Raw genomic sequence first — 144,179 nt, forward strand, 5'->3', positions numbered from 1 at the left:
AGATCCCTTCTTCTCTCCACTGATGTCAGGGGGCTTAGGAGCTGCAGGAGAAGAGTCCAGTAATGATGTGATAATATCCAGTATAATAAGCCTGATATCAGTTCTTCTCATCATTTCAACCTCATTGTCAGGCAGGTAGCTGACAACAGGAAAGGAAGGGAGGAGGGGAGGCTTTCAGGGAGTGTGGTGTGTAGAGTGTGTTTATGAAGTAAAGGAGGCCTACATATACAGTGGTGCTTGGAAGTTTGTGATATGTGTGTATATATATAGATACAGATATAGATATATATATGTGTGTGTGTGTGTGTGTGTGTGTGTGTGTGTGTGTGTGTGTGTGTGTGTGTGTGTGTGTGTGGGTGTGTGTGTGTGTGTGAGAGACTTAAAATATCAGTAGAACAGGAGAGAACAAATTAAACACGAGACAGCATTGAGGAAAATGATTCAATATTACGTCTCGTTGAGTGGCAAAAGTGTGTGAATTTTTGCTTTCAGTATCTGGTGTGACTCTGCTGTAATAACTGCAACTGAACATTTCTGGCAACAGCTTATCAGTCCTGCACATCAACTTGGAGGAATTTTAGCCCATCCCTCTGTACAGAGCAGCTTTGATTCTGGGATGTTGGTTTCCTCACAGGAACTGCTCGCTTCAGGCCCCTTCACAATATTTCCCAACAGTGGATTAAGGTTAGGACTTCTATTCTTGTTTTTCTCTATTAAAGCAACATCCAACGTGTTCACTGATGGTTTGCCACCACAGTTTGCCAAGTACAGTTTAACATCTAGTTGTCATTGCAATGGACTGGTGACCTGTTTGGTGTGCATCCTGCCTCTTCTTCATTATTAGCTGGGGAAGTAAGCAGTCTATCAAACCAGCAGCAAAAAAAATTGTAATAAAAATCAACTGTGTGCCAAAACTTTCACAAAGTTAGCCAAAGGTCCATGGCAAGTTTGCCCCTCGTGTGTAGTTTACACACGAAAATCTGCTCTTGCTGCAAATTTGCAGCAGCATTGCAAAACTTTTGTGGAAAGAAAGAAAGAAAGAAAGAAAGAAAGAAAGAAAGAAAGAAAGAAAGAAAGAAAGAAAGAAAGAAAGAAAGAAGTAGTAATGGCAAGATCCCTTCCTCACAAGACAACATGCAGGACATCAGATCCAGGGTCAGTGAGGGTGTTTTCTACCTTGATGTCCTTGGTGCCCTAGACTTCATTACAGTACATTTCAAGCTCAGCGCCCACCATCTGCCTCAGGATGATCTGTGTAAGGGGGTAATGGAGTAGAGCTGCACTTAATGCCAAGTCAGACAAGAGGCCAGTGTGATGAGCTTCACGTCTTTGTGCAATAGGTCAGTCTTCTCATCAAACTCGCTGCAGCGAAGTAAATAAGCATATTTACTGAAATGCCTTACCATTCCTGTGCTCTTTGCCTGAACTTTGGTCCAATTCATGAAGTGAGATTAGAGCAATGCAAGTTGCACAAAACCATTATGACAATCTTACTTTTCTCTCAAGAGATGAAATTAAAAAACAATGTTAAACATAATTATTTATGGCAACAAAAAATCCCTTGACTTTTAATGATGAGCCTCAGTTTGTAACAAAAAATATGTATATTACTGAGTATGAATTCATTTCCTAACAGTGTAACAGAGTACCTCTACATGCAACCTGAAGGTTGTGTTTGCATAAACTATGCAAAATTATGTGGAATTATACTCCTTTAGAAGATTATGTTTCAGTCCATTGCACATACCGAACATTTTGTAACTTTGCTCAGTCTTTTAATGAAAGACCTCTTACTCCTGAATTCTTTTGGTGGGACACTCGGAATATTTACATTTATAATTCTGCAACCTGAAAGTTTTGTTTGGTCATAGGGGATATAAAGTCTTTTAGATATTGTCCTTTTGAAGTACAAATTTTATTCTACTGCTAATGCTGAGCATTTTCCAGCTTTGCTCAATCTTTTACTAAAAAATACTTAACTTCTGAAATCCTTCTGTGAAATGCTCAGAATATATTTACTTTAGCAAATATGCAGCCTGGAAGTTGTCTATTAAGTGTTATTGAATGATTGTCTGTACAGATTCCAAATCTGGAAGTATTTACTTACGTCCACTGTGTGTCCTGCATCCTTCAAAGAGAAGTATGTAACAACAGGCCTGAGCAATGCAAAGAGCACACAATGAAATTAGTCAGATGTCTTGGACATTCACCTTCCATGCACACTGTCAGAGCTCTGCTGGATCTCAGTATGTTGTGGGGATGGTGTCCTCTGAAAGTAAATGTCAACTTAACATCCATGTATGTCTTTGCAAAATTAAGATGAACAAAACTTCTTGAACTTGATCTATGTGCGTCAACTACATCATCCATCCATTATCTATACACCACGTGATCGTCACTAGGGTCGCTGGGGGCTGGAGTCTATCCCAGCTGACTAAGGTGAAGGAAGGGGACACATTGGACAGTCAGTTGCAGGGCTACACATAGAGACAAACAATGGCGCTCGCATTCACACTCACGAACAATTTAGAATTACCAACTAACCTCAGCATGTTTTTGGACTGTGGGAGGAAGCTGGAGTACCTGGAGAAAACCCACACATGCACAGAAGATGTGAACTCCATGCAGAAAGATTCCAGGAAGGCTGGGACGCAAACTGGTGATCTTCTAGCTGCAAGGCAACAGTGTTAGCCACCAAGACACTGTGCAGCCCTATATAGTTGCATGCATAGCATTGATGTATACACTAATATGTAATAATTACTCTTAGAAATGTATTTTACTTGATTATTTTGTGTCAAAAAGTATTTTGAGTAAAGGAATTATTGACTATTAAGTGACTAGAAGGAGTCCTAGATCTCCTGATAAGCGCTGGTGACATAACTGCAAGTGAATCTTTTACAAAATATGTCAGGATAAAGAGACTGAATATTTTTAAAAGTTGCATGTTGAGACAATTCCCATATCAATAATAATTTTGGCTGTATGTTTCAACATCCTGAGGATGTCAATGTTTAGACTGTTTCAGGTATATTTCAATGTCGAAACATTTGCTGGGTTTTTGTTATGTTTAACTGCCGCAGCTGATGATTAAACATCATAAATACTGAATATTTTTTATATATGTATATATATATATATATATATATATATATATATATATATATATATATATATATATATATATATATATATATATGCTTTTAACATGAGGACAGCTTCCTCAATGACCACACACACTTTTCCATTCTGCAGCTAAAAGGAAATGCAAATAGAAAATTCCACCGAACTCCAACACCTAAATGAGGAAGAAACCCTAAATTATTTAAAGCTGAAAAGTTCCACCCACTAAAAATATGACAGACATTATTAATTTAGCCACAAATCAGCTCTGAAATAAATTTCTTTTACATGTTTATCTTCTCTCGGCTGTTTTGTTTTCTTCTGAGAAGCACACGTCATACATTTCCTCCTCATCTGAGGATGAAATGATGTTCCGCTGAGGCTGAGGTCAGAGCTCCACATCTTCTTTGGATGTTTGTCTGTCACTGTAGGCCTTGATTTAATTCTCTGTCATGGTGACACCATCAAACAGTATGTTGCTGGGCTGATAATGATATCATTGCTACTCCTCATCTTTTTCATCAGCCTCGCTTCATCATCTTCATCACCATCACCATCACACTGGCTGTCTCTGATATTGCCCTGCAGGAGTAACCAGCATGGATATTCTGGTAGCTCCCCTTTAAAAAAAAAAAAAAAAAAAAAAAAAAAAAACAACCAGGAGTCTCTTCATCATCCTTTCAAATTAAGGGAAACACACTGTGCAACATTTCTTTGTTGACAGTATGTAGTGAAATGTAATCAGGAATTGTATGAAATGTCCCTTCTGTCAACTAAGAGGTACGAATTGGCAGTTGATATTCTTAATCCCAATTGTGCTTTTAAAACTGGGACAAGATAAAATGCATTCTATTGAAGAGGTCTGTTACATTAATGGTACTTTTAGATGATAGTCTTATCATCACCTCTTAAGTGGGTTAATGATAATGATTTCCAAAATAGCATAGGTCATATGAGTATAAAGAGCAACAAGTCGACATTCAGAAGAGCTGGACGTGGTGTTGATACACGACTTTCACTTGTATGTGTTAATTATTAGACATATTTAGATTTAGACACAGCTCACTGATAGTTCAGTTAGTTGGTATTTTATTTTTTTTTCTTTTGTTTTCAAGTGTTGTTTCTTGGTGAGATGAGGCTACATTTTTTTCAAATTGATTTTATTTTATTTTAATTCAAAACAAATTGGAAGTATCGCTTATTAAAAAGGAGAGGAGTGTTTCAGTTTTTCAAGGGTATTTCTTTCTTTCTTTGGGGAAAAATTATAGTGATAAATAAACAGAGAAAATAAGGCTTTATGATGCTACTTGTTTCATTAGTCAGTCTGAATAACAGGCACAGAATTCAGAAATAGCAACTGTACCTGTAGGTCACCATGTAAACTACTAGGGCTGAGCAACAGCTGAAAACTGTATCATGACAAAATGCTTTGTTTCAGTTGATGTTAGTAATTATTTCAAATTTTTACTGACCTATTGCTAATAAAGAAAAACAAAAAAATGGTTTACTTTTAATTTAACCACCTTGATATAATGAAACCACATCAATTTTCAAGGCACACAGGGAATAACTTTAATGTTAACCCCACAATGAAAACCACCCTCAAATAAATGCATTTCTATGCAAAATTATGCCAAGCCTCTGGGTTCAAGGACCATTTCTACCCCCCTCCAGGAGGTACAAATGGACTGATGAACATTTTGAAGCCTATTTCATGCTTTGCACATCTTGACTTTTTGCACAATAATATTGCATGTACTTTTTACACTGTTTTCTGCACATACCCTTTTTGCACTGTTCTTTGTATCTTCAAAACTGTCTATCTCAGTGTGTATGAGTAGATCTTAATCTTTTGCACCATAATTATTGAAAATCTTTTTTTTTCAGTTTTTTCTGTACATGAATTGTTCTTCTATATTCAACATTTGTTCCCTCAGTATGTATGAGTAGATACAAGTGATAAGTGAGTTTGAATGAGTGTACTTTCGAAACACATTTATCTAAGAGGCTAAGAGGCACAGCAAACGAAAAATTTAATTGAACTGATAACTTGTTTATTGCTGTATGTCGCAACAAAGCTGTTGAATCCTTTGAATCCTTGAATAATAATAAAATAATGGCCTCACTTTGACAGGTATTAAACAAAAGCACTCAGAAAGCACAGTACTCTTCCAAGCTGCTCAGTCATTGTATCATTTCCCAAGGCTGAAATCTTGAAAAAAATTGTGGCAGAAATCACGTCACTATAGAATGTAGCCATTTAATATAGATGTACCCACAAACTGAGCACAAGCATGTGTTATGCATGTGTACATTATGTACTGATACCAAATCGCGTGACCTAAATAAGTAAGGGCTGGTGGGAACTAATGGGAATTGGAAATACCCTCACAATTCAATACATTTTTCCTTGCATGATTTTGGATGAATAAGTCCTGATAAGTCTGCAACGGTTGATTTTTAGTAAGATCCCAATCATGTGATTGTTAGCAGGCAGCTGACATAGCCTTCACTTGTAGTCATAGCTACAGTGACGCCATGTTGCTATCTCGCAATGATACAGAAATCTTTAACAAATGCGTGGATCCAGACTATAAGCTGCATCACTGCCAAAATCTAATCAGTTGGTCCTTGTGTCATTTCTGACCTTCCATTAAAATTGCATCCATTTCCGTTAATCTGTTTTTGAGCAAAGTTGCTAACAGACAGACAAACAGATGGGCAGACAGACAGACAGACAGACAAACATATGCGATCATCACATAACTCCGCCGCACTCCTTAGTGGAGTTATACTTGAGGAAAAACTGACCTAATATCTGTAAGATGCAATAAATAAACCCCCATTAAAGAAACTCCTTAACATAGGAAATAAGGGTTCTATAAATTTTGGTACCCAGAGGCATGTGGAGAGTGACCAGTCAGGATCAACAGTCAACAGACAGGGACCCTGACGTCGAGTGTGTCAGCCCCTGGAGCAGGCTAGGATGAGTGCATCACTTGGATGGAGGTCATGGGAGGCACAGAGTCACGGGTGTTTTTAGACCATGAACCCAATCCCACAAGGACAACCACTACATACCTCCAGAGGCATGCACGAAAGCCAACAGGGAAAGCAACCAGAGTGTAAAGGGGCTCCATTATCAAGACATGACAAACTGCAATGAGGCAAGGAGGCTTTTTTTTGTTATTTGCTTTTGTGGCGGTTTAGGTCTAATTTCACCCTTAGATGCATGAGTGATTAGACTCTACAATAACTTCAATAAGTATAATAATAATAATAATAATAATAATAATAATAATAATAATAATAATAATAATAATAATAATAATAATAATAATAATAATAATAATAATAATAACACTCAATAAGTGGGTCCAAATTGACCCGTATAAGAACCAGTGTGTTTTTATGCCATTTTTGACATTTTGGTTGAGAATAATCATTTGTATTTTTGTTTATATTAAATTTTGGTCCACAAAAGAATGATTTTAGAATTGAAATATGTTTGTTTTTCACTTTATAACAGATTTTTAACATTTTGATCATTCATAAAGAAGATTATTACACAAAACAGCAACAGAAAGTATCAAACATTCTATCAAACAATTTTCCTTTTGCTATTGATGAAGTTGTCTTTGTTTACATGACCATTGTTTTATTTCCCAGGCCTATATACTACCCTGTCAAGGACTAAGTGTGTTCTATGTGGAAGCTGTAACAAAGCACTAAAGTGACATCTTAGTGCAAGTGGAGCTGAAAGGATGGGAACTACACCTCCTGCCAATAAACAACAATACACTTTGGTTGGCATGCAGTGTGTCCATCGCCATCTGAAAACTGTTTCTTTGATTGCCCAACATGACACTGAACTTCATTTAGCCTGGTGCAGAAAGTACCCATCTGAGCAATACCTTGGAAACTGTAAAGCAATAGTTACACATAGACCCACATGCCTGGTCTGATGACAGACAGTCATGTTATGTGATCTTGAGACTCATCCAGACCCAGTAAAATAGACTCAAAAAATGTTGAGTCTGGTTTGCCACCTGTGACTGCAACAGGAGGCATGGCTTGACTAATCCAAGGTGTAACCATGTTTCCTACCAAGAAAGTTCAGACAAGGTGTTGGAGATGTCACAAATTGCCCGTGCCACAGTGTCAAGGCAACAACGACTGATGACTGAAACTATTCCTCTACATGACACCTTCATCACATCTGTATTTAGTTGTAATATGGAAGAAAAAACGAGTATCAGCTCATCACAGATCACTTTTCCATCCATCCATCCATCCATCCAGCCATCCATCCATCCATCCATCCATCCATCCACATGGCCGTCGTTTGGTGCTGGGCGGATATAGTAGCTGAGAACTTTCTACTGCAAATACAATATAAATTTGCAAGGCAAACAAATAGCTACAATAGGCTAAAGAAAGAAGGAAACTCAGGTGGTACTTCACCTTTTTCACAGCAGACATTTTGACTTGATAGATCTCCATTAAACTTTTCTTTTAGTCTAGACTTAATCCATGTCTGGAAACTGTTTATCAGTGGAGCTGAGATGTGATCCATGATATGCTACGACAATGACAGCTGTAAAAACAAAAAATAAGTTTGATATCTGTGTGTTCATCATGCTTAATGACTTTTCCAACATTAGGTTTTTGGATTCCAAGTAAATATAAAACATTTTCTATCATGCAGCATTGTTGCCAAATATTCAATTAGCCTACTTTAGAAAGCACATCTGCAGATACTTAAATAAGAAAAACAAATGTGAAATTAATTCTGACTGGCTTCATATCTCTTCTGCTAAGATTAAAGATATCCCTCTTAGCACTAACAACTCTTGATATTTTTATTTCTCTCTTTGTCCTTTGATTCTGCCACATTATCAAGACAAGCAAATAAACAAGCAAAACTGTGTCTGGGTTTAACTGTTGTCATAGCTACTAGATAAAACTCCACTCCAGTCCTGTCCAGCTCTTTTACACTGTAGGTCATTTCAGTTCAATTGTATTTGTTCGTGTCATGTCAATGCACAGTTCCTGAACAAGAAATGACCCATAACCAAAGTTATTTCATTTCCTTTTATGTGCAAAGGGAGCAAAGAGGAAAAAAAATCTGATGTTCCCTGCCCCTTGCTCAATTGATAGATGAAAAAAAGCCTGCTAGCTCTGGTTATTAACAACCATTCAACCACTAATAGTAACATAACAAATATATCATAACAAATTCAATGCAATGCAATCAATTACCACCAACTAAATATTGCTGATATTTGTTAACTTCATGCTGATTATTCTTTGTCTTTACATTTTCTTAAACTGAAAAATATTTGAGGATTTCAGGGTTTGATGCTATACACTGATACACATGTATACATGCATTCTGTACTGTTCTATTAGTGCTCAAAATCAAATTGCCTCCTGCGGTTTTTACCCTTGGACATAAAAAAAAAACATTTTCTTCACATTTTCTGTCAACATTCTGTCAATAAATATTGTTATTTGGTATTTCTTACTATTCATTGCCATGGTATTTACTTTCATTGATGCTAAACCTCTAAAACTGTCAGTCTGAAACTAACACTTGGGCTGGAGCCAAGACTCTGGTCCACCACACAACCAAGAGTAAAGCCTGCTTGAGGACTACACACATACATCCAGTGACTGCTATTTTTTCTGGAGGAACTTTCATCCAGATCCATTTCATTACAGCTGTTGTTCCCATAGAGATGCATTTTAACAGTGCAACCACTCCCATTCAGCCACATACAACCAAGTAGTTCTGACTAACCAGACAATGTTTACACTGATTTAGTAGCAATTCAAATATTATATATTGTTGTTCCATATTAATGTCCACATTACTGCAGGTGCTACACCATACTGTCTGTCCATCTCACACTTCAGTTTCCCATCACTTGCAAACAAGATCCCGAGATACTTAACACTTTAGCTTGGGGCAGCAACTCACCTCCAACCCAGAGGCAGCAATCCACTGCTTTTTGGCAGAGAACCATGGCCTCAGACTCGGAGGTGCTAGTCTCATTTTGGCAGCCCACTCTAGAATAAAATGGCCTGGCTGCAGCTCACTAGCATTCTGCCATTGGAAAAAAAATGCTCTGGTTAGTTTGATTCTGTTTAAACCGATGCCTCTTGTGTTAGGTGGGGTTAAGCGAAGGATATGACTTTGAGGTTCCCTCAAAATAGTGATGGGTGGAATATTTTTGGTGGAACATTGGCATACAGAGAGAGCACTGTGATTAGCAATGGATAACCCACCAAAAAAGAAAAAAACAAGCAAAAAAAAAACCAAAACAAAAAAACAACCAACCAAGCAAACAAAAAACAAGCAGGGCTATTTTACTGCATGATCCAAATCCTCAACAGAACTTGATATTTTCCAAGTGGTAGGTTGCTAGTCCAGAGGTTGTTGTTGTTTCCCGTAGCACAAACAGAGAGGAAGGAGAGGACAAAACCATCTGAAATGAGCAGCTAATGGCAGGATTATATCCACATCCTACATCTAGTGAGTCAGACTATGGAAGTGCTCCTCCTGGATGCATCACACTCAGCTACTGAAGGTCACATGATCTGATAGAGCCAAGAGAACATATCTCTGCTTTTTGCAGATGATGTGACTCTAAGATTCCCAAACCAAAGATTCTACTGAATCAGTGAAAGAGAGCTGCAGAACCTTGACTGAAATAAGAAGGCTGGAGCTCCTCTCTGCTTGTTAAATGTGGATCCATGGGTCCACTAGGTGCAGGGGTTAGATGCCTTGGAAGGCAAGGGGGCACCTCGTCCTGCTGACCCCTGACACTGATCCTTTTGCAGGGCCAAACACACCCATAATGCATATATGTTTCCATCTATTGCTGTTGTGATATCTTTATTTTTATTTATTTATTTTTATACCAATAATGATAAAATTCTACTTTTACTCCTCTAAAACCTATACTGATGGTCTGACTGAAGACATTTTGCACCACTTCCACAGAGATCACCCCTCTCCTGCTGTGCATGTCAACTTCAAACTGCTTTTCAAAAGTGACATGCTGGCGCTTTTATTTTGAAGGCTGGCCCTCTCGTGTTCCGATGTTGTCCCTCGGTTAAACCCGGTGCGGCACGAAGCTGACCGATCAACGTTCACGGTGGGAGAAAAGACGAGAGGAAAATGAAAGAGCGAGGGAGCTAGAGAAGGTGTAGAGAAGGAGGGAGAGAGAGTGGGAGGTGGAGGAGAGCTGTCGGAGCGTCCTGGGCAGCAGGGTGAGGCTTTACACAGCTCACACCGTCTCGTCTTTGTCAACAGACAGAAACTCGGGAGCGCGCCTTTATGTAAAATGCCCATTCATTAAAATCCGGCTGTAGCTGTGTGTCCACGCCACACAAAAGGAGTTTAAACCTGCCTTATCCTCCTTTACCGTATTCTGCATCACTGATCGGATCACTACTAACATCCCCGGTGATGCGCTGTTAGAGGCATGTGCCGCTGTGTTTGCTTTAGCATCTCCTCATGTTTCAAGCCGCTGGATCCATGTAGTATTGCGGTAATTGGTGTCGATAGGTGGATGTGATGTTATTGTGGCAGCAACGTGACCAGGAAATGCCGCCGTAAGCAGGCCTGTCCAACCATCTGTCCGAGCCAACAGTGCACGTTGGCTTTGGGTCAAGGCGCAGCAACGACGCAGTTTGACCGTGTGTTAGTGTTAGCGTTCACATGTTGATGTTGTAGTCATATCTGTGTGGATAATCAGACACACATACACACACTCACACACACCCCTCATCTGGTGAAAGCATGACAGCCCTGCGTCAGAGGAAGGGCAGCAAGGGGAAGGAGCCGAGTCTGGGTGCAGAGTTTCAGCCCCAGCAGCCCAACTGTTGCACCGATCACCATCCGGAGAAGATCCTGCACGGTGAGTGAGCATCCCTGGCACACAGAAATCACCCTTTAACCAGGTGCTGAGAATGGCTGGAGACCATCCATCCTGCTGTAGTGCTTATGAGCCAAGACCAGCTCCAGAGACAGCGTTCTCTGACCTCTGACCTGGATGTTGTCAGTGTGTCCAATTAGGGACCGACCAGATGTTTTATTCAGGGCCCATACTGGCACCGGTTAATAGTAGTCAAGAGTCCAGTCACCAATATTAGGAGCTGATACACATTTGATTTCAATTAAAACAAGAAAAGCACTCAGAGAGCGCAGTAATCCACCAAGGCTGCTAAGTCGTATGATTTCCGACGGATAAGTCTTGATACGTCTGCAGTGGTCGATTTGTATTAGGATCGCAATCATGTGATCGTCAGTAGGCAGCTGATGTCGTGTTCACTTGTACTCATAGTTACAGTGACGCTGTCCCGCTATCTCGCAATAACACAGAAATCTTTAACAAATCTGTGGATCCAGACTATAGGCTTCATCACTGCCAAAATCTAATCAGGTCGTCCCTGTGTCATTTCTGGCCTTCCCTGAGAATTTCATTCAAATCCATTAGTCCATTTTTGAGTAATGTTGCGCACAGAAAGACAAACAGACAGACAAATGTACACCAGTTGTCACATAACTCTGCTGCATTCCTTGGTGGAGTAATGAAAATTTTGGTGGCAGGATTTAGAATAACACACACTGTTACAGCAAAACATCAGTGGCATGCATTGGTTTAGTCATGTTTTACATATGCTTAATTTAAAAAAGAACTTTTCAACATTTGTCCTTCAGTGTTGATTGACTGTTACTAGTGATAGATCAGACAGAGAACATTGCTCGAACCCACATTGGGTGGACTGCAGATAGAGACACAGCTGCATCAGAGCCAACAGTGCCTTTTAAATGTGCTAATGTTATGGGAAATCAGTTGAAAAAATAACAATGCCAGTGATCTGAAAAAAATGTTGAATATTGAATCTGATAATCAGCCAAGCTGTTAATCGGTCAACCCCTAATTTTAGTGACATCTTTAAAACTTACTCAGCTGGTTAAAGCCTGCACTTATATACCTTTAGTGCTCATACATATGCTGTCATGTTGTGTTGCAGGCAAAATATACAGACTTAAATTTTAAAAGACTAAAATGAATGTTATGTTATATAAGTAGCCTTTTTTCAGCATGTTGACTCAGTGCCATCTCTCACTGTAGCATCGGCAGCGCTTTTCAGACATGGGATATGTAATGTGATGCTGGGGTACACTGACAGTGCGATATTTAGTTTTTGTGCTATATATTTTGCAGTTTGAAACAAGAATTAGTAAATATAGAATTGGTATAATTCACCAAATTGCAGATAGGGTCTGGTCCAGCACAGCGGCTATCACCATATTCACCACATGGTTGTTATGTAGACATCAAGCAGCCAAAGCTGTATGATCGTCCAGAAAAAAATGCAAACGGTGACTTTTCACTTGGAAGCTCTACTTAATAATGTAGAAGGTCAGACTTATGCACAGATCTGTTGTCCGACTAGACCACAAGGCCGCTGTCGCTGCATAACATTCCACATGTAACAGCTCTGTTTCAACTTGTAATTTTTATGCAGCTCTGAGAGAATCTGTGGATGTTCTCAGTCATCCAGGTCATGATAAGTCTCAAGCAAGCATAAGTTATGGCAACTGGACTAACCTCGTGTGAGTCGAAAACGTTTCACCTCTCATCCAAGAGGCTTCTTCAGTTCTGAAAGCCTGGTGGGGAGTACCAGATATTTATCCACCAGGAGGGTGGTGGCAAAAACAAGTGGACAAAGACCCGAAACCAACAGACTCGTTAGGTGTTAATGTGAGTCGTTAGCCTTTGATGGGCGGTCGTTACCCCTCCCAGCCCTCTAGGAGGGTGGTTGGGGGTCACCTGACCGCAAGTGGGACAGATGGCTGCACCTCCTTGGGAGGGCTCTAAGAACGGCGTTGTAAGTGGAAGACAAGTGGTGTCTGAGGCCCCCTCCTCTGTTCAAAGATGGCCGTTCTAGTTTGACATGAATGGCTTCTTTTACCCCTCTCTCAAACCATCTGTCCTCTCTGGCTAGAATGCACACCTTGTGGTCATCAAAGGAGTGCCCCTTCTCCTTGAGGTGGAGGTGGACTGCTGAGTCCTGGCCTGTGGTCGTGGCCCTCCTGTGTTGTGCCATGCGCTTGTGTAATGGCTGCTTAGTCTCTCCAATGTACAGGTCAGAGCATTCCTCATTGCACTGCACTGCGTACACCACATTGCTCTGTTTCTCCCTTGGAATTTTGTCCTTGGGATGGACCAGCTTTTGCCTCAGAGTGTTGCTGGGCTTGAAGTGTACTGGGATCTGGTGGGTGTTAAAGATCCTCCTGAGTTTCTCTGAAATTCCTGCCACATAGGGGATGACAATGTTGTTTCTCTTTTTGTGGTCCTCGTCTTTCTTATCCTCCCTGCGCTTTTTTGCTGATTTGATAAAAGCCCAGTTTGGATAGCCACAAGTTTGAAGAGCAGAGTGAATATGTTTGTGTTCCCTTCTTTTTCCATCCGCTTCTGATGGGATGTTCTGTGCTCTGTGCTTTAAGGTACGGATCACCCCCAACTTGTGTTCTAGTGGGTGGTGTGAATCAAACAGGAGGTACTGGTCTGTGTGAGTGGGTTTTCTGTAGACCTCAATGTTGAGTTCCCCATTGGTTTCAATGCGTACCACGCAATCTAGAAAGGCCAGACAGTTGTCTTGGACATCCTCTCTTGTGAACTTGATGTTTTTATCCACCGAGTTGAGGTGTTCTGTGAAAGGTTCGACCTCACCCTTCCTGATGGTGACCCATGTGTCATCCACATATCTGAACCAGTGCCTCGGGGAGTGGCCACTGAATGTTCTCAGTGCCACAATCTCCATTTCTTCCATGTACAGGTTAGCTACAATGGGGGATACAGGGGATCCCATGGCACAGCCGTGTTTTTGCCTGTAGAAACCATTGTTGTACTGGAAATAAGTGGTGCTGAGGCAAAGGTTAAGGAGGTCACACACCTGTTCGGGGGAGAGGTTGGTCCTCTCAGACAGAGAGTTGTCAAGCAACAGTTTTCTCTTTACTGTCTGTATTGCATCTCCAGTGGGAATGCAAGTAAAAAGCGAAGTCACGTCATATGAAACCATAGTTTCCTCAGGGTCTAAGCTGATTTTTCTGACCTTGTTTGTAAAGTCCATCGAGTTCCTTATGTGGTGGGGGGTGTCCCCCACCAATGGGGAAAGGATGGTGGCAAGATACTTAGCAATGTTGTATGTCACAGAGTTGATGCTGCTTACAATTGGTCTCAGAGGGGCGCCCTCTTTGTGAATTTTTGGCAGCCCGTATATGCAAGGGATAGCATCGCCTGGATAGAGTTTGTAGTACAGGGCCCGGTCGATGATCTGACTTTTCTCCAGTTTTTGCAGGCAGTTAACCACTTTGAGTTTGTAGGTGTTGGTGGGGTCTCGTTTTAGGGTCTCATAAGTTGCTGAGTCACATAGGAGGCTGCTGACCTTTGAGTGATAGTCAGCTGTGTTAAGGATAACAGTACATCTCCCCTTATCTGCAGGTAGGATTGTGATGTTGGGATCCTTCTGCAGAGTTATCAGTGCCCGTTTCTCCTGTGCGGAGATGTTGGACGGGGGTAACTTGGCACTGGAGAGTGCTGCCGACACCTTAAGCCTGATCTGTTCCGCCTCTGTCTCTGACAACCTATTGTTCCTAATGGCCGATTCTGTGGCCGTCACCAAGTCCACCACCGGTAACTCATCTGGTGTGACTGCAAAGTTCAGTCCTTTGGCAAGGACCCCCCGCTCGGCTGGAGTGAGCTCTCTGTCTGACAAATTCTTAACCCATTTGTCATAGGTGTCCAGTTCCGCTGTTTTGCTCTGTGTGGCCGCCTGGGAAGGACTGCCGCCAGTCCTTCCTTCAGAGCTCTGTATTTTGGCCCATTCTTGTTCCCCCCTGGAACTATAGAACCGGGACTCAAGGTTCTGAAATTTCCGTGTTTGCCTTTCTTTGCCCTTAGCATGCTGCGCCATCTGTGCTGTCTCTGTGTGTTTGGAAACGGCTTCCCAAACATGCCCAGGAAGGACTGCCTCCAGCCCTTCCTCCAACGCATCAATTTTTGATCGTAGGACATCGATCGTAAAATGAACCTCTGAGAGCTGTATAAACTCATGAAAAATATTACTTCTAATGATGTTACTGAAAGCTTCTTTGGTAACTATTCATTGGTATCACATGTTTTGCAGGGTAAAAAGTAGTTGCATCAGTGGTCTCTCTATGCTTTTTTTAACACTTCGTTGTCATACACATACAGAGCTTTTTGGTGCTGATTTCAATGGTCAAACATATGTGTTTTGTTGCTTTGTGTAGTGGCAACAATTGCAAGACAAAGTACCTGTTTTTGGTCAATATCATCTTTTCTGTAGCTGAAATATTTCCAAACAACAGTTTTTTCAACCGAACCCTCGATTTTTTTTATGTTCCATACATCCTTCCATCCATTTTCTTCCACTTATCCGGGGTTGGGTCACGGAGGCAGCAGATGAAGCAGGCCGTTGCGGATGTCCCTCCCCCCAGCAGCGCTTTCCAGCTCTTCCTGGGGGATCCCGAGGCGTTCCCAGGCCAGATGAGATACATAATCCCACCAGCGAGTTCAGGTCTATCCTGGGGTCTCCGGCCAGGTGGATGTGTTCAGAAAACCACCAAAGGAAGTCTCCCCGGAGGCATCCGAAATACATGTCCAAACCACCTCAACTGGCTCCTTTCGATGCGAAGGAGCAGTGGCTCTTCTCCGAGCTCCCTCCGGATCTCCGAGCTTCTCACCCTGTCTCTAAGGCTGAACCCAGCCACCTTACGAAGGAAGCTCATTTCGGCCACTTGTACCCACAACCTCATTCTTTTGATCACTACCCAGAGCTCATGTCCATAGGTGAGTGTTGGAACGTAGATGGACTGGTAAACTGAGAGCTTCGAGTTGCGGCTCAGCTCCCTCTTCACCACGATGGTTCGGTACAACGCCCACATTACTTCTGATGCCACACCAAACCACTTGTCCATCTCTTGCTCCATTTGCCCATCACTCGTGAACAAGATCCTGAGATACTTGAACTCCTTCGCTGTGTTCCTCTCAGCTTTATTCAAACATGCAAATGGTGAGAGCCACAGTACATGTGCAGTATTTGACACAGATGTGAGATTGGACATACGTCAGGTGATGCATTCTGTATGTTTATCGGCTAATGCTACTGCACGCGACCGCGAGTACGATTGCCACCACAGTCGTCAGATTAACGGAAAGCTGTGCATATCTGAAAGGGGCTATAATGTTAATGACAACTTTGCTTCGCCATCTATGACAATTCAAAGTGTTTGTTGTGAAAAAGGTGTAATATCGTAGACACATATGAGAAACAGTAAGTCACTTTTACAACAGACAGCAGATACTTACTTGTCATTTTGCCATTACAGAAAAAACATAGATGTTATTAACACACACACACACACACACACACACACACACACACACACACACACACACACACACACACACACACACACACACACACACACACGCACACTTGCACGCGTGCGCGCTAAGTTATACCTCTGAGAACTGTATCCAACCATTTATGTAAGTTTTGGAAACTGCCGGTGCAACATTCACAGCCACTTCCTGCAGAAATTGTCCAGCTGTGCAGAGGTGAGAAAAGAGCCAGAGCATCTTTCATTTGCTCTCTCATTTTTACACTTGACACAGGTGTTTCTGTCACTTTTGAGTGTCTGAATATAACACCATAAGTGCTTTCCAGCGGAGACTGTCTGAAAATGTGTGCCCTTATCTCCATATTTAAGTGATATTGAGCCTCTCCTCTCTCTACGAAGGCCGGCTTTTCATTCCACCGTCCAGTAAGGCTGAACAGGTGTGGGCACTTTTTATTTCTGATGTGGTGGACAAGAAGTTGTTTAAACTAGGTCTGCTCCAGCACCCAGCACTGAGTCAACACGCCCAATAATATAATCCTGAAACGAAAGCTGCTAAATAGAATTCAACAATCAGCAATTATAATTTTTTTAATTACACTTCTGCGTTTCCTTATTTGACACCTCAAAGTGTTGTCTGTGCAAAAGACCTTTATTGAAAACAAAAAGAAAAAGATGGTGTCATGTGGGCTTTTTTAATGTACACTACAAAAACAACAAAGTGACATAATTATGTTGTTGCAGGTGATTGGTCATGGGGGGCTATAATCTGGACATCGATTGGGTGGTCGGTTTCTGTTGGTCTTGGCCTGCTCTGCTGTATCTATGTGGCTACTCTACATGAGAACGACTTGTGGTTCTCCAACATCAAGGTAAAAACCTTTTACTGTTGCAATATTTAGTTCAGGTGTTTTTTCTCTTGAAAAGTTGTTGGGATGACCCAGTAGCAGAGTGGTTAGTACACATAATGCTTGGACCAAAATGTCCTTTGCTGCATGTCATTGCCTTGATCTCCTTTCCCATATTTCCAATCTACAATTTCTGCACTGTACAATCTGTACAAAGGAGAAGAAAGTCCTCATTAAAAAAAAAAAAAACCTGAAAAATGTCATTGATGCGGCCAGGAGAGGTCTTCAGAGAGGTGCACTCAGATTTCAGTTAAGGCAGACAGGCAGTAAGTTAATATGTGGTTGCTGTAGTTTTCGTCATATCTACAACTAAATAAAGGTTTGACCGTAATAATTAGGATTGTTGTGCCTCTTTGTCCAGCATCTGTTAATTAGTACTTATCAGTAGAGCCTCCAGAAAGTTTTCCTTGAGGTGGCCAGGTGAGGCCACTGAGATCTTGTGGCCGTAGCTGAATTTCAGAGATTCTGTTACACTGTTGTAGAGCACAGAGGGAAGTAGAAAACTGTCAATATGAGCGTTAACAAGTTGCATACTGAAATACGTTTGTTTTTTATTTTGCAGTTAATGTTATTAATTATCTGATATGCACTGACTAATACAATGTGCAGTTAATATTTTGGGTATTAGGGTGACCACTGTTCAAAATAGCCCAGGAAAAGAGATGCTGAAGTGCATTTTAAGGGAAAAAGTTCACCCTTATGTTGAGTCTTAGTCTGCCAGATAAGGACCAGTGATGATCTGACAGCTTCATCCACCAACTTCTTCAAAAATCGGTTCTGGATCAACTATTAGTATCTTTAAAAGTCTTCAAGAAAAAGACTTCAGTCTTTAGAGTCTGATGTGAATAATGTTTATCCAATACAACAAGTTGCAAGAACAAACATGAATAAAACCTTGAAATTTTAACTGACTGCACAAAATGTTAAATTGTCTTATATACTCTACTGTTCAAAAGTTTGGGGTCACTTTGAAATGTCCTTATTTTTGAAAGAAAAACATTTTTGTTTTCAATGAAGATTACATTACATTAATCAGAAATACAGTCTAGACATTGTTCATGTAGTAATTGGCTATTCTAGCTGGAAACAGCTGATTTTTAATGGAATATCTACATAGAGGTACAGAGGAACATTTCCAGCAACCATCACTCCTGTATTCTAATGGTACATTGTGTTAGCTAATCGTGTTGAAAAGCTAATTGATGATTAGAAAACCCTTGTGCAATAATGTTAGCACATGAACAAAAGTGTGAATTTTCATGGAAAGCATGAAATTGCCTGGGTGACCCCAAACTTTTGAATGGTAGTGTACTATGCAAACTACTTCAAAACACTTCTCTTTTGTTCTGGAAAACCACAACCCATCCGTCCTAAAAAACAATCAGGATATTTCTATTATCATTATGTTTGAATTAATTTATCTCTGAGGGTGTAATCTAATTGTGGTAAACTTCCAAACACCTCCTCTTTTGTGGCCTGTTGAGATGCTGAGGGACAGCCTTGCTTGTGTTGCCCCTGCTTCTACTAGACGTCTATTAGACGCCCACTGGATGTCTACCAGTGTGTTGCAAGATAGATATTGGTGGCATGAACCAGCTTGTCAGGCCACCAACACACACACAAGCCCCACGCATGAACTCACAGGCCCAAGTTTCACTCTCAGTTTTCTCCTCTGCTTGTGTTTGATCTGTTTGATGCATTTTATAAACTCTTTTCGTGGGTTGTGATTTTACAGGTTCACACAGGATAATTCATTCTTGTACATAAGTCTAACTTAATCATCATATTTTTAGTTGTTGCTGTTTGTTCGGTTTTAAGATCTGACAACACTTTGGCAAGACCTCTGTAGTTTATTTATGTCACTACTAAAAATTCTTGAAATACATTTTCATGGTTACAAGGCAACGTCTTTCCATATCTTCGTAGCTACTTTTATGATTTAATGATGTTCTGTAATGCTTCCATGCACACATTAATGTCAGTGCTGCAGATATCCTGCTGTGAAAAAAGAAAAATCTCCTGAATAGAAAAAAACGATATCAGAAAAATATTTTGACTTTTATAAACGAATCAGACTCTGACAGTAAAATAAAATCCAGCTGTGATGGAGGTCAGGATTCAGCTGTGTAACTAATGACTTAACTGCAGTGTATAAACATTTAATCTATGTGACAGCTCACCTGTCTGAAGTGGAGAAATGTTCACAATATCATTTACTATTAAACCTGACCAACTTATTAATGATGCTTCTGCTGCGTTGTGCTGTGCATTAAAGTGTGAAACTCTTTCTTTGGAGACTCGTGGATCTTGCAGCTGTTTGATGTTTATGTAATAAACTCAGAGGATAGACTCCTACAAACAGCTAGAAGCAACAAGCGAAACTTCATGTTCTGTTAACGTTCTTAGGGACTGGCTGCTGCCAGATATAGCACTTTCTGTCATCTAATGCTGCTTTCACTTGCCCTCAGATACCTAAATTTTGTCCACTGAAAATTTGTTTTCACAGAGTGAATTTGACCGATCAGATCTGAGACTGCCACAGCTTTTTTTTAATTCCGCCAAAGTGGCAGAGCCTTTGCAGAGTTATGTGACAGTTGGCATTAGCTTGTCTGTCTGTTTGTTAGTTAGCAACAATACTCAAAAACAGACTATTGGATTTGGATGAAATTTTCAGGGAAGGTCAGAAATGACACAAAGACCAAGTGATTAGATTTTCACAGTGATGCGGCTTATAGTCTGGATCCACGGATTTGTTAATAGTCAGGGAGCCCAGATGGCCTACCATGCAACCCCCCACAACAAAATGCCACGGGATTTTTTTAACCTTTTTTATGTCCTAAATGAGACTTTGAGTGGTAACAGTAAAGTAACTCATTCCCACTGTACTTTTTTTACACTATGTTTTACTGGAGATACTATATAAAGATTTCTGTATTACTGAGATAGTGGCACGGTGTCACTGTAACTATGACAAGTGAACACTGTCACCTGCCTGCCGCCGATCACATGATTGTGATCCTACTACAAATCACTGCTGCAGACTTATCCGTTGGGAAATGATACAAGGAACAGTTGATTAAATTACAGTGGTGTTTCCGAGTCCCATCAATTCCTGCCACCCACTACATATTTAGGTAATGTGATTCGGTGTCCGTACATAACGTACACATGCATAACACATGGCTGTGCTCAGCGCAAGGTAATTTTGTTTGTGGATACATCTATATTAAATGACCACATTCTATGGTGCTGTGATTTCTGGTCATCAATAACTAATAAACATTTCTATAAAAGAAAATGCTGCATTTCTGACAATGCCATATGGGGGAATGAACAGCCTTGGTGGAGTGCTGTGCTCTCCGAGTGCATTTCATGGTTTTTTTGTTGTTGAAAAAATGCACCATTTCTTAAGTCATAGATTAAACAATACCTCTGACAGTGGTGTTTTTTTTTTTTTTTTTTTTTCAGCATGTCAATATGTTATGATTGTGCAGAACATTTTGAATATGAGCAGAAATCCTTCTTAAACACAAAAGAGCTATTAAAGTCACGGGGTTTATAAATCACTTAAAATGAGTTCATGTGTCATTGACAACAAAAGGTGCCAAATGCACAAATACATTGGTAAGTTCCCCAAACAAAAGACAAGGATAGAATAGTAAATCATTCTTACACGTGTGTTGGGGTAAAGAAAAGACAAGTTGGTCTACAGGGGTTTTATATTTGTAAGCAATACAAGAACTCTGTATTGCTTACAAATATATACATTTTGACTTATCACCTGATGCATGACTTTAGTGTTTTCTTCTGCATAAATAAATGTAAATTGATGCAGAAGACAAACTAGAAATTCAGCAGAAAACTACAATTTAAATGTCTGATATTCAAAATGAATCTGCATGGTTCTGTTATATCTTGGTGTGGTGCATATTTGCTCAGTCGCTGTCTTGGCTTATTTCATCACTTGATTAGAAAGAGACATTGTTAATGTCATGAGAAACGCCTGTGCTTTTTCTGCAACTTCGAGTCACACGTCTGGGAAAGGTCTGTGGCCCTGCAGGCAGCAGTCAGCCAATAGAGCTGGTGCCGTTTCGGTTTTCTATCAGTGTGTTAATGTTACAAACATAAAAGCAGCAGCTTGTGTAACCAGCCCTAAAACTAATCACATGATCTGAGCCATCGCCAGACACTCAGCCACTGATGGGTGTAACAACATATTATGTAAAAACAGTGTATCATGTAGCAACTCTACAAAATATAAGCAGCTTACAGGTTTTGTAATACTCGTATAATTACATATTGTAGTGTTATTACAAAATCCAGGAATTATACTTTTCTTTTTAATAATGAGAATGTAAAAATACGGTTCATTATCTAACAACCAATCAAAATGGTTGTCTTCCTCTATAATGTTTTGTTTTATTTTTAACTTAAACTTCCCAAATATTGAATCAGACTGTCGTTGTCAAAGATAACTTAAGTCTTAGTCTAAATTGCCACATAAAAGCAGCAGCTATTAGCTTTTTGTGAATTTTATTCTATGAATACAGCTAGACTCATGGACTTCATGTCAAAAGCAGACCTGGAAAAACTCATTTACAGTTACATTTTATTTCTAGCAGTGTTCAACACAACCATTTTTTTTTTCCCACTAAAAAGACCATTAGAAAGCTTCGGCTGATTTGAAATGCAGCTGCGAGACTTTTTACAGGGACCAAAAGGTCAGACCACATCACTCTGATTCTTCAGTCGCTGCACTGGCTTCCTGACAGCCACAGAATATAAAATATAAGGCATTGCTGCTTGCTTATGAATCAATACATGGAGTGGGACCAAATACATTACAGACATGTATAAGGAGTACACTGCTGCAAGGCCTTGCAGGTTAAGTGAGAGTGGGCTGTTAGTATTGATCAGCTCCAGGACTAAACTCGGTGAAGAAACCTTTCGTCGCTATGCTGGGTATCAACAGACTCCTTGTCGGTCCTAAAAGTAGCCTAATCCTTGAAACCTTTGAATCAGGACTCAAAAATCATAGATGAGTTCTTTAAAAAATGTTATTTTAAATCTGGAAGATGCTACCAGTTTACTGAACAAATGGTCCGTTTTTAAAATTAATTTTATGTCAGTATAATTCATGCTAGAATGCACAAAGTACACATTGCTGTTAACAATTCAATTATTTCCATGAGTAAAGATATCCATTTAGTTTTTGTTCTTTTTCATCATGGGTCATATTACTAGATTTTCATCAAATTGATGCGCCTCCAGTATTATATAATAACCACTATAGTATCCGTCCATCCATTGCCTATACACCGCTTAATCCTCTAGAGCTGGGGTGTCAAACATACGGCCGGCGGGTCAAAACTGGCCTGTCAGAAGGTCCAATCTGGCCCGCGGGATGACGTTGCTAAGTGTAAAAAATTACAGAGATGACATTAACTGCGATTTTTTTTTTAATAAAAGTAACTGCTACTTTATATTTGTCCAATGTACTGCCACAACTTTTATGGATTTTTCATGTATGAATTTAATATATTTACAAGGCAAGGTGACAACGTAATCTTCTTCCTTAATAGTTCTCACTTTAGTTTGTATGGTGTGGTGCTCAGGATTGCTACACAGATGTGTACATGAATGTAAATTATTATTAAATTATTAATATAATTTCTAGATCATGACAAGTTGTTTTGATCATTAAGTAAAACACTAGATTGTTCAATTCCAGATACCTGTGACTAAATGTTTTGTGCCTTTGTAGATACACTGTGATCTGAAATAATGAACTGAGGCATAATATTGTTGAAACTGAATTTATTTTTCTTAAGAAATTTCAGTTCATAATGTTTTGCAAAAAAGATAGTTAATGAACTGTGAATATTTTCAGAATGTGCTATTTTGTGCTAAAACAAAGGGAAATGGAGTTTGGAGTTTTCATTATTTATAGGTTATTATGCTGTGATTTTACTGGTCAGGCCCGCTTCAGATCAAATTGGGTCATATCTGGCCCCTGAACTAAGATGAGTTTGACATCCTTGCTCTATAGGGCTGTGGGGGGCTGGAGTCTATCCCAGCTGACGTGGGGCGAAGGCAGTGGATACCCTGGACAGGTCACCAGTCTGTCATAGGGTTACATATACAGACAAACAATCACAGTTGCACTGACACCTACGGACAATTTAGAATAATCAATTAACCTCAGCACATTTTTGGACTATGGGAAGAAGCTGGAGTACCTGGAGAAAACCCACACATGCACAGGGAGAACATGTAAACTCCATGCAGAAAGATCCCGGGAATGAACTTTAAAATGTAATCATTTATTAAAAAATACAGTGAAAATGATTTCATATTGCATGCAGAGTTTTTATTACAAAAGGTGGCAATTATGCAATTTGGATGTTATTGATAATTTGCAAATTTATTAGACTTTGTTACATGGGTGCAGAAATTAGGCAGTGAGAAAAATGAATAAAGATTAATAAAGGGTTGATTTGGCCTAATATGGTGACAAAACATTAGAGATTAATAACCCATCATGGAGAGTTCTCATGAATTGTGATGCTTTTTCAAAGAAAGGCAGACAGTCAAGGTAGTCTATCTGTGGTAGTACTGAACACATCCTGTATCTTGTAAATTTCTAAATTGCTTTTCGGCTGCATTTAGGGCCTGTGATTTGATACATTTCACAGCAGAGTTAAAATGATGCATCATATTAGGAGAAACTAATCAACGCTGCCAAAATTGAATGTCACTGTGTAACATTAATGTTAAGAAGGCAGCAGGAATCACATTTTTACTTCATCAAGGAGGCGGCACCTCAATGGAGTTAGGTGACAATCGGCATTTCTCCGTCTGTTTTTGTGTTAGCAACATTACTCAAAAACGGACAAACAGATTTGGATGAAATTTTCAGGGAAGGTCAGAAATGACACGAGGACCAACTGATTAGACTTTGGCAGTGATGCAGCTTACAGTCTGGATCGATGGATTTGTTAAAGATTTCTGCATCATTGTGAGATAGTGGCACGGCGTCACTGCAACTATGACTACAAGTACGTCAGCTGCCTGCTGACGATCACACGATTGTGATCCTACGTAAAATCAACCGCTGCGGACTTATCGGGAATTATCCGTCTGACATTATACAAGGAGCAATTGATTAAATTCTGGGGGTGTTTCTGAGTCCCATCAATTCCCACCGCCCGTTACATATTTAGGTCACGCGATTCAGTATCCGTTCATAATGTGCACATGCATAACACGTACTGGTGCTCAGTGCAAGGTCATTTTGTTTGTGGGTACATCTATATTAAATGGCCACATTCTATGGTGCTGTGATTTCTGCTACAAATTTTTTCAAGATATCAGCTGTCGGAAATGATATGACTGAGCAGTCTTGGCGGAGTACTGTGCTCACTGAGCACTTGTCAGTTTTTACATCTTAATGTCTAAATATGGCTATTTGCGAGAGTTGTGGATGCTATCAGCTGTTAAATCTTAAAGAATATCTATGGTAAACCATTATGTGATGAGGCCTTTTATCCACTGATTATGTGCCATAATGTAAATGTATGCATTAAGTGTTGGATGATTACCATACACTTACTGACATCATGTCTCGCTGCCAGTTTAACACTAAGTGAATTGATGCCAGTAAGACGATGTTGGAATTAGGGCTGCAACTAACGATTATTTTAATAATTGATTAATCGGTCGATTATTTTTTTCGATTAATCAATGAATCGGATGAAAAAAACAACGCATTTTTAATTTCCGCCGCTTTGTTCAGAAAGAGAAGATTTGGACTGACAGCAAAAAAGATCATTGTAGCGAAGTATTTGTCTTCATTGACAGAGGCCTCGTGTTAGTGACCATCATGTTGAGGATGCTCTCAGTCAGGACAGCTGCTTGCTGTGGTGGACATGATGTCTTTCTCATCACGAAGCCTGTCATTGTTTGCTGTTGATGAAATGAGAACGATAGTATAGTATGAGTATGTATTACAGCACAATTTACAACAACTCAGTAGGTGTCTTGTTTTATTTGCAGTATTAGGTTAAGGCAAGTAAGTAATCCAAAGAGCAAAACACAAAGTGCACGCACACACATATCTATCTATCTATCTATCTATCTATCTATCTATCTATCTCTCTCTCTCTCTCTCTCTCTCTCTCTCTCTCTCTCTCTCTCTCTCTCTCTCTCTCTCTCTCTCTCTCTCTCTCTCTCTCTCTCTCTCTCTCTCTCTCTCTCTCTCTCTCTCTCTCTCTCTCTCTCTCTCTCTCTCTCTCTCTCTCTCTCTATATATATATATATATGTATGCTTCATTACATCCTGCCTCACTCCAACACAGACCAGTGTCTTCACTCAGACTTTGTGAGAAAATTAAAACTTGAGGCTTAATCTTTAAATTATTATCACCATTGTGTGCAAGTTACTTTTATTTATAATGCATATTCAAACCCTGCTTAAGCTGATTAAAGTGAAATAAAAAGTATCTCACATGCACACGCGCACACACACACACACACACACACACACACACACACACACACACACACACACACACACACACACACACACACACACACACACACACACACACACACACACACACACACCCTATCAGTGTCATTAATCAGCTAACAAACAAACACTAGCATCAGGAGAGCTACCAGAGAAACTAACGTTAGTTTTCTCACTGTAAAACGGAACAAACGTAGGATAATGTAGAGACTTACCTGTTGAGCTCCTTCATCCTCATCGGCGACTCCAACGTGTTTCCATTTCAGGTGCTCTATCATCATCGTGGTGCTCCTGTTCCATCTCATATTACTTTTGCAAAGCTTGCACGTTACGCATGTTTTTGTTTTGTGAAGCATGAAATGCTCCCACACTTTTGAGGACTTCGGTCAAACTGCTTTCTCCGTGTCGGTCATGTTTCATTTGTTGAATTTACTTTTCCTTTGAAAATACCGCCTCCTCTGCATCCACCTCGCTCTGTTCAACTCGCTCTGCAGGTGGAGTTTTTTTTTTTTTTTTTTTTAAAAACAAAACTTTATTTCGGTCAGCCAGCATTGATTTAAAAAAACAAACTTTATTTCAGTCTGCCAGCATTGACAAAGCTCTGCAGGTGAAGTAGACGGCTCTGTGACATAGCAAGTGATGCATGAATCGCGCGACACAACGAATTGATAATGAAATTCGTTGCCAATGCTTTTATTAAGCAATTTTATTGATTTTTTCGATTCACCCCTGATTTTATTGTTGCACCCCTAGTTGGAATGTTGAAAACGTGGACTCTTTTATCTTTTATAAGTCTCTTGTTCAGGAGCAGTAAAGATGACTGGACTGATGTAGCTGACACTTTTATAAGGAGGTTATCTAAGGATTCCACATCCATGTGCAAGATTCATCAACCATATCACAGATGTGGATACTTACAGATGGAAAATGTCTCCCAGTTTGAAAATTTAATAGCTGAAAAATTCCACAATTTCTTCACATCTCAAGAGGGAACATAGATTTACTGTTATGTGCCAATCAGACACGTCTCCGCATTCAGTGTTCTGGCCTGCAAACACGTCATAAACACTTCGTCATGAAATGGGATGATTGTTTTTCCATGTTGTGCGCAGGATTGTTTTTCAGGCCTGTAAAATGAACCACACGGAGCCGTGAATCATCAGGGTTGTTACATAGTTGCTTTTAGAGTCTTTTCAGTGTTGTGCAGCAACAGAGCCCCATGCCCTGCCAAATGTGATGTCATTTTAAAATGCCCCTTCCAGAGCCTCAGCAGACTGAGATATAAAAAGCAGACGTTGAGCTGGTTGACATGGCAGAACAGATTTCTGTGTCGGAACCAGGGGAAACTAAAAAGAACACTGTTGCCGTGTTGTGTTTGGTGCCATTTCTTTTGGTAGATGTACAAGTCAACTGAGACAAGGAGAGTAAGTCACTTCAGTGTGGCTTGTTTTAGTCTCCTTTTGTGTGGTTTGCACCTGGTGATACAACACTGTAGGAGAACATTTGGTGTAAAAATGGCTCTGAAGGTTTGTGAGATAGCTAGCGGTGTAGAGTTTAATCCTCTGAACCACTAGCAGTTTCTGGGACTTTTTTGCTCCTGCTTTCTCAGTCTGGGCTCATTTTTGAGTGTAGCATGAAGTCTTTAAACTCCATGGAAACAGCACAACCAGGACTAGAAGGAGAGAGAACTCAAAAAGGTATTTTCTACTGTGTGAGACAGTTATAATGCCATCAATCATAAAAAGAAATAGCTTGATGACTGAATGGAAGGGAATGATGGCTCTACAGACTGTACATTCCTCTCTGATTACTCAAAGATTTCATTTTTGTCAAATTTTAAAATGTGACCTGTAAACTAAAGTGATTTTGAATTTGGATAATTTTCCCATAAGAATGTCATGCCACATACGAGTATTACAGGACTGTTGCAAAGCTTAAAATGGAACAGTTTTTGCTGTTTTAATAGTTGTATATAATAGTAGTCTGGCTCTGACAAATGATGTAAATTTAATACATCTCCATCAACAGAAACCACAATCTGACCCACTCTTCCCCTCCTGGTAAGCCCACATTACCTGCTCACATAGTTATTTTCAGCAGTTTGTTAAAATAATCTAGTTCTACCTATATTTATTTTAACAAATGTCCTAAAATGCAACTTATATTAGAATTTTTTATTGGTGCACTAATTGAACTGGAGAGGAAAACTTTATCTGAGATGAGTAATGCATTGCACCAACACCTAGCCACAAGATACTAACCTGAAGTCTTTGAAGGAAAGAACTAAACTTATACATTACGCATGAAACTGTATGCAAAAGACAGACGTGGCATCTGGGTGGCGACTCTTCTGGTTGCAAAACTAAGTCTGATTGTAGAAATCCATGAGAAAGTATCCCTACTGCTCACCTATTTCTTACCTTACAAGGCTTTCCTAATGAATGTGTGGTCCTTTTTAAAGTAAAATAGAGGGTAAAACAGTTATGCTTTAGGGTTGGTCTACCTTGCAATTTACAGGTTGCTGTCGGTGTAGTCTTTCTTTGCCACACCATTATGTAGTACATAACAGTACTCTTCATGTAGCGTCCCTGAGTTCTCAGTCAGATCCATCCCTCACTTATGACTCCGCCAAAGAGTGGCAGAGTTATGTGACGATCGGCATACGTTTGTCTATCTGTCTGATTCAGCAGAGTTATGTGGCGACTGGCATTGGTTTGTCTGTCTATTTGTCTGTTAGCGACATTACTCAAAAACGGTGTAACGGATTTGAATGAAACTTTCAGGAAAGGTCAGAAATGACACAAGGACCAAGTGATTAAATTTTGGGAGTGATGCAGCTTATAGTCTGAATCCAATGGATTTATTAAATAATCTATGATGAAACTATGATGAAAACTATGACAACAAATGAACACTACTTCAGCTGCCTGCTGACAATCACATGATTGCGATTCCACTACAATTCGACCGCTGTGGACTTAAGACCTACCCATCAGAAATCATACAAGGAACAACTGATTAAATTGTGGAGGGGTTTCTGAGTCCCATCAGTTCCCACCACCCACTACATATTTAGGTCACGAGATTCAGTATCTGTACATAACACACATGTACAACATACACCTGTGCTCAGCACAAGGTCATTTTTTATTCTAGATTTCATCTGTTGGAAATGATACGACTGAGCAGCCTTGGCAGAGAACTGTGCTCTCTGAGTGCTTTAATTGTTGCTTCTGGTTTCAAAACAGTAAGATGATGACAGCCAAATGTCAAACTTTAGACTCCAAAATAGTGGCTCACAAACCAATGGCTGATACAATCGCTATATTCAGACTAATAAATCCATGATATTGGTACACAAAATTCACAATGCCATCTGCCACAGTTATAAATAAGGGTTTGTTACATTGTTAGCTCAGCAGAAAAAACAAAAATATGTCAAATACATATTTTTCTTTCATTTATTTGAAAATTGTCATTCAAGCATTCAAGAAGGTATGACTGACATACGCTCTCAGCAATATACACTACCATTCAAAAGTTTGAGGTCACTTAGAAATGTCCTTATTTTTGAAAGAAGAGCAGTTTTTTGAAGAAGATAACATGCAGTTAATCAGAAATACAGTCTAGACATTGTTAATGTGGTAAATGACAATTCTAGCTGGGAACAGCTAACTTTTAATGGAATACCTACATAGGGGTACAGAGGAACATTTCCAGCAACCATCACTTCTGTGTTCTAATGCTACATTGTGTTAGCTAATTGTGTTGAAAAGCTAATTAGTGATTAGAAAACCCTTGTGCAATTATGTTACCATATGAATAAAAGTATGAATTTTCATGGAAAATATGAAATTGTCTGGGTGACCCCAAACTTTTGAACGATAGTGTGTTAGTAAAATTCAAAAAATAAAAAAAGTCCTTTGAGACAAATGTGCCATGTTTATAAGTAAACAGTAAAGCCAGCAATGCAGTTTAAGCTTTAGAACTGCATGAATGAATGTTGTCTGTCTTCACAGCCATCTTGTTTTAATAACCTTTACTGGAGTTGTCATTGGACAAAACTACCTAGGGGCTCTGTACTTACCAAATGACTGAAATAAGGAATGGATTTCATATTCATAAGTATGTTGTCTAAATAGCTTCTTTTACAGCCACTTCCCATATTTCGTCAAACAGTCGCTGTGGTCTTTGTTTACCTCAGCATCAGAAAGTAACAGGCTTTATTTAAAGCAAGCTAGTATTAGAGGTGGCCTTTATTTTAATTCCCAGTGTTTGATTAATGTAATTGGTCATGCTTTCATCTGTTCCTGTTCAAGTTGCTGCATTATGCTGTTAATACAAACTCAACACTTCTGTTTCAGCATTTTAACAGACAGAAACCCTTTATTTCTTTGCAGGGCTTGCATTGTTAAACATTTGCAGACATACCATATGGAATAACAGCCGGGTGAGATTAAAGGAAGACAGTTGGCTGAGACATAAACACACATACACCCACAGTGACGAAAACAGGACAATAGTACTTTGGAAGAGTGATCAAGAACAACAAAGTGCCGAAAATAGCATTGCTTATATTGTTGGAATCATTAAATTGAAGTGATAGAAATGTACGTTACGATTAACATTTATGGACATCAAATAACAGTCACCAGGAGTTCATCTGCCATGGGTTTTTGATCGGCCTGTATTCAGCGCTGGCCTTCATTTGTTTGTGTTGACCATGCCCCTGGCCATTATCAGAGATGCGGCTTTAAATTGACTGCCGGTTTTAATTTGAGGAAATGGTTCAAGTCTGTCTGAATCTGCTTGAAAATTCGAGTTTTACAGTTTGGTGGAAGCTGTTTTCTGCCAGCAGTAATTGATAAATCAAAACTAGCAACAATTCCACGGCAGAGATGCGTCTGTATATATTAGTTTAGATTTGGAAGCACTGTCCTAATCACAGGATGTTCGCTCCTTTTTGTCTAGAACCGAGGAGCGGCTAAAGAATACTACAAAACAATCAATTTATCTCATCTGTTGGGAATTTGCATTGCCAGCCAGGTGCTACATCTGTTTCTCCTGCAAATGTGAAATGCATCTCAACCACATAGAGGCAGGGTGCACAGAATAATTTGTGATTTTCTGCAGGGAGACAACGAAGCACATTCAATTAATTGGGATGAATCTATATGGACACAGTTATTTGTCCTGTGCTCCCCTTTTTTCCAGATTATGTGTGTGTGAAGGGAAACAGACAGATGCTTTCATAATATAATTCATAATAAATACAGGTCACTTTACAGGCCTGGTGAATATCTTCCCGAAATGTTCCCACATAAGAGGGCTCCTGGCTGACATCATCGCACATTGCATGCATGTGAACTGTTTCCTTCTGTTAATGCTATCAAAGTGACTGCCAAAGACTGTGTTCACACAGAGCAGGCTAAATGGGAAAGTGGTAGGATCTAAATGAAATCAACATGCATCCACATTAGCAGATTCACACTGTTTATCTAAGGATATCCTTAAACATTAAAATAGTCCAACAGATAAATGTCTTGTTTTCTTGGTTGGCAGAAGTCTGCAACATATCCAATATCTGGTGGGAGGGTAGACATAACACCTTTAAGGCAACAGTATATTTGGGTTTTGACTCTCTCTGTACATGTTTAGAATGGAAAGTCGCCCACTGGCATCTTTACCTTTCACTCAGCCAGGTGTGTGAATGTGAGAATACACTGGGTTTAGCTCTTTTTTTTAAATTTATTGCTCTGCTCTGCTTGTGGCAAGATGTGAAAAACTGAGTGTGACTTTTTTTTTTTTGGAGGACTGACTGCAACCGCTTTGTACAAATTAGTTCTCTTTGTATAACCTGGCCCTTAGGCTGTGTTCAGACAGACATTAGCACAGCTCCCTCAGTTGTTTGTAAAAATAATTTTAATAAATGTGAGTGAATGTAGCCTGTTGCAGTTGCTTCTGCCAGTATTCCATCATTACCATCGACCACTTTTAGATGATTTGGACTCCATCTGTCCATCCATTTTCTTCCGCTTATCTGGCACCGGGTCATGGAGGCAGGAGACAAAGCAGGTCCCTCCCCCCAGAAACGCTTTCCAGCTCTTGCTGTGGGATCCTGAGGCATTCCCAGGCTAGACGAGATACATGATCCTACCAGCGAGTTCTGGGTCTACCTCGGGGTCTCCTCCTCCAAAGGAAGCCTCTCCAGAGGCATCCGAGTCAGATGTCCAAACTGCTTCAACTGGCTCCTTTCAATGTGAAGGAGCAGCGGCTCTACTCCGAACTCCCTCCGAATGTCCGAACTTCTCACCCTATCTCTAAGGCTGAGCCCAGCCACACGGTGAAGGAAGCTCATTTCGGCCACTTGTATCCGTGACCTTGTTCTTTCGGTCGTGACTCAGAGCTCGTGAGGGTTGGAACATAGATGGACTGATAGTTTGAGAGCTTTGATTTTGGTTGACATTGTTAAACTGCTAGTGGCAAGGAGAAAGGTCATGGGTTCACTTCTTTTATATAGCAAAAGGTGCAGTTCTGGTCGCATTGCAATGCAGAAACATGTCTGAAGCCCACGTACTGAGCTGACTACGTCCTCTTTATGTAGGAGTTTTCATATGCCATTGTAGTTGTTGTTTACATCCTTTTCCCTAGTAACCTGGCAACTATGTGTGACAGTATCCAGTAACAGCACCTGGCTGGATTTCTTATTTAGTTATCACTTACAGATACGTTTTATCTCTTTTATCAGGCAACCAAATAAGCTTAATATTGTGATTTTTTATCAGCTCATAACTCATGCAAGTGCTATTTTTAAGATTCCAAACTTATCTAATGCAGGTTAATGACAGCACATGTATTGTCTGTTTTGATAAATTATAATTTGTGATTGCAGAAAAAACAAAATGTGACAGACTTTTTTAAAACTACACCAAGACATATTCCTCAAGTGTGTCAGGGCCTTTTTCCCCCCAAGTTTTGTTCTTCACTGCATTAAAACTCAATTCCAGTGTTATCAGATCCTTGAATTCTGGAGGCAGGCTTTAAAAACCTCAGTTTTGGGTTTTAAAAACTGCCAGTGCAGTGGGGGTGCAAGAGCCTAAACAGAGGGAAAAGGAATTATTTTCATATCAGGCTGGGTTTCTTTGGATATGCTCAAAGTCTACAAGGATTACATGCTGCATTAACCATCAAAAAATGCAGCACTTTTCCAAACCACAAAAAATGCTGTTTGTGTATTGTACAGCTAACCCACAGTTTAGGTTGCTCCCTCTGGCCTTACCTTGAACCACTTGCTGCTGTTCCCTCAGCCAGCTGAGATGATGTATTTAATTTCCTGCGTGTAGAGGTCCAATGTCTCTTCCTGTCACTTTCACTCTTCCACTGACTGTCTCAGACACACACATGCTCTTGTGTCGTTAGGTCAAGTAGGATGGCAAGAACCGTGAAACATGCTGGAAAGTAATCTGTAAGTTGTCAGTCCTGCCTGCCCGATGTTTGCGCTTTGCACTTGTTGCTACTGATCTGACCGTACATGACTGATGGTGTCAAGGCAGTGGGAGACAGGAGAAGCTGTAAAATAAAGGGACAGGTTGTCACAAGCTCACATTTGGGTGCTATCAATGTTAACCCGAGACAAAAGAGTCTAGAGGTTTTTTTAAAAAAAATTCTTCTCACTCCTTCACTATTTCTCTCTCTCTGTCTCTCTCTCTCTCTCTCTCTCTCTCTTTCACATCCACACTTACAATGCTTATTATCACCCCCCTCTGCTGGCAGGGAGACAGCTGACCTCTGACCTCTTGAATTCATCAGGTGTGAAGTAATGTCCATGTCGACCGCACTGCCTAGCCGACTTTATTTCAGACATGTGCTCACAGCTGAACACCGGTTCCAGATCCACAAAGTCTCTGACAAATGTTCCCCACATTTTCCGAATGATGTTCCAGCGTGTTCCCCCTGCTGCTCCCCCACCCCCACCTAATCTTATTCTTTTCCTGTATGCATGTGTGTTTTTATAGACAAGAGGTCAACAGTAGTAAACTCCCTTCTCTTTCCCTCCCACTGGCTGCTCCACTTATCCACAGCCTGTCCTGTTGTTCGCAGACGCACTGAGGCTCAGTTCTTACGTTTGCTTTTCTCTTTGTACTTAGTCGCTGATTTGTTGAAAAAGATTGCTCTCAGTTTTTAAGTTTCTGGCGGAGTTCAAGGGAGACAAAGGCCGGACCATATTGAGACTTTAAAGGACAGGAGGCAAAGGGAAGACGGAGCAGTACTGGATGGACCGTCGCTTGAATTCTTCATGCACCACATCACAGAGATGGGAATTATTCAAAGACTCATAAAGAGGAAATTTTAACCGAGAGGAGAGGACCGGTGCCTTCTGAGAAGTGAACTAGCTTTCAGGGTAATGAGCAATGTGTGAACTTGTTAACTAGCCCTGTTCTGTTTGACCTTAATTTATACTGATGATTAGTCATCTCATCAGAGTTCTTGATGAAAAGCCAAGGCTTGTGTTGCCTCGGGCAGACTCGAAAGAAGGATTGGGAGAAAAAGTAGCTGCTGTTTTCCTCGGAGAAGGCTTTTGCATATCCTTTGGCAAGGAACTTAAAGCATTTAAAAAGCTAATTTATTTGGACTGACTTCAAGAAAAGAAAAACACACCACATTGACATTTATTTCCGTAATGGATTTGGATTAGTTCTAGCTTAACCCAGGAGCATGACGTTTATCTACCTGGATCCAGCTCATCAAAAGATCCAAGAAGTTATTGATAATCTCTGTTTTCCCAGGCAATGGAGCTCCGTAAGAGAGTTAAGCTGAGCCATCTTGAGCATAATTTGGTGTTTGCGCAAGTTGCACCAGCTGAAGGGAGATGCAACAGTACTGGGACAGCGTTGCCACACAGGAGAGGGGCAGGGAGGGGGGTTTCTCCGCTTGGACGATCCGGTACTTGTTCCGGTTCAGACATTCTACCCCGGTGGCCTTGGCAACACTGTGTTTCCATGGCAGCAGGGCTGTTACTGGCTGGGCTGCTGGCTCTGACTCAGGCCTGGTTTGTCAACGCCATACATGAGAATCTGCTGTGGTTCTCTCAGCTCAAGGTAGGAGTTATTACTTGATTTATTGATACAGTTCCAGCTTGAACCTTTAATAAACCAAGGACCTTATAAACAAGCTCTGCCTGAAATAACAGCCGAGGATATGAGGGTTCAGTCAGTAACATGGTGTGAATAAAAACACACACACACACCCCTCAGAAGTACAACCTCAGTTCACAGTGGGAGTTCGTGTCTCTTCATTGTGAGTTCAGGTCACGATCAGAGCAGTTTAATTCATGTGTACGGTGTAAACAGTATGCAACACAAATGAGCACAATGTCACTTAAATGTGTAATGATATAAAATTGTACCACCTTACAGTAATTATACCACTTCAAAGTTGAACAATAGGGTGTTTGTTCTTGTGTGAACTAAGAGTTTAGATTTAAAAATAGAGCAGGACCTCAGTGCTGCAAATGCTATTACACCTTTCATTTCTGTGATTCAAATCTTAATTTTTTTCAGGAGTGATGTTCAGTGTGTCTCTCATCAAAAATAAAAATGGACATACATCCAGTCCTCCTCTACTTTTAGCCCACCAAACTTCTGTTTGGTCATTCTTCAGAGACAGTTTTCTTTACGGGTGATCTTTGATGGAGGGTTTGTACTGCTCTACCTTTCTCCTTAAAATACCCTGAACGTGTTTGTGGATCAGGTGACGCAACTGGCTCGGTCATAGTTCTCACTTCTTTTAGAGAAACTCTTGTGATTTTGCCAGTTTGCTTTGGATTGTTGTCCGCATATGTACTGGAGTACACCACTTCTGCCAAGCTTCTGCAGACTGTGAGTCATCTTGTCATCTTGTCAGGTAATAGTTAACATGTCATCTACCCAACACTTTTGCCCCTCATGAAGCCACATATCACACTCCCACATCCATGCTTCAGTGTTGGGACTATGCATTCACTGTGGTGATCCTGGCCAGTTGCACTCCAAACATGCTCGACCCCATCTGACCTGAACAGATTTCTCTTAGTCTCATCTGATAAAAAAATTAGCTCCCGTCATTCATTTCATTTGAGTTCTTGGTGGCACTAATTTTAGCTTCAGTGATCAGTTTTTCTAATTTGTGTATCGTTGATTGCACGTATATTCGGTCTTGTTGCATTGAGTTTCTAATGTGTTGTATTTTCAATTTTGTGAAAACACAATGTGGCAAAAAACTGTAAAGCATTGTGATACACATTTTTGTTAATAGATTCCTAAAATTAACAAAAATATTGCAAGTCATGACTAAAACTAAAGAGCTTAGTGAGCTTTCTATTAGGACCTATCATCCACAGATGAAGGCTGTAAAGCCATGTCCAACTGTTTTCAAGTGCCACTGGTCACAGAACAAAGAAAATCAAGATGTGTAAGGCCTGTGAAAAGTCTCGGGCTTTGTCAGAAGCCAAACCTGCACTACAAATAATACAAGTATAAGAGGTCAAGAAGAATGTAAGGATCCCCTCCAATACCATCCTGATAAATCTGAGCATGTCTGGTACCAACATCTCAAGGCAGCGTTCCAGCAGACACCGCACAATGCTGGTCTCTATGAACGCTGACAAAGGAGGACACCATTTCTTTAAGGCTGGACCACAAAGCTTGCGTACCCTTAGCAAACGCTCACCTGGATGAAGAAGAAAGCTTTTTTTTTTCATCAGTTGTGTAGTTGAATGAGGGAAAAGTGGAGTTTTTTTTAGACCCAGGGATGTGAAGCATTCTCCCAAGAAGACCATCCCCACTGTCAAGCATGGTGGTGGGATTGTCATGCTTTGTGGATGTTTTTCAGCTGATGGGCCAGGGAACCTTGTCAGAGTAAACGGCATCAGGAGACGAGGAATACCATATGATTGTGGAGGAAAACTCCACACTTCTATTGTGTTTTTTTGTGTTTTCTTGTGGACAAGATTTTTTTTAGAATGGAGGAAAAAGTCAGTTTTAAAAGATACTATGAATGTGTGGAATAGAGGAGATGTCAGTTAACCACAGCCTGTAGCTGCACACTATTTCCTTAGAAGAGGTCTAATTTAGCAGGTGGGCCATGGCTTTGGAGGGTCCTAAGGCTGAACTCAGCTTTTTTTATTGTTTATTTTAAATGTGGCTTCATGATGGATTTGTGCCCTTTTCAGTGCAATAGTTTAAGTTGCAATGTAAATAAAAAGCAATATGTCTGTTTGTTTTCATTTTTTCATGTAGCTGACTTTCAGTATCAGCAGTTTTTAGTGGCCCAAGAAATGCTGTGTCCATTACATGGTTTTCTTTTTCCATTTTATGACGGCTTAGCTGTTAATCATAAGTTATTACTGAAAAAATATCAGATAAACTGCACTGTAATAATACACAGAAATATGCTTTGGATTTCAACAATTGCTAGATTTTGAGATCCTTTGGACTGCATTCATCTGGAAGGACATTGATACTGGAGAAACCATTTGATAGACTTTCAGTTAAACCGCATAAGAGAGTTGGTAAAGAAATCAGTTGCGATAGTGAAATTATTTATTTATTTATTTTTTTTTTACAAGCACAGCTGGAAAATGTATTTGCAAACCAAATATGATTGATTAATAATTAGCTTAATATTCTGCAGCTGGTTGTTCACTGTTTGCTCTCTCTCTTACCCCCTGATGGCACAGTAATCATGCATGGCAAGCAGAAAGTCTCGGGGGAAGACGTTCTCCAAGCACACACACACTGTGTTACCTGTCTGCTTGTTACTGTTGAGGATTATGAGTGTTTAAGCTGCTTTGCTTCTATCCTCCAAGTTTCTGTCATGTATTGTCAGGATATCTGTTTTCCATATTAGAGAGAACAGAAGTGCTTGGATTTATACAACCCAAATTTTCCTTTTTGCTTTCAGGAAGTGGAGCGGGAGATCTCTTTTCGGACTGAGTGTGGACTGTACTACTCCTACTACAAGCAAATGTTGCAAGCCCCTTCCGTGCAGGAAGGTATGCACTGTGTATGCTGTGATATACATGTCATCCTATAAAAAGAATGAATAGGGTTATGTTGGAATGCCTTTCAAACGTATACACTTGATATAAAAAAAAAATATGAAAAGAAAAAAAATATTTGACATTTTTGACAATATTTTCCAAAAATTCTTTTGTGTCAATGTAAACATTTAAAAAAAAAATTACAAAGTAATGCACAATGACTAAAATATAAAACAAAATAGGTGACTGGAGGTATTTAGCCCCTTCAAGTCAGTATTTAGTAGATTCACCTTTTTAATTACAGCATTGAGCGTTGAACATTGTCAATCAGCCTGGATATTGAAGTTTTACCCCATCCCTCCTTGCAAGACTGCTCAAGCTCTCTCAGGTTTCACAGGGATCTTGAGTGAACCGCTCTTTTCAAATCCATCCACACATTCTCAGTTTGATTGAGATCCGGACTCTGACTTGGCCACTCCACAACAGTCACCTTGTTACTTATCACCCAATTTTGTTTAGTTTTGGTTGTATGCTTCGTGTCATTTCATTTTCTCCCAAGTTGAAGTTGTCTTACAGACTGCAAATGGTCCCTCAGGATTTCCCTATACTTTGCTGCATTCATTTTACACTCTGCCTTGACACGCCTTCCAGGGCCTGCTGCTGAGAAGCATTGTCTCATCATGGTGGTACAACCACGTTTCACAGTAGGGATAGTGTATTTGTGACGATGTGCAGTGTTTGTGTCCTCTATACATAGTGTCTAGTAGTCTGATGGCCAAAAATCCAAATTCTGGTTTCCAAACCTTTCAGGATCAAGATTTGATCGGTGAACATAGACAACAGTTGTTGTACGCACAGTCTCTCCCATCTCAGCCACTTGAGCTTGTAACTCCTTCAGAGGAGTCATAGATATCTTGGTGGCCTCCTTCTCTAGTCTCTTTCTTGCAACATTCACACAGTTCTTGATCTGTCTTATGCGAAACTACGCATGTGTCATTTTGCTTCTATCACTTAGTGATGGATGTAACTGTACTCCAAGGGGCATTCAGATGCTCAGAAATTTCCTTGTACCCATCCCCTGACTTATGCTTTTCAGTAACCTTTGCACAGAGTTGCTTGGCGTTTTCTTTTGTCTTCATGATGTAGTTATAGCCAGGAGCACTGATTAACCAGTGACTTGACCTTTCAGATGAAGTGTCTGTAAATTACAATTACTTAAGATGCATTCACTGCACTCAGATGATCTTCATTTCAATTGTGATTTCCTGCACCAACTGGCTGCCCCTGTCTTGAATTAGGTGAGTCAGTTCGAAGACGGTGAATACTTCCGTGAACGTTTTTTTTAAAAAACGTTTTCTGTGTTATGTGTAATGTTTTTGTAAATTCTTGTCAAAAAAGCCAAAATAAGTTGACCATAATTCAGTGTGGAAAAGCAATAAAAGGCAAATTCCTTTTGCTTGAATACTGTTTTAAAAAGATTTAGGTGGAATCGATAAAACCAACTAATTAAGCTAATGATGGCTTCATTAATTGACCTTCTTTGCGTCAGTAGAGCAGCAAGGTGGCTTTCTTTACCCACTCTTGAAGGAAGAAGCAATTTTTCACTCCATTTTTCAGCCAGATCAAACAAACCACTGCAGCTTCTCATGACGCACAGTCTGGTCTGAGAGAAATTAGTCTAATTATTTTGTTCCCATTATCATGTAAAACTCCTAGTTGGAAATGGACCTAATTTTCCACTAAGGCAATTGGGCTTTAGTCTAATCAGCTGGTGAACTGGCTGACCTACCTGCCTATCTCCCTCTCTGTTCACTTATTTTCCTGTCACCACAGAACAGTTTGATATGTTGAAGCTACAGCAGTTAAAAATGTTAAAAGCGACAGACTGAGGAGAAAAATATTCGGACAGAAGAACAAATGCCTTTATGGCATGGAATGGAAGAAATGCAAAAATAAATGACCGATACAGGAAAGGAAAAAAGTGAGGGGGGGAAGGAAGCAATGATGGAACAAAAATGATGGTTGGAGGCCTCATTGAAGGAAAGGAATGGAAATAAAAGCACAGAGAAAAGGTATGAGGGCAGAAGGGAAGTGTAAGGGAACGAAAATAGATAAAAGAATTTAGATGATGAAGGAAGGATACAAAGAATGAGGGAAGAAATTGGTTAAAGCTAAAATGACTGTTCAAATGAAAATTATAAAATCAAATGAGTGAAGTAGAGTGGCCCATGTGTGTGGGTTGTAAAGTGCACTTTACTTATGGAAAGCAGTGCTGGTTTTTATGTTCATACATGGATCAAGAACACAGCTGTGATCAAGCTGACATGTCCCAGCCTGCAGTAGAAACTCAGCCCTTGCTTCTAGTTTGGTGTCACACTTTGTTAAAATCAAACCAAATACATAGTCATGATACTGGACTCAGTGCCTGCTTTGGAATAGTGCCATCAGTATGTGTATGAGCTCATATGTATGACCACGTATATTTTAAATTTAGGAAATGAAGAGAAGTTTGAGGGATTCTGAGGCTGAATGCACTGATAGCCTCAGACATTGACTGTGCTTTCAGCAATTAAAGAATTTAAATCCAGGCAGAACGAGCTGTGGCTTGAGTGGCGAACCAAAAATTCCAAACACTGCTATTTCTTTGAACAGCACCACTCTCTATAAATGAGCCAGCTGAGCTTTGAGAAACGTTCCTACCCCTTCATCCCTGGTTGTCACAAAGCCAGTAGTAATTGATATCAGTCTGTGTCACTTTGAAAAATAAAAAAACAGGAAAGTAATAGTAGCATTTTAAAAGTATGTGTTTGTGTATGTTCCTAGGGCTTTCAGAATTGATCCATGACAACTTGACAGAATCCAAGAGGACCATTAATCTCTTACAACGAATGAATATCTACCAAGAGGTCTTTCTTAGTGTGCTCTACAGATTGTTGCCCATACAGGTAACCCAACACTCTGCTGTCAGCTCTTCATAATAGACTTGTAAGACATGAAAGATTAGAGGAATGACTGCCACTATGGCAAAATGATTCTCATTTCATTTTAAACCATAAATTTAATCTTTCTTTGGTGAAAAAAAAAAGTAATATCATGAAGCGGTATTGTGAAAAAATAGATATTTTTCTTTTGTCATTATTAACCACCCATGTTACTGTTGCTGTTTTAAATAATAGTCCTATTAGGAGACTGCCAGGTGTTTGAGGTGCTGTGGCATTTTAGCATTTAAAATTTTTTTTTTTTTGACTTTTATCTTTGGCACTTACACTTGTCACACTGGAGGAAAAGGTTTCTGTATTGGCATATCAATTAACTGAGAAACTGCTGCTAAGCTTTGTCAGCTATCTCGCTGTGTGACAAGAGTGTCAGGAAGTGAAATATCGGACCAAACTCTGAAAATGCCACAGCGTTCTTGAGTGCCCGAGTCAGTTTTCTGTCACTGCAGTCAACTGTGTTCATTGGCAGCGCTTAATGAACTAATGGCTTCCTTGTGTGCTTGTGCCTGTGTGTGTGTGTGTGTGTGTGTGTGTTCCAGTCGTATCTGGAGCCAGTGTATTTCTACATTTACACCGTTTTCTCGCTCCAAGCTGTGTACGTGATTGCTTTGTACCTCACCGCGTGGCTCCTGTCTGGTTCTTGGCTGGCTGGTACGCTCACTGGGCTCTGGTACATCCTTAACAGGTGAGTGATGACTGTGTGCTCATGTACTGTCTGTGGATGAAATGTGAATAGAGAAGAGAACGGTCCCTTTCTACATGCACCTGGCTTTGTAAATGCAGCATTTTTCCTGCCCAGAGGAATTTTTGGCATTTCCCAGGGAGGTTTTAGGCGAACCCCCAAAAGAGGTATTTGGCCATCGCCAAAGGAAACTCTCTAGTGCCAATATAAGAACCGAGAATATTATATTTCATTTTTTCACCCAGTTATGCTAACAGGGGTTTCATTTACTCAAACATAGTAGACATTTTTGTTCATAAAATGTTCTGAAATAACAGGAAAATGCATACATTGCTCTCAGATAAAACCAGACCCTTTGCTGTACACTTGAGTGAGGATATAACCCTGAAATTTAATTGCAACTTTATGTGTCAGTGTAATCACAGTATTTTTTTAGTTAGTTTTTATTTCAGTCAACGACAAAAGAAAAAAACAGAACACACTTCAATACAATACAAAAACAAAAGTTTCCAAACTTCTGAATGAAAGGGAGCAGAAAGAAGAGTAACTTATGTAATCTGCCCCATCAAAACAAATACTCATTTTACAGTGAACATTAAAAATAAACAACAAACAAAATGACAAAAAAAAGTCTGAGAGGCCTGCACGGCCGCTCTCACTCATATCAGAGATTTCTCTCATAGCAAACACTATGATACTCAATTAATTTCTTTGTATTTTAATTACATTTTAAAATCTTGTGTGTGATTTAGATTCTTTTGATTCCTTGTTTAGATTGTTCCTTAAATTGACCCCTTTTACAGAAACGCAACGTTCCATTCATTTGGTCCTAAATCTTGGTTTTATGAAGATCTCTGTTCCTTTTAAGTTCTGCTTACTTTCTTCTTTTTGAACTTCATACATAATTTGCAGTACACTATAATCTACTATGTCGTGGAATTTCAACAATTTTAACTGAAAGAAAAATGAGTTTGTTGGATTTCTAGATTTTTTTCAACTGATTATTCTTATGGCTCTTTTCTGTAAAATAAAAAATGACTGGACTTACAGGCATTTCCCCAAACTTCAATACAGTAGATCAGATATGGAACAATAAGAGAAGTACATAATATGTGCAATGCTTTGTTATGCAACAGATCCTTTACTTTGTATAATAAAGAAATAGTTTTTGATATTATTACTTTTGTATAATTTACATGTGATTTCCAGTTCAAATTCTCATCAACCATGACACCAGAAAATAAAGGGCATTCATTCTCTAACTCAAGATAACATTAAGGTAACTTGTCTCAAGATTTTCACAAAATATACAGTGAAACCACAAAGCCTTATGATGCTATTCGTGTCAAACAGTTTATAAATAGTTAATAAATCCAAGCGAGCCGTTTGTAAAATGGTTTAAAAAGATTCTTCATCCTCTTTCCTGCTCAGGATTTAATAACTTAATTAACCTTTACAAATTTCTTGTCGTCACATCTTTATTGACAAGAGTTTCTGTTTTCAACATTACTGTTATTATTTTCAAAAGCTATGCGAGTGATCTCTTGTTTTAACTCTCTGAAATCACAATATTTAGCTCATTTTATCATCCATGTATGCACCGATTATTACTTGAATCACAAAATTTACTTTAATCGAGGAGTCTGTTTCAAATTCATACAGGTACTAATCGTTTAGTTGCATGCATCTGTAGAATTCAGTGTCCATAATTTTGTCCTCAAGTCTAGAAAGAACTCCAGCTCTCCTGCTTTTTCTACACCATACCAAGCTGTAATTCTATTTTCTTCCCTGTGTGTAATCTCTGTTTATATCATGCTGTTTGAAGTTCTGCCATTATCTACCATGTTTGATACATTTATGTCTTTATGTATTACTTTTCATCTCAGATTAACCGATAGATCATGCAATCGTCTTTAAAATAGCCATAAAATGTAGGTAGCATTTAATGATATCGCACCAAGTAAAAAAATCTGTGTAATAGACTACGTGATAACAAAATTTAGTCAATTATTTATATTTGTCGGTCTCCGGTGCGAGTTTTTATAGACATGTTTTTGATTGAAGAAACCAGCAGAGGATTTTACTGTCAAAATCAATATCATGTAAGCAGAATATGAATTCAGTGAAAGCCAAAACTTAAGGTCAGAAATGACACAAGGACCAAGTGATTGGATTTTGGCAGTGATGCGGCTTATAGTCTAGATCCACGGATTTGTTAGAGATTTCGGTATCATTGTGAGATAGCAGCATGGTGTCACTGTAACTATGACACAAGTGAACACTGTGTCAGCTTTCTGCTGACGATCACATGATTGCAATCCTATTACAAATCCTCCGCTGCGGACTTATCGGGATTTATCCATCGGAAATGATACAAAGAGCAACTGACTAGATTCTTGGGGTGTTTCCGAGTCCCATCAAATCTCGCCGCCTGCTACATGGTTAGGTCCCGCGATTCGGTATCTGTACATGACGTAAACATGTATCCGTACATGTGGACAGACATGTACCCGTACATGTCCGTCCACATGCATAACACACACCTGTGCCAGTGCAAGGTCATTTTGTTTGTGGGAACATCTGTATTCTATGGTGCCACAATTTTTTTCAAGATTTCAGCCATCAGAAATGATACAACTGAGCAGCCTTGGCAAAGTACTGTACTCTCTGAGTGCTTTTCTTGTTATACTATATGCAGATGTTGCTGGCAGCCAGATTTAACGTTCGGTCAAAGCTAGTGATTTATATATGTCTTACATTTAACAGATTGTGGTTGTACTCGATGTCCAGTAGACAAAAGATACTTTCCAGTTGCATTGTCTTTTTGTTTTTTAATATGAGTTTGTGCTGTGTGAGTTTTGCGCTGCCTGACGTGTCTTTGGATGTGGGCTAAAGTTGGAATGCATTCAGAAACCCTGCTGGCATTTTCTCTACTGTCCTTCCGGATCAATACAGGGGCAAGATTTCCTCACTAACCTCTGTAAACTGTACTCTGTACTGTTTCACTGTTTACTTATTTATTACATCTTGCTTTTCATTTACTTATTTATTATATTTTGCTTTGTTATTGTTGCTGGATGCTTTTGTTATCTTTGCTGCTGTAACAGTGCAGGGGTTAAGGAAGGATTATCTAGCGTTATCTTAAAGAGTAAAACAGAGAGCCACAGAGGTTTAAAACTGCAGAAAACTTCCAAAAAGAGCTGTCATTATCCAAAAAAAAAAAAAAACTACATAGTTTGAAGCATATTTCACTTGAAACTCAATGACCTTTAAATATTGCAATAAGCCACTCTAGTAAATTATATTCCAACTTTGAGTGAAACAGCTGTTCACTCCTTATCTTATTCCTCAGGGTTTTTTTTTCACCCCATCAATACACAGGCTACAGGAAGTTGTAAGCAGATAAAAATGTCATTTTAATTTGCTTCATGTTGTGAGGTGGACAGTTTGGTACTACATAATTTTCAAAACCTGATTTTTTTTTTTACTCTGCGCATCACTTCCTGTCTCATTCTGTCCTTTCTCCCAGGGTGGATACCACTCGTGTAGAGTTCACCATCTCCCTCAGAGAGAACTGGTCATTGCCCTTCTTAGCGCTGCAGGTCACCACTATCACCTGCTACCTCAGGCCTCAGCTCATTGCCTTGCAGCAGGTAAACACACAGACCTATACCAGATCAAAGCTATTGACCATCCTCACCATGCCGCCTGGCCTGGACTTCACACAGTTAGTCGATCCGTTCAATAATTTACCATCTCTAAAAATGCTAGCAGCATGCAAGAAATAGAGTGTTGTGCCATTAGTATCCAGTTAAAGTATCTCACCTGTGCTTATTTGCGTCTTCTCTCTCTTCAGAAGGTGATGGTGTGGTTGATGTACGTGACGACATTCTGTTTCTGTCTGACGTGGCAGTTCAACCAGTTCATTCTACTTGTTCAGGCTTTCATCATTTATACCCTTGACTGTGCTGACTTCTTAACAACTACACAGGTATGGCTATGAGAAGGACCAGATATTGACTGTGCCAGCTTCATGTATGTATTATAATGACTGGATACTGGACTCAAGTCAAAGTGGCACCCATTCTGTGTGCCCCCATTGTGTTTCAATTCTAAGTGTCCTGTCAACAGTTTCACAAATCTTTTTTTTTTTTTTTTTTTTTTTTTTTTTTTGCTGGTGGTCTATGGGAGAAAGTCTTGTTGGGGTGCAAGTAATGTTTTTGCTGCAGAACCACAAGTGACCACTGGGAGATACTCATAGCAAGGTTGAGTGGCAGCAGCATATCCAGCTCTCCATATTTAATAGATATTGTATCCTCAAACTGTGGAGTTGGCACAGATAACCGATTGGGGTTAAGGTAGACTACAGGTATAAGTGTGCCTTTTTTGCTGCGTGTTTCACATGCTTCTTTCCACTGTTTCCATGTTACCATTTTCAAAGTCCCCTTTGGTGTGGAACACAACAGCTACCTTTGAGCAGCAACCTACATGCTACAAAAATGGCAAATTTTGTCTAAGATTTGGAAACTGCTTGGGAAGAGTTTAACCAAAACAAGTTCCCTCCAACATGTTTTTTTAGGGACACTGTCGTTGCATTCAGGGCTTAGCACTGCCCAACACAACTGTAACTGGTTTAAAGAAATACAAACACCCTGCCCACTATAGCAGAATGATAATGAGGTGCAGTCAGACCATTCTACAAAGTGCTGTAGAAATGCATCTCACTATGCAAGACTATTGGTATGTGTCCACAGGATCCGTTTTTCTCACATGTAACCGTGCTGCATCTAGAGATTGGCCACTTGGTGGGCGGTCACTAGTGGGCTACTAGGTGGTCACATGACAGCGCACGAGCTTCAGTCTGGTAGATGGGTCAGATCAACACAACTGCTTGGTCGCAAACCTTCTCTTTTTCTATGAAAGCAGTTTAGTGAAAAAAATTCTGAAAACATTTGAGATGAGAAATAAGCTGTGTAGTTGCTGAATCTGTCCTCGTTTTAATTCAATGACGGCTAGTTTACACGTTTGTCCAAAGTTTCGCGAGATGCCAGACCTCCGTTTGCTGCACTGAATTTGCATGAAGTAGAAGTCAGGTCTATTTAAATCAAGCAAAAGCACATCAACATATCAAGAGAGGAACTTAAATTGATCAGGAAATGGCAAACTTGACTTCTTTGAGACTCTGCTATGCTAAGCTTTTGAATGTCATGACAACCATACATAGACTATCAATTCACTCAAATTTGAAAAAAGCTGTATTTTGACACTTAACCCATGTGCTATATTGCTATACAGATGATTGTGCTCTTATCTCTTTTATTTGCTCTGATGTTGAATTAGTCATTTTTTCAGATTAAGGAGGAGATTTTGGCAAAGATTGGAACACATAGTTAACTGACATCAAATAATAAATTGTTCAGTTTTACTTGTGATTAAAACAAATGTCATTGTGTCAGAGCCACGCACCAGGCCCTGTGTAACACCTGTGTGTGTGTCTTTGTCCAGGTGACCACTCTGTACCTGGTTCAAGTGAGCGGCCTTTTGAGTGTGTGGCTCCTCCAGTTCTGTAACTCTATGATCCTGGGATCACTGGTCCTGAGCTTCATTGTAGCTGCGCTCTTCGTCAGACACTGCCAGGTTAGTGTGCATGTGTGTTTGTGTGTGTGTGTGTGTGTGTGTGTGTGTGTGTGTGTGTGTGTGTGTGTGTGTGTGTGTGTGTGTGTGTGTGTGTGATGGGTACATGCGATAATGCTGAATGTTTAAGATCCAAAAACAGCAGGATTTGGGAATGCAAACCATCAACCCTCTGAACCCCAAATGAGCAATTTCTGGGTGTCTTCTGTCACATTTTTTGTATGTATGCTCTTTGTGCACTGCAGTAAAAAATTCTGCACATTTATGGAAACAATGCAACCATGGATTGAAGTAGAAAGAACTCAAACACGTCTTTAGTGCATTTTAACAAATTTAAAATGTCATAAATCATTAAAAAGATGAAATAAGAATGAACTTGAATTTCTGGTCTGGGTATGGTGCCAGCTGGTGCCTATAGTCGGGCAAAAATATTTTTTGAGGAGCTTCACTCTGTGACATCACTTCAGTATTGCAAGAAGGCAGTGTGTTTGATAGTTCAGCAAGACGAATAGGCTCATGTCAAAAAATCCAGTCACTTTCCATCAGTTTAAGGAGTCTTTCAGCTAAACGCAGCAACCTGTATCCTCTGCTACTTGTCTATTTTTTGAGGCTTGTATGGTTTTGACAACATATTATGCTGTTACTAAAAGCTAGTATTTTCTTCTCCATGAAGAAAAGTTGGGCTTGACTTGGAGATTGACTTCCAAATAATGGATATTGTTTTAACCCTGGCCGACAGTGTTGGCACTTCATATGCAGATACCCTTAAACGTCAAACACATACCTTCGATGATGGAGGTTTTGATGGTAGCAGCAGCAGCATACTGATGATGAAGAATTATGGCTTATTCATTGTTTCCACGTGACTGATGTGGACTTGAAAAGTGGATAGTGCACTGTATATGGTTATTTATAGTACAGTAGGTACCTGTTGGTCTGCTACACAGACGATTGCATTAAACCTCATATTGAGCACAGAAATACATACAGGAGCTCCTGTGGATGCTTCTGAAAGGCTGTAACTCTGCACTTTTTACAGGATATAGCAGCTGGTTACAGATTAGGCTGTAGCACTGTGTCAATGTGATTATTCCTGAGGTGTGTTGAGCACAGTGGGCAGACTTAACACAGGATTTCTAGAGAATTTAGAACTTCCCACTGTGTTTAGGCACTGTCGACGGAAAGCATGTAGGTATAAATCAAAGCTCCTCCAGAGTGTGGCACTGACTGCTTCAGTTACAGCTCTTTTAATGATGAATTATAAAGGAGTGAATGACAGATAATCTCCTGGTACAGAGTCTCCTTATAACAAGCATTTGTTGTAAGCACCATTTGTTGTCTTGGCGCACAGACGGTCTGTGCTGTCACAAATTCTAAACTGCACGTGCATGCACGCATAGACAGCATGGATTGGCCTTTAGTTTTTGTACCGTCCATCAGCATTCAGTGATACAACAGTGAATAAAATACATCCACCCAGAGTTCCCAAGAGTTAGTTAAAGATCTCATAAGGTGGAAATCTATTCTTACTGTGTTTTATGGTTGTTACAAACTTGGAAACGTTAAATAAAAGCTGTAAATTTGGAGAGATGACATAGTTTACATTTCACGGACCCACACATGATCGCAGATGTTAAAGTCAAACTCTTGCTCTAGAGGTTGGTAGGTGTTACTCTTTGAGAAGTTACAGTGGGCTGTGTACAAGGTTAGACATTATAAATATGATTTAGATACAGTCTACACTGAGAATTACTAATTCATTTGGAATAAAAGCAGTTCTGACATCTGTAAGTAATTGTAAAATTTCAGAAATGACAAAATATATTTTGTACATTTGTTAATTCTCTCCTTTGAAAAGGTGACAGATGATTGCAATGAATGTCTCAGTCTGCCCGATGGAAATGCTATAGAATGTACTCGGGTCAGAAAAATGAACCCTACATTAAGGGGTAATAGAGGAGCTTGACCCTAACACTTAGTGTCTATGTGAAGATGTGCACTACCAGTCAAATTTGGACACGCTTTCTCATTCCATGGTTTTCATTTGATTATTTTATACATTATAGATTAATATTGAAGACATCAAAACTGTAAAATAATACATATGGAATTATGTTGTAAACAAAACAGTGTTAATCTTCAGTATTAATCTACAATGTAGAAAATAATACAAACAAATAAAAAGCACTGAATGAGAAGATGTGTCCAAACTTTCGACTGGTAGTGTGTATGTCTACTTTCCACACATCTCCAAATGTAAAACTAGTAATGAAACTGAAACAATGTATTGACCAGCATCTTGTTGCAGTCTGGTCTGAAGACGGGAAGCCTGCTGGTTCGCCTGGGCAAAATGCTCCTCCACAGCGCCATGGTTCTTCTCCTCGCCTTCACCATCAACTACCTGGCAAAGGTGCTTCTCTTGATCCCATCCTTCCTTTCTTTTCACTCTTTCCATCCTCTGGCTTCCTTTCTGTTTTCTCTTTTATCTTCTGCCTTTCTCCTCTTCTTGTCCTCCTTTTTACTCTTTATCTTTCCCTGTTTAACCAGTCTCCCTCTACTGCAGCTCTCTTCTTCTCCTCATGCATCTACATTCAGTGATGTGACCTCACCATCTGATCTCAGCTTGGTTTATAGTTGCTTATGCATTTCAAAAAGCTGATCTTTAGCCCTGACGTGATGACCATATCTATATTTTTGTATGTGTGTGTACAGAAAGCACTTCAGCTCAGATCAGACGAACACATCTTTAAATTCATCAAGTCGAAGTTTGCCTTGGGGCCGACAAGGTATGAACACACACACACACACACACACACACACACACACACACACACACACACACACACACACACACTTACATATTCAGACACTTCACACGGTATTGAACACAGTCCCGCACTGCTCTCGTAACACAATATTTTCACACAAGGACATGCTCCCACACAGCAGTGCATATATACAGTGTGTGCACAGGGCACATCTGTACATAACTCCTGAGTTGATCCAGAGTGACTGTATTATTCACTAAGCACCAGTGTTGTAACACCTGGAGTGTTAGTGAATGTGAATAATAGATGGCGGGATCACGCCAGCACACCTCCCATCGATCGGATACTTTGTGTGTGTGCGTGTGTGTTGAGCAGCTCAGCCACTGGATAGCTGCTCCAGGATGGCAGATAACACAGCTTACAACCCAGTGCCAGACAACTGGCCCTTCAATTATTCAAGAGGCTGTGGAAAATGTAATGCTTACTCTACGCTCTATCTCTCCCTCTCCCTCTGTTCCTGTTCCCCAAACTTGCTTAGGCTTATTCTTCTCCCTAACTTGTTTCCTGCACCACATTTCTGATGTCTCAGTCCTCAGATCGGTTACTCACTGCGTGACTGTTTTTAGTGTTTCTAATGTAATGTTCAAAACTTGCACCTTAACTAAACAGATGTGCTATATTGCAATAATAAATACAATTCTTAAGAGTCCACAGTTGTGTCCCATCTTTCAGCCAGCCTGATTGAAAATACACTGCCCGTCCAAAAAAAAGTCGCACACTCTAATATTTCATTGGGCCACCTTTAGCTTTGAAAATGGCACAAGTTCACACGTGGCATTGTTTTGTTAAGTTTCTGCAATGTCACAGCATTTATTTCTGTTCAGAGTTGCATTCATTTTCTGCCGATGATGATGGAAGAGTCGCACTGTTGCGCAAAGTCTTCCTGACTAACTGCAGCAACCCCAGATCATAACCCTAACCTCCACAGGCTTGTACAGTAGGCACTAGCCATCATGAGTGCATCACTTCATCCTCCTCTCTTCTTACTGTGATGCACCCATCACTTTGGAACAGAGTAAATCTGGACTCATCAGACCACATGACTGACCACATTTGTTCCTCGAAGATGATGGTTTACTACTATCCTCCCAGGTTTTAATAATGTGTTGGCCGGTTCTTAACCTGATTTTAGTAGTTTCCGAAATCTCCTTAGTTTTCTTTGCTTTGGGGGGGTGGTTACTCGTGTGACCCCTCAGCTCTAACTATAAGATTTGTCAAAAAGGAAGGTTTTAAGCCTGGTCTTAAAAATATAGAGGGTGTCTGCCTCCTGAACCCAAACTGGGAGCTGGTTCCACAGGAGAGGCATTCACCTGACTTTGTTTATTCAGGAATACCAGCTCATGGTTTAAGTGCATCCAAATTTTTTTCTACCAAACCTTGAATAATGCATGCTAAGGCTACCTTTTCCCCCATACGCATTGATAATTACTTTACATAAGGAACACAAACTGGGTTAAAGGTACAGATAAATGTTTATCTTTTGCACTTTTTCAATTGGATGATCTTAGACTTACTTAGTAAAAGGCAGCTCTTCTTCGGCTATATTATAAGCAGTAGGAAATTATGTTATCATATCTGACCCCTCATTGCTTCGACTTGTTCTCTGGAATGCGACAAAAATAGATGCTGCTCTGCCAGCCATGCACATTTCACAGCACAAGATGAAATTTTTAAACGTTTTAATTCATGACATTGATGCTGCGATAGCAGTAGCTCTGTTCCTAGCCACTCTTTTCATTAAATGCAATCCATAATGGTGGCCGTTTAATCATATCTCAGTGATTCCCACAGGCAGAGAATTTGCTTGTGGTGGTGGGTGGATGGTGTGACCAATGTGCATCCGACACTCATGCTGTTTAGACAGGGAGAGTGTAACCCAGGTTGTTTTCTGAAATGTTTCCTAAACGCCTCATAGGCAGACTGTCAGTAGATGCTGCAGTTTAAGCCTCACATGCGTCCCACCCAGTAAATGCACTCCCTTGCATTGCGCTATGAGGCAGTTGAGTACAGAGAAGCCTCTAGTCCCCACTGAGTAACAACAACACTCTGAAACCCTACCTGTTCTTCTTCAATCATGTATGACGAACCTATCTTGGTTTAAATGTATGTGATTGGAAGCCTACAGCTTGAGTTTATTTGTGCCTCAAAGCTGACTTAAAATGATCAGGCAGTGTTCTTCCACATTTATGCTAGTAGGTAAAAGTTGGCAGGTTCATTTACTTTGTACATTTGTGTGGGCAGAGGTACTTGCACTTTACTTGAGTTTTCCATTTTATGCAGCCTTCTACTTCTACTCCACTACATCTCAGGGGTAAATTGTCTTGTTAGTCTACTAATATTTATTTATGTGATATTTTCAGAAATTTACTGACAGGTTAAGATGACAAAATGCATTGTTAAAAATATACCAGTCAGTTAGCATTCTTGCTTGACCCCTAAAATACATTATTTTTTAAAATCACATTTCATATATACATGAATTAAAATAACTGAGCCTCTATAAGGTACATTTATTTTTTACTGAACAAAGAAATCCAAAATCAAAATAATAAAAATAATACAAATTTGTGTAGCAGGAACCCTCTGCTCTCAGATTTCTCTCGTGACTAGCTCTACCTTGACCAAGGCACTGCCTGATGTGTCAGGGGATTTTTACATTGTTGTATTGTCCTTTTACTAAATTACAGAATCTGAATCCAACATAACTACACAAAGTACATACAGTGTATATTAGGAGTTTCAAGTGCTATACAGTAAGCTCAGTCTCTCCTCCTTGTGTCATCCTCTATGTCCATCTTACCCTTTCTTTTGTTCTCATTCTCCACCGTTGTCCACCTCCTCCCCCTCTGTCCTTGTTCATTTCACTGCTCCTCCTGCAGGGATTTTGATGCCAGTTTGTATCTGTGTGAGGAGGCCTTTGGCTTGCTGCCCCTGGACACACTGGAACGCCTGGCTGGTACCCTGCTGCTTTACCCCTACATTATCACTCTACTGCTGCTCAGCGGCATGCTGGCTATGGCAGCACTGCAGAAGTTGAGGTAGGTGATGACTGAAGCAGTTGCTGTGGCTGTGAGTATATGGTAATAAAGACAGAGTATATGATAAAAAAATCTTATTTAGTCTACCTATAGAAAAATTTTGAAAATGGAACCTAATGGTAAGTGACTCCTTAAATGAATACTTAAGTGTAACAAGAAAAGCAACAAGAAATCATGGCACTACAGAATGTGGCCATTTAATATAGATGTACCCGCAAACAAAATTACCTTGCACTGAGCACAGGCGTGTGTTATGCATGTGTACATTGTGTACGGATGCAGAATCACGTGACCTAAATATGTAGGGGGCGACGGGAACTGAAACACCCCCACAGAAACACCCCCACAATTTAATCAGTTGTTCCTTGTATCATTTCCGACGGATAAGTCACGATAAGTCCACAGTGGAGGATTTGTAGTAGGATCGCAAGCATGCGTTCACTTGTAGTCATAGTTGCAGTGACGCTGTGCCGCTGTCTTGCAATGATACAGAAATCTTTAACAAATCCATTGGATCCAGACTATAAGCCGCATCACTGCCAAAATCTAATTAGTTGGTTCTTGTGTCATTTCTGACCTTCCCTGAAAATTTCATCCAAATTCGTTAATCCGTTTTTGAGTAATGTTGCAGACAAATAGACGGACAAACGTACGTCGATCGTCACATAACTTCACCATTCCTTGATGGAGTAATAAGGGGAAAAAACTGAAAAACAAAATATAATTGACACAACCTATATGTCTTGACTGTAGAAACGAAGTGGGAAAGAAATAAATTGGAGTGTTATGTACACATTTGTATACATTTACAGTTATTGATTAATTATTATTAAATATGTAGTAAAGAGTAGTTGCCTGTTGCTGCTCCTCACTCAGTCAAGAAAGATTAAACTTCGTAAAAGTTTATGAGCAGTTATTGGTGTAATATTAATCTTTCCTGGCAGCTGGATCAGGAAAAAGAAATAGAATCTGGAAGATGGTTAAAACTGACAGAGTGTAGGGAGTTTACAAAGGAGGCAATGAGGAAATTTACATATTATGAAATAGTGCAAAGATAATATCATACTCTACAGAGACAACATGGAGTGAAAATACTGAAGGATGATCGATGCTGGAAGCGGTGAATTTCTGCACAGGGGATGCAGAGAGGTCAAAACATTTTAGGTTAAATGTAGCTGAGTAGATGTTCATTCTGTGTGGGATCTTTTTTGACCTTATATGAACCACTGATATACCCACCTACAGTAAAGGTGATGTTTGTTGGGTTCTGGTACATTTCTTGTACATTTGTATTGATTATGATTCTAGTTATTACATTTGAAGGTGAGGAACAGACAGATATCCTGTCTGTTCGCTACTTTGTAGGGTAGAAATTCTGGTTGTTTATCACACCACATGCAGTAAATGTAGGAATTTGTGCCTGTAATAAAAAATACCTGTTTTGAATTAATTGGGAGCTAACATGCAGTTTCATCAAATTCTAACAAATTAGGGATGCACATTGTTTAAGGTTGGCCGTTGAGAACAGGTTCCAACTTGTGTAATTTCTACTATTCTACTTATCGCTTCTTGAACCAATTTTTCTCATGCAGGGAAATGAACAGTGTACTGTCTCTTAATGCATTTGTTTCAATTAGTTGAGACTAACTCTATTTCTTGTAACAGTCACCTTAATTTAGCACTTGCTGCTACAAAATGCTTTACAAGGACAAGATTGGACTCTGCTACCAATAAACTGAAAAAGGTGAAGTAAAACTTAAACATTCAAGAAACCAGGAAAGAGAACACGGCTGCTCCAGTTATGATTACTTTATCTAACTCGATGGTTCAGCTGGTAGCATTAGTGGTGGATGGGTGTGTTTCATATAACTCTGCTGTGGAGAATGGAGAAAGATGCTGTAGTAACATGACATTGGACATGGACAACACACATTACATTTCAATAATTATTCTGCTTATTGAGGCACATGAGAGTTGACTAAAGTAACTTTACTACCCATATAGCTTTTTACTCATGCTGTGAGTGTGCTAACCCCACTTGTTAAAACACAGTAAATACATGATTTCATAGAATTATGAACTTTTTAAAAACTTTTTAGACACAAATTGGCAGTGGTGGAGGAAGTACACAGATTGTTTTACTCAAGTAAATGCACTGAAGCTGTTACTTAAAATTAAAATATCAAAATATACAGGGGGTCTCAACTTAGGCCAGAATTCCATTCCTATGGCGTGACATAATGTGATTTTTGCCGCAAGTCAGAACTCACATATGTACATACGTACCTAAGTCACTCACCGATGCTAACACAATGGTAAAATCACAATCTAGGACATAAAAACACTCAGAAGAGTCTGACTTATGCTTGGGAGCCATAATGAAGGACCAAAAGTTTCCAAAAAAACAACACAAACGAAAGAAAGCGAACGTAGCACAATCCAATGTGGCATACAACCGGCAAATGTAAACAAAGCCGTCTTCCTCATATAGCGCCGCATGACGATATATCCGTCTGCTCGGCTCGCTAATTAATTCCTGCGCAAAATTAGTTTTAACGTCGCAAATGCCGTACGTCGAAATGATGGAACAAGACTTTCTTAAGAAATTTGTGGGAGATTGGGACGTAACCAAGAAATGCAATCTGTAATCAGGAAAATGTAGTATGGTATTAAAAGTAATGGTATTCACTACTAATTCAGAAAAATGTTACACCATGATGCAGTTTATCATTAAATTATTATTATTTTTACATCAATGTAAAAGCAGGTTTTACTGTTGTAAATCCCCCTGCCCCTCAAGATATCTGAATTAAGCATCGTTAAAAGCTGAATTAAGCAGAATCAGAATTGTTAAAATACAAATGATACCCTACCATGATGTTGGATTTTTTTCAGATATCCAGTAAATAGATTCTCTCTTACCTCCCTTGACTCCAGACAACATTTGGTATCTTCTGTTGTAGAATTAAGTCATTAATATGCCTACTCTTCTTTCAAAGGTACACATTTGCTGCACAAAATTAGAAAGCTTTTTACCTTAAAACATGCCATATTTTTTCTTATGTAAATTTTCTTAAATAGTACTGTAAATTTATAACCTGACAGGTATTATTTGCATGTTTGTTTTGGACTGATGCTGATATTTAAAGGTAAAGCCTACATCTACTAATATCAGCGAGGATACCGGTATCATCTTGTATCCCTAACACAAACACAAACTGCAACTTTTTATCACAATTTCCAGCAACCAGCAGTATAAAAGGCACAGAGACAGTTCAGACATTGCTTTCAAGAATTAATTAACAAATCCTTAATCTTCAAATGAGGTTTTGATAAACAGACTAGTGTGCATCCTTATTAGGGGACGTTGGTTGAGTTAGTGAAGTGTGAATGAATGGAGAGTTTTAGTCCTTGCAGAGAATAAAAGGAGGTTCAGCTTTGAAAAGGACATCAGGATGGTTATCAGGTGGCAGGAACCCAGTCGCAGTATTAGTCACTGTCCCTGTGTCTCTGCTCCAATTGTTGCTTCATGCTCTGGAAAACAGAATATTCTATCAGCTGCCTCTCAATGCTTCATTTGCCTGTGGTGCAAGGTGAGGGGCTGCATTGAACTAATCACATTAGCATATCAACTCACCCTCTGCTGTTTGAAGGCTGGAATACTAACCTCACAGAACAAAGGGCTATTTGCCAATTCAGGAATTAATTTAATCCAGTTTACCCCACATCACGTAGAAGGAAGCACCAGATTGGATTTGTATTCAAATGGAAGCCAATGTCCGTCTGATTCGGTGCAGGAGGCCAAATCGTGGGAGTGACATCATTGCCCTCAGGCCTCTCTTTATTTGTCTGTGTGCTGACTCTTGCAGACAGAAACAGTTGTGGGCGTGCATCATTTCATGTCCACTTGTGTGCAAACTGCTAATGAAATCTGAATAACAGCTACTGAAATCTGAATAATCTGAATAATATCAATTCCACCCACCACCCCTTCTGCCTCTCTTCTCAAGCGTCTGGTGTAATGTTTTATGTATCTCTGTTGTCTTTTGTCTGTCTTTTTTGTTTTTCAGCAGACCTAAAGGAAGTTCAGCGGAAGAGAGGAAAGGAGCTGGAGATGGCCGGCCGGTGGCTTTCCGTCCAGATGTGGCTTATAATCTGTTGCACACACTCTTCTATGGCCTCCTGGCTTTCAGCACTATGAGGTGAGCTCATGTGCTCGCTAGTGTAGCATCATCAGATGCTTGGAGTCACACACGTTCCCAAGTAGTCACGTTTTCACACAGGGGTTCTTCAGCCTTATTTTTCCTCTTGATGACTTGATTACGCATACTTGTGAGCGGATGCTAAAATCCAAGGGCCTCTTACATGTGTTTCACCAAGAGTCTGAATGGTCCTGATCTGCCCTCAACACCAAGCACCATCAAACTGTGCCTTAGTCTCTCTGATAGTGACACCACTCACAGCAGAATCAGACAGACTCAATTCCGCTGATGAACTGGTAATTAATACTACTTTGTACAACCTAAAATTTTAGAGTCATTTGCATCGATGTTTGTAGTTGTTGGTGCAACAGGTGGCAAAACAAGCACACAATGGGCACGTCCACCATTGATTTTGCTTTTGTTTCTAGCACAAACAGCTAGGGCTGAAACGATTCCTCGAGGTATTTGAGTAATTTGATTGCTAACATTCCTCGAGGCAAAATTCTCTGAATCGAGGCTTTGTTTAATTCACTACATGCTAGACCCCAGGTCACTAACTGGCGGACTGCGGTCCAAGTCTGGACCCAGACTTCGTCCAAAGTGGACCCAGACCTATAATCAATAAATTATAAGAGGATTTTAAATTTGACGGGACGCTTCTATTTTCACCAGCACAACTTTTCTCGTTTTTAAGGCATTTTTCAGATCAGAGGAATTGATGTAGTCAGGCTTTCTTTGACTTGTGAGTTGGCTAGACAAAAACTAAAACCTCAGTCAGAGTTAACAGAGTTAACTCAGGTTTTCTGCTTCAAACTCATCTACAAAAACAGGAGCATTTAACGCATCCTTTGACTCGTTTTCCGCACAAAATGAACCGATAGCAAACAGGTTGTTTTAATGGAGAACAATGTATGACGGTAGAAAGTGCTGCGACCAAAAATTATGGAAGACATACTGGTAGAAAACTGTTAAACGTGCGTAATCTTTTTATTTTACCAATCAATGCAGCTAGTTATTTGTAACAGACAACCGCACAACAAAACTATCATACTTCATATATTCAAACATGATATTATATTGAAATGCATGTAGGTCTGACACTGTTTCATAATGAAGGAAATCACTTTAATTTGTGGCCAAATCAAAGTGACACTAGTCTGACTGATTGAATATTCTCTGTAATAAATACTAATAAACTAATCAGTTTTCTTATTTGTGTTCTATCAGCTGCAGTACCAGCAGCTTAAGCGGATTATAATAAAAATGTATTTATGTGATTTCTACATCACCAACTAAATACATGTCGAGTTTCCATGGTTTTGAGTTTTAATTAAATACCCCTGCAATATACTATATATGTACAATACCCCTGTACTATACTAAATATGTACAATACACCTGTACTATACTATATATATATACAATACACTGCAGATGTCCACCCATGTTCCACCAGGACGGTTGTTTCTGCTGCACAGCACACTCACTTCTGCTTTTGATGCTACGACTCACATGCCAAGCACAGAATCCGATTACTCGATTAATTGCCAGAATAGTCGATAGAATAGTCCATTACTAAAATAATCGATAGTTGCAGCTATACAAACAGCTGTAGATGACTAAATATAAGCTAACTAGCTGTAGCTAGCAGGTAGTTTGCTCATGAAACGCTCAAGGGAGTTGCTTAGTTGGTTGAAAAGTATACTTATCATAGATACACATCTGCCAGAGTGCACCAGACGCTCCACCACATTTTTGTCCAAGTGCGTAAATGCAACATTCACAGTTTGTTTAGTGGAAATTCATGTACATTTTTAAGAAGTAGAAAATCCAATCATCACTAAGGCATACATCAAGCAAGAGAGCCAATAACAACTAAAAGAGTTGTATGTGGGACTGATTCATGCCATCAACTCATATGTGCAAAAAAAAAAAAAAAAACAAAAAACATTCCACCTTAAGAGAGCAATCTGTTGCCTTTCAACAGCATGGTGAATTAAATTATTATTTTTTGGAGTCTCTGTGTTAACTAATGAAAAGGCAGCAATATATCCTTTCATGTTTTGGAGCCGCTAAAAAGGTAATAATAATGCGGTAAAAATAATGTCAAACTTATTTAAAGCCCTTGTTTATGCCTGTGTACCGCATTCATCACTGTTATTGCTGTGGTCCATCAACATTGGGGTCTTAAGTTGGATTGAAATATATTTATTTACAAAAACGGCTTAAGTAGGCTGTTGGCTCGCAGTCTGCCTTATATTGACATTATGCTTTAGTTGAGAAGTTTGAGCAGTTTTTTGTAAAGAAGTGATTTGCAGCATGATGACTTTATAAAATTTTTTATGAAGTCAGTGTAACATTTGATCACATGGTACAAACTTGTATTTTCCTACACAAATTTAATTAAAAAAAGCAAAGCCACACAAAACCTTGACAGTGTACCTCTGTGGAAACTCAGACTCGTGTACGAATATTTGAGTGTCAGTTGGAATAGGAAGCTCCAAAAGCAACAGTTATCTGTTGGACTCAATTGTATTTTGCTTTTTTCTCCACACTCGCTGTAATTCTCAGGTGGGAATGCTATTATGTGCAAAAGGTTTTAACCCACAGCAAATACCTTTATCTGAAAAGACTGAGGAAGCCTGTTCCAGGTAGAAGAAGCATGTTGTTGGGACATTCTGTGCCTTTGAGTTTAACGTGAAAAAGATTGTTTTAAATAAATTTTGAGTTTTTCTTGTACTGATTGCACTTTTTTTGTATCAGCTTGCAAGATCTCTTCTCTAGTTTATTTGCAGACCTGCAATTGTATTTCAGCAGATATAAGGTCAGAGTATTTGTACAACTGCTTATTTTAGAAGCAGATGATAAAAACCTCAATTTCCACTTCTTCCTCTCCTGTTTTGTAGAAAACATTTTTTTTCCCTCTCACAAAAGCAATAGCCTATTTCTCCGTTTCACCTAACTGCATCATCCGTTGGCAGGTTCCCACTGTGGAAAAGGGCCGCCGCTGAGTGTGTCTTTGGTTACAGGTGCCAGACTCTGGCAGTGAGATGAGAGGCCAGACACCAGTGCTGGCACTTAGGCTTTATCACTGAACAGAAACATCTTCCTTGTAGTGCACTTTCATATCTAGCCACTTGTTCTTAATTTCCACAATGTTTTGGCCTGCTGAGCTGGCAGGTTTTGCTGCTGCTGCGACAGGCTGGCTCTTGACAAATTTTCTCTTTAATTGGTAGTACCGGAAGTGTAACTGTGAAGCTGTATCATCTGACTGGCATTAAGCTCTGCATCGTCTATGTTTTCATTTCCTTTGAGAGGTTGGTTTTTTATACAACTGACATTTTTTTCTCGTCTTGCAACATACTCTGTTAAAATAGCTTTTACAAGCACATGGAAAAATGGTCACTGTACTTCATTTCCTACCAACAATAATAACAACAAAATAACAATTAATTGATTATTGATTGGGACTGACTGTTGATTGGGAAGATTGTTCAAACTTTGCTCCACAAATAATATGTATCTATTTTTATTTAGATATTCCCAATTTATATATATGGTAAGACCAAAAGTATGTCAACAGTACAGTGAAATTTTGGATTTCAAATTTAAATGCAAGTAGCAAAAACATCAGTCTCTTTACTGTTATTACTTCAGAGGGCACTGAAATTGTAGATGGCTGCATGATAATTTATTCACTCAGAAGATCACATTGGCTCCCATATAAAGTTAAAATGCCAAATCTGTGCTACTTCTGTAGCCGTTAGCGGACTAACGGATTTGGATGAAATTTTCAGGGGAGATCAGAAATGACACAAAGACCAAGTGATTAGATTTGGGTAGTGATGCAGCTAAGAGTCTGGATCCATGGATTTGTGAAGGATTTCTGTGTCATTGTGAGATAGCGGCACAGTGTCACTGTAACTATGACTACAAGTGAACACTAAGTCAGCTGCCTGCTGGCGATTACTGTGCTCAGTGCAAGGTCATTTTGTTTGTGGGAACATCTATTTTAAATGGCCACATTCTGTGGTGCCGTGAGTTCTGCCACAAATTTTTTCAAGATTTCCGCCGTCGGAAATGATATGACTGAGCAGCCTTGGCGGAGGACTGTGCCCTCTGAGTACTTTTCTTGTTTTACATGTGTCCTTTCTCAGCCCACTTTCTTATGTTTTTATTTACATAAAATAGTAATAACTTTGCTGCTTTCAATTTTGGGTTTTCCCAAAACTATACAATGTTAATAGTTGGTTCAAGATAGTTGCATCACCTTTGAAAAATGTGCATGTCACACTAAGTGGTACACATTATTGCAGTTGCACTTTTCTTTATTAGTAGCTCTGTAGTGGCGAGCAGTTGTGTTCCTGTTTATCCTGTAATCTCAAGCACAACAACCCTACCAGACACGAATTCAAACAAAGTGGTATTTATTGTTGGCATCATTAGTACATTTACAGGACTGAAAACATTTCAAGCTGCAAACCAAGGCTGCCATTTTGGCTGTGATTATTATAATGAAAGTATAAGTGCCCTTACCTTCCTTTTTAAACTCCCTTTTTTAAGTGTTAACAGAAACCTGCAATTACTTGATCGCAAAGAAAAAGGGAATATTCTGATATTCTGAGTTATTCTGTGCGTAGAAATGTTGCAAATTGAGCATATGTGGTGGACAGAAGCAGGAATGGAATGTGCTATTCAGCGGATTTAATCCATACAGCGCATTCCTAGTACAGTCAGGAATTTAAAATACTGATTGAATTCCCAGAAAGGGAGAAAAAAATCGGAAAGCTTCTCACACAGCACAAGTCAGGTAGGGCAGAAACTGACGCGTTTGATTTCAGCACTTTCTCTAAAATGCTGATTAAGAGCGAAAGGCCAAAAGTGCAGAAAGCCATTTGTTTCTGTCAGACAGCTCCTTTGCATTAAAAACGTATTGAGATTTATTTCAGTGAGGCTGCACTTCTTTATCCCTCCCTCTCTCACAGCTCCATCTCTACCTGTCAACAATTTTTCAGCTCATTTCATTCCCTGCCTTCCCTCTGTTCAGTCCTTTCTGTTTAATCTTTTTCTCATTTGTTTAGATGCTTTGCTTTAGAATTCTTTGGATGAGAATTCTAAAGAAAATAATGCAGTGTTTTAAGCGCTAAATGAAGTTCAACCACAGTGTCTTTCACTAAACTAAAAACAATTTGGTCGTCTCGTTTGAATTTAATGTGCTTTACTGGCTTGAGGGAACAATCTAAAGCCCAAGAATCAAAATTGAAGAGTTTCATTTTAACCTGCAAACCTGTAAAATCTTTAAGTCCTTTCATAATAGAGAGTTTCCTTTCTCTCAGAAGAATAGAAATGTAGGTTTTCTATTTAGACACTTTGCTGCAGATGAGATTACAACATGACTTGATATTACCTCTCTCCTCTTCTTTCTACCTAGAATGAAGTACATATGGACTGGCCACATGTGTGCAGTTGCAGCCTATGGTGTGTGTGGGACTGAGCTGTGGACTCTGCTTCTGAACGCTCTCCGCTGCAACACTAAAGTTCTGGTATGAGCTCACAACTGCACTTCCAGCTGTAGACATCTGCTAGACTGTTTTCTTTCTTATGTCATTGTTGAGGCTAAAAACTACATTCAACCACACAGAGCATTATGGGTTGTGTTCCACATTTACTGCTCTAATCAATATTTTTTTCTATTATCCATGACTAAAATCCTCTGATTGCAATCATCCAAAGCTCTACAGAACTTAGCTTCTCTTCACTCATTGTTTTGCTGTTGTTGCCCAAATACATCACTTCCAGTTAATGCTAATTAGTGCTGCACGATATTGGGACAAAATGAAATTATGATATTTTGTGATATGAATAAAATACAGGAATTTTCCTCGGATGACTTGAATAACTCTATTTGGAAAGAATTAATCATTCTGGAATGATTAGGATGATTCTGTAGGGGAGTGCATCTGCATAGAAAGTAATCACTTTTAAAAGGCTGATTAAAGCCAGCCAGAACACTGTCAGAGACATCCCCAATAGTTTTTGCGTTGGCTGGCATTCAGATCTGACTTTGCACTTATCACACAGAGCTTTGTGGTTCTCATTTAAATAATCAGTAGAAACAATTGGAAGACACTGCCGACAGAACTACCTGTGTTCATCCTTGCGGTAGCCGAAACATTTCCATGCAACTGATGTGTTTCTGTTTTGCAACCAAGTCCTCCCCTTCAGTGTTTTTTCTTCTGTTCTTGGCTCATTGTGCTGTGCACACGTGGAGCCTGCATGTCGGCAAACTGTCTTTACATAAAGACATCCTTAAATCAGAGTAACTTATGCTCTATCATACTGTTCTTGTGGATTAGTCACAGAAAATGAGAACCATGTGGGTTTTCTCTTTGTATCCTTAAAGTGTTTAGTTTTTATGCCCATTTCTAGTGATGGTGAACATTTTGTCTATCATCAGTCTCAAATCACAGCAAGATTGAGCCTTAACTTTAGGAGATCTTTCTGAGATACTCTTGAAAGATGTCGTATTTGTCCGATTTTATATCCTATTTGCTGGTTAGATATGAAATTGGACCATAATGCTGCCTCTGCCTCAGCCACAGCCTCTGCTCTGAGTGGGTGACAACATTACCACTAGGGCCCACTAGGTGTCAGTGTGGTCATAACATGACACCAGCAGAGATCAAATAAATTATACTTTGAGGGAAAGCTGCTCTATCTGTCTGTTATCTCTGTGTTATCTCATTCGGTGTTTGTCTTCATTTTATTTTATTTTTTTGTATATCTCTGTCTGACTCTTACTTTTTCTTCCTCTGATACAGTTATATCCTGTTATTTCATTTAATTATAGTTGTTTTCCTTCTCTCATTTTGCAGTTAAGGCTTGTTAGATATGCCGTTCCATTGGTGATGATCGGTTGCCTGTATTATAAGGTATGCCATTTTCTTGGTGGTTTATGCTCATTGCTGTATTGGTGGTCTCATTACTGAGTCAAGTCAGCTTGGATAAACTGTGTAGAACGAGACGAGGAAAGGAATATGCATAAATGGAAGAAAGAAAATGATGACCAGCAATTGGATTATAACAGGCTGCTGGAAGGATTGCTTCTCTTTTGTTTATTTTGCCGTTAGAAGATTCTAAATGACTGCCATATACACTGTTATATTCAGCGCAGTAATGAGACGTTATTTAGAATATACTAGTAAGTTTGACACTCATATTTATGGCCCTCATGAACACTAAGAGAGTTTTCCATCGCTTATATCTGTCTTCTTCCTTATAGTTCTGGCCTAAGGTGATGGAGGAGCTATCAGAACTGAGGGAGTTTTACGATCCAGACACTGTGGAGCTCATGACCTGGATTAGGTACACACATCCTACCACATTCACCCACGCTCACACATCCAAGCTGCACATCATATTGAAGCAAATTTGATTTACATGTTTTCTGCAGATCGAGTTTCACTTTGCCTGATCTCTTTGATTAGTCTCTCTCTCTGTGTGTGTGTGTGTGTGTGTGTGTGTGTGTGTGTGTGTGTGTGTGTGTGTGTGTGTGTGTGTGTGTGTGTGTGTGCGCGCGCGTGCATACATGTGTATTGGCACTTGTTTGCGGGGGAGTCTGTCTGATGAGTGATGAGACCCGATGGGTCTCCATGAGTAAGACATGGGGGTGCTGGAAAGGATCCAGCTGTTGGCAGAGCGCTAACCCACCTCAGGGTCTCTGTGGCCAGGCTTTCGATCAAGAGCATCAGCCTGATGGGATCTGAGACGGAGCTGTGATTTGGAATGGTTCTGTACTGTTGCTGCTGTGTGCGGTTTTGTATTTGCACATCTGTGTGTGTCTGTCATTTTCTGGTCATCAAGTTGGAATTGGAGCTTTGGGTTAGCAGCCTGTAGTGCATGTCACATACACAATCTATGCTGCCACAACACAATAGCTGGCCAAGGACACATCACATGTTGACTCCTCTCTCAGAGCGCTTGTTACATTTTCCAGTTATATTCCATTTAGACCAAAGCAGTTAAGTTATTTCAATTGGAATCGGTGGCTAGGTCAATTGCAGTTCCACCCCAGACCTTGGTTGAATACAGGTCAGATACTGCTCAGTAATGGTGAATAAGTCTTTTGAGAATAGAAATATATTAAAACAACATTACAGCTGAACTTCAGTGAGCAAACGAGAACGACTGGTTATAAGAGGGAAAAACTGAAGCCAAAAATTGACCCTGTTACTAGAATTTTCACTATCATTACATCTTTGTTTCTTGATTATGTAACAAAGTAGTCTAAACATAAAAAGACCAACTCAGGTGCCACTTATCAAACATTCACACCAAATCACAAAGATCATTGTTTAACAGAGACTGAAATTTTTATTCTCTTTCATCATATACAACCTCCCACTATCACGTGATTTTCTCACTCACTTCATGTAACGTCAGAAGAGCCAACTCTATTTTAATATTTTGGAATTTTGACAACTGGCCAAAACACTCCACAGAAACCAAATGCAAAATTAGACCCAGTTTAGAATTAGACCCTTCACAGAGATGATCACTGTAGTACACTTGTACACTGAATAAGTCATAATTTAAAGCTTCTTATTTCCATCCTATAATCATCGATGTGATGACATTGAGTGGACCAGATGTGATTTTGAAGAAATGGCCAATTTTGGTCTAATCCTATTAGACTGATAGGGAGAATGGCGCAGAGAGAGGGAGAGAGATGGATAGTGAGACAGCTTAGGAGAAGGATGGATTCTGAATGTATTTGTGTGTGTGACATGGGTTCCCTTCCCTCCAGAGCTAATCCCATTAGGCTCTGAGGATTAGGGGCTGCCTAGAGTTACCTTGGTTGGGGCTGAGAGCAGGGCGCAGTGCTAAGCTTCTTGCTGCTGCGCTAATTACATTCCAGATGAAAGTGTTAAGATGGGGAAGGGGGTTCATGTTGTGCTGTATTCCCTAGGTGGCTGCGGCTGAAGCCGTTTAGTTTTATAGGGAAAAAATCATGGGAGATTCTCAGACTGTGTCATAATGAGGGGCAAAGAGGGTAGATGCATGGAAATCTTAAAAAAAATAAAAATAAAAAAAAATAAAATTTCATGACCAGCTGCTGTGGCTATGTAAAGCCATAAGGGAGTCATTGTGCTAATTGTAGCTGCAGGGGATGTAATGTGGTTATTTCATTGAAATCAGAAGAAAATTAGAGAGTCATCTGTTTTGTTGCACTTCTGTTGTTGAAATGCGGAAATGTGTTTAATAGGGATAAAAGGTTGAGAAAAATCTCACACATTTTACAACATTTTAGCTCTACAAAATCTAATGTCAGAATTGGCATTAGAGAAAAGATGAAGATCTTTTTTTGATGAAGATGGATTTACAGATGAGATTAGGATTATTAGATTAGAGGTAAGAAGCTCTCACAAGATATATGCCTGAGGCCATCATTAGTATAGAACTGTGCGAGTTAAGAAAGGGTGATGAGGGGATTATTATAATTCCCACGACAATCGTTCATGACCCATGAGTTTACGAGTTTGAAGAACTAAAGTGTAGGTTAACGTCACGGCAACCTGCGAGAGTCCATCTATACTGTACACAACCATAATTCACAAGGTTCCATTTCATAACAGCAACTCCACAGCTCAGCTGGAGGCTGATACTCTGTTCTAAATGGACAGTCAATAAATCAATAGCAATGGCTGGTGGTTCAACCGCCTCCAACTCTGAATCAGAGTTGCGAGTGTGCAATTTTTAAAGTCACCAATATCGCTCCTGTCTAACTCATGTGGTCTGCCTCTCTGCTTCCTCCTGAATTCATTATAGCTTCATTTTTTTCAAATTCAGATATGCATGCTTGAGTTACGGAAGCTGCATGCTGTCAATCAAGGAAGGCTACTAAAAGATAAAATAATGATTAGCTGTAGCTTTGCCACTCTGCTTTCTTACATGAATTGAATGTTGAGCGTGAAATATTCGAGGTAGGGGAAGTGTTGCACAGAGAGGAGAAGATTAAACTCAGGCACATGTTTAATGTAAACAGCTGATTCCTGGGCTCACAGTTAACTACAGTCCAGTCTCAGATTTTCCAACATCCTGCACACTGCAGGGCTCACACTGCATTTCACAATACAGATGAGAATAGAAGTGGGATTTATGGCATCTTGAATGCTCCAGTTGGAAAGTTGCAATGGCATGCTATTTGTAAGACTCTGTAAGAGCCAGAAATATAGCAGTTCCCCTACCTTTTTTTCTTCTGAGAAACAGCACTCATTGTCCATATTCCACCAAATACAGAGGCCGTTTCATATCACCAGTCTCCTGTGAATCCACATCTTCTAATCTTAGCTAATATGTTTTATTTTCATTTTTTTTCCTTACCTCCCCACCGCCTCCCTCACTCCCACTTCCTCCCACCCTTCTGGGTCAAGATATACAGTCTGTTTTTGAGAATTATGAAGGCTGCAGTGGAAATCATTAATGAGAGCTTTGACAGCAGTTTTGCTGCAAATTCAGGAGGCTCATCTAGCTACTCAGCATGGAGACCCATTCAGGGAAGGAATGGGCTCCAATGTAAAAGTCAGCACATTTGAGTGAAACACTGGTTTGTTGATAGCAGTCCCTGCGCTTACACAAGAAAACAGATTATTTGTCAGTGCCTTCTTAGAGACCATTGTGACTATTCCCAGAATTACCAGTATGAACATTCTCGGATTGGATCCCTGGATGAATAAGGTTGGTTATGTTTAAGAAACCAAAAGATACTTGGTTTAGGTTAGAGTCCCAAAATCTGAAAAAAAATGTTAAAAGGCCCATTCTGTAGCACCTAATGGTCTGACTGCGCCACATTATCATTCTGTATAGAAAAAAAAACCCACTGGCTTGTCTTTTTTTGTTGTTTTTTTTTTTTAAGACCAATCGCTATCATCTTGGACAGAGCTAAGCAAAGGATGTGGCTTAAGTGTTCCCTCAAAATAGTGATGATGGACATTGTTTTGGTGGAACATTTGCATAAGGTGAGTTATAACATATAAAATGGATATTTCACTGAAAAAAAATTGCAGGGTCTCCTGACTGCAAGATCTAATTCCTCCTCAAAACCGGCGTGTAGGTTGCTGCCTGGAAGTGGTGGTTGTTTCCCGTAGCAAAGTGGATTTTGAAAATGGAATCACGCAAATAGCGGAAGGAGAGGACAAAGCTGACTGAAATGAGCAGCCTTATGGCAGGCTTATAGCACAGCCTGCAAAAAATGAGTCAGACTACTTAATGTGTGACTAAATAACATAATTAGATAAACAATTAAAATGGAGTGTTCACAGCAATGATAAGATTGTCCTCCCATCAGTATGTTAAAAGAAAACCAGAAATTCTCTGCAATTGTTCTGCAAAATTAAATTTTCTCATATGCCTAAAATGTCTTTGTTATATCAACTTATGTGGCTGAGCACATTGACATGTTAGCATGAATGCCTTCTCAGTGTGAACCAATGATATCACACCTGTATCTCTACTTACTCAGTGTGACCAGTACAGGTGGTACTGTTAACTTGGATCAGCACTGACTCAATGTCAATTAGACGCGTAAGACAACGACCAAACTAACCAACAAGAAAAGCACTCAGAGAGCACAGTACTCCAACAGGACTGTTCATTCTCCCATATGGAATTGTCAGAAATGCTGCATTTTTTTTTAGAATTTTTTTCAGAATGATAGACAGACAGACAGACAGAGAGACGATCGAAGAGGAGCTTTCTGAGCATCAAATCAAGGCTTGACTGAAGCTTTCTAAGTGGGCGGTGCATGACACTCTAAGACACTTTGCGGAAACTGGATCCGTTTAATCCAAAGCGCTATTAGGCAGACAAAAAGACACCACACAATCAGAGGATCAATACATCAAGGTTTGTCCACTGACGTATAGAAAAGCAACTTCATCACAGATGCAGAGTTCGCTAAATGACAGACACTAGACTTGAATCAGCAAAACTCTTGTCAAAGGAAGGCTATCTAGTCTGTCAGAGGAGGAGTAGCCTCTCTAAATCACCACTTAGAAGCAGAAACAAGGTCAGTTGCTTGGGATGTGTTAAGACATAACAGCATTTCAAAGTGGAGGCTGGAGAAAAAAAAGTCCTATTTAATGATGAATCCAAGTTAGACATTAGTGGTAGTAACAGAAGAATGTTCATAAAGAGACAAGCAGGAGAGGGAACAATACACCAGCGGATCAAACCCACAGTGAAACATGTTGGTGGTGATATTAAAGTCTAAGAGTTTAAGTGTAAGTTTAAGATTTGACTCTCTACTGACCAAGGAGAATTAGCACTGCATTCTCCAGAGACAAGCTCCTCTGAAGTTATTGCCTTACCTACTGTAGTAGCTTCTAGGATTTTTATTTTTATTTTTTTTAGTTGGGAGATGGTCTACTTGACTTTTGGTTTTGGTGAAGTGTTCTTAGTCCAGCCTGGCTCGTAGCTGATAACCTTTACTGTCTGACCAACTCTGCAATATTGAGGAGGGAGGGAGAGACACTTTTATAAAATTGGGCCTTTATTTTTTTTTTTAGGTGCCAAACATATAATATTTGTATAAGTGTTACACTGAAACCTAAGGCCTACGTAGACACTTAAAGCTGACTACAGTAACTTAGCTCACCCCTGCAGACATCCATTTGCATTGAGAGTTGCTCACATCCAGGAATCTGAGTTGCGTCGTGGACGTTTGACTTTGGTGTCTATTAGGGCTGATATTTTTTCGTCCATTTTTACAGATTTCAAGATATGTCTGCCCCCACTTTTAATACTATATAGATGAATAGAATTTACTCCCAGGATAAACAGTTCAAATCAGCAGATACATGTCCTTCTAGAGTCCCTGCAGAAATAGAGGAGACATATAGTTGTGTGTGGGAGAGTGTAATCTATTTCCATACTTGACTCATATTTGCTGTGTGTAAACACAGCCTGCAGTTTGAGCCAAAGTCTTGCAATGAGTGCCGCGACTGTTGGTTGCAGCATACATGTAAATGAGACATGTAACAGGATTTTGGTGAAATATCGTGAGTCTAAGCTTAGGTTTGGTTAAATTTTCTGGCAAAAGAGCACATTTCAGATGAGTATTTCCAAGGCTGTTGGAAGTTGAAAATCTGGAATTTCTTTTTTTCCTTTTTTTTAATAGTTTCTGACTGTTAAGTGGTGAAACTTTTGATGCTAGTGTTCTTCTCCTAAAGTTTGAAACACACTTTAGGAGCTAATGTTTGTTTCTCTCTGTTTGGAACCTCTGAGTTGGTTTATTACCTGCAGCATCAGACAGTAGCAGGATCCATATGTGCATCTCCAACGAGAGAGGAGTTGCGCACATTTGCACACAGAACAACAGTAAGTAATTGTATTTTTTGAATTATAAATTATCACAGAGAGAACATGGAGAGTGGATTGGTCCGAGTCAGGACTCAATGGCAGGTCATCTGACTGTTCAAAGTCAGGGGTCACCCAGGCAATTCATGTTTTCCATGAAAACTCACACTTTTATTCATGTGCTAACATAACTGCACAAAGGTTTTCTGATCATCAATTAGCCTTTCAACACCATTAGCTAACACAATGTAGCATTAGAACACAGGAGTGATGGTTGCTGGAAATGTTCCTCTGTACCCCTATGGAGATATTCCATTAAAAATCAACGATTACCAGCTAGAATAGTCATTTACCACATTAACAATGTATTGACTGTATTTCTGATTAATGTAATGCTGTCTTCATTGAAAAAAAATGCTTTTCTTTGAAAAATGAGGACATTTTTAAGGGACCCCAAACTTTTGAACAGTAATGTGTATGTCTTAATATTAGACATATATTGATATTAGTTTTATTAATGTGTGACGAATCCTACTGTAGCAACACCAACAGCTAAAAAAAAAAAAAATTACCTAGCTTCCAAACAACTTTTGGCCTTTTTCGTCCCCACTGAGAGAGAAGAGATTATTAAAAAACTGTAAACAATGGTTATTTTAAGTGCCTCTTCATATAGTCAATACTGACATTTTTATGATGGGGGCACTCTCACTTGTTCCTCCTGTCTAGTTAAAGGTTAAGTTCCTAACTCATACAAGCTCCCAGGATAATTCTCATCCAGTGCTAATAGGGCATCAATCTTTCTCTCTCGTTTTGTGGATCAGTTTCATTCTGTCCTTCTGTGAGTCTAATTCAAACAAATTCTTTTATCCACTCTTAGAAAGCATGTGCCACTGCTTATTTGTATCTCAATCCTTCAGTAAAAATCTTTCTCTCAACTCCTTCTGTAAAACTGTATCTTCACCATTTTTTACATCCTCTACTTCCTCTTACACCGACTCCCTCTCTCACTCCCTTAATTGTCTTCCTGTCATCCGGCTCCTTGTCGTGCTTTAAATTGTCTAAATTAGAAGCATTTGGCCTCATCCTTAAATGGGGAAAGTGCTGTGTCTGTGATCCGGGCTAGTGTGTGTGTGTGTATGTGTGTGTGTCTTTTTCTGCATTCTAACTCATCCAGATGCAGCTTAAAGAGAGAGAGAGTCAAAGAGACCAAGCAATGTCCTTGTGTGAACTACACATCTCTCAATCTCTCAATCAGAAGTGAGACTTCAGCAGAAAATCTATGGCCTGTCAAATGTATAAAGAACACTCCCAATCAATTTTTCAATCTCACTATTAGTCATTGTCATAATTTTCACTCTGTAACACTTAACTTTTTGTGTGTGCGTGTGCAGTTGGAGCTTGTAAATCCAACTCTTTGCAGATGGAATAAAATATTAATATTAAAGGAAATTGGTAGTTTTGCAATGAAAGTAACTTAAGGGCTCTTTAGAAAAGCAGCTAGTCAGACATTTTATTTGACAGACCCTGAACGCCTCCACACTTGTATTTTAAATGCTTAGAACTCTGCAAAGATTCAAAGTTGTGCTGGGAATCATGAGTGTGAAAGAAGAAGCAGAAAATTGTAAAAGAGAAGCTTTGTTTTTCAAAGATTTTGAAGCCCAAATGTCCTCCAATTATGGAATGGCCATTGTTGCATTTATCTTTGAACAAAATAATAATAATAAACACTAAAAACACTTCCATCCATTATCTATACACTGCTTAACCGTGGGGGGCTGGAGTCTATCCCAGCTGACTTAGGGTGAAGGCAGGGGACACCATAAACAGGTCACCAGTCTGTCACAGGGCTACATAGAGACAAACAAGCACACTCACCATTCACACCTATGGACAATTTAGAATTACCAATTAACCTGAGCATGTTTTTTGGACTGTGGGAGGAAGCTGGAGAACCTGGAGAAAACCCATGCATGCACAGGGAGAACATGCAAACTCCATGCAGAAAGATCCCGGGAAAGCCAGGACGTGAACTGGTGATCTTTTATCTGCAAGGCAAAATTGCTAACCACCAAGCCACTGTGCAGCCCCATACTTCTAATCTCAACATATGAATATACAGTATATACAAAATGATCTGATAAAATATTAGCAGCCACCACGTAATAATGGAGAGCATGCATGGATGTCACATTTTCCCCAGAGAACACCCCCTCACCACTACTAAAAATCTACAGTATGTACAATATAAAGTGTAGCCTATTGTATTTTTAACTCTGTCAGTCTGATCAAAGCATGTGGGTTTCAATTTTATTGCATGTTTAATTCAAAAACCTTGTGCTTAATTAATTCTAGTCAGCTGCTTTGAATATGTCTTCTGCATGTTTTTTTTTTTCTCTTCTCTTTGTTCTTCAGCAGTCTGTAAAAGTGAATTCAAAAGTAATTGGGGCATAAATTTGTTAGAATGCATTTAATGAATCAGTCAGAATAAGTGAAATCATCTTTGTGGTTAAGTGGGAGTGTTACGTTAAAGGTGAACTAGATGTGTTTTTTTTCACCAAACAGAAAGTTGTCAAGAGGGCATGAGGTGGGTTTAGTACTTTTGTAACTGCAGGTGAGAGGTTAGTCTCTCCTTAAAGCACTCTTAAAAGAGCCTTTGAATTTGTTTCTGAATTCCAACAGCATTTGTATTTGTAAGTACCTGTGGTAAAAGTATGTAGTTTGAATAAGTGGCTTTCTGCAGGTTTTCTCCCAGGCTGAGACATTTCACTTTGCATTCATTTTGATTCTTATTAACAATCAAGTTAAAAGCAGATATTTTCAAATATTGCAGGAAAAGGCCCGTTTAATGACATTAACCCTCTGAACCCCAAGCAGTTTCTGCCCGTCACATTTCTACTTACTGTTGGCTCATTTTTTACTGCATGAAGTCCTGCAACTCCATGGAAACAGCACAACCATGGCTAGAGAGAACATAAACGTCTTTTTTGGGGGGTGGTGGGGGAACAACTGTAAACTGTAAACAGCTATACAACATTTGACCAGCTGTCCACAGGTGTTACAAATACAAATAAAGTTAACAAGAACAATTGCTGTTGTTTTTACAGTTTCTGACTCTGATAGAGTAATTTAACGAGATAGCATTCCTCTCAAACCTTTTCAATAGGTTTTGGTGTTCAGAGGTGTAATCATGACTTTATTATTTAAATATTATTGTATGTACTAGCTCTCTGATATGGCTTGTACACTTAAATGTGACACAGCCATCATTAAGCTTGCATTAATCCATTTATTTTTGTAACTGTGTTAAGTTGTTCTGCCAAATGTTTTCAATCTCTAATGTCAAGAGAACACAGAGCAATTTTGGCATTAATAAACAGTGAAATTGTGTTTCAGACAACCTGACAAATGATCTTCAGCAGCCAAATGCTCTTCTGTGTTCAATTAGTTGTGGCATACTTTGCCTCTTTTCTATTTGATGGTTGACAGGAAACATATAGTTGGGCTACAGGTGCCTACTGTGGCCAGAAGCAGGCAGATTAAAAGAAGCTGAAATGCTCTTCTGCAGCTGTGTGATAATCAAGATAATGATCCTCTTAATGGTGTGTCTGAAGTTGAGTAACAGGTGCTAATGAACACTTCTAAATATAAGTACATGAACCTGGAAATAGTGACCTGTACACAGAGAATTGACAAACAAGCCAACGTCTGTGCTCAGCCACATTAGTGAGTCTCCTCCAGCCACCACTGTTTAACGCAATTATTGTCATTGTTTCATCTTTGTGTCAATGAGGTGCAGGCCAGTGCCTTCTGGGGTTTACATTCGAGAATAAAAACATGAAATTAAATGTAAATCAGCTTGGAGGGAATTAATTCTGCTCCCTGTAACACACACAAAGAAGGCAGGCTGAGATGGAAATGGCCCATTTCTGCTATAGGTCAGGAGGCCAAGACATCAACCCACACATAAACACAACACCATATATTAGTATATACCCCACCCCCACCCACCACCCAGGCATAAATAGGTCTTTAGTTCACATATGAATCATGTGGACTTGTTATTACTTGCTATTACACACACAGTGTTTCCTCTACATTCATTTAGGAGCCGCCGCTCCATAAATTTTTTTTTTTTTTTTATTGTGACATACACCGTCGCAGGTCTCCCAACTTCACAGCAGAGTGCTGCACTATGTCAGGTACTCGCGAGTACTAAGGTAAACTACAGATAACTATCTTGCTCAGTATCTACTCATTGATACGTCAGGTTACTACGATGTTAATTACTCGTGAGAGCGCGGCCTTGAAAGTGACGTCACGTCAAGCACCCAGGTACCAGGTCAGAGAGTCAGAGGAGTGTCATCTGGGAAAATAGGGCAGCGACTTACCGGAGAAAAGTTATTAGCTCAAGATAACTCATAATATGTTTTATAAGTTAAAGAAACATTTGCAAAATATTGATGTCTAGTGAATGTTGCATAACATGTCGGTAGCTTCAGTTAATTGGGCCCGGTGCCAACTCAGTGTCGCTAACGTGAGTAAACTAATTGATAGCATCAAGCTAATATCTACACTCCATGATGTAACTGCTGACTGCATTTTCAGATGAGCTTGTTCAAATATTTTTAATTTATTTTATTTTTTTTTACATTCAGCCTTTAAAAGGCCATTTTCAACTGGCCATTCAATAAATAGGTTGTACAAGTAAAATCTGCAGTCGTGTCATTTGTTTACACGTCAAGAGTTTCATTTAAGAGCTGATATCTAGCCATTTTTCAAGGTTTTCTTGATAATAACCAAAATCACTTAAGTTCTTACATCAATAGCTATGGCATTGCACTGCCAAAAACAGTGCTTTTCAGCATTCCATGTTTTCTTTTCTGGCTGTTTCAGTCACATGATACATACAGGAGTTAGTACTTGATTGCATAACCATTGTTTGTGATGACTGCAGTCATGCATCTTGGCATGCTCTCCACCAGCTTCTGACATTGTTCTGCTGTCACAGCAGCCCATTCCTGTTGCGCAAATTAAAACAAATTTGTTTTGTTTTTGGGCTTGTGGTTCTCAATTTTGTGTTTGATGATTTTCCACAGGTTTTCAGTTGGATTTAGATCTGGTGATTGAGCAGCCAAGGCATAGTTCCAATGTTCTGGTTCTCCATCCAGGCTTTAACTGACCTTGCCGTGTGGAAAGGGGCATAGTCTTGTTGGAAAAGTCAGTCATTGGAGGCAGGAAAGAGTTTTCCAGCTGATGGAAGGAGACTATTTTCAAAAGTAGCCCTGTACATGACCTGGTTCATTTGCCCTTCACACAATTGCATTTGCCCTGTTCCACCCATATTGAAACAACCCTAGATCGTCACTGATCCACCCCCATGTTTTACTGTGGGGGCAAGACAGTCTGGTTTGTAGCTTCTCCAGGCTTCCTCCTAACCAGTAAGGTGGTTACTGTGGGCATCAACTGAAAATTGGATTCATCACTGAAGAGAACCTTAGCCCAATCATCAACAGTCCAATCCTTGTGATCCCCAGCAGAGAGTAACTGGGCTTTCCTCTGCCTTTTGTTGATGAAGGGCTTCTTCCGTGCTCTGTGTGACTTCAGACCAGCTTCGAGAAGTCGATTTCCAACTGTCCTTGCCAAACAAGTCACATTTCTCGACAGTGCCCACTCGTTTTTGAGGTCCCTGGAAGTCTGACTATGATTCCTGACACAGGAACGGATGAGTGCACGGTCTCATCGTTCGGTAGAAAGGCGTTTCCTGCTGTGACCAGCTAGCAATTTGGTTGTACCATGTTTGGCTTGTTTTCTTGGTGTAATGAACAGCTGTCTTGGAGATCTTCAGTTTTTTTTCTACCTGTCTCTCACTCATGCCAATTTCCAGCAGTGCAAAGATGGCTGCCTTTGTGGCTTCACATAATTCTTTTGTTTAGGCATTACGTGAGAGCTGACAACTTCTGAGTTGTGCTACGGCTTGAATGTAAGCAGGAAACCACTCTAGACCTTTGCATGTGCAGTGCTGCTTCTGACATGAAATGGTCTCTTATATACCCTGGGAATACAATTAAGCTTTAGCATGTCAAATAGGACATAAAGTATTATGTAATCAGCTACATTGTTTGGAGTGTTCATTGTATTCTTCAGGTAATGTGCCTTTAGTGGTACCAGGCATTAAAATAAACAAGAAATTGAAGAAAACAAGGGTGGTCTAATAATTCTTTCCATGACTGTAAATTAAATGGCCACATTCTATGGTGCCGTGGTTTCTGCTGTAATTTTTTTTACGATTTCAGCCGTCAGAAATGATACGACTGAGCAGCCTTGGCAGAGTACTGCACTCTGCACTTTTCTTATTCTTGTTCTTGTTGTTATTGCTATTATTATTGTTGTTGTTGTTGTTGTTGCTACAATTACTCATCAAAGACGTGATTGAATGAACTGGAATTTCTATTGGAAATTAATGCAACATGCTTCTACTATGTACTTTGTTAGTTTTACATTAATCAAGAAATGCATAAAATATGTGTCAGATAGCTGACAATTTTTTTTTTTTTACATTAATTGATCCATCTAACAACAACCATTAGATCATTCCATGAAACGAAAATGAGTAAGTGCAGACAACTCTGGACCATGTGGAGAGAGGGTTGAAGTTAAGTGATGAAGTTTCAGTTTGAATTTGAATATCTTGATGGCACCACACAGTCAGTGTCAAGGATGAAGTAGTTTGGATGAGTAGTTGGTCGATGATTTTGAAAAGCTGCAAGCAGCAACACTGGAAGCCAAGTAGTCAGCCTCATTTCAACGGCCACTGCCCTAGTTTTCTCAGTTTGTCAGTGTGTGTGTGTATTGTGCGTGTATTATGTGTGTATGGGAGGTGAAAAGGTTCACAGAGGTCAAGATGCACGCACATAAGCTCATGTGATTGTTTAGTAGAAGTTCAACAAATGAAAGTTAACATGATTAGCCGTAGTGGTAGAAATCTTTGGAAATCTCATGTTTAGCTTCTGATTCTTTGTGTTACGGTTTTACTCAGAATCGATTCTCTTGATGCAGTAAAGAGCAAGATTCAGGCTCTTACTTCAGTTCACTGTGTGTCATTTCAATTCAGTTTTATTTATATAGCGTCAATTACAGGTCAAATTGTCTCAAGAAGCTTTACGGAACCCATATGCCTGAACACCCAGAGCAAGCCCTAAGGTGACAGTGTCAACAAAAACACCGTTTTAACAGGGAAGAAACCTTGAACAGAACCCGGCTCTTTATGTGGGGGGACCCATCTGCCTGCTGGGCGGTGGGTTGAGAGGGACAGAAGAGGTGGAGAGGTAGAGGGGGAGGCATGGGAGAAGAGGGGGGTGGGGAACAACGAATATACATGCAATACATACATGATAAGCTAGATTAGTGGTTCCCAACCTGTTTGGCTTGGAGCCCCCCCTATAAGCTGCACCCCAGCCCCCCACCCCCTGTTTGTTTCCTGACGTCGCCGTAATTCACTGGCTTCATACTGTCATTTACAAACATTTCACTACAAATAACATAATTCTGTCTTGTCCTTTAATAAAACCAAATTTAAGGTAACTCTCGAGGTATAGCTGGAGTTTTTAGGTACTGATGAATCTTCACCCGTTTTGCGTTTTTCAGACACCGTTTCCGTCAGTAATTTTGTAACTGCACACAAACTAATTAATCGCGATGAACTAGCGAGCCAACCTGAAGAAAATGTGGAGAGAAGTTGAGAGGTCAAGGAGGTGTGGCCATCGAAGTAGCAAAGGATTTTTGAAGAAAGACCAAATAAATGTTTTAAAAATGTTTTATAGGTAGACTTGTGATGACACAGTGAGTCTGTTACTCTGATTTTATCCAGAATGTAAAAATCTATTTTTTATAACATCACAGCCTCAGAGCAGACAAAGCTTCGCGCCTCCCCTCAGATCTCTGGCGCCTCCCCTGGGGGGTAGATGAAAATATCCAGTAAAGTAAGGGCGATGCAGAGTCAAATCATTCACTCCTGTCTTTTGCCTACTTAGCTGCAAATGAAACATAATTAAAAATCTAGGTAACTGGTTTTGATGAAGGTCATTGTTTAACAGAAAAATAAAATAAAATCTAAGCTGCATGCAGTCTGACATATCTTAAAGTCTTCTTTTTGTATAGAGAAAATGATAAAATGAAAGTATAATTTATTAACCAACACCACTGATTAACATAACTCTTTGCCAGGAAAAGATTAAGCCATCATTACCTTAAACATGGTTTTTTAAGCTTTTAAATTACTTTCTTTGCCTAATCAGATTTCTGTGAGTTCAGAGTTTTGTGTCGTACTGCAGTCTGAATGAGGCAACTTGTCTTCAGCTGCTAAACTCTGATGCTCACAAAATACTTCACTTTTATCTTGCAAATTTAATTTATTTAATGTCTGCGTAGATTGTCAGTCATCCAGGTCAAGGTAATTCAAAGTGCTTCAATTGAAGGCGGTTGGTCGACTGTTTTGTTTCTTTTAGACATTTCATCTCTCATGCAAGAGACTTCTGAAGTTCTAAAGAAAAAGAGAAGAGAAGAGAGAAGTACAGTTGCCTTCTACTGAAGCACTCTGAAATACTGTGACCTGGATGACTGAGAATCTACACAGACATTCAATAATAATGTTAAATAATAATAGTAAGAATTAAATTATCAAATTAAAAATGTGCAGAAGATAAACTTCAAGGTAACTCGGTTACAGAGCGCAACTTCACCCTGCAGACATACTTCAACTGTTCTGAATGCAATGCAAAACATACATGTCAACAGGTGATGGCCACTGGCCTAATCGCATCTACCACTTAGATTTTTTGTTTTATATTGCCATTGGACATTGTATTCATAGAATTCCTATGTAGTAGGCAAGGATGCGTGATTTTGACCATATTGAATTTGTCCATTGTTATCCTTACATGAATCTATGGTTGGTTAAATCAGTGTCTGTGTCTGTCAGCAAACTACTGCGGTTCGCTGAAATATCTCAACAATTGCTGTATGGATTGCCAGTAAATTTTATATTTCTTTTTTGTATGTCATTCATGGAGCCTAAAGAATGAATTCCTCTGACTTAGGTGATCCCCTGACTTTTTGTTTAGTCCCACCATAAAATAGATTGTTGGCTTTTAGTAAAACAATTTTTGTTCTATGTTTCTGAGTAAAATTTTTATAATACTACTGTAAAGAAATCTATGATGTCTAATTCAGACAGTCATGTTCCCTTCAGAATGATTCACGATGAACATTGTTGTAAATCTAGTGCCATTGTCAGGTCAAGTTGTAATTTTTTTTATTGGTATGGTGGTGAAACAGTGATAACATGCTGAACTAAGATGGTGAACCTGATAAATTTACTTGCTGATTATCAGTGTGTTAGCATTGTTTTGTGTGTTTGCATGTGTAGATCAAACCACCACAATGTTAAAGTAGGATTGCACAGAGTCGCTGTCAAGGTTGGAGACTTGTGTTTTTAATCAAATTTATTTAAAGAGGATGAGGTAAGTTGGATTGCCATTTTCACGGACAGGTGATTAAAATCCTCTAAAACCACGTGCCTTGATAAGCTGTAAAAAAAAAAAAAAAAAAGCAAAACCAGAAGAACCAGTTAACATAGTTACTTTATAGACGGTGACTGGCTGTTGACAAGTAGATATCAATTTACTTTTTTTTTTTTTTTTTTTTTTAAAACTTTTTTAGACCTGTAATGTTACATCAGTTTCAAGTGAGATACAGTTCTACCTTGAATTCTGAATGTGAATGTGACCCAGTATCCACTAAGTGAGCACGATTCCGACCTTTGGCAGTCAGTTTTGTCAACTCCAGCACTGCCCCATGTGGAGCTATTAGTTTACATTGTAAAGGGAGCATATGATGGGGACCAATCACGGTCAGGTTGGGTTAATAAGACACAAGCATTTATACACATCCACACACACACACAAATTAAGTTACCTTGTAGCTTGTTAACACACCACAACCTTACAATGCTTGTCCTTGAGTCTACAGATCTTTCTGTATTACAGTAGCTGCACATCTTTTACCATCACCGAAAGAAAATGGCATCAATTGGTCCCAATTATGTCCGCAGATCAGAGAGCAAAAACCTGTGAACTGAATAGCAAAGCAACAAAATAAACTAAAATCAAATTCAATCAAACTTTTCTGATTACTTGAAGTACCCATGAATAGCCTCCAAACTTTTTTGCATCTCTTTCTTGTACATGTCTTTTTTCTTTTTTCACTTTCTTTGTATTTTTTACATTTTTTTTTTACAGTCACAACACTTGAAACCTTCTGTAGTTCATCAAAAGCCCAGTTATGCTATAAATTATCAGACTATTTGTATAGGTGAATGATGTGTCCTTCTCCTTCCCTTCTATCTGTGTTTGTCAACAGCACAAAGACCCCCAAGCAGGCAGTGTTTGCCGGAAGCATGCAGCTCCTGGCTGGAATCAAGCTGTGCACAGGCAGAGTTCTCACCAACCACCCCCATTATGAAGATAAAGACCTGCGGGAGAGAACCAGACAGGTACTGTAACCTGCAATATAACAAAACCACCAGAGGGGCTGCAAGATAACACGAGTTGAAACACTTTCAGCTCAACCAGATGTACTTTTTCTCTGCTTAAATTTAAGATGCCCAGAATGCATTATTGTTTATCACTTTATTATTTGTATTTTTACTTCAACTAGGGAAGTTATGGCAGTTGTAGTCAGCTCAAGTCTGTAGTTGTTTGCAGACGTTGCCTCTAAATATCAATTCTCACTTTAAAATGCAGCACAGGAACACTGCTTCACCATTAAGGGATGCTAGTAAGGTTTTAACTGTTCTTTATATTCTTAGGAATGTTTCTATCTTCCATTTAAAGCTAATTTTATTACTCCACCAAGGAATGCAGTTGAGTTGTGATGATCGGCCTACGTTTGTCCATCATTTTGTCTGTCCGTGTGTTTGTCTGTCTTTTAGCAACATTACTCAAAAACGGACTAACAAATTTGGATGACATTTTCAAGGAATGTCAGAAATAACAGAAGAACCAAGTGATTAGATTTTAGCAGTGATGCGACTTATAGTCTGGATGCATGGATTTGTTAAAGATTTCTGAATCTTGCGAGATAGCGTCACTGTAACTATGACGACACGTGAACACTAAGTCAGCTGCCTGCTGACGATCACATGACTGCAATCCTAATACAAATCGACCGCTGTGGACTTATTGGGACTTACCCGTTGGAAATCATACAAAAATAATGATACCAGCAAGACAATCACTCACAGAGTGCAGTACTCCGCCAAGGCTGTTCATTCCCCCATATGGCATTGTCAGAAATGCAGCATTTTTTTTTTTTTTTTAACAAATGCAGCATTTTGGTTATTAGTTACTGATGATCAGAAATCACAGCACCACAGAATGTGGCCATTTAATATAGCTGTACCCACAAACAAAATGACCTTGCGCTGAGCACAGGCGTGTGTTATCCCGAATGAAAAGACCCCAGCTGACCTGAACCCTTCCTGCTGTAAGGTGATTGTACTGACTACTTTATCATTATGCTGCTAAAAATATGACCAGTTAAATGGAAAATTTCAAATTCAGACCTAAAATATGATGAGTGGACTGTGATATATCAGTACTAAATCAAACCAATCATGAGCGTTACACCTATATCAAAACTCCTCCGTTATATTACTTTGGAACCAGATTCAAATGTAGAAATTTTCAGACTTCTTCAAGAACTTCCCTTCCTTTTCAGAGAAATATGTATTCTGCAGCTGCAGTTGAAGCCACGCTGCCTCACCCATCCATCTCACTCCGCTATGTGCTAATGTCTTGCGTGATAGATCAGGGAATTGTCTGTAGATGGGGGCCAGTGACCTGCAGTGATTGTGTGAATGAATATGGGATCAGAAGATGCACAGGGTACGATGTGCATCCATTAAGCCAGACTGATAGTAACGTAGGAAAAATAGAGGCTGAAATTGCCACGTTACAGCAAAGCAGAGATGAATGATGCTGCTTTTACTTGAGTACATCTTAGTAATGTATATAAGAAATGCTGTCGAAACATTGTGTTTGTTTTATTGTTTATTTTTTCCTTTTAAGGTAGCAACACAAGGTCTGCAGTGTTATTGTTAAAGTAAGCAACTATTCAAATAAAGATTTTTTTTTCCTTTTGTTTATATTACAAAACCAATCCTGTTAAAAATGCTATAAGATGTCCCCAAGTTCATCTTTATTTTTGTGTGAATTTTCTTTGCATTGTGATTTCATTGCATTGTGCCTCCCTTTGACCTTCACATGCCTTATGGTATTCCATGTGCTGTCCACATAAACAACTGTTTGTCACTCTCATATTGACCGAATTAAGACTGTGACGTCCACAGCACTTACCACAAAACACGTCTAAGAGGAAACGTGCTGTAAATGACATACAGCTGACGAAAACATATTGTAGTTAATTATGTTAACTGTTATTCGTTTTTGTCTGCTTCTGCATTCTATTCAGGGAGTATTGTGTGGGTCACTTCTTGGGTAGCTGAGCCCATGTTTTGCCTCCCAGCGGGAATTCAGCCATGCTGAGCCTGTGGCGAACCCAGAGCCTCGTGTGGAGCTCATTAATGATCCACGACACTGGTGCAGACCTTCTGGGCTCTAAGTGTGTGTGTGTGTGTGTGTGTGTGTGTGTGTGTGTGTGTGTGCGTGTGTGTGTACGTGTGTGCGTGTGTGTGTATATCTGTCTCTGTGTGTGTTCATGCATGTGTGTGGTATTGAAGAGTAAAAGAGCGTAAATTCATTTTCAAACATTTATAAGAACCTTAATGATGTTCCCACTGCTTTTCTGGTCATAATTTGTGCGCCACTTGAAAATAATTCATTATTGTACAAAGAGTGGTCATTTTTGTTACCTGTTTTTCTCTTTTCTGAATTAATTCACGTGGCCAGCAGGCATACTTTCTGAATTGGATGGCAACAGTTTAGTCCCTGTGTGTTAGATTGTGTAAACTACAGCACAAATCCGCCTTGCTCCATAAAGCTGCATGTGCAGGATTTCCTCAGTAGAGATGGTGGTGTATACTATCTCTAGAAAATATGAGAACATGGTATTCAATACCCTCCAGAATGATATTACTAGTAGATTGAAGTTTAATTTAATGATTTAACTACTTTAGGAATTAGTAGGATCGGAGCTCAAAACCCGGCAATTAAACAAAATCAGAGACTGACTTTTGGATTTTCTTTAACACTATTTAGGTGTGCATTAGTTTTGTCATTTTATTGTGAGCACTCTGAACCTAAACCTGCTGGCAGATTTGAAAAGTATGTTAGGTTTCAAAAGAATATCGATGCCACTTATAAAAGCGAGAAGCTGTAAAAACAGAAAGAATCATTGGATTTTCTACTTTCTGACTGTCCTTGATTCTGTGACGTGTTGTTCTGTTGGAAAACTTAACAGAATTGTGATGTTCTATCAAAGTTCCTCATTAAAAAATTCACCACAAATAAATCATTTGCAACAGATTTTCATCAGATTCTGTTGTTTTCAAAAGAAGTGATCAAACTGATAAGTCTTTTAGTTGCATAGCTGTCTGATACCATGCTGATACGAATGAGGTCAGCTGACTGCCCAAAATATACCAGGTCTTTCCATCAATGGAGGTTTTTTTCCCTGATGGCAGGAGCATATTCCGAGAAGACGATGTCAGGATTCATGGGGCTCACATTGTGAGTGAGTGGTTCAGGGAGCATTACACATCATTTTCACACATGGACTGGCCTCTACAGAGTCCACACCTCAGCTCCGTTGCGAATCTTTGGGATGGTCTGTAGAAGACTTTGTGCGGTGGTCCAACTCTTCCATCATCAATATAAGATCTTGGCAGAAACTTAGTGCAACTCTGGACAGAAATAAATGCTGTGACTTTGCAGAAGCTTATTGAAATGATGCCACAGTGAATGTGTACTTTTTTTGTTTTCAAAACTAAAGGTGATCCAACAAAATATTAGAGTGTGCAACTTTTTTTTTGGACAGGCAGTGTATATTAGAACACCTTATTTCACTCATTTCTGATCACACGCCTGTCTAAGTTGCGTATGCTGCACTAACTGAGTGGAGACGAGAGGCTTCATGGTGCACTGATGCATATGAGGCATTTAGGGAAACGCGGTAAATTGTAAACAGGAATGATAATAGAATGTGACTCTTCTGTGTGAAATAGAAACTCATAAAAAAAAGGGCATATCGTGACAGTCACCTTCAGTTTGTAGCCAGTTCGAATTCAGTGACTTCTTGGTGAGAGCTGATAGCTACAAATGTGCCTAAAGAGAATCGTGATCTATTTACAAAAATGTCATACTCTCATCTTTTAAAACTTTGCATATCACGTAAGATATGATCTGCCTTTTTTCGGCATCTCTTTGACAAGACCTGTGTTGCAATGGTACTAATCAATCCTCATCATTTCTCACAGATGTAGCGGCAGTGATTGAAATTTTTTTTCTTTCATGGCATTGTAGTCGATTGCACAATGCAGTGTATGTTTTATATGCCAGACATTGAAGCAAACTGTGGAGTGGTGCTTCAGTCCAATACTTAGAAAATATGGAGTGGTTTCATTCAGAGGTGAGGTCAGTGGGTGTAGAAACTTCCCTGAATTGTCACTTCAGTGTTTCACCCAACTTGGCCTTTGCAAAAATAGTTTTTTACGGTACTTCAATGTTGAATAGTTTGTCCATTTAATGTGTTTAGTGTTGTTTGTTCTCTGTGACACATAAAAGATGAACCAGAATAGATTCCAGAAAGCTCCGACTCATTATATTTAACACTTGGTTTTATTCTCCCACTGATTTTTATTTCATCCATAATTGATTTCATTCAGATTTTTTTTTCTCAATAAACATATTATAATTGAAAGTAAACCAACTTTCATCAAACTGTAATTCAGAAAATAAATGTGCCTGGTTATTGAGTTCCAGGAGAGAAATTTCCTCCTTCTAGCAATACTGATGTGAAATTGCAAAGATTTGTAGGGGAAAAAAGAGATTCTAAATCCATATCACCTTAAATAAATCTGCTATTTCCTGTGTGTGTGTATGTGTGCTCAGGTGTATCAGGTGTACGCTCGCCGTTCCCCGGAGGAAGTCTATGACATCCTGAGGGCTGCTGGAGCTGACTATGTGGTGCTGGAAAACAGCATCTGTTATGAGCGGAGGCACAGGCGAGGCTGCAGACTGCGGGACCTGCTCGACCTGGCCAACGGACATGTGGGTGGCATTTATTTAATGTGACTCAGTGACTTGGTGTGTGTGTGTGTGTGTGTGTGTGTGTGTGTGTGTGTGTGTGTGTGTGTGTGTGTGTGTGTGTGTGTGTGTGTGTGTGTGTGAGAGAGACTGCATGTGCTGTCTGCTCTGCCAACTTCTGTTACTTGGTGAAAGCTCTCAGCCTCCGCAGAGAGATCAATAGTCTCACTTCTTCTTATCTGTGCGTCACTGTCTCTCACTCTCTTGCTGTCGCTCGCTCCTTCACTCCCACCCCCGTCCCACTCCCCGGGCCTCTCTTTATTTTGATGTCAGATGTGGCTCGCTGGCTATTTGGATTACCAGAGGCGAGACAAGCCTCAGTCTGGCCCAGTGTGGTGTACAGCACATGAAACGCTGAAAACACAGAGTCAGTGTGTGTTTGTGTTTTTGACGCCGTAAATGTCACACAGCATACACTACATCTGACATCTAGACAGCTTTATAGAAGGAATGCGGACTTTATGTCCGTTTCTGTCTGTCCTTTTCTTCCCCTGCTTTCTTTTATTTAGTTCTTTTTTGTTTTTGTGCCTTTCTTATTTATTTTACTCTTTTTCCTTGATGCTTTTTCTGTCCTCTATTCATTTTTTTCTTTTTCGTGTTCATGTCAGTATTTGTTTCTTTGTTCTTTTGTTTCTACTCAGTTAAACACAACATTTGTGAAACCTTGAGATTTCAGTAATATTACAAACAATTTAAGGGTAAGGATGACCTGATGACCTGGGAAGTAAACACTGAAAACCATTTGAGCTAATAAAGTGGTAATGTGAAAATCGAACAACTGAATAGCTTTGCAGTGCTTTAAGGGAAAAAAAAAATTCTCCATCCAAGCTGTTCAGCAGTGTTACAGATCTGGCCTTGAATCTTGTAAACCTCTGGTAGAGCACTATCTGAAATGTAATGTCAAAACTGTTGGGTGTACCATTGCTCCACAGTCTCCAAAGGATGGTGAAAACCCATATTTTCTAGATACATATCACAAAATGTATTGTAAATTAACTGCAGTACCTGATTGCACCACCAGGGGAGCCTCTTGTTGTTTGATACTGTAGCGACTCAAGGAGGCGGTCACTCTGACAACAGGAAGTTCTGTGATATCAGGCAGGAGGCATTGTGGGGGTTTAGGTTGCAACGAGTCATCAAAACAAAGACATATGACAAATAATGACCTCCTGCTAAAAGCTCATGTGTTTAAGGTCCTGTAAGACACGTCTGTTGGCATTATTGATGAATCCATTATTGATTGATAATGCTGCTGATTATTGATTTAGAAAACTGTTCAAAATGTTCATCCCTAATGTCCTCTCACAAACTGCGCTCTCCCTTTACGGCACGTGGGCTTCAGTTTGTGCCAATACCGATCAGTTAAAAAAGGCCTTCATCAGCCCTGGTCCTGATCTTTGAGATGAGATCAGGACATCCTTACTATATGGTATTTATGTAAATTTGAGCTTACTTTTGTTCCATTCAAACTCCTGTTGGGACGATGCAGGTCTAACCTACTCCACTTTCTGGGTGGACGTTTGATTTACATCCAGAAACTAACCCAAAAGATTCTTCTTGTATTCATGTTATTCTGCTTGTGGAAATTGTTTAATTTCTCTACTCCATGCTGTCTTCGGTTAGGGTAGTAGTTGTAGAAGTAAATGTAATGATACAAACGGCTTTTTATTTTTCAAAATAAAAGACCAAGTGTATTATTAAAGCTTTGGAAAATTTAGTATATTATAGTATTTGTCTATAAAATATTCATTACTTAATAAACAACAATTGCATAATGGTTGGTATTATTATTTAAAAGCTTTTATAGTTGCACCCAGCTATAAACGGAGCAACAACAGAGCACAAATTAATTACAGAAATCTCTCATGCAGAAGAAGGTTGCAGCTCTCCAGAAAATAGTGGAGTTGTAGTTTCTAGAAGTTAAGAAAAAATATTTTAATGGCTTTTATTGCTGCTTTTAATAAATAATATATTATTTTTTTAGTGTTTTGTAACCCCGGTGGCTTATACATAAATTAGTTTGGCTTCTAGAAACTACTAAATATTGTTTCTTTTTTTTTTTTTTTTTTAAGTATCTCTTTAAATTGAGTATTTCCAAGAATAGCCATCCTTCAACCCATCATCTTCATATATAGTTAGTGTCCAGTTTAGGCATGTCTTTACAATTACTGTTTCTTAATCTGCCAATTTAAGCATACTTTGGCAGGCTTTTAATGAATATAGCTATCAGTAATCCCAAAACAGTATATTTATGAAGATTGAGAATTATTTAGGCTCCGTGCTTCTTAACCCTCTAAAGCAGAGTTTGTGCCAGGTCTAGCTGGCGGCAGTACAAAGTGAAATCAGAGCCTGTAAAAGGCTGTTGATGACCCTGTTGGTAGTGTTTACTTAATCAAATCTCAAATGCGTTGATGATGCACTGATTAAAACATGTTGACTTTAACAGTATATATTAGTGCTAACCTTCTTTCATTCCTGTTGCTGATGTTGATGACAAGCTTGTTCTGTTAACAGATCATGGATGGACCAGGAGAGAATGACCTAGACCTCGTTCCTGCCAGCCACCCTCGATTTTGTGAGGCCATCAAGATGGATACAGCAGCTTACAATGCTCTGTTCACCAGAACATTCCAGAACAAAACCTTCCATGTGTACCGGATCAAGAAGAAACGCAAGAAAAGTACCAAGGGCTCGTCAGAGCCCAGCGTGACTCAGTAGCAGGATCAGGGCTTCAAGAAAAGCCCCAACAGAGGGGAGCGAGAGGGAACAGGAGAAGAAATAAAACACTGAATCCTTGCTGTTCCTCGGTCTCTCTGCACTGCATCCAGCTGTGATCATGCCTATTATTTTTTAAACACATGGCTCTGTGAACTGTGGTGTTGGAGCAGTGGGTCAGTTCAAGCTTGGAGCTGCAATGTTTTAGTTAGCAGGGTGTGGGAGCACCTGTAGGGGTCATGCTTCAGGCTGTACTGTCTCCACTTGTCCCGAAAAAACAAAAACTAAAAAAATTCTAATGTTTCAAAAATTGATGCTGAAGAACTTAACACACTGTATTCAGAAAAATTGTTTGCTTTATATTTGCTGTCAAGTTAATTTTTGCCAATGAATCTAGGGAAAGTAAATGTAAGATTTGTCAAAAGATTCTGGTTATTTGAACCAGCCTACATCCACTTCCAAAATGGCCAGACCCAGCTATTGGAACCCAAACTCAAACAGCCAATTAATGGTTTCTGTATCCACATGTCCACAATGGTATGCGAGACATACATTTCAGCATCCAGTCAAGGCAACCAAGAGTCTCCACACTTAAACTGCACCAGCTGCACAAGTGGCAGAAAAAGAAATGGTACTCCAAAAAATGCTTGTCTTATGAACAGACTTTACCAGGAGATTCTCAGTCATCCGCACCTTTTTATTTCATTGTTAAGAGTTGTAGTTAAAGTAGACACTGCATGACTTTGGAGGTGCTTTGATTTATAGATGCTTACCACCAATGGTTCTCAAACACACTAGGAAGTTCTAAGTTCTTCAGAAATCCTGTGCTTTCTCTGGAATAATGACACTAATACGGTGTAAAAAGTGTCACAGCCTTTCAGGAAACTCCACAGGAGCACTGTGTGTGTTTGTGTTTGATATGAAAAGCAATGAGACTGTTGGTGTAGCAGCCCCATGTGTACATGTTGTAGTGTGAATAGAACCACGTGTCTCTGCTGTCCGCTTTCAAAGTCTGTATTGGTGGTGTTGAAACCATGAGTTTTTCTTTATTAGCATGATATGCATTTGAAAGTTCAAATTGCCACTGTGGTTCTGACCTATGTCAGTTATAAATAGTGATAGAGGTAGACATTAGAGATATAATAAAATAACCAGTTCATAAACACTTGTACACTGCCAATTATTTTCGTGCAGTGTTGACTTGAACTGAAGCAATGGACTCTTTCTAAATATGGCAAAATTAGAAAATAAAAATGAATAAGCAAAGGAGTAAAGCAATTTTAAAACTCTTTTTTTTGGGAAAAGATGTAGATCTAATGAGAAATGACCTAGAGCTTGATTATTCTAATTGAAGGCAAACTATTGCCTTCATAAACTAAACCCTTCCTATCCTGTTCCTCACGGTGCATTTAATGAGCTTTTCCTTTGCTTTTAGCCATATATTTGGATGACTCATCTCATGGAAGAGATGTTTGTATGAAGTCACAGGAGCTGCTGAGGCTCAGTCACCAACTGTTTGGTTTTTATTGCTTAGTGCCATTGAGCTGACTAGCTGTTTGTGGTGCTGAACTAACCGACAGCACAATGAGACATGTCAGTGCTACAGTGTCACAGTGCTGTGAGGTGCGAGACTTCTTGTTGCGTCACTTTCTGCAAACCTTTCCTCTCTGTCAGTTTTTACTTCGAAAGAGGAGACCTCATGAAGGAGCAGCACAGCTAATAATACCCCACTGCTGCTTACTCCATTTAGAACTCTAGCCCTCTGTTTCCCTAAAGGTCAACAAAAGCATAGTCTGATTCACCAGATTGACCACCAGATCACCATATGATTTTTATTCACCAGGTATAAGCCTGTCATTTCACCAGCTTTCTCTAGCCCTTCCGCTATCCACAAGTTGCCATTTTTTGAAACCCCTTTCAGTATGGGAAGCAACAACCTCCAGGCAGCAACCTACGAAAGTGAAAATGTCTAACTTTGCAGAGGATTTGGATTGTGCAGTGAGGCAGCCTTGCTGGTTTCTTTGGTTGACATTGCTTGCCTCGATGTGCACAAAAGTTCCACTAAAGCAATTCGCTGGACCCTGTTCTTAGCTGTGCCTAATACAAATAATTGTGATTGTGTGGGTGTTTTTTGCCCTATGGGTCATTCCAGAATTGGAGAACATTCAAAGTCTTTGCAAAATACACCTTCTCTTTTACAATTTTCTGCTCCATACTCATCAATAATAGATAAAAGACTATCAAAGGCTTGATTGGCTCAGCTTACACATCAGTGGTACCATTTTATTCCATATTTTATCTGCTGTTTGCTAACCCTAATGTAATCACAGGAACAGGGTTGCAAATCCATGCTAATGTTAGCATTTTCTCAGGAGTAGAAGCTAGATATTTAGCTAGCTGTTACTGCTGACCAAGAGGACAAACCTGATGTAAAAAAGTAAAGAATAAAGTATAAGGACATGTGAGGAAATGTGAGACATTGAATCAAGGCTGACAATGTTCTGGAATGACCCTGATAGCAGAATGATATTGAGGTGCAGTCAGACCATTCTCCAACACTGACATAGCACTGTGAAGATGGGTCTGGCTATGCAAGAATACTTGCCTCATAAATTTTCAACAACATCAGTTTTTTTCTTTGAAAGAGGAAATTAAATGAAAGTTCATGTTGCTGCACAGCTAATAATATGCTACCACAGCTTCCACTAAAAAATCTCACCCTCCGTTGCCACCTAAAGTCAGCAGTAGCATGACAGGATGGTCAGAAATACACTTTTTTGGCGCATGGATCAGCTCCACTTCTCCAAGCAAATTCACAGATTATTGCAATCCTGCAGACAAAAATATTTTTAGCCCCAAATTTCTGGTGTCACAGGGCCTTCATGATTTCATCTGCAGCACTTTTGGACGTCATTTAATATTTAAGCATCACCCTTGACCAACTCGTGGAGTTCATGATAACAGTAGCAGAAAGGTTGCAGGGTGGAGGTATTACTCAGCTGTGGCATATGTGGTGGGGAAAGCCCCACTGAGTAAGTTAGACCACTAGCTTGGCTCAGTCTGGACTCCAATGTTGTCACTTTTTGGCAGGGCACGTTCGGCCATGGTGATAAATGTTATCAATTACTCCTGCAAAGAAAAGGGAAGATAACTACGTTAGTTTCGATTCCCGCTCGGGTGCTTAAATGTGCTTTTGCTGTAAAACTGAGGTCAAAGCTGGTACCAAGTGATATTTGTGACGCCGTCGTCGTCGTGATTGCTGTCATGTTTTTCTTTCTGTCGGCTCTGTGATTCTCATCAGCAGCAGTCTCAACCTTTTCACTCTTCTCGCTCTCACACACACACACACAGCTACAAACACACATGAATAATGTAAGTGGCGAGGAAATTGCAGCAGGCTGACAACGGCGCTGATTCCCCGCCGCAATCCAAAATAGTTTGAGAGAGAGAGAGAGAGAGAGGGGGCCAACACTTGCATATCAAACTGAGGCTTTGTGGTTAGAAAAGAAAGTGGGGAGGAGGAGTGCGGAGGACAGAAAAGGCTCATGTTTAAACAGCAGCAGAGGAGAAATGAGAGTGCATCAAAACATGGATTCACAATGATCTGAACCTCTTCCTCATTTTTCTTTTTTCTGCATAGGTAATTACTGGTTGGCCGGTGAGACACTCCACCATTATGTGTATCCAATACACACACCCATTTTCCCCTCCTTCTTCTCATCTCAGTTTGCCTATATTTGTACACTTGTTAATAAGGACCTCTGTCTTTGATAATCCACACACTGGCAGATGCGTGAACACCCCTGCACATGGCAGTTGCGGGGCTTTTTGAATACCATGTTGTTCGTTAACCGCGCAGCCTCATTGTAATTGCATACCAATCGGATCAGTGTGGAACAGCAGCGCTTGTTCTTCTCCCTCCCGCCCTCATATTGGATGTTTAATTTAGGAGATGTCTGATTGCTTTATTTGAGAGTGAAGTGATTCCATTATGTTTGCCTAATAAGAGTGTACTAATGTAATATTTTTTTTCTGCACTGTTAATTTACATACATATTGGGATTAGTAGTTCATTCGGAGGCACGCTGTCTGCCTATGGTTTTCTTAATGAAAAGGAGATGAAGGCAGTTGTTAACTTGTGTGCAGATGTAGAATTCGGCTCTGTTTTAAAGAAATAGTGGATGCTACTGAAATAAATTTTGGAATTTAAAAGCATACGGCTGAATTTAAGTTTGCTTTGTTAGATTTAAGCAAATACAAATGTACACTGTAGGCCTGTTTCCAAGCTGATGAACTGAACTGCCATGTTTTGATGCACCCGGAATCTTGAGAGTAAATTCCTTCTTCTGGGAAAACTTTTCATTTGTTTTTAGAAGCTGTAGGCATTTGATCCTGTTCAGCCACTAGAGCGATGGTGAGCTCGGACACTGATTGCATGTCTGATGGCTCCAGGAAGCCACTTGAATTCCTCCTAATAACGTTAGAAGGGGTTTAGGTCGTTGCTCTCTGTAGGGTCACGCCATTTACACAGGCTGTGAAGCAGATATTCACCCTGTATGTATTTTGGGATATCTACTGGCTGGATATTTATCACACTTACATCATTACATTACTGGAATCATTCAGCATCTTAATGGGGGGAAAATGTGAGAGAATTCTGGGTAATGCTTGACACTAGTAGACTCAAAAACAGACTGAAATGCTTTAGAATGCCACATTTGTCACGTGCCAAAATTAACAATCAGCTTATGTGTGGTATTGTTCAGCTTAAGGGAAAAAAATAGGAAGTTATCCATCTGACATTCTCTGCTAGCAACTAAACAGATGTATTCATCTGAGTCATCCATCCATTCATCCATTGTCTTCCTCTTATCTGGGGCCGGGTCGCGGAGGCAGCAGATGAAACAGGTCATTCCAGACGTCCCTCCCCTGCGCAACACTTTCCAGCTCTTCCTTGGGGATCCCAAGGCCTTCCTAGGCCAGACGAGATACATAATCACTCCAGCGAATTCTGGGTCTGCCCCGGGGTCTCCTCCCAGGCGGACGTGTTCAGAAAACCTCCAAAGGAAGCCTCCCCGGAGGCATCTGAATCAGATGGCCAAACCAAACAAAGGTCACGGTCTTAGGAAGCCAACAGAACCATATCATCTGCAAAAAGCAGAGATGCGATCCTGATCCTGTCCATGAACACCACAAACAGGATCGGAGACGAGGGGCAGCCCTGGCGGAGTCAAACCCCCACAGGAAAAGTGTCTGACTTTTTGCAGAGTACGTGGACACAGCTCTCACTTTGGTTGTACAGGGACCGAATGGCTCGTATCAGTGAGCCCGGTGCCCCAGACTCCCGCAGTACCCCCACAGAGTCCCTTGGAGGACACAGTCGTAGGCTTTCTCCAGATCCACAAAACACATGTGGAGTGGTAGGTGGAACTCCCATGACCCCCTCAACAGCTCTGCAAGAGTAAAGAGCTGATCCACCATTTCACAACCAGGACGGAATCTGCATTGTTCCTCCTGAATCCGAGGTTCGACAATCGGTTGGAGCCTTTCTTCCAGCACCCTAGAGTAAATTTTCCTGGGGAGGCTGAGAAGTGTGACACCCCGGTAGTTGGAACACGCTTTCCGGTCCCCCTTTTTGAAAATGGGGACCACCACCCCGGTCTGCCACTCCCCAGGTACCGTACCCAATGCCCATGCGACATTGTAGTTTACGTGTCAGTCAAGACAGTCCAACAATGTCCAGAGCCTTCAGCATTTCAGGGCGGATCTCTCGACACCTGGCGCCTTGCCACCGAGGACCTTCTTACCTACCTTGGCAACCTCTGCCATGGTTTTGGGCGAAAATTCCCCCGAGTCTTCAGCCTCTGCCTCCGTCACAGAGGATGTGTTTACTGGGTTCAGGAGTTCCTCAAAGTGGGCTTTTTCCACCGCCTGACAATGGCCCCAGTACAGGTCATTCTGTTAGCAGTTACATCCATATCTTGTGTTTGTAAACAGAAATGTTGTCATATGTAATGGGTGCCTTTGGTAATTTATAGCTGAGTTTTCTACTGCAGCACGTTTGTCATATCAGAAATCATACAAACTAGTAAATGTTTACTCTGTAGTTAAAAGTCCTTCTCATGCCAAGCACATTATTGGCAGAAAGATACATGAGATGCCAGTTTTAGGTATTGTTAGACACATCTGTGTTCAATGGCCGTATGATCATTAAAAGTTTTTTTTCCCTCACTAATAGTGTTGTTTCCATGTCCATCATTCAGTAAGGCCACAACCTTCATGTTCCATCTTATTTCAGAAGCAGTCATGACTCAGCACAGTCACTGGTGCAAATAAATGAATTTATTGAGAAAAAAGATCAAAGCAAATACAAAACACTTATATAACTGTCAAAAGCTCATCACCATCATGTTGATAAAAAATATGTTCGGTTTGATTTTTTTTCTCAGAAGCAGAAGCATTTTTAAACCTATGCTGCTTTTCTTGACAAAAAGCAATAATTGTAATTCATCTATCTCTGTATTTACAAATGAGGTAAAAACATCAACTTTGTTCATGACATGTCTGCACCCAGAACACAACATTTAAGAAGCCGTTTTATGATACAAATGAATGGTGGTGAGAAGTGAACCGCTGCTCCGTACAGCTGCAGAGAGGGAAGTGAAGCAATAAGCATCTTCATCCTTCACTTCTCTGTGTGGCTCAGGCTCGGCCCTCTACAGAGGAATAAAATACAAGCATCCCTCTCTAGGAAATCCCAGCGGTCTAAGAAAAAAAAAAAGAAAAAGCAAAGCCTGTGTCTTACTTCCAGGCATCATTCTACAGTGTACAGGCATCCTCGCCTGACCGCCAAGTTTCTTAATTTTAAGAGCTGCATTGTTGCCTCAGCTATTCTGAAAATAACATGTTTCTGCAAAGCTGCAATCTGGGAATCGACTCCTCTGTCGACTTTTTTTGAAAGTCCATGCAATCCTTTGGTTTTTCCAGCATGACAGCAAGCCATCAGCTCCTATTAGGATTAGTGGCCTGACATGTTTTCACACTCTCCTACCCTTTAACTGCCGACAGGCTCAGCTCTGCCAGCGTGAAGACTAGAAAAAAAAGCATGATGGGAGCGCTGCCGCTACTTCCAGCAGAATACAGCAACTGAAATGCCAGGAGAAGCCAGACTGGCTTTTTGGAGAGTTGTCGACTTTTGTATTTATGCCATTTGCTGTGCAGCAAACTGTTTCAACTGAAAAAAAAAAAAAAAAAAATACACTGCTTCCAGCATCTCATCCCTCTACAGCTCCCTGCAGCTCCATGCTGCACTGGTGAGACATTTCACCACAGAGCCAGGCACTCTCTGCCTCGCCCCCACCTCATTTGCTCTCTGATTCAACTCTCCACACTGTAATCATCTCTCATACCACAGGTGAGAAGAACAGCTCCTTTTTTAGACCCTTCACATGCTTCCCTTTTTCAGCGCTATTGTTGTTCTTTGCCATTTTGTAGCTTTTAGACAAATCACTCTCACCAGAACAACTGCAGGAAGGTTTGTTTTAGTTTTTTGTACATTGAGAGGAGGAAAACAGATTCATCGACCTGATGTCAGAAGGAAGTCAAACAAAGAGAAGCTGATACAAAGTGTTACTGTGCTGACAGTTCACTTTGGATAATACCTGCACACTTACCAGTTCCCTGCATTTTTTTAATCATCCTGCTTCCCCACAACTCCCATTATATGATTTCAGCCAAGAGTATGTGCTAATTTAGCAAGGAAAACTGATAAATCTGAAGTTTATTTTGCAAAGGTATCACAGACCAGAGCGAGATATGTATGTATCGCTATTGCCCCTCTCATGCTGCTAAAATAGCATCTCTGAGAAGTAAAGGCATGGACATAAGCCCTCTGAGGGGTGTCCTGTGTCCTTATCTGTCTCCAAAAAACGACATTCTAAACGGCATTCTCAATTATGTTTGAAAGAAAAATAATTGTATTTTCTCACTAATAAGTAAAACTGAAGTTGGAAAGGCTTCCAGTTTGAAAGAGCCACTAAGTCTGTTTAAGGAAGTAGGATGCCAATATAAGTCACCAACAGGACCATCACCTAGTAGGCCCAGGTTTGTAACCCATGTGCGTCTTGAGTTAGGTAGGTTAGGTTTGGGTTAAAATGTAACCCTTTTGCAAGATTCATATCCATTTTCTGGGCTACCAGGGTGATCAGTCCTTCCCCATCTGATTGGTTGGCTGTAAAGGAGCAACAACAAAGCACTAAAACAAGAAAAGCACTCAGAGAGCGCAATACTCCGCCAAAGCTGTTCAATCCCGCATATGGAATTGTCAGAAATGCAGCATTTTTTTTTTTTTAGGAATACAGCATTTGTTTACTAGTTATTGATGATCAGAAATCACAACAACATAGAATGTGGCCATTTAATATAGATGTACCCACAAACAAAATTACCTTGCGCTGAGCACAGGCATGTGTGATGCATGTGGACGTTATGTACCGATCCCTAAATATGTAGCGGGTGGTGGGAATTGATGGGAAACACCCCCACAATTTAATCAATTGTTCCCTGTATCATATCTGACAGATAAGTCCCAATAAGTCCGCAGCGGTCGATTTGTAATAGGATTGCAAGCATGTGATCATCAGCAGGCAGCTGATGTAGTGCTCGCTTGTAGTCATAGTTACAGTGACGCCATGCCGCTATCTCGCAATGATACAGAAATCTTTTACAGATCTGTGGATCCAGACTATAAACCGCATCACTAATCTAATCACTTGGTCCTTGTGTCATTTCTGACCTTCCCTGAAAATTTCATCCAAATCCGTTTGTCCGTTTTTGAGTAATGTTGCTAACAGACAGACAAACAAACCAGCGCTGATCATCACATAACTGCTGCATTCCTTGGAGTAATAAATCGCAAGCATATGTTGATTTGAAATATATCAGTGATACATTAAATGTAACTGGGCAGAAAATATGTTTCTCTCAAAACGTAACTGATAATGCAGTTTAGTTAGTCAGTTAGTACAGGAGTACAGTTTTGGAAGGACTGTCTGTGTCTGGCACTGGATCCTTTGGGCAATGTGGGTTGTGGAGTTTAGACTCCATGGACTGGGCTTGTTCAGCTGCATTCTATGAATGCTTGATCAGACTGAGATCTGGGGAGTTTGGAGGCTGGGTCAATGCCTTGGGCTCTTTGTCGTGCTTCATGAACTGTTCTTGAGCTGTCGAGGAGTGCTGTTGCCATGGAGGGTGTGCTTGGTTTACAAACAATGTTTAAGTGGGTGGTCCACGTCAGAGTAGCAGCCACTTGAATGCCAGAACCCAAGGTTGCCTAGCAGAACATTGTAACACGATGATCAATGCCATTCACGTCATTTCTCAGTATTTGTACTACTGTGGCTGATCAGTGTATATGTATAATCCTATATACATCCATCATCCTTCTCCTCCCCCCATTTATATTTATTAAGTAGTCACCTTGGAAAGCAGCTTGACATAGTTTGTATTCTACCGAGCAATCGTCTGTTAAAATAGTCTCTTGCAGCTGCCACATTTGGTGTGCCTGAGGAAGGCGTATGCGGAACAGAGCAACAGAGCAAGTATTTCCTCCCTCCCGCAGTCAACACGTCCACTCACATTTCTTTGTTACAAAGCTGTCTGAATTTTTGTGCAGTCTCCCTCGGGTGAGGAGGAATGAGCAGCGGAGGAGCGCGAATGAGAATAGGAAATCAAATGAAGACGCGGGCACAGTACTAAGTAGAAAGCTTGATGTTTTACAACCCACGGAGCTTTGAAACTTGAAACATCCAACCAATACAGAATTACTCAACCCAAGTAGAGACACATTACCAAAAAAAATAAAAAAAATTAAAATCTCACCCTGGAAACCAGTGATGGTCAAAGCACTTTTTTTTCTCATACAAACATTGACAGAAGCTGTGTACAGCCAGGCAGCAAGAACACAATGTGTCCACTATTGTGAAAATCCAAACTCTGTATTGTATGGCCTACTCAGTACGATCTCACTCACCTTCACTGTCTAATCATGTTCCAGTGTACTGTGGAATATATGTAAGAATTCTTTATTTACAAAGACTTAATTCAGCAGCAAGGTGCTAAAAATAAGGGCCATTGATTTGCTCAGGTATAAAAAGACAAAAAACCTGGACAAAACAATTTCATTTGCCTTCAGCTGACACTCATCCATAGCACAGAGAATTTTGGATTTCATTGTCAGTGACTGGAACTGATTTTTCTGACAGTGAAGCTAAGCTCCATCATGATGAGTAGCCCGGGTAGAGAGTGACGTTCTGAAGCCTTTTAACCTGACTTCCAGGTTTGATAATGTCTACTCCTGCAAAATTCTCTTCCAAGGTGGTGGGGGTGCAGTATGACAGGCTCTTTTCAAAGGGACACTTTCATCTGTCTGTTAGGCCACCATGTTGATTGACGGGGCTCATCATCCACTAAATACAACACCTTTAGTGTCAGCTGTTAGTGCTGGGTGAGGAGCGAGTCTCTCTGTCAGTCAGTCTCTCGCTGTTTTCCCACCTCGTTCGCCGATAAGCGTCTGCTAATGGATTGTTTCAGGAGGGGGGGCCCTTATCCGGGTTTGATCAGTTTGGTCCGTGTGCTCAGAGGTCGCTGGCCTCGGCTCGCTCATACAGCGCCCGCAGCTTCTCAAAGCGAGGCCCCCACTCCCCAAGCGTCTCCTCTCTCCTCGGCTCCCCTCCACCATCTGCGCCACTCCCTCCATCCAACCCTGCCGAGCTGAAGGAGCTGAGGGAGCCGGCTGGCGAGCCCCCTCCTTCGGTAGAGAAGACCTGCAGAGAGTCAAAAGGTCCCGTGTCTGGATGCTGGTCAGCATCGCGGATGATCTCGCACAGGTAGCGGGCCAGATCCTGGCTAGAGAAGGAAAGGGAGCGACGCGTCAGCTGCGAGGGGCGTGCCTGGCCCTGGGCTGGGAGCCTGGTGGGGGGGACATCTCTGCGGAGACTGGTGGTGGTGGTGGCAGTGGAGGAAGTGGATGCTGCGGAGGGGGGCAGGGTTGTGGAGCTGGCTGTCCGGCTGAGGGGATCCAGTGGCTGGATAGACGGTGGGACAGGCGGCGCCTGGTGGAGGAGGTGATGGTGGGAAGGAGGAGGATGGTGCAGGGCTCTGGAGCGACAGTACTGGACCGACTGGGCCGGGCTCGGCTGGAGGGACTTCTGCAGCTCTGCCATGTCGTATGCATTCTGGACACACACACACACACACACACACACACACACACACACACACACACACACACAAACATTGATATTCATACAATAGCAGATTAAAAGTCCTAGTTAGCACATAAACTGTAAAAAGGGAGAGATGAGAGCAAACAGAAGCCAGAGTGAAAGACTGAATGTTTGGAGGAGAGAGATGGGGAAGTAAAAAATGAAATGTGACAGAAAAAAAGCAGAAAAATGAAAAGAGAGCAGAAAAACAATCAGCTCTCCCTCTTACATTTACTGCGAATGTTCCACCTGTTTAAGTTTCCAATCTATCTCCATTTGCTGTCTCAGAAAAGTCGTAATTCTAAGAATCTGTGTGCGAGTGTGTGCAGCCAAGAAGACAAAAATATGAGTGGAAGTGATTCAGAAAGGAGATGAGAGGCGCCTCTCTTTCAATCCATTACACACTGATGCACTGGGGTTTAGCAGCTGCCTTTACTTTGACAAATACTGTATCAGCCAGTCACTTCAGTACTGATGTTATTCCACCAAAACTGTAACCAGGGCAGCAGAGATGAAAAAAAGATGTAGGAGGAGGAGGAGGAGGAGGAGGAGGAAGAAATGATGCACATGTAGGAGGAGTGAGTCGCTTTGCAAAACTGATTATGTGATGAGTGGAAAGTGCTGTTTTTTTATTCCTCCAGACAGATTTCAGACAAGACTCGTGAGAATTAAAAGCAGTATTTGCTGTGTATAGGGGATCAGGACTCTGTGTGTGTGTGTGTCCTGTTTGTGTTTGACTGCAGGTGATACAGTATGAAGGACAAAATCTTGAAGGTCCTGAGGTACTGATAAGGTGTGACAACAATCTTTATATGCAAGTTTGTTTTTGTCTACTCTGTGTGTGTGAGAGAGCGAATGAATTTGTTTCAGCGATGCAGCAGCCACATGTGTTTGTTTCGATCAAAGCTCTGATATTATGCAAGCTCTTAAGTACTGTTGAGTGCTTGTGGGTTACATTGGCTGGTGGAGAGACGAGATAAGGATTTTGCGTGGGCCTAATTAAAACACTAGCACACACAGTGCAGGATTTTATTCCAAATTGAATTGACTGAATCCACTATAAAGCTGCTCGCCTGCATTCACTGTGCTGCATTTCTGAGATAAAAGTAATAACAGCCTTTAAATTTAAAATTATACAGTTAAAAACAATTCACCTTTATGCAAGCATGAGTGCAGCATTAAAGCGCTTTAATAGTATTGCTTTAAACCGTGCTTGAAGTATGTTTGTGAGTAAAACTAAGTGCATCCCCATATGTCTTTGTAACTTCCTTTGACTCTGGGGAAAAGGGTACAATATGCATGCAGGTGTGCGTGTCTGAGGGGTGTACCTGGTCCTCTTCTCCGCCTCCCTCCTCGTCATAGTTGAGGACGTTCTCTCGGATGTCCTCCCAGCCGTCGTGATGTGCTGAGACATGGTAAACGCCCTCCTTCAGCCCTTTGTATGATCTCCAGCGAGTGTAGAGGAAAATGCCCAACAGCAGCACTGGCAGTAAGGACAGACAGTGATGAAGGTTCATCAGCACAGGCATTAGCATAACAAATTAAATGATTAAAATCCTTTGGGCAATTAAGATATGCCCCCAGAGAGGGGTACTCTGGCCTTGAGCATCATTTCCCATACATGTCAGCTGAAATGTGATCCTTTTTAAAAAATCGACTCATAATGATGCTTTAGAAACCAAGCTAACAAGTTATCTTATTGCTGATATTTGACAAAATATGTTTCAAGGATTTCATGGAATGTAAATAGAATATAAAGTGATTTACACTTGTGACATCAAATCTGACTCAGTTTTAGCACAATTGGCATGAGTGAGTTTGTGCATCCCCAGGAGACCAGTTCCACCTGAGCAGATGTTCTTAGCAGCTCAACTGGCCACAGCAAATAAAACATTTCCCACGGCAGAATCACTTGGTGATATGGCAAATATGTTAGAAACAGCCTATTTACAATTCCTGCTGAGGTAGAGCAACATTAACATTTATTTGGACTTGTGTTTCTCACCACTTGATCATTATACGTCCAGCATTCATTCTCATGTGTCTGTTTTTGCTACCCCATGAGGGAAATGTTGCCTTATTTGGTTGCTAAATGCTCCACAATGTTTAGCTGTGGCAATCTATCTGTCCATGAAATTATAAAGTAAAGACCATTTTACATGAAGTCGCTTTATACCCAATAATCACCAATAAAGGGTGTCTTGTGGACAGTAAGACCTCACTCTCCAGATTTGAACCAAGAGTAAAGTCATCACAGATCCACTTGTCCCTTCAAGCCTTCAGGTTTGCTCTGGGAGAGGAGGTATTTAAAAGCTGGATGCATCTAAATCTAAAGTCTTAATTAAAATAAGACTGGGATCATTACGTTTGGTAGACCGGACCTTTTGGATGACCCTAACCGCACTTTCTGCCCTTTGGCTTCATGCAATTGATATTTTGAGAAGAACCTTGTAGTAATCTTCGACAGCTCCTTCAAATTTGATAAACAGATCAGCCCATGGCTCAAAACCAGCCTTTTTCAGTTAAGACTTTATGCGCAGGTAAACCCTGTCTCTCTCAGTGTTATTCATGCTCTAATTACCATTCGGTTAGACTACTGTATGTGGGTGGAGAGCACTCGTCTCTTCAGTGTCTGCAGCTGAAACAAAATTCAGCTTCCTGTTTTCAACAGGGCAAAGGAAGGATGATCAGATAACACCGGTATTGGCCTCCCTCCACAGGCTTCCTGTTCATTTCATGATTGATGTAAAGATTTAAATGGGTTGCCATCAGCCTTTGTAGCAGAAATCCTGCATCATCATTTCCCCATTAGAGCACTGAGGTTGACCATTGAGGTTGCACTGAGGTTGAGGTTGAGATGCTCTTGGATGTTCCAAGATCTATGCACAAAAATATTAATGACTTTTGTGCTAGCTACTTCTAATTTCTGGAACAGTTCACCTTTTCATGTAAGAACTGTTCAGACTTTAAGTCGCAGCTGAAGACCCACCTCTTCTCTTTGGTATTCGATTCCAGTTGAGCTTGACAACCTGACTTCATCTCTTACTGTGTTGTAACATTTTACTCTATATATTTATTTAGATTGTATCGCCTTCCTATACTCACATTTGTCTTTCAGTTGTTGTGTTTTGTGGCCTACTATTTTAATTGTGCAGCACTTTGGTTTAACACCTGTTGTTTTTAAATGTGCTCTATAAATAAAATTCAGTTTGACTTTACTATCTTTGTTTACTGTTGGTTTATCAGAGCTTTTTCGCAAAGGAGACCTTTTTTCCACAAAGCAGCTACCTGCAGCATGGAGAAACAATGCTGATGATAGAGGTAAAAGGGAACCAAAGCAGTGGCAGATCATTAAGGCAAAACCAATAAGCTGAAAGATGCGAAAGGACTTTTGAATTGTGCTTAGCTATTTATTGGGAACTGACAGGTGAGCAGAAAGAGCTGACACACCAGCAAAGCTTTCCTTATTGAACTCATAACTCTAAAAATGTGACTCCCAGAGTAGCAGGGGGATATATTCATATGAGCCCTGTCTCCAAGTGATGTTCCCGTGGAACTAACCTCGGCACATCTGCTCCTTTTTATTTGATGTTTCTCTTATTTGGCATGCCCAAATGGAAAAGCTTAGAACAGAAGAACTGTAAGACAAAAATGCATGTGTGCAGTTTCTGAAAATTAGATTTTTTTTGTCCCTGTCTATTGTAAGTCATATATAAATAATAATAGGATAGTTTAAGACACTCAAATGAACCACACCACAAAGCTTCCACATCTTGTCAACAACAGCTGGATGAAATCCCAGACCTTGAAGCCTGAAATTACAGGAGCTAGACTTGTTAATCTGCAGTGTCGCTGGTGTCCCTGAAACTCATGTCATGTCCCTGAAAAGGCCAAATTGTGCCAACTGCTTTTATTTATGTCTGTGACACTAGAAAACACACCGAAGCAATTTGATGACTATAAAACCTTTGCTGTCATTCAGATATTGCTAAGGTGTGCTTCTGTTGCTGCTTATTATGCTACCTGCCTTCAACTGCATATAAGGAGGGACTTGCACTTCACTGTATGCCCTGAAATAGCTTGACTCCCATGCAAAACCAAACTATTCATGCAGACCGATGTTTGGTTGCAACTGTGAATGATTTATTGTTGATAGCCAATAGCAGCTCCTCCAACCTCCAGTGACCTGCCCAGGGATGAAAACTAACAGAAATGTGTAGGAGCACTTCCATTATACAGTCAAATAACAAAAACCAGCAAACCCAACAATCCTATACAAGGAGTAGAGAAAATATTTTTACTACTGAAAGAATACTGAAATAATACTGAAAGAAATTTTGTTTAATTTATTTATGAAAAAAACATTTTGATTAATTTTCACTGTATCTCTGTAGACTAAAGGAGTATCAATAATTGAGGAATGTACAAAGAATCAAACTTTACGATCATTTTAAAAGGGAGGGAAGCACCATTGCTTTTTCCTGTTTGCATGAAATATCATTTGGTGCTCATGGTTTATGTAAAATCAGTTGTGTGTTGCGGAGAATATAATCGATCTATCCATGTCTGGCATGTCCATACTTATTAAGTTTAAACCTTATATTGTCTATGAAAGATTGATGTAGTGACCATGATGTTATCCACTGATTTGTGGATGAACGTTGCAGAGCTTTGGCTTCCGCCTTTAGCCGCTGCCATCTTGGTCTTTTGAGTGATAAGAGGATCTCGTTGGAGAATGTGAGGACACTATGCATGAAAATACAGTAGCAATCTGTTGATCATAATGTAGCCCTGCCCTAAAATATATTCTGCCTTAGTGTCTAATTTACTCTAAATGGGACCATAATATACTAAGTGAACACCACACAGTTTAGGGCACTTACACAATGGCTTCACTTTTCAGACCCAGATGCTACGTCCATCATTTATATACAGTCTGTGGTTTAAACATTAAGGTCTATATGCACAATGCAAAGCTGCTTTGAACTAGCTTGAATGAAGCACTGTGTACCAGATCTACTAGTTTGTATTATAACTGGTGACCGTTGACTAAAAGCATGCACGGTTGTTAGTAGTTACAACAGCTCTTGGAAAACAGGAAGAAAATGCATAGCTATCCTCCTGAATGTGAGTTTATTAGTTTAATTTGTCTACCTGTCAAAAGCGTTAGAACACCCTATTTTTTCCATTTTTTTAATTGGAAATTATGCATGTTAATGTCTCATTGTACTCTGAAATGAAAGCATAGAACAAATAAACAAATGAAGTATAAAAAACAAAATCTATTTAGAAACCAAAATGTATTCTAAACTTTTGACTCATCAAAGTAGCCACCTTTGGCAGATACAACAGCTGAATACACTCATTCTTTCCACGATGGAAATCAGTTATTCTTCAGAAAGTTCTTCCCAACTCTGTTGCAGAAGTTCCCATAAATGTGTGGCACTTGTAGGTTGCTTTACTTTCACTCTTCTGTCCAGTTCATCCCAAATCAGCTCCATGGGGTTTAAGTCTGGAGACTGCTGCCACTCCATGTTTTCAAGTTTATTATCTTGTTCTTTTTTCCGAAGGTAGATTCTTGCAAAGCTTGGACTTATATTTTGGGTCATTATCTTGCAGTAGGATGAACCCCTGACTAACTAGCTGCATACCAGAGGATACTGCATGGTGCTGCAGAATACTGTGGTAGCTGTTCTGGTTCAGGGCTCCTCTCACTCTGTACAAGTCACCTACACTGGATCCAGCAAAACAGCCCCAGACCATCATGCTTCTTCCTCCATGTTTGACTACTGATGTCACACACTGAGGAATCATCTTTTCACCTATTCCACAGAATACAAAACTCCTGTGTGATGAACCAAAGATTTAAAATTTTGATTCATTAGTCCATAATACCTTCTTCCAGTCTTCAGTAGTCCATTGGCAGTGTTTCATGGCACAGGCAAGTCTCTTTTTCTTATTCTGACGTCTTACCAATGGCTTTCTTGCTGCAATTTGATCTGTCAAACCTGTACTCCAAATCTTCTCTTCGCAGCTGAAACTGAGACTTGCCTACTGTAACCACTATTAAGCTGAGCTTGAAGCTGTTGTCCTGTGAGCTGCCTATCACCAAGCTGTTGACTCTCAGAAACTTGTCTTCTGATTCTGTTGTGGCTTTGGGTTTTCCAGACCTCTTCCTGTCAGAGTTTCCCCCAGTTTCTGAGTGACTTTTGATGGCAAAGAAAACTACTCAGTGACACCTTGACTTTCTTCACAATATCTCTGTAGGAAAGACCTACATTTTAAAGTGTTATGATGGTCTGCCTCTTTTCTATTGTTAATTGCCTTTTCCTCACCATTTTTATAGCAACACACTACTTTCTGCAGTACAATACTGTTCAAATAACACTCTCCAGGGTATGGTGCCACGGTGTGTTCCAGCACTACTTTTATGCAGACATAGGGGGTTGTAAGTAATCAAGAAAAGTTAGGACACCTGTAGGATTTGGTAGTACCAACTTTCAAGGCTTGATCAACCGCCATTGCTGCCGAACAGCTTTAAGTTGTTAATCCACTTGTTCCATGAAAAACTCTTTTTTGTATAATTCTGTAATGTACTTTTATCTTTTATTTATTTTTCAGTTTGGGTAACCTTACCTTTTTTTTTTTTTTTTTTTTTACCTCTGGCAGTTCACCTCTTGCCTTTGTACCATTTCAAGCTATTCATTGGACTTGAACTACTTGAATTTCAATAAACAACTGGAAAAGTTGAGGCATTCTAACACTTTTGACTGGTAGTGTATATCATTTAATTCATCCATGGACTGATGTTTGAGTGTTGAATACAAGAACCATTTAGTTGTATTTTTAACACTGTATGGAGTTGCAGAATCTATTGAACACAGGAGGGTGGTAAAGTAGATAAACTTGGGAATTTGATCTGTGTACTTTCATTCAATTGTCAGACCCATCTGATCTTTGTTTGGAGGGTTGTTTGAATAAGCACAGGTCAAAAAGAATATTCAGTCACATTTGAACTTAAAAATAAGTAAAACAGAATCAGTTCTGCAGGGATTTGAAAACACGCCAGTGTGCACAAAATCAATGGGAAGCAAGACACTAGCACAGTGAACCACCACTGCCTGAAGGCTGAACTTTAGGCTTTACAGATAGGAGACATGCAGCATACAGCCAGCCATGTGTCTTAAAGAACAGAAGTGGGCAGATCAACTTGTAACCACTGCATTATAGATGTATACGTATGTGTAAGATAATTTGGGTGTCTCAGTTGCTTTATAAACAAAGATGCAGCTATTGAAACACAGTCAAATAAACAATACGTGATCCTTTGGGTATTAGTATACGGTTTTCTTTTTTCTAACAAAAGATGTAAATCTCATTATAAATATCAAACGTTATAGAGCCATAAGTAATGAGCACCTAAACATTACACCTACATGTGCCTGAAATCATCTAAATGTAAAACTATGAACACTAACATGAAGTTGATGTAATTCTCCATACGATGTAGGGATGTATAGCTGTAAAGTAGCAAACTTGGGTATGTGGAAGTGACCCAACCTGGAGGAGGACATTTTGTATCCAGTCATCACAACAGACACACATTTGTCCTCTCTGATGCTGGTGTCCATCTCCAGTTGGCAGACAGATAGTTCTGACTCTCCTGTCTCTAGGGGAATAGAGTAATGATAGATAGATAGATAGATAGATAGATAGATAGATAGATAGATAGATAGATAGATAGATAGATAGATAGATAGATAGATAGATAGATAGATAGATAGATAGATTTGGAGCAAATACAGTGCACATCACACATTGAACTGAAACCATTTAGATTTTGGCTTGTGTGGTATGAAGAAAACTGATTTGACTTGTCTTCTGCTGTCTACTGATGTCTCACGGAGAGGAAACTGACATTGTACTTTTATGGTCTTTACGAGATAATGAAAACATGTTCAACAATATGTGTGTGTTTATTTCCAACATCTGCATTTTCAATATATGCCCAGATTGTCTGAAGTGTGCAGACAGAGGGGTACTGCATGACTCACAATATATCAGGACTAATAGACTAACTTGTGACGAAGGTTGCCTCCCATCATTTTTCTTTATTGCACACAAAGGCACATCATGCTTTCAGGTTATGCAACTTCACTCAAAAGAGTTACATAAAGAAACAAAATAAATAAAATGTTGAGCTGATATTTGTTTCTAAAATGGAAAAAGAAAAAATTTAGCTACTTGTTCCTTTTGTGTTTTCAGAAAATGTCCTTAACATGTAATGCTTAAAACAGACAAATGAAGTATGAATGTTTTGATAGAAAAACAGATAAAGGAGAACTATGCACCCTCGTTATGTTTTCCAACAGCTGACACAACTACCAGCAGCCACCCAATCAGCATCCTGCAGGCCTGAAAAATGAATTCAGTACAGAGCTGCTATAAGACTGCAGTTGCATGAATGGCCACAAGAGGCTGACTACGAAGGCCAATCAATCCCTGTAGACCTTTATACTAAAAGGCCCAACTTTACATCAGAAAAAAACTGAATGTTTACAGCCTACTACCAAAAACAGTTTCGGTCTCTGTTTTTTTTTTTTGTTTTTTTTTTTTAAATTCACACGTTTTCTACGTATTGTGTTGCATTCTATTCTCATTCCACTTCAGGGTTATCAAACTCATTTTAGTTCAGGGGCCTCATTCAGCCCAATTTGATCTCAAGTGGGCCAGAACAGTAAAATCAGAACATAATAACCTATAAATAATGACAATTCCAAAATTTCCCTTTGTTTTAGTGCAAAAAAGTATGTTCTGAAAATGTTCACAGTAAATGAACCACCTTTGTACAAAACATTATGAACAAACTGAAATTTCTTAAGAAAAATAAATTCAGTTTCAACAATATTATGCCTCAGTTTATCATTTACACATTACAACTTATAGATCACAGTGTCTACAAAGGCACAAAACATTTAGTCACAGGTATCTGGAAATGAATGATATAGTATTTTACTTTATGATCGAAATGACAAAAGTCACACAAAAAAAAGGAAACAAAAAAACAAAACAAGACAAAATCTTAAAAAATGAGACACAAAATGACAAAAGTGACAAACAAAATGACAAAAAATAGACAAACAACACAAGGGAGACAAAAAAAACAGAAGACAAAAACGATGCACAAAATAACGAATAAAGCGAAACACAAAATGACAAAAATAAGACAAAAAACACAAGCGAGACAAAACAGAAACACAAAACGACAAAAATGAGAAACAAAACCACAAAAAAACGTGAGACAAACACCAAAAATTAGACAAAACAAGACAAAAACAACAAAAACAAGACAAAATACTACAAAAATGAGACACAAAATCACAAAAGAACAATAAAAAATGTAATATTTTACTTTATGATCAAAACAACTTGTCATGGTCTAGAAATTATTTAAATGTATAGTTTAACAAATTTACAATTTGCAGTTGATGTCTGTAATTTTGCCACTTTACAAAGTCATCTTGAGGGCAGTATTGGACCCTCTAGCAGTCCGGTTTTGGCTGGTAGGCCACATGTTTGACACCCCTGACTTAAGCCATCCAGTCATACATTGGATAGGGCAGGATTCATGACTCTTCACAGAAAATGCAAAGAGAACCTTCAAACATGTGGTTAACACCATGAAAGGTATGACATTCCACTAAACTTAACCATTTAGTTTTGCTGCCTAAATCCAACCAAACAATGACTGAAAATGGTTCCAGATGACACACAAAGCCCAATCTCCTGGATTAAAGTCCTGTGTCAGATTATTCCACTGCCTCTCTTCCAAACTCCTAACATTGGCTTTGTGACTCTTTAAACCTGGAAAGTTTTCCTACAACATCATACTGTTACATTACTGGTAGAAAATACAGCATGTCTCATTCAAAATTTGTGTAAGACTTCAGTATAGTTATATAAGACTGTAATTCTCTGGAGACAGGGTTGATATTCAGATATAATTGTGACGCACTGGATCAAATGTTTAATTTGAATCATATCAGTTAAAGGTTCCCCCCTGTTATGTTAAATAATATGGAATTAAACATCATATCAATGTCCTACATGAGTGCTCCGACTGGTTCGTATCAGATTTTCAATTACTGACTAATATTCATGGTAGGCTACTTAAAATGCAGATTAAAATGATTCACGACCTCATTCATTTACAAAAAAAAAAAAAAAATCTGTCGTTAAAATGTGATTATAATTGTGTGACTGAAAGGCTTTGTAGACATAAAACATGCGTTAGATTATAACTACTGCAGGGAGAGATGACAGTGTTGACTGTAAATGGCACTCCAAGAATACTAAGAACGCCCCAGGCAATGAAAAGGGAAGACAATTAGTGGCCTTATGTCTTACTGGAACTAGGTATATTCCAATTACTAACTGACAGCCATGACATGTAAACTTTTAGACTACAGGAGGGCTTTAAAGACTAATTTAAAAATTGTATCTGAGAGAAAAGAAGGGGAAGACAGAAAGTGATTTCTTTTGGTTTTATGAACAAGTTTTAAGGTAATTCAATTTAAGTAAAAAGCAGACTGTGGGCAGCACGCACACAAATGCACATTTCAACCAATCTGCCTGTATTTCCCACTCTAGCATTGCCGTGACCTTTTCAAATGTCGAACAAATCCCCTGTGACTTGTCTCATACCTATCACCTCTTGCCTTAGTTAACACTTCACAATTCACTCGCCTTTCCATAATATTAACCTGCTTTACACCAACACAAACTGTCACTGTTTCACTCTGATATTCATTTTTTTTACCTTTAATTCAACTGATCTTTTTTCCCCTCCTTGAATCAAACAATCAAAAAGACTTCTTTTTTTTTTCCTCACAGAATTGAAGAAGAAGCATCTTGTAGAATCTGGAGTGGAATGCTTAGATGATATTTAATAATTTACAAGCAAATGTCATTAACAGGCTGAATTACTCTCTGAGTCATACACTTTCTTCAATTCTGTTTTTTTCCAAGGCTGCACACAGTAGAGCTGCATTTAATCACATTTAAGAACAGCGGCAATCCCATACCACTACCCATTTCAAGTGGCAGTTTTATAAATACCCAGGCTGTTCAAATCCTGTTAATCTGAGGTAAGACATCACCGTGAAAAATCTGTGATCTTAACTCAAACACATCTTTTAAACAACTGCCTCTCCTTCTTTGCCGACCTCTGCTTTTTATTTTTAATCCACGTCTTTCTTCTACATCACAACTAAAACCCAGCAGCCAATCCATCATGTAAGCACACCAACAGAAGGCACTCAAACTCCCTGTGAATTGATAACACCCCATTAAACAGCCCACCCTCTGACAACTCTGTAAGAGTAAATTCACTCAGCCAGAAACCAGCTGCACAGTACGAGAGCAAAAATCAATATTCATTTACTGTCAACTTGTCCCCCTCACCACAACTCCAATGTCTGGCAGATTTATAAGACGAAATTGTTTCAAGAGATTCACAGTTTCATTTTTAGAGTGACATTATGGCTTTTAATGGCAAGTGAACAAGAAGGGGAAAAAGAAACAGAAAGACAGACCTTGTTTGGGCAAGAGACACGTGTGACTGACTGCTGCAGTGGGTGGCCTTGATGCTGGAGAGACAGTGAACTGGCAAAAACAAGGTCACAGGTTCACTTCCCTACTCAGACTGCAATGCTCCTCATTTACTGTGTGGTGCCCTGAGCTTACCAGAGACAGAAAAAATAAATACATCGAAACAGCATTGAGACACAGCTGGCCCAGCCGCCATGAGGTTTCAATGAGAAAATAGTGTCTGAAGATCCAAGGCTGGGTCATATTCAATAATGAAAACAGGAGAATAAAGAAACTGTGTGTTGTAAAAATGAGACAATGAAAAACATGGACATGATGAGCCTTAACATTTCCGTCTCCCAATAAACAATACAATGCACAATACCAAAGGCCAGGAAAAAGTAATACATCATGCATTTTTGATGTTATCTGCCCATTAAAAGTAACTTTAAACGGCCCATATATATATTGTAGAGATCAGCCATGGTATTGAACTTTAATCTTGCTCTCAGCTCTCGTAGGAGGCGGTCACACTTTTCCTTGCTCCGCTATCTCTGTTCCTCCCTACCCTCATGTCTCCCTGCTTGCTGCATTTCTTCGTCTTCGTCTCGTCTGTCTGACTTGGAGCGATCGCTTGGCACTGGACCTTCGAAACACCGATCATGGAATTGATTAACTGGTCTCTCAACGCAATTGACAAGATTGTCGCCACAAAGAGCACAGGCCTAGGGGAGCCTACCTGTCCGGATGGGAGTTTCGTCTCTGGTTACATGATCGACGCCTGGGGGAAGTGGAAGGGGATCATGTGCCTGGCACATGGAGGATGTGGAAGATGTTTATATATTCGGATTTATGATGACAGGTCTGCTGATAATTGGCTTGTTCACTGGCCTGAGCTTCTGGAAAATCAGGAAGACCGCAGACAGAAACGACGTCCAAACTCTGCTGGTCTATGCAAACGAACGGATCACGGCTGCCGATTCTCGGTATGACGAACTCAATCGTAAGATGAACAATTTGCTTGGTGTGACTGTTGATTTGAGTCGCAGATTGGAAGCCATCAGGGTGAGAATCGCTACAGCTGAGGTCTAAAATTGTTGAGAGCAGTAGGGAGAAGGTGAAATTACTTCTCTCCCGCCCAAACATAAGAATAACTGATTACATTCTGGCGCCCCTGGAACAATAACAAACTCCTCTGGAAGTTTCATGGCCAAGAGATAGCTCTCCTACACCCCCCCCACTTTCCCAAGGACACCTGTTGACTTTTGGACCGGGCCAACCGAGGACATCTCCATAGCAACCTTGCTGTGTTATCGCGCTCCCACCCTCGCGAACTGAGACACCGGAGGTCTGAGATGGAAGAAGATGGGCTACACGCATACACAAACATTCGGACTCATGAACTGAGGACTGAGCTAAACATTCGCACACACATTCCCATATCCCCCATCCCCCCTGCCTCCACAAGCTTCCCTCACCATACACAGGAGCCAGGAATCCGTGCACCTGCACAGGAACCGGCTAACTGTGCAGTGCTCCCCCCTCCACCACCCCACATCCTTATCCCAACTATCCTTGTCTAACGTCATGCTTTGCCTGTTTGCGGGTTTGTTTTTTTTTAGGTTCCTTCTCAAATTGAATTTCCCAACATTGGAGGTTTCATTTGGTACAACGAGCCTTTTTTTTTTTTCTTTTACCCTCTGCTATCCCTACCCAGATCCCAACATGTCCTTTTTCTTTTTCTTCAAGAAAGGTGCGCGCAGCACTGCGCAGCAGCCGGAGCTGTCATTGGCAGGGCAGCTCAAATGAAATTTCGTTGTATATGAAAATGTGCAATGACCAATAAAGATTGATTGATTAATCACAGACTGTATATAAAAGGTAAAAATAACCACTTTGACATGACACCACTCATTGATGAACTACTGTTCTGAAGCGTCAAGTTTGTTGTTCTGTAGAAAAAGGACGAAACAAACAAGGTTTGGAACTGACTGAGACCTTGATGACACTATGAACCCTGATCTGGTAGCAATCTGTCAGTCACAAGGTGGCCCCACCCAAGCACATGCTCTGCTTAACTGTCTATTTTACTATTTTCCTGGGATCATAATTTACAAAAAAAAAAAACAAAAAACAAACAAAAACACCCATGTTGAATTCAATAAGACTATGAACTCATTGTAAATATGTTTAGTGAGGTAACAAACTGAGGAAGAAGCAGGGTCATTTTGTAATAGACTTTTGAACTAATTAATGTCTTTATTGCAACTGGAGTACTCGTCCACTGCTGCTAAAAAGAATGCTGGTCACTTGTGCACTTTTTTGATCCAGATGCAACCTCTGTTTTTTATTTTCATTTTTTTGTATAAATTAGAAGTGCATTTAGGTGGACAAAATTTGTGTGCAACAAAAAGCCGGAGTAACTCCACAGTGTAGTTGGTTGTATTTTGTGCAGCAGTTAAATGCACTCTGAAATCTGTTCTTGTGCTCCCAGTTCTGATTTACTGCAGTGTAGGTCTGACATTCAAAGTTTCTCTTTTTATCTTAGATATTTTATATTTTTTTCATACGTTTGGCAGATTTCAATCAGTCTTTTCCTGTTTCTGCTATATTTTCCCATGTAAAGCACTTTGTAACTCTGCTGGTTTGGGTTTATTACTCCGCCAAGGAACGCAGTGGAGTTATGCGACGATCGGCATTGGTTTGTCCGTTTGTCCGTCTTTGTCTTTTCGCAACATTACTCAAGAACAGATTAACGGATTTGGATGAAATTTTCAGGGAAGGTCTGAAATGATACAAGGATCAAGTGATATTCAATGAATGGTTATAAATGAAGCTTTTGTATGAGAAACATCAACATGAAGTGTCAGCAGTCTCAGCAAACAATAGACTTCACATGGACTTCATTAAGCATTTCTTTTTTTCACAGCACAACAACAACAACAGCAACAATATCAGGATGTGATGTGAACAGAGGTGCACAAAGAAATCTGATCTTGAGCTGCTGTGAAGAGGACTGTACTGCACTGTATGAATCAATATCCTGTGCATTGGGGTTTAGGACTATATGAAGAGAAAAATACAGCCTGTAATATAGAGTCAAGCAAAACTGCAAATATAAGATGTGTGTTACTGCTTGGTTTATGGCAGTGGAGTTTATGCTTTTATGTGTTTGCATTCTCTGCTGCTCCCCTCTGCTGAGTGTGTGTGTGTGTGTGTGTTTGTGTGCGTGCGTGCGTGTGTGTGAATGGATGAAGTGGCTGGAGTGAGCTCCATGGGGAGGTGAGCAACGAAGCTGGAGGTCAGGGTATACAAGATGAATCTGCTCTGTTCAAAGCTCTCTCTAGAGGGCAAACAAAGAAATAGAGAATTTGATCGGTATTTCTGACAGTGTGTGTGTGTGTGAGAGTGAAGAGTGAGTCTGAAAAGACAGATTATGTGTTTATTTGTTTACACTGCCTCCAAGGTCCTGTGCTGTCTTTGACCATCACTCCTTTTTTGGTTTAACTTCCCTCTCTTTGGTCAACTCTTACTCCTGCCTGCAACTCACCCTCCCTCTGTGAAAGCTGCTTTGACTGTTTTCTTCGTCCACTCACCCCCGCCACACCACCTTTAAAATCAGCCATTAACAACAATCCCTACATTACATCCACTCCCGAAGCTACTCTGGGATCCGCCTTGGGCAATCTGCACCACATTAGATATTACACATACTGACCTGAAGTAATTCACTTCTAAATATCATAGCTGCTTGAAATGAACTGACTTTGTCTCAACAATTAAAAGGCAGATGACAGTTGAACACCCTGCAGGAGCCTCTAAAAATTCCTGCACTGCCCATTTATGGAAGAGCGGATGCACAGTGAGGTGGCATGCAGCAGTCTGATGAGCAGGGAAATCCACTGCATCCATTGAGCAGTTAAAATGGCGCTGAATGAGTGTGTGCATAATGGGGTTTCCAGTCAGACAATCAATATCCGCACACCTTGCAATGAGATCAGTGTCTATGAATACATCAACACAGGTCAATAATATCTTATGGATTTTTACCCCATCAAACTATACTTCTGTTTACTGGAGGCATCTGTCTCTTATGCGCTTGATCTATCACTACTCTTCTTCTCATTCCCCTTTATAAAATCAGTTTCAGGCAATTTTTGTTGTAGCTGACAAGAAATGAGGTTTTCACAGGTTCTTAGCTTTAATGACGACATCTACAGGAAAGTGATAGGGCTGAACAATAATAATTGATAACTTCCAGGAATTGAGTTTTTTTCCAGCTCACACACCATTTGGGAACTCAAAATAACCCTCAGCAGCTGTAACAGAACTCTGCCCACACTGAATGCTTTTGTGCCAAAAAAACTACAAGCAAATTGGTCCCCAAAGTTATTATTATTACTTTTTAAATGCAATTCATTTAGTTCACATGGCAGTAAAACCCTGCATGGAAACCTAATATAATAGTTAATCCAGAGCCAGTATTTGTCCAATATATGAGCTTGGTCAGCACCTTTTGCTCTGCTGTTCGTTTTCTCAAGGTTAACTGTGCTTAATGAGTCTTTCTATCTTTTTTCTCTCTCCATTGGTCTTGTTATCGATCCAAAGATGTGCTTTCTTTCACACAATGCTCCACCTCCTCTTGTAAAAATAGTGCTAGTGGTGTCAAACTTTATTTTAGTTATACTTTAGCAATGCTTTTACAAAGATGTGGGTATGAACTGACTCTCAGTCAGACATGCACACCATTCCCAAGGACATTTTGAACAGTAGCGCATAAATCAACCAGAAAGATACAGTGAACATTAGCAGTGTGTGTGTGTGTATCTATGTATATACATATGTACTTTAAATTCTTTTTGTCAGGTTCAGTTGTAAATTCACCTCCTAGGGCATGTTGAATTTAATATCATCCAAACTAGCTAGAGGTGGTCAGACATACATTTTCGCCACATTGGCATGAAATAAAAAATGTGACCAGTGTCTCGTGCATCTGCAGAGATGAACTGTCAAAGGGTGTTTTGTAAAGAATGTACCATGAATAAAATAAAAGAACGACAATGTGCAATATGAATTTAATCTCCATCTGTCTTCCCCTCGCTGTTTTATATAAACAGCGAATGTAATCTAGACTGTGATATGGGACACGAAGTGAGAAACCTACAAAGAATTATAAAAAGAGCAGGACTTCAGAATGTTTTAGTGTCTTCAAGTTTGTTGTTTTGGTTTTACGAACATCACCTGTGCTGTTCAAACCCATCGTTCTTGATGATAGCGCTCAATCTTCAAACGAAAAAGTAGGCAGCTAACTTGATATGACAGTTAAAGCTTTCAGCAACTAAGGAGCCACTTCCCTCCGGAGCTGGTGGAGGACAAAGTCAGAGTCAAATGATGAGTGAAAACTGGACGTCTACTCGCTAGGTCTATGCTGCAATTACAGCCTGTTGCTAGAGGTCAGTAAATAAAAATACATATATATGTAAATTAAACTCAATAATTCTGAGAGATGAATACGTGTTATAAAGGGAAATTATACGTAGATAAAATCTAGATTCAAGAGTGTGTAGTGGATAATAGCCCAGAACATACATTTCCTGATTGACTTAATATTAATAAACTCTGGCAATTATTTTATCATGCATTATCAATTAAAAAAAAAAAAAAAAGAAAAAAGTAATTATTGTGAAAGTCCGTTGCTCAGTGGCTCTGAATACACAGACAGACAAACCATGGATCGCAAGAGGGCTTGATGTTGATCAGTACTTGGGATGGGTGTCATCATGTCTCACCCAAACTAACAGTGGAAGGAGGCTTCAGCAGACAGGTTGGATGCTGCGTATGGGAGAAATAGAGATAAACTCAAACAAGACAAGCTAACAAATGCTTTATTTGTTTAAAGTGTTTGCAAACCAAATGTTACTGTATTTTTGTTTACATAGCAGTACTTTAAAAATAAAAGCGCACAATACACTACTTTTAAATTCAATATTTAATTTTATGTATAACAGTGTGATTGATCGCAATTAAAAATTTTAATCATTGGCCAGCACTACTTAATATACATGACTTTTGTAATACATGATGAAGGTAAGAGAAGGTTTAATTTTATGTTATTTAAAACAAAGGAAGTGAAGACAATCTAATGCATAGCCCATTTCTTTGATGCAGCAGTGACTTCACCCATTTGTCTTTCATAGTTGGAGAACTCAACTAAAAAAATTTAAAAAGAAATGTAGAAATCCACACCAAAAGTTGCAAACATCCAAGGCTCGAAATAATCTAAAATAACATCGGCAGTTTCTATTCTGCCCAACATGTTCTCTACACTGTTTCAAATCAATCCTACATCAGTGAGGTATTGTGTTGGGGAAGATAAAAATGAATATATAAAACCTTTGTGTTGTTTTTTTTTTTGTTTGTTTTTTGGGGGGTTTTTTGGTCATGCGGGATTAGGGTATGGATAATACACCCTGACCAGAAATAAAACAGATTTTTGTTTTTCAGTATGAACAGAGAGGGAGATTGATTTTAGACTCAAGGCTCTTACAGTCTGCTGAACCAGTATGACATGCTGGTGGGGTCCAGAAGAGAAGCAGTAGTGATACAACTCATCGAGGACAAAAGCAGCACAGACACGGTCTGAAAAATATTGGTTTCGGTTGTAAATGCGTTTTAAATTACCTTGTGCATCTTATTGCCACTACAAAGTTTCATCATCAGGGAAAATCAGACGGACAATTTCCTCAGTGATGGACTCAGTTCATAGCTTTTTGTACAATCACACAATCAACCACTCAGCAAATGACAGTAGTCGACGTTCCCTTGTAACTAAACATTGTTGCCAAGCTCACACCAAGAAAACTGCTACAAATGTAAAATGTGGTGGGGGGGCAGGCAGAATACAGGTTGATTTAGTGAATGGGTGGATGTTTTAACCTTCAAATATCAGTTATTAATTACATGTTTTTGAACCACAGGGCAAAAAGTCTTTAAATTCTAATGGCTCAAAACTGAAATCATGTTTATTCATTTTTCAAAAAGACTCTCAATGCCATTGTAAGGTAAAACGCCTTTTATTGGCTAAAAAAATGAAAAATGTTTTGTCGAAATAACAAAAAAACCTCCTTTTCATCTCAGCTGGCTGGTGGAGTGTGTCAGTGTCTGTGTTTGATCCACAGTTGAGGCTAGACTGAGCTCTGTTGGGGAATGAAACACTGAAGCGTTGTCCTCACTAATACGAATGTTTTGCAAAGTGTTAACATTTCATTCCTCTATGTCTAGGTATTTAATGCACATATAAACTCTATAATCTTTTAGGTCACTCAAACAGATTTTTTCAAATATCCCCTGAAGTGCACATTTTTAAAAACTCCCGTTTAGGTTTTGTCAGAGGACTAACATGCATAAACAGCATAAACAGAGAAGAATCTTAATTTCACCATATCTACACATCACTGAACAGACACACATTTTGCAGACAGTAGATATATATTCAACACGGATTTTGCCACATGTTATCTACACACCGTTTAATCTTCGTTAGGATCATGGAGGGCTGGAGCCTATCCCAGCTGAATTAGGGTGAAGACATGTCACCAGTCTATCTCAGGGCTACACAGAGAGACAAGTAATTCATATTCACACCGACGGACAATTTAGAATCACCATTTAACCTCAGCATGTTTTTGGACTGTGGGAGGAAGATGCAGTACCCAGAGAAACTCCACACAGAAAGATCCCAGATCTTTCTAGCTGTGCATTGACAGAGATAACCATTGAGTCACTATGAGCCCCGAATACTACATAGTGTTTGTAATAAAATACATAATTTCCAATATAATGTGTGCTAGACAACAAATCAAAGAAAACTTAAAGCGATTTTGAAAAATTATGCAATTATTTTATGTGTTAAATGTGAAATACGTAGTCGTCATGTCTGATGCTGAATTCACCAGAAAACCTTATCTTAATATGTTCCTGGGTTTTGAAATGCCAACGAGCTTCACATTTACTTATGTGAAGTTGAATGATACTGAATGTTCTGGTATGAGGAGGTGGTAAAGCAAGAAGTCATCAACATGCATCTTCCTTACAGATTATAAGGACTGTGAATGCACACATGGAATACTTCATCTTCCTTTTAAAGAAACAAACTTCCCTATCAGGCTAATTATGTTGGACTTAAATTTCTTGGATGGATCACACTCATGCCTTCCTCAGTAGTACAATCAGCTCTACTGAACATAGGAATGAATGTACTTTCAGTTGGAAAGATTTGGTGATTGTGCAGAATGTGAAGACGCATCTGGTGGGACATTTAATGAGGGGCTGCCTATGTTGTATTTAGCCAGAATTAAAATGAGTTTGGGCCCTGAGCTTGCTGCTGTGCTGTCGGACCACTGCTGTTCGGAGCACTTAAGACTGACTTTATTGTTATAATCTAAGTGGAATTGACTGTGTTTTGCTTCTGGGCATTGAAAGCTTGTCAGATTTTGTGTCTGTGTGCGTGCATGTGTGTGTGTGTGTGTGTGTGTGTGTGTGTGTGTGTGTGTGTGTGTGCGCCTTGATTTTGCTGCCAAATTTCTCATGAAAAAAAAGATTGTCCATTAAATAGTGAGCAACATCAATAACCACTCTAAAAATATGCTCAGTGTTTTCTTTGGTATACTATTCTACTACAGTGTATAAGTCATACTGACATTGATCTTTAAAGGTATTATAAATCATGACAGCCTTTTGAGTATTGTGATTCAAATAAATTCCTCTTGCATGGCTTGGTGGGAGACTTATGAGAGCTATTCTGCAGAATATGTCAGAACTAAGACCAAGGTCTTCGAGAAAATGGTGCAATTCCAGGCAGTTCAACTACTACATTTAACAGTTCAACTACAACGTTTAAAAAATTAAATTAAATTAAATACATTACTAGTATATTCAATCATCAGCTACAAGAAAAAAAAATCACCTGCCTACAGTTGTGTACGTCCCTACTGTGCTGCACATTTGAAATTCTGAAAATGCTGTCCTTCTGTGATAACAATCAAACTACTATTTTATTAACACTTTACAAATTAAAAAGAAAATAAAAAAAAGTTCCAGCAGCTGTGATGGAGGTCAGAACTCAATCTGACGACCGCCGCTATGTGACAAATGAGTTAAAAGCAGCCTGTCCACCCTACCTAAGTAAAAAACCTTAGTCTTACACCCCTACAGACATCAGATCCTCTACATGGACAACACAGTCTGTTCATATAGTAAAAGTGCAGACGCCTGAAGCTCAAATACGTTGCAATAAAACTGTTGCTTTAACCAATTAGATTTGGAGTTGGTGACCTCAGGAACAGCAGGTGTATGGTAGCATCAGCATTTTCACGTCTCTGATTGGATGGTGAAAGAGTTAGCCAAAGCTAGCGATTCCTATTTGTCACAATGGCTGATGGGGGACAAGATATTGATTTGGCAGCAGATATGCTTAGAAAACCATTTTCAAGTCAGACTTTCCAAGAAAAGCTGGACATCGTGAGGAAAAGATGGTCAACCCCAAAGCTAGCAAGCCACCAGCCGGGAAAAGGGTTTATCCGTCATTTTCAGCTCAGTAAGTATGAGCAGTACCGTTGGCTCAACTTTTTCCAGAAATACGACTGAACAGACCTGACTACTTGCAGCACTGGTCTCCATGGCAACAGAAAAGGACTTATTGTTGGAACTGAAACATGCTGATTGCTAGCATAGCAGAATGATTGAACTCTTCGTGAAGAAAGAAAGCTTAGAAATTTTATTTCCAGATTTCAAAATGCTATTTTATGTATAATTTTGCAATCCTAATATTTCCCTTAAATATACCTACTTAATGCCTCACTATACATACATGTATTATATGGATGTGTTAAATTTATTCATCTTTTACTTAATATTTGGCTAACATTACCCTCACAGATCAGTTAAAAGGAATTAATCTGTTACTGAGTTGAATCTTCCCTTTCAAGTGAGTTTGCGTACAGATGGGTTTTTAATGCATTTATTTATTTTTGTTATAAAGTTTTTGTCTTTTTTCTGCAAAAGAAAGAAGTGGGGAAAAAAACTCTAGAAATACAGGCAAGTATGTCAATGTCAAACCACCAGTAATAAACCAAGGTTAGAATGCAGAACAACAGTGCTGAGAGAAATTGCAGTGGAAATGCATAAAGACATGGATGTGAACATGAAGAGAGGATGATATTTTCACACAGCTACACATGTAGAAACCAAAATAAACAAACAGAAAAAAATTAATTCAGATTTTCTGTATGCCAAGTGAATATTCAAGCTACATGATAAATTCAAAGGGCTAGGCTATCAATTATTACTATTGGAAAGAGTTAGCCAACTGGACTTTGCAGCCGTGCTAACATTTATGAACTAGAAACGTTGCTTTGAATTCACAGCCACAGAGGAGCACCCTAGGGACTGGCACTGGCTCTGCTCTACTAGTCTTCTTGTCCAGTCAATGGAAGAGAAATAGCAACTCCCTAACTTCTTTTTTGATGTTCACATTGACCACGTTAGCAGGAAGGGACAGTGACTCTAACTAATATGAACTGCCCTTAAAGGTTTCTAAACTAATATGACATCTAAAATGACAAATATCATTAATTCTGAGTGTTTCTTGATGATGATTTGTTTTCAAAGTAGTTCTGCATTAAAGTTTCTTGAGGTGAATTGTTTTCACCTTTCATGTTAGTACTTCTTTGAGATTCTAGTTTGGCATTGCTTTGAACTAAATGATAAAATTATCATGTTAAGTGGGTAATATTTATCATGCCATTAGTTGAATTTGTTAACCATGTTCAGTTACAACTATGGCTGACGTGAATGTCATTAGACTTGCAGGTATTTAGTTAGTCAGGTATGGGCAAATTAAAAATGTTGATCTGATGATGTAACTAGAGGAAAAGATAGACAATCACCAAAGACAGTCAAATCAATTCAGTTAGTAACAAGACAGTACCAAAATTAATGACAATGATTGTTGAGATGTCTCATTTAAACTAAAGCCAGACCTATCTCCACACAGCCGGGTCAGTGTTGGAGAATGGTCCGGCTGCACTCATAAAAACCAATCACAACCCTCAGTTGCTGTAAAAGAACTCTGCCCACACTGAATACTTTCATGCTAAAAAAACAACAAGCTCAGTGTGCAGCCTTGCAAAACAGCATCTGACAAGAACAAGTTCTGTTGGAACATTCTTAGAAATCAAAACTTTTTTAATTACAGGTGGGCAATCATGCAAGAATGTCCATGTTTGGCAGCAAAGGTTGTAACTACTATATATTCTTTGTAGAACTTTACAAATGTTCACCAAAAGAACCACGCTGACCTGTCAAATAGCATCACCCAAATCTTTGCTGAAAGTTGCTATTTTCAGTAGGTTACTGCTCAGAAGTTGTTGTTTCCCATAGTGAAGGGGATTTTCAAACTGGAAACACAAAGGTAGCAGAAGGGGAGAAAATGCTTGGTGAAATCTGTGGCCAGATCACTTGAAGCTTGAAGCACCAGGCACCATGAATAGCTTCACTTAATTTAATGGGAAACCATCTGATAAAAGACCATACCAGACAAGACAATAAGGTCAAAAGGAATGAACTAATTTGAATCCTTTTTCAGTACAGAATTTCATCTTCACCAATCATAGCATTCAAAAAAAAAGAAACATTTTCCTTGAGAGCTGCTGTCCTTCTTTTGTTCTTGCTGCTCAAACATTTGGAGTCTGCACAAGCAATATTTGTTGAAGGCATTAAAAAAAGTCTCTCTTGCTGCTACTTAAATTTCAGAGTGAGGAACGCTTGACCGATCGAGCGCGGAATGCTCTACCGATTGAAATTACTACCAAAGCCCCGAGAGCATTGATCTCAATTTCTGCAGGTTTGGGTAAACAGCACCTTATACGCCTACAAATCAAGTAATTAACACTTAAAACAGAACTGAGCCTCAGCAGGATCAAGCTTGGATGTCGCATTTAATATGAGCCTAAAGCCAAAATTGAAGGGAATATTGTGGAATGGAGGTGAAAAGAAGAGAAAGGAGAAACAATCATTTGAACTGTGTCTGACTGGTCTCAGGGTGTGAGGGAGGTGCCCTCTGAATCACCAATGAAACAAGTAGACATGGCCAGCAGCAGTGTGACACTGACACCATCCTTCTCAGCACTATGCATCTCCTGCTTTGCCTTCTCTCACTATGCTGTGTGCTACCTCCGCTTTGTAATCTGTTCAGCTCCCTCTTGTTTTCTTTTGGTATTGTGCGGCATCCTCTTTTATTCTGCGCTCCCCTGATCTATTTTCCTTTCTTGTTCTGTGCTCTGTCTCATACTGCTCTTTACTGTTGTGTTGTATTGTCCTCAATTAAACAAGGGGGTACATGTCATTGTTCTGACAATTCTCTGTGAACAACTGTGCCCGAGGCGCTGTCTCAGCAGTGAATCCTTTCGGAATAGGAATAAAAAGCTAAAGGTACAGGTAGATGAATATTCAACAAGCAAAAACAGACAGGCAGGAAGAAAGAAAAATGTGGATTTTAACTGCAGAAAACCAGACACCAGTCTGTTCCAGGCCGTCCGCCCACAGACACGAGGAAGTGCTGGTATATTACTAATGCCGTTAGCAAGCTCTAGTCATAACCTACGATTCCTGCAGAGACTTTCTGACCTTTTGGTAAAGAAAGCTTGACTATAGTGAGAACTGCTGTTTCTTCAGTAAGTCTTCAGTATGACTTTAAGCTGTATAATACTGTGTATTGTCAAAGGTGCCTGCAAATGACAGTCATGAAGTTGATTTAGGAAGGCTTTTACAGAGTTCCAAGCAGCCCACATTAGTTGTTTTTATACATATAGTCATCACATAAGGATTCAGAAGTTACTTCCTAGTCCATATTTCAGATGTCTGACATTGGGAAAGATAACTATCAGGACTGGAGCAACAATTCAATGCATTAAAATTCCCCCGGAAACCAATGTTTTATTGTAGCACACCACTTACATTTCACACACACACAAAGATGTGTGCTGTAATGGGAAATCTAGATAAAGATGAGGCGCATAAGCTAATAGGAGCATCTTGCAGTAATTATTACATCCACTTCTACGTGGTGTATCTTGTCAGGCCCCCTGTTAATTTGAGTGTGGTAACATTGTCCCTAGGGTCTCACTATACTCACAATTGTGTACAACAAGACTCTAAGGGTAAACTAAGGCTCTAATTATCAAAGAAGCATCTATACCATAATTAGAAACATCTGGTATATGACTATCTCACTGTGTGTGAGTGCAGGAAAGAAACAGGGAGAGCTTCAATGGTTTTCATGTGTCAGTTTCAGATCTTTGCTGTACTTAATTTTCACATTTGTCATTTTGTGGTTATCAGTTTGGAAATAGAAATTCCAGTTTTTGTCAGAGCTGGTAATTGCATAACAAGCAGATGATCTTTATGCCACCTTTGTGACAGACATTGCCTACAGCAATAGTTATAAATATGCAGTTTGTTATGACAGTTAAAGGAATTCCAGGAGATTATGCTGTGAGTTTACTTTCTATCAGGCTTAAAGACAAATGTTAGGGATTATTTTTGTAAAATCAGTATTTGCTTGTATTTTTCGAGAGGTTACATTTTTAGTATGCAAAAAGGGAGAATCTGGGCTCCTGGGATGTCTCATGTTACCTGTTTAAATTTATTGAGTTTCCATTTATTATGTTTTTTTTTTCTTCAGTAAGTTTTTGGTGGTGTGAGTGGTTGATTGTCTTGCTGCACCTCTACACAATGTGATTGTTCATAGAAGGCAAGAAAAGCAAATACGCAATCACAAAAAAAATAAGAGACTGCTTGTTCCTATCATCCTTTCCAAATTCCTCTGCTTGAGATGGTACCTGTTAATGTAGAAATTGTTCGAATGGACAAACAAATGTATGTAGGTTGTGTAACATGCAGTCGATGTAATAGCTACCCAGTAAGGCCATGAAGCAGATGCAGATGGCAAAGAGGGAGCTGAAGCTCAGGCCCACGTCCTCCCTGTAAATTGCCAGTGTCGTCTCACAGTGACGTCCTCTGTAGCCGTCCGGGCAGTGGCAGGTGAATTTAGAGGGTGACTGGGCCACACAGGTGCCACGGTGACAAGGCCTGGTAGCACAGAGGGTGTAGACACAGGACTTTCTGGTCCCGTTAACACGGATCATGTGACCGGGAGGACATCTGCAAAGAAGCAAGTTGGATAGGAAAAAGGAAAACAAGAGGATTTTAACTCATGTGTAGATTATGCACCGGACATATCAACTGCCTTGATAAGGTGAATGTGTAATAACTGTTCTGAGGAAAGGCTGATTTTATATAAAGTAAATAAAACAAGAGAAACAGCTAGGATTAAACAAATCCTATTGAATGCATAAAATCTAAAAAAATATTATCAAAGTAGCATGATGATCGTGTCCAAATGTAACAGAATGAAAGTGGTGATTTTTCTGTAAAAATCTACTCGGGTATGACTAAAAAGAATCCTGAATTTTTAAAAAAATTATCCGTCAAATTCGATTTATTGAAAACGCACTTAAACACGTGACAGAATAAATTTGGCTCTTTACAATCTTAGAACTTACGTTTATTTCCATTTGCACCAATGAAAATGGGCAACTTTTCCTTTAATCAATGATCTTATGCAGATGTACACTTCAATAGAGAATGGACTGCAGGAGGTGAAAATGCTGACTGTGGCACTGGCAGTAGCTAGGATGATTTTATGCAGACAGGGTCATATTTTCTGCCTCACTTCAGAAAGCACCACTATAATTAAAAGCTCATTTGGGTGTAACAGCTCAAACAGACATTTTATGAGGCCATTAATTCAGTATCCCATTCAGTGTCTATGGAACAGCTCCAGGCTGTACATTTTGATGACATCAGAGATGAGTCTTGCCTCTGGTCTCAGGAGACATGCGCATGCTTATAAATATTGACTTAACTTTACTATCAAACAGCAACATTAAATTGAAAATGGTGTTGTACTTTATCTTATAATTGTTCCTCTTCTGTCACAAAACAAATCCAGACGGGCCAGTAAAGGGTTAACTTACTGTGCCTTCTCCCAAACTCCGTCTATGAATTACGTTCATATCTGACTAATCTACTTAGCTATTTATACTCACTGTTTGCATTAGAATTCCTCAGCATTAATTTTCAACACAAAACTTGGGGTCCCGATTCAACAGAAAATCGATTGTTGATTCAATAAAAAGAAAAGAAGAACCTATTTTTTGGCTTTTACACCAGTTCACTCTTTGTTAGTCATTTATTTATGTAACCGCACTAATTTAGAAACGCTGTTTGTCTTCTCTATATATGAAGATTATGAATTCACGGAACAACATTACTATTTAAATGTTTTACTGGTAGGACTGGTAGGTGCGTGTGTGTGTGTGTGCGTGTAGTTCTGGGACAAGTAAAGCTGAGTTCTACTGTTTCTGTTCTAACTCCAGCAGTGAAAAATGCCTCTCTGCTGTAACATTAGTACCATGGAAAGCCACTGTTATCCAAAAGCTTTTTTTGGGTGCAGCACTTTTGAAATGAAAAACACTTTCGACTGGGTTATTTTTTTCTGGCAAAAAGTTGGAGGATGTTTTCCAGAGTGCTGCAGAGTGAGTTGGTCAGCTCGTCTCAGTTGTTCATGCAAATGTTACTCACTGTATGATGGGATATGAAGCATTCATAAAATATGCTCATTCTGTCTTGCAAAACTAGTTAAGAGGTCAATAATGGTGGTTAATTTTTTTTTAATATGAACTCCAAGATTACTCAGAAATGGTTTATTAATGTTGTAGTTATGTACATAGAACTAAGACAGTGCCATTAACATAAGGTTATTTCCTAACATTAGATAAAACGTTTGACTTTTGTGAATTGATGCACAATTGCAGAAGAGGAGACTCAATATATACACGAACCAATGCTTGTCACTTTCCACTAAATCACTGGTCACATTTTGGAAATTTGTGATGTTGGAGGTGGGGGGATCTCCTTGCTTTTAGTTTGTAGATTATGACCACTAATGGGGATCTACAGCAACACTTGAATAACTATGCTACAGTACAATATCTCATGTTCATGAACATGTTCTAGAGGCGCACTGCTGTCCTGTTTCTGTGGGGTAATCAGCTATCTGCCACATCTCATTATAGGGAGTCACTCACCATGCAATTACTGTGTTTATGTTCATTCATTCAAACTGAGCATTGACTGTAGGCATGCAGCAGCTCCATAATGCACAAGTAGAATTTTCACCTTCATACGCACGCAGTCGTATACACACATCACTCTATGTCAAAATAGACACTGGCAAATATCTCCTACTCTCTGATTACCTTAAAGGGAACTGTTAAAGTCAATGAGAACATACTTCTTATGCTCTGTAGAGATATTTTTAGATTGTATTTTTTATAGCAGCATTTCAGCATGATCCACATGAGAGTCTGCAAAAAGAACACTTCAGGCCATTCCAGTCTAGAACAAAGACCCAAAGTCATTTTAGTTTTGCCTTAAGAATGACTACAAAGTGGACTGGACTTGCCTGTAACAACCGAAGTCAGTATCATGTGAATATTTTCACTATTTAGAGTTACTGTGCTCGTTGTAGTTTAAAATGTCAGCTATCTTGATAATGTACAGAAAAACAACGTCGTAATTGTTAAAAAGGCATTTTAAAAGATAATGAGCAGCAGGAGGGTTTATTATGCCATAGCTGAAGCTCAGCACTCAGGACCCATTATGCCAGTTGGAGTCTGTGTAGGTGTTGAATACAGGACACCTGTCAGTCAACTAGACAACACTGCTTCTGTTTTCTGCACTTTCTCTTATCTTTGGCAGTAATTAGCCATGACTGGAATCAGTGCTGTGACGAAAGCCCCATCATAACCTAGATGAGAATGCATGCTCTCAAAGTAGTTAGTGACAGGTGTGGTGCGGTGAGAGTTACTGAAGCCTGATTGCTTTTGTGTTGAACACTTTTCACTCCTTGTTAAAGAACAGTCTAGTTAAAAAGATCTTCATCTCAATTTTATGCTGTCACACACCTCATGTTTTCTATTACTTTTCCTGAGAATATGCTTTGGTTAAACAGTTGAAGGGAAAAATAGCAAGAAATTGTAAATTCCTGCTGATTATGCTGCAGATCAGTCAGGGTTCCTCCGATGAATAATAATAAAGTTCTACACAGTAAACAGTGCTTTTGTAAACTGAAAGTCCACATTATATTTTATCTGCTGCATCTTTTGTCATCTGATTACTTTTGCACCATAAATTGAACCAGCATTAGGCCCACACCTGTTATTTACTGTTGCAATAAGCCTACCAACTGTCACATATTAGCACATTCAAGGAATACAATGAAGCCCTTCTCAGACATGGGATACAGAAGTGATAGAATTCTGTCATTCAGACACAGGTCACGTTTCCATTAATGTTTCTCAAGGCTTCATTCAGACATACACATAACAGTCACGTAGACAGCCATTGTATGTGCACGATATTTGCCATTTACGCAAGATTAGACAATACACCAAGTGATGTATAATGCATGATAAAGCAATACCAAACAAAACCTAAATTTAAACCAACTGTATCTTATCAAACTGTTCAAACAATTAAAAGCCTTGTTTATTTATGATTTCATAAACAGTGAAATTTCTGGCAATCTGCAATAATAATCTACCTGCTACCTGCTATGCGACTTCAATCAGATTCAGCACCTCGAAGTCTGTGGCCATAGTATTGTGCCAAAAACCAGTGGATTGCTTCCTCCACCTCCAGTGAGAAGTTTAAGTGGTTCTTGTTCACATGTGATGGCAAAATGGCGTGTGAGATAGAAGACTGAATGGAGTATGAGACTAACAACTTCTGAGTGGCAACCTACCACACAGAAAATGTCAAGTTTTACCAAGTATTTGGATTCACTAGTGAGGCAGTCCTGCCAGTTTTTTGTTTTTTTTTTCTTCTGTGAATGAATTAAAGTTCTCACATCCCATACATACAAATGTTCCACAGAAAGAATTACATAGTCACTATTTGAAATGGACACCATTGCCGTATCACTCACTTTATTGTGACTGGCTTAAACAAACACAAACAAGCCAAACTTTATTTTTCCTCTATAGCAGAATGAAAAAGAAGTGTAGTCAGATCATTCTGTAATGCAAAATGAGTTGGATAAGCATATCTACCAGTCGATCTATGCCCAACCTTCACCTGTGGTCATCAGCTTTGGACAGTGACTGAAAAAATGAGACCATGATCACAAGTGGCTGAAATGAGTTTGCTCTGGAGGGTGACTTGGAGGTAGGGTGAGGAATTTGGATACCTGGAGGTAGCTCAGAGTAAAGCTGCTGCTCCTGGACATTAAAAAGAGCCAGCAGTGGTGGTTTGAGAATCTGATTAGGATGTGTCCTGGCTGCCTCCTTAGAGGTTTTCTGTGCATGCCCAACTAAGAGGAACTTCTGGGTAGGCCAGAAGGTGCTGGAGAGGTTACATATCTCATCTGACAGTGAATGCCTTGGGATCCCCCAGGAGGAGCTGGAAACATTGTTGGGGACATGGATGTTTGAACTGGCAACTTTTGTTTGGAAATAAAGCATTTTGGAAGTACACCGCTCTACAGTTATCGACTAGTTAAGTGGACACGCAAGTTATCACTATTTATTCCACTCTTTACATGGCAAAAAAATGACACCGCCTTCCAAACTCTTAATATTGCTTCTAGTACAGTCCCATTCAAATGACCCTGGTATGTGGAGAAACTAAAAGAAAATGAATTGTTCTAAATGTTTTTTTTAATCATTATCAAATTGAAAGAAAAAAGACCATGACTGAGTTTATTTGAGCTCAAAGTAGTTAAGTAATTGAAATAATTATCTGACTGACTGTTGCCCTTGAGTAAGTTTCAAACATTTGTGCTTCTAAGACTCACTACTAACATTTACTTCTCTCTAATCATCTTTCAAGGTTCAGGTCAAGTGTTCAAAAGAGAACAAGGTGAACAAACAAGTGGGGTGAGAATGGAGAAGTAGAAAGTGTATGTATGTGTGTGTGTGTGTGTGTGCGTGTGTGTGTGTGTGTGTGTGTGTGAAGGAGTGTAGCAAAGTTGAACAGGAGTGAGCAAGATGAGAGCTGTACAAACCAAGAAATGGAGGAATGGAGGGGCAGAGTGCGAGAATGAGAGCCATTGTTAAAAAGAAAAAAAAAATAAATTGGTGGATGGATGATGTGGGTGAGTGGATCAGAGAAGTGGAAAAAAGTGAAAGGCAAGATTAAAAGCTAGGAGGCTGCACAGACTGAATAGAGGCCGATGTTTCCAATGGCAGAAAAATTGCTGAGATTAGTGAATGTGGCTAAGAGCACTCAATGTTTGATTCGGTCTGTGCCACAGGAGAGGGTTGTTAGCTTGCTGTGGCTTTTCATTGGATGGCATTTCCATTTCCCAACGACAAACAAACTAACCCTTATACAGAAAGTAATACAGTAGTGCAAGTGAAATGTTGATCAAGCAAAAGTGTGAATCCCCTCGGAGTCAGGGGGCTGAAATAATAATTTATTTTCACCACCAACATTTTGTGACTGAGCAGGTGGGGTCTCCTGCCTTATTCTTCATCTTTAATGGGGAACATGGCTTTTGCCAAACAGCGATCTTGACTGTAGGGCTGCAACTGTCGATGAATCGATTAATCGTCTAAGCACATTACGGCATCAAAAGCGGAAGTGAGCGCGCTATGCCACAGAAATAACCGTCAGAGTGGAGTGCAGGACATGGATGGACATCCGCGCTGTATCATGCATATATAATATAATATTATTCCTGTTGCATAGCACGTTCACTTCCGCTTTTGATGCCGCAACGTGCTTAGATGATGAATTGATTCATCGATAGCTGCAGCCCTACGTGAGGAGTTTTAATTTTTGTGAGTCTCTCTGATACATGTCAGTCTAAAGTCAAGGTCAAAATTGGCCATTTTGGCCAGTGATCAATTTAAATTAAATAAAGCATTAAAAATAACCATCAACAAACATTAGAAGCATAGCCAGATATGAATGTATATATTTGTATACATGCAACTTAAAACTGGTTTGGTAAAAGTTCACAATTAATTTTGTCTCAGCAGAAGTGCACTGTGAATAACTTATTGTGATTTTATTATATGGCACCTGGGTAGATTTCTGAGCTTCCCTGCCCTACTTTACCTCAAGGCCTCTTAGATCATCAGACCAACTGCTGTTAATGTTAACTGTTCCACAATCAAGTCTAGTGGGCAAGAGAGATGCAGCCTCTGCAGTGGCAGTTTTAAAGCGTTGAAAAAGCCATCCTCTTTCAATCAAATGTCAAATATTCCTTCTTCATTGGTATTTTCAAGAAAAACCTGAAGACGGACATATTTTCAATGGCTTTTGGCTGCTCTTAATTGTATTAATATTTCATATTTATTTTTAATTTACAGAAGTTTTACCCTGCCTTTATGTTTGCACATAATTTCTTGCTGCCTGTCTAAAAACAACTTGAGTTGACCAAAGTACCATACATGTTTTCAAACGTTTTATATACATACAGAACTAAAAGCTCTACTAAAAGAAATTATAGGATGTATATTGTAAATTGGTTGAATAATTGTACCAGATTTTGCACACATTTCTCAGGTAAAGGTGCATATTGAGATACTACAGAAATATTCAAGTTGAAGTCTGCAATGTAGTCAAGGTGTGGTCTCGAGACTGGATTGACTTTGAGACAGCTACACAATATCTCTTCTTTGTAAGGTTGGCTTAGGAGTAGCAACTCAGTGCTGATCTGCTGATGTCAGTTCACATGACACTTTGTGCCTGCCTAACAGCTAAATGTGTTTACTTGCTCATTGGTATTTCAAAGACAGGACATCACTTTCAAAATAAAATAATATGAACACATAATTTTTGATGACCTTTAACCAGTTTGGAGCTTGGGGATTTTCTGGCTGCCTGTGATTATTAAATAGGAAACAAGCACCACAATAAAAACATAGGAATTCAACTTAAGTATGTACATGAACATCCAAACAGGCCTTTTTCTATGGGGGTGCAAAGGTATGCATTGGATTCTCAGTTGAAATTTGAATAATAAATATGCTGTCATTTATTTGCGAGTGGGGAGTGGAAATCCTTGCTAAGTGCACTGATTATTTTGGTCTAACCATCATGCAAGACGACAGTTGAAATTGTGCAGGTCTGCTGTGTCACGTCAGTCTTTGCAGCTGCATATAGGTCCCTATAACCACAGCTAGACAACTTTAATCTAGTAGTGTTTGTTTATTGTGCAAATTTTATTGTGTTACATGGATATTTAGTAAGTTGAATACTGGCAGCATCACAACCACCACAGCTGCAGACACCAAAGCAAATTGAGGAGTAAATACTAAAATAACCAGCAGCAAAGTTGTTATAAAGACTCCATCCAAAGTTGTGTTAGCTGTCTCATTTTGAGCATCTGCTACCACCAGCTCACTCCTGCTGTCCAAAGGTGGATTTGGAGTTCCATGTTGATGTTTGTTTATGTCACTCTCCATGTCCACAAAGTGAACGATTATGGAAATTCAACCAGTGCAGAGGCTATAGAGACATACAGTGCAGCTATCCATCAAGCAAGGTTGAATGCTAACTGGCTGAAAGTTTGGCTCGAACCAGAACGGATAAATGGTCCCTTCGATAGTGCATGCATTTATAAGCACTATTTGGGACTGCTTTTACACCAGGATTTGGTTTCACTCCATTAGGACTTCTGTCTTTTTCGTAGCAGGGGCAAAGCAAAAGGACCAACAAAAGCAGAAACATGAACAAGAACAGCATGCATTACCGGTTGCTCCACATATCTTCCCCCGAGTGGCAGCAGATGGCAACAACAGGTAGACATAGGCCTGAAAAGCATGCTGGGGCCTTGACTCACACCCACCACTTCACCTGCAACTTCACCAAGTACCAGATGACCTTTGTGAAATAAATAACCTATGCAATTATGTCTAAATAAATACACAAGAAGTGTATGTTGTTTTTCAAAAAGACCTACTTTACTGTTATCACAAGTCTAAGGTTTCAAAAGTCTAAGGTCAAAAAAGTTGGGAATTCAGTCAGTTTGTGATTACTGTCAATATTTTACCCACAGACATTGTCCTAACACTTTGGGAATGGAAATTACCACAGTCAGAGTCCTCTGAGCCGGTGATGTAATCAGTAATCACCTGAAACATGTTTAAAGGGGTTACTGTTGCAACTTAAAATTATATCTCTATAACGATGACACACTTGCAAAAACAAGACCAAATAAAGAATGATCAAAGTTGATGCAGCAGGAGTTGAGATATCTTGACTCTGACTAACAGGTGAAGCTTTAAGCCACTCAATCCTACAGTTTGCATAATGTAAATCCCTGACATAATTTAGTTAGACCTGATGGATGACAACAGCTTTCACTCTCCCCACGCTCACAGTTTTTATTGCAGGCCGAGAGTGGTTGCCCCAGTGTCAAGGAAGATATTTTACAACTACTTTCAGAGTTTGAGAGTTGAGCATGTCAAGTGATCCCTTGTTTTGTTTTGTTTTTTTGTTGTTGTTGTTTTATGAAGCCATATGGCAGGTATGAATGAGACATGGTAAAATAATTAATCTGGTTGTATGAGACATTTTTAATGTTTAATTTTATTTTGCTCCAGTCAGACTCAATTTAGATTTCTGTGCACTATGCTGACGATGTTACAGAAAATTTATTAGGTCTAAAAGAGTAAGTCCTTTGTTTTATTGTCAATGTAGTTGTGACTTTACTATTGATTTCTATCACACTCGTCTGGAATTTTTTTTCTAGTCTTGCTCTGCAAGTGGATGTTTTTTTGACTGCAACATCAAATTTCTTACCATGAAGTGGTTGCAATATAATTTGTTACAGACATTTCAGCAGGTTTACAATAAATCTCAATTCAGTGATGCTTTTGTTTCTGTGACTTTAATATAATCTTAAGTGGGTCAGGACTATGTTGTTTTAAACCACATTTATATGACTATGAACAAAAATAGTATCAATGTCAGAAGCTAAAAAGTGCCTGAAGAGGAAGCAATTTGGTTTAAATGCACGTCTTCATGCCCTTGACTCAAAATGATAAGCGTGTGTGTGAAGCATCCAAGTGTGAAAGTGCTCAACTGTGCAGTTGCATTTAGTGTGTGTAGAATTGTGTGTATGTACCTGCATTCGTGCACTCTCCACAAATCAACACAGGTAAAGGGAGGGCTACACTGGTTCCTTTTGCAGGAGTCGGAGGAGCACCCAACAGAGAGGCCTTGTATGCTGACCTGGGAAACCCCATCTCGTGGCTGGCTGTCCAGTGGCAAGTAGCGACCATTGAGGCGTAAATCTCTCATACAGCCTGTGAAGGAAAAAACAGTAAACTAGGGTTCAGTGGAATAAGAAATACTTCAAATTAAGAAATAATTGTTTTACCTCATAAACCACATGTTCTTGATAGATTACTGGTTCTTCTTCTAACAGCATAAATCTACCCACTCTGTCAAATTACACACTGTCCAAGATTTTGCAAAGAAACAATCTGTTTAGGAACACTTCAGAGCACTGCAGTCAAAGTTCTGTATATATGTTGGATATTGAATAGCATGCTCAATGGTGCACTGATAACTGTGTCACTGGTGCACTCACCTGCTAAACTTAGCCCACGGGAGACAACATATAAAAAATCCTGTTTGCAAAAGGCTGCACATTGTTGGACTGCTCAACACTGCAAAGTTGCTTATGCTTGGAACAATTCTTTACGGATCTGGTACCTACTGTTAGTGGAAAGATACTCCCACTATATTACACTTTGGAGCTTTTGTGAGTTTGGCAACTGTTTCTATCATTTATCAAAATAAAACTTCATTCTGACTACAGGTCAGAATGCAAAGATGGCAAGAATTGCTTTCTCTAGGCAAAGGAACAAATCTTAGTTAAGAGTTCACATGAATCTAATAAGATGTGTGTAAAAAAATAACTCCAACACAACTAACTTTTAGCTGTTAAATGAGACTAAAAGTATTATTTACATTAGACTTGTACAGTTTATTAGCTTGTTCCTGCTTAATGGCTGTCAGCAGTGACAGACAGAAACACAAAGAAAGTAAAGAAAGTATGAATGATCCAAGATTTGAAGAAAAATATGAAAGGGGAAAAGAAAACTATTGAGGTCTAACTGACACCGATGAACCACAGCATTAAAACCAATCCTGCCTAATATTGTGTAGGTCCACATCTTGGTGCCAAAATGGCTCTGATCCAGCAAGGCCAGGACAGACCTCTGGAAGTGTATTGTGGTATCAGACACTAAGACATGAGCAGCAGATCATTTAAATCCTGTAAGTTATGGGATGGTCTCCATGGATTGGACTTGTTTCTTCAGCATGTCCCACAGATGCTAAATCGGAGTGAGATTGAGATCTAGTGAATTTGGAGGCCACGTTGTTGCTTTGATCTTTGTCATCTTTCTCAAACCATTCCTGAATAATATTTGCACTGTGATGGCGAGCATTATCCAACTAAAGTAGGTCACTGCTATCAGGAAGATTGTCACTATGAAGGGGTGTACATAGTCTACAATAGGGTTTAGGTAGGTGGTATTTGTCAAAGTAACATCCACATGAAAGCCAGGACTCTAGGTTTCAGAGCAAAACATTGTCCACTGTTAGTATGTGCCAGATTTACCATGATTATCACTCCCACTGCCCCCTTTCCTCCCACCCTCTTTTCATCTCCCTTTCCCTTTGTCCTGTAGACAATAATCATGCCTGGGACATAGGATACTAAGATACTGTCGAGTTGTGTGGATCAGTCCAAGATACTTTACAGAGCCAGGGCTGTGTATGATCACAGGACTTTTTTTCAACACATACACAGAAGCTAGTGGACCATGAAAGGATGTTTGCTCAGTCTGACAAAAAGTAGTTTGGATTAGAATCACACTCTCCACCATTAAAGTTTACAGCAGTTTGTGCTACACTAGCTCCTCTGTGGGGTCGAATCATACAGGCCATCTTTCACTCTCCTAGTGCATCGGTAAGCCTTGGACACTCATGGCTCTTGCTGGTTCACCGGTTGTTTGGTAGTTACTAATCACTGCACACCACACAAGACCAACTATTTTGGAAATGCTGTGACAAAAGTCATCTAGCTGTCACACTTTGGCCCTTGTCAGGGTCTCTTGGATCCATACCCTGCTCATTTGTCCTGCTTCCAATACATCCACCTCAAGAAATGACTTTTCACTCGCCGCTTCAAACCTCCACCCTTAAACAGGTGGATAAGCCATGTTATTCACTTTACCTGTCAGTGGTTTGAATGCTGTGGCTGACTGGTCAATATCGTATTTATGATATAATTTAAATTTTCATAATTCCTTATTAGCCGGTTTTGTTTTGCTGTTATATTCAAACACTGTGAGTCAAAGGCTGTGCTGGACTCATGTTGCCATGGAAAGAGCCTGCTGAGTTAGTGTAGAGGCAGAATATGCCAGTGAACATGTGAGCAGTCAAGTTGACTGTTTAACGAAGGGCATAATCTTTGGTTTATTTATGCGTGCATAGTTCCCTGAGTACTTTTTCCCACATGGATGTGCTCCCCTTTGGTCTGAAAGTACAACAAAACAGTAAGGCATTTTTGTTTTGTTTTTTCTTTTTCCTTTCAGTGATAGGCTGTCAGGGCCAGCAAGGCCTTCTCTGCTGGCCTAAAGTCTATCAGAATCACTGATTTATGTTTTAATATTTTCCCATTAATCTTTTGACATTATTTTCAATAGTCTGTTGGCTTCATTTGGCTCTACATTTATGTCAGCATCTTCACATGCTCTGACTGGATGGTCAGAAAGTTAGCCAAAGCCAACCCTGAGGCTAGCAAGCCACCGGCCGGGTGCTGCGGTGACAAGAAAACTCTTTGTTGCACAATTTGCATGACATTGCATTCCTATCTGTTGATTGCTAAGTTGGCATATTAGTTAATATTTCATTTTTTGGAAGCAGACATTCATAAAAGTAAATGCAAACACGTGAGCAAGCACACAGTTACTCACACACACGCATTCAGTCACACTTTCCATGTCACTATCTATCAATTCTACCTCTTTTGAAGAGAAATGCTTTTAAAATCCATTTAATAAACTCATGCATTGTCTTTTATTGCCTGAGGCACAGCTGTCTTCATCTCTTACTGTCTAACTCTAGGGAGTTTTCTGTCTCCATTTCACTTCATGCCTACATCTCGTGGTTCTGACCTCTTCCTCTCTCAATTATCATACAGGATCTTGCTTTTTTCTAGTTACAGTATCTTTATTGAGAATTCTTTTCTGTTGGAATCTTCAGACTATATTATTTTAAGACATTAGACACAATAAAACACATTGAGGAGATTGAGTAATAGTGTAAAACTTAAAATTAGACAGATAATAGAAGAGACATGGTCAAACAAACCAACCTCATATACATATAGTTACAATCCAGATACACACACAATTCAATTTAAACTCATTCAGACAGTAGGTAAATGGCTTGTGCTCATAAATTTAAAACGGACGAAAGTTACAAAAAAAATATATCTTCACTGCGTATCACAGAGAGGTGGTCGGAGTATAGAAGGACTGAGTGAAATCTCTGCCAATATTTGAGTTGATACAGTGTGTGCCGGAGCCAGTCCCTCAGTCTTTATCTCTCTTCACTTTGGATTGGGCAACAAACAAGCACATTCATAGAATACTGTACATTATGACGCACTCACCAACCTAAATAAAGTCAAGTCAGTGTCTTTGGAAAATAATTTTATTTTCAGACTGCCTAAACTTTATGAGAAACTGCCATTCAGTCTGCAATTGTGCCCTTTGAGTGGATATATTGAAAACACAGAATGTGGAGTTGGCATTGTTCCACATAGCAGTTTTTTGACAAAAAAGTGTTCAGCATTTTGGGAAATGCGCTTATTCAGCTTCTTTTTAAGAATTAGATGAAGATGTTAGCGCACTAGCAATGAAGCTAACGGCAGTAGACAGTTTGCTTAGCTTAGCGTAAAGACTTGAAACAGGAAAACTTGCATAGCTCTGTATTAAAAGATGAGTATATAAAAAAGAAGGCAGTGGAGTTAATGTGGATTTTGTGCCAGACCACTGCAGAGGTAATGACTTCCTGGAGAAGCTGTAGGGTTCCTGCTATCTCCTGTTCTGAACTTGATAGACAGATATGAAAGCATCTACTGTGTAACTTAGTAGGAAAGTGAACAAACAAGATTCACAAAGTATCAGATCAGAAATTCCTCTATGTGCTGTTATAGAGCAAATGAACTTTGACGGGGCTGGTAAGTGTGAAGCTGCTACACCACATTGAGGTTAAGGTTCCAGGTTGTCCGGTCACCGGACAGCAACCCCACACTGGTCTCCTTGTTAACCCTGACTACAAGTTCATCAGGGCTCTGTGAAGGCCACAGAGAGTGCACTGCCTAAATGAAGGTGGTGAAGGATAAAAGCCTGTGGGTGTTTTTTGACAGTAAAGCAAGTCTCACAAGGCCAATCAACCTCCACAAGGGAAAATCTCTAGGCTACGAATAGGAGAAATGAAAGGACTAGGTCGCTGTGGACTTGGGCTCTTAGAGAGATCTGCACAGAAACCAATGGAAAGAATTACATTGGTAGAAAGGCTTCCGTTATCAAGGATTGACTGATGAGCCAGAGACTGAGCATGGTTGGGATTTGTTCATGTAACTGGGTGCTGTATGTTTCATAGCTGATCCTTGAAGTACCACAACCATGGGCGTGGAAGTGGAGACAATATCCCCCGGTGATGGAAGAACATTTCCAAAGAAAGGCCAGACATGCGTGGTTCATTACATAGGTATGCTGCAGAATGGGAAAAAGTTTGTCTTTTTATTTTGTCTTTTCATGGTGGTTTGCATCTAACACATCAAACAAATTATTTTCTCATGTTACAATATGTTGTTTCATTTAGGGAAATTGAAGAGAGTACGTTCACATCTATGTATTACATTGTATGGTTGCCTGAGCCATAAACATGTTATTAAATGTCATAATGCGTGAATTTTTTTTGCTTACCAAACCCTAACCAAAACCCTTTTCATAACCACCACTTACCTACTCAAATTCTTGACTCAAATTTAACTTTAATCAAATCTTCAACCTAATATTTCATAATTAATGGCATAGTAGCTGGGTTTGTGTCAACATATTTATGTTCCCACACACACGCACAAAAGAAAACACAGGAAAAGTGCAAACCTATCGCAAACCAATGTATAGGCTACCTACCAAATAACACAGGATTTCCACTTGGTTGTATAATAACATCTCTCTGACTCATACACACTACTACATACATAGTACACACTCTACAAAAATGAACAAGCAGAATTCTTTTCCTCCAGACACCCAGAACGGCCCTCATCCCAGCTAACAATGACGATGCATTTGAGCGAATTAGCCATTAAGCTGTCATATTAATCATTCATTACCACATAAAAATGTCACTATTCTCTGTTGAAAAGAGTGCATATGAATAGATAAAAGAACCTATTTTTGGTAGCACTTCTTAGACGAAATAGCTGCTAAACTGTCTCACATGCCCTGAATGACACACCAACCTTTTTACTTTACAGCATGACACATCAAACAGATCACATTATCTCTTTCTCCTACACATTCACAAACTAATTGTGTACACTATAACCTGGATGGTGTTTGAATGGTGTCTTGCAAACATTTTTTAATGTTATTTGCCATTGTACGATCCATCAGTACTCCACTAAAAGAGACACTGAGGAAGATTTATGCTATTGTGTACCCTTTCCCCATTCTCTGCAGAAAATGTGTAACTCGTAGCATTTCATTTCATCTGCCTGGCATTTGAAAGGAAGAATCTCTTAAACACTGAACAAATTTATCACTGATCGTTGGATCCACATTTAAAAATGAATCTATGCTATCTTCTGTGCAGTCATACAAATGGTCCTCAGCAAAATCATTACTGTGAGAAGAAACAAGCAATTACTGAAATGGTTTTGCAGTACTAGCTCTAGAAATTATAGTTTAAAAGGTCCAATTTGCAGAAATGGGAATGATGGTCTGCTCAAATGATCTTGCAGTGTAGGTTTGCTTTGTGTGTGTGTGTGTGTGTGTGTGTGTGTGTGTGTGTGATACACTTTTAATCTGTCTAGACAGAAAAAAATACAGAAGAAATTCTTTGTTATCTCTGTGCACAGGATTTTGAAAAATAACAGAAATGTTACAGTCTTGGTGGTATTTCCTTTGTTTTAATTATTTCCAGCATTTACGTTAGGCCTATCATAAAAGAATAAAATGAATAAAAAATAGATATTTCCATAAGCACTAATCTACTAAGAAGCAAATTTTGTGCTGATCTTTTATGGCAAATTACATGACCTTTGGTGACTAGTGAGAAACTTGAAACTCTGTAATCTATGAGGGTCATTCATACCTTAATGTCATTTGATAGCTGTAATAAACCCTGTTCAGATTCATTGGATATGTAGCATTTCTTGCTTCATCAGTCTGTTAAAGTGATACCATTCTGTCATTTAGACATAGGTCACAGCTTCATTCAGACATACCCAACACAGTGACAGAGAAAGCCACAATACTTGCCCAATATTTGTCAAACATGCTAGATTGGACAGTACATCAAATAATGTATAATGCTTAACAATTAGGTTGATGTTTTAGTCTGTCTTCATTACAGTAAAGTTTCATTTTTATGGACATTTCTGATTTTAATAGATGTGAAATTATAGTCTACATGAAAGGCAAACAGCATCTTCATTTCTGTCTGTGATGTCTGTGGACCAATACTAGGGCTGAAATGTCACAAAAAAGCCTTCCCATTAATCATATGAAACAATTTACATTGCTCTGCATGCCTATCCAGTAACGCGACAGTATGCAAGTCAGGTTCGATCTAGTAAGTTAATGTCATGACTTTTGCAAGAATGTCTCACAGAGGCTACTCCGGAGTCAAACAGAAAGTGCAGTCAAAAAGTTTGTCCAAGGTTCAGCCCCCCAAAAAACCTGACTTGATGGGAAAGTCAAGAATTTTCAGAAAATCTATTTGGAAACACTTGATAAAATTTTGAACAACAAATTAAATGTCGGGACTTGGAAATTGTCGGATCGCGAGATGCTGTGAGATCGCGAGATTCAGTGAGAGTGACGAAATTCAACATGGCGGCTCCCAGCTGCTAGATGAGAAGTAAACAAATCGCCGTTATCTCGACGTATTTGTATTAAAAATAAATAAATAAATAAAACAACAACCTAACTAAATAGCCTGCTCAAGATCGGAAACGGTAGTGCTCACAGTGGAGGACCTTGAGAACTTTATTGACGACTACTTCGTCCGGTGCACCATGGAAGACGCCAACCCGAGCAAGAGGAAGAAAGCAGACTCCTCGACGGACACACAAGACTTGGAGGTCACGGATATCCAGGTAAGTGTTCTCGAGTCTATTAATAAGAAGCTCGATATTCTTAGTTTGCTTCACCAGGAGATAAAAGACCTGAAAGCAAGCCTGGAGTTCACCCACCAGCAGATCGAGGATCTGCAGAGGGACAACACCGAACTCCGGTCCACGCTGACAGCGGTCACTTCAGAGGTGAATACACTTAAAAAAGAAAACAAAACCCTGAGGGAGACCGTCCTGGACATCCAGTCGAGGAGCATGCGGGACAACCTGATCTTTTCTGGTATCCCTGAGTCCACACCGGATAACCCAGAGACCCTTGTTAAAAACTTCATGGTGTCGGCGCTTAAAATCCCTGCGGAAACTGTTAAAAACATCACTTTCCACCACGTCCACCGGCTCGGACCCCGAGGAGGAAACCGTCACCGTCCTATCATTGCAAAGTTCGAGCACTTCCAGCAGAAAGTGCTCGTAAGGAGCAAAGGACGGGAGCTGAAAGGCACGTCGTTCGGGATGAACGACCAGTTTCCCAGGGAAATCAACGAGAGGCGCAAAGTATTATATCCCATCATGAAAGAACACAGACAGAAAGGTAAACGGACTGCACTGGTTGTGGACAAACTGTACATAGATGGGCAGCTATTTCGGGAACCCTCCATTACCACCTGGCTCTTCTAAAAAAAAAAAAAAAAAAAAAAAAAATGGCTTAAACGTTTAATATATCATTTAGTCATTTATGTTAGAAAATGTTATAAAAAAAAAAAAAATGTCACAGGTGTAAATGTCTCACTCTCCTAACCTACACTCCCCACTGGAGAACCCCCTCCTCCTTCTACTTTTCTCTCTCTCCCTCTCTATATGTCTCCCTTTAGCTCTCTCCCCCTCTCACACACTCACCCTCCACACTCTCACTCACACTCTATGTACTCCCCATGTTTATTGTGCTTGTATGTTTTATAATGTGTTTGTTGATAGTTTTTCAGGCAATGATGTGCTATTATATAATGTATATATAGATCCTGACCTGCTGTATACATCTCTCTCCAACACTCACAGCTCACAGACAGCAACAGAAAGCTCACAAGGACACACACAGATGTTATATTACATTACTACATACTCAGTGACAGAACATCTTCTCTCTCTATGTTCAAGTTTAATATTGTAGCCTGGAATGTTCATGGCATACGCTCACAAACAAAAAGAGTTAAAATCATGGACTATGTCTCTAAATTAAAAGCAGATATTTTGCTCCTTCAAGAAACACATTTACTACAGTCGGAAGAAAAATGTTTATCAGACTCGAATTATAGTATCATCTTTTCATCTTGTTATAACAGCAGACAAAGAGGGGTCTCCATTCTAGTCCATAAGAGAATTCCATTCACTTTAAACAGTACAGTAACGGACTCAGAGGGCAGATATATTATTATCCAGGCAACAATCTTTAATAAATTATATTCTATTGTAAACCTCTATGCTCGAATAATGATGATCCAGCCTTCTTTCACACTGTTTTCTCTCACTTAGCAGACTTATCTGCTAACTCAATAACTATTATCGGTGGTGACTTCACATAGTTTTAAACCCTTCAGTAGATCGATCTAATAGTCCAATACACGTAAAACAGTCACAATCAGTTAAAGTCATACATGACTATATGAAAGATTTCGGACATAGACGACGTCTGGAGACTCAAAAACCCACCAAAGAGGGACTATACGTTTTTTCTCTGCGGTACACAAAACAATTTTCAAGGATTTGACTTTTTCCTCTTAAATAACTCTATCGCACATAAAGTCACTACTAAAATCCACCCAAGTCATTATCAGCGACCACGCACCAATATCACTCAGCCTGCAAACAGATTTCAATCCCTAAACCTCCTCAGACTTGGCGCCTCAACATCTCTCTACTCAAAGACCCAGAATTTGATCGAGTAATAAGGAGTGAGTGGGCAGACTTTCTAAAAAACAATGACTCTGTTGACTTACCCCCATCTTTG

General features: G+C 39.6%; 2 protein-coding genes across 6 annotated transcripts in view; one reads left to right on the top strand and one right to left on the bottom strand.

The window, feature by feature from the left end:
- Window positions 1–10,233: 10,233 nt before the first annotated feature.
- dpy19l3 (dpy-19 like C-mannosyltransferase 3) lies at window positions 10,234–93,010 on the top strand. 5 transcript variants are annotated; one of them, XM_023283049.3, is made up of 19 exons: window positions 10,236–10,401; window positions 10,933–11,051; window positions 17,312–17,439; window positions 37,946–38,036; window positions 40,848–40,969; window positions 41,560–41,705; window positions 45,232–45,355; window positions 45,559–45,693; window positions 47,208–47,339; window positions 49,645–49,746; window positions 50,049–50,122; window positions 53,044–53,202; window positions 57,273–57,404; window positions 62,836–62,947; window positions 64,280–64,336; window positions 64,687–64,769; window positions 81,177–81,309; window positions 85,886–86,044; window positions 88,595–93,010. In XM_023283049.3, exons 2-19 carry the CDS (start codon window positions 10,934–10,936, stop codon window positions 88,796–88,798), a joined length of 2,211 nt encoding a protein of 736 aa, XP_023138817.1. In that variant the 5' UTR covers window positions 10,236–10,401; window position 10,933; the 3' UTR covers window positions 88,799–93,010. The 5 variants fall into 5 exon arrangements, with proteins under 5 accessions (XP_023138816.1, XP_023138817.1, XP_054866984.1 ...); XM_023283048.3 differs by having other exon boundaries at window positions 10,234–11,051; XM_055011009.1 differs by lacking the exons at window positions 10,236–10,401; window positions 17,312–17,439 and having other exon boundaries at window positions 10,951–11,051.
- Window positions 93,011–95,122: 2,112 nt separating this feature from the next.
- The window catches only part of LOC111563846 (neural-cadherin), a 375,623-nt gene continuing 326,566 nt past the window's right edge, over window positions 95,123–144,179 (bottom strand). The window contains exons 34-37 of the mRNA XM_055010997.1: window positions 134,909–135,089; window positions 125,624–125,868; window positions 101,388–101,542; window positions 95,123–100,029 (exon numbers count right to left, since the gene is read on the bottom strand). Coding sequence (XP_054866972.1) covers window positions 99,430–100,029; window positions 101,388–101,542; window positions 125,624–125,868; window positions 134,909–135,089 — 1,181 coding nt within the window. The 3' untranslated portion in view covers window positions 95,123–99,429. The remainder of the gene's footprint in view (window positions 100,030–101,387; window positions 101,543–125,623; window positions 125,869–134,908; window positions 135,090–144,179) is intronic.

Source organism: Amphiprion ocellaris, chromosome 1 (assembly GCF_022539595.1).
Source record: "Amphiprion ocellaris isolate individual 3 ecotype Okinawa chromosome 1, ASM2253959v1, whole genome shotgun sequence".
Classification (NCBI taxonomy): Eukaryota; Metazoa; Chordata; class Actinopteri; family Pomacentridae; genus Amphiprion; species Amphiprion ocellaris.

What these genes read in the sequence shown, in the direction of transcription:
- dpy19l3 (XM_055011000.1), top strand. Translation starts at nt 34,795, where the DNA reads ATGGAGCTCCGTAAGAGAGTTAAGCTGAGCCATCTTGAGCATAATTTG. An exon ending in TGTGGTTCTCTCAGCTCAAG is followed by an intron (nt 35,104 to 37,945) that starts GTAGGAGTTATT and finishes TTTTGCTTTCAG; the next exon opens with GAAGTGGAGCGGGAGATCTC. An exon ending in TCTTCGTCAGACACTGCCAG is followed by an intron (nt 47,340 to 49,644) that starts GTTAGTGTGCAT and finishes ATCTTGTTGCAG; the next exon opens with TCTGGTCTGAAGACGGGAAG.